The 144,179-nt window shown below is 37.3% G+C and overlaps 5 protein-coding genes across 10 annotated transcripts; 3 read left to right on the top strand and 2 right to left on the bottom strand.

The window, feature by feature from the left end:
- Window positions 1–34,057: 34,057 nt before the first annotated feature.
- On the bottom strand, window positions 34,058–44,749 carry LOC132545726 (transcription factor SOX-9-like). The gene is made up of 3 exons (XM_060209415.1): window positions 44,247–44,749; window positions 36,461–36,804; window positions 34,058–35,893 (listed from the first exon to the last, which is right to left on the bottom strand). The coding sequence occupies exons 1-3, from the start codon at window positions 44,630–44,632 to the stop codon at window positions 35,211–35,213; spliced, it is 1,413 nt and encodes a 470-aa protein (XP_060065398.1). The 5' UTR covers window positions 44,633–44,749; the 3' UTR covers window positions 34,058–35,210.
- Window positions 44,750–79,387: 34,638 nt separating this feature from the next.
- Window positions 79,388–88,959, top strand: LOC132545674 (Golgi apparatus membrane protein TVP23 homolog B-like). Of its 6 annotated transcripts, XR_009554046.1 has the most exons (8): window positions 80,773–80,879; window positions 81,817–81,971; window positions 82,499–82,578; window positions 83,141–83,266; window positions 83,447–83,575; window positions 84,510–86,946; window positions 87,069–87,148; window positions 87,228–88,959. XR_009554046.1 is itself a non-coding variant. In XM_060209358.1 (6 exons), exons 2-6 carry the CDS (start codon window positions 81,845–81,847, stop codon window positions 84,549–84,551), a joined length of 504 nt encoding a protein of 167 aa, XP_060065341.1. In that variant the 5' UTR covers window positions 79,388–79,449; window positions 81,817–81,844; the 3' UTR covers window positions 84,552–88,959. The 6 variants fall into 6 exon arrangements, 2 of the variants coding, with proteins under 2 accessions (XP_060065341.1, XP_060065340.1); XR_009554045.1 differs by having other exon boundaries at window positions 84,510–86,588; window positions 86,628–88,959; XR_009554043.1 differs by having other exon boundaries at window positions 87,069–88,959.
- A 1,015-nt stretch (window positions 88,960–89,974) lies between these two features.
- On the bottom strand, window positions 89,975–98,165 carry LOC132545686 (pentatricopeptide repeat-containing protein 1, mitochondrial-like). The gene is made up of 10 exons (XM_060209375.1): window positions 97,440–98,165; window positions 96,878–96,992; window positions 96,064–96,204; window positions 94,989–95,309; window positions 94,348–94,508; window positions 92,797–92,919; window positions 92,114–92,558; window positions 91,045–91,161; window positions 90,383–90,568; window positions 89,975–90,192 (listed from the first exon to the last, which is right to left on the bottom strand). Exons 1-10 carry the CDS (start codon window positions 97,931–97,933, stop codon window positions 90,028–90,030), a joined length of 2,268 nt encoding a protein of 755 aa, XP_060065358.1. The 5' UTR covers window positions 97,934–98,165; the 3' UTR covers window positions 89,975–90,027.
- A 2,806-nt stretch (window positions 98,166–100,971) lies between these two features.
- Window positions 100,972–104,540, top strand: LOC132545722 (basic salivary proline-rich protein 2-like). The gene is made up of 5 exons (XM_060209413.1): window positions 100,972–101,309; window positions 102,160–102,230; window positions 102,532–102,589; window positions 102,841–103,337; window positions 104,431–104,540. Exons 1-5 carry the CDS (start codon window positions 100,974–100,976, stop codon window positions 104,510–104,512), a joined length of 1,044 nt encoding a protein of 347 aa, XP_060065396.1. The 5' UTR covers window positions 100,972–100,973; the 3' UTR covers window positions 104,513–104,540.
- A 4,768-nt stretch (window positions 104,541–109,308) lies between these two features.
- Window positions 109,309–140,712, top strand: LOC132545702 (WD repeat-containing protein 90-like). The gene is made up of 42 exons (XM_060209392.1): window positions 109,309–109,318; window positions 110,068–110,159; window positions 110,454–110,766; window positions 111,958–112,128; window positions 112,413–112,536; window positions 113,001–113,071; window positions 113,406–113,509; window positions 113,776–113,925; window positions 114,274–114,327; window positions 114,791–114,859; window positions 115,024–115,134; window positions 115,624–115,769; window positions 116,173–116,230; window positions 116,604–116,722; window positions 117,468–117,629; window positions 118,358–118,482; window positions 118,930–119,046; window positions 119,174–119,244; window positions 119,436–119,600; window positions 119,756–119,895; window positions 120,650–120,911; window positions 121,042–121,212; window positions 121,632–121,760; window positions 122,011–122,138; window positions 122,871–122,923; window positions 123,751–123,897; window positions 125,324–125,424; window positions 130,934–131,128; window positions 131,571–131,673; window positions 132,536–132,657; window positions 133,470–133,626; window positions 133,988–134,229; window positions 134,400–134,544; window positions 134,710–134,909; window positions 135,494–135,583; window positions 136,848–136,967; window positions 137,442–137,682; window positions 137,970–138,100; window positions 138,765–138,938; window positions 139,057–139,179; window positions 139,551–139,635; window positions 140,461–140,712. The coding sequence occupies exons 1-42, from the start codon at window positions 109,309–109,311 to the stop codon at window positions 140,613–140,615; spliced, it is 5,646 nt and encodes a 1,881-aa protein (XP_060065375.1). The 3' UTR covers window positions 140,616–140,712.
- The last annotated feature ends 3,467 nt before the right edge of the window (window positions 140,713–144,179 follow it).

The following is a 144,179-nucleotide window of genomic DNA, read 5'->3' as shown; positions in this document are numbered from 1 at the left end:
TCCATACTACGTTTTCAACCCTACATGTACATACTACGTGTTCAAACCAGCTACTCCACACTACGTGTTCAACCCTACATGTACATACTACGTGTTCAACCCTACATGTACATACTACGTGTTCAACCCTACATGTACACACTACGTGTTCAAACCTGCTACTCCATACTACGTGTTAAACCCTACATGTACGTACTACGTGTTCAACCCTATATGTACACACTACGTGTTCAAACCAGCTACTCCACACTACGTGTTCAACCCTACATGTACATACTACGTGTTCAACCCTACATGTACACACTACGTGTTCAAACCAGCTACTCCATACTACGTGTTCAACCTACATGTACATACTACGTGTTCAAACCAGCTACTCCATACTGCATATTCAACCCTACATGTACATACTACGTGTTCAACCCTACATGTCTATACTACTTGTTCAACCCTACATGTACACACTACGTGTTCAAACCTGCTACTCCATACTACGTGTTCAACCCTACTTGTACACACAACGTGTTCAACCCTACGTGTCCATACTACGTTTTCAACCCTACATGTACATACTATGTGTTCAGACCTGCTAGTTCATACTACGTGTTCAAACCTGCTAGCTCATACTATGAGTTCAACCCTACATATACATACTGCGTGTTCAAACCTGCTACTCCATACTACGTGTTCAACCCTTCATATACATTCTACGTGTTCAAACCTGCTACTCCATAATACATGTTCAACTCTACATGTACACACTACGTGTTCAAACCTTCTACTCCATACTACGTGTTCAAACCTGTTAGTACACATTACGTGTTCAACCCTACATGTACATACTACGTGTTCAACCCTACATGTACACACTACGTGTTCAAACCTGCTACTCCATACTACGTGTTTAACCCTACATGTCCATACTACGTTTTCAACCCTACATGTACATACTACGTGTTCAAACCAGCTACTCCACACTACGTGTTCAACCCTACATGTACATACTACGTGTTCAACCCTACATGTACATACTACGTGTTCAACCCTACATGTACACACTACGTGTTCAAACCTGCTACTCCATACTACGTGTTAAACCCTACATGTACGTACTACGTGTTCAACCCTATATGTACACACTACGCGTTCAAACCAGCTACTCCACACTACGTGTTCAACCCTACATGTACATACACATGTACATACTACGTGTTCAACCCTACATGTACACACTACGTGTTCAAACCAGCTACTCCATACTACGTGTTCAACCTACATTTACATACTACGTGTTCAAACCAGCTACTACATACTGCATATTCAACCATACATGTACATACTGCGTGTTCAACCCTACATGTCTATACTACTTGTTCAACCCTACATGTACACACTACGTGTTCAAACCTGCTACTCCATACTACGTGTTCAACCCTACTTGTACACACAACGTGTTCAACCCTACGTGTCTATACTACGTTTTCAACCCTACATGTTCGAACCTGCTAGCTCATACTATGAGTTCAACCCTACATTTACATACTGCGTGTTCAAACCTGCTACTCCATACTACGTGTTCAACCCTTCATATACATTCTACGTGTTCATACCTGCTACTCCATAATACATGTTCAACTCTACATGTACACACTACGTGTTCAAACCTTCTACTCCATACTACGTGTTCAAACACATGTACAGGTTACATGTACAAACCTACAAGTACAGGTTACATGTACAAACATACAAGTACAGGTTACATGTACAAACAAGTACAGGTACATACATGTACAGGTTACATACAAGTACAGGTTACATGTACAAACATACACAGTACATGTTCAAACCAAGTACAGGTTACATGTACAAACATACAAGTACAGGTTACATGTACAAACCTACAAGAACAGGTTATATGTACAAACCTACAAGTACAGGTTATATGTACAAATCTTTAAAAGTACAGGTTACATGTACAAAGCTTCAAGTACAGGTTACATGTACAAACCTACAAGTACAGGTTATATGTACAAACCTACAAGTACAGGTTACATGTACAAACCTACAAGTACAGGTTACATGTACAAACCTACAAGTACAGGTTACACGTACAAACATACAAGTACAGGTTACATGTACAGGTTACATGTACAAACATACAAGTACAGGTTACATGTACAAACCTACAAGTACAGGTTACATGTACAAACCTACAAGTACAGGTTACATGTACAAACCTACAAGTACAGGTTACATGTACAAACCTACAAGTACAGGTTACATGTACAAACATACAAGTACAGGCTACATGTACAAACATACAAGTACAGGTTACATGTACAAATCTACAAGTACATGAGACATGTACAAACCTACAAGTACATGAGACATATACAAACATACAAGTACAGGTTACATGTACAAACATACAAGTACAGGTTACATGTACAGGTTACATGTACAAACATACAAGTACAGGTTACATGTACAGGTTACATGTACAGGTTACATCTACAAACATACAAGTACAGGTTACATGTACAGGTTACATGTACAAACCTACAAGTACAGGTTACATGTACAAACATACAAGTACAGGTTACATGTACAAACATACAAGTACATGTTACATGTACAAACATACAAGTACAGGTTACATGTACAAACATACAAGTACAGGTTACATGTACAAAGCTACAAGTACAGGTTACATGTACAAACCTACAAGTACAGGTTACATGTACAAACATACAAGTATATGTTACAGGTATAAACATACAAGTACAGGTTACATGTACAAACATACAAGTACAGGTTACATGTACAGACCTACAAGTACAGGTTACATGTACAAACCTACAAGTACATGTTACATGTACAAACCTTTAAATGTACAGGTTACATGTACAAACATACAAGTACATGTTACATGTACAAACATACAAGTACAGGTTACGTATACAAACATACAACTACAGGTTACATGTACAAACATACAAGTACAGGTTACATGTACAAACATACAAGTACAGGTTACATGTACAAATCTACAAGTACATGAGACATGTACAAACATACAAGTATATGTTACAGGTACAAACATACAAGTACAGGTTACATGTACAGGTTACATGTACAAACATACAAGTACAGGTTACATGTACAAACCTACAAGTACAGGTTACATGTACAAACATACAAGTACAGGTTACATGTACAAACCTACAAGTACAGGTTACACGTACAAACATACAAGTACAGGTTACATGTACAGGTTACATGTACAAACATACAAGTACAGGTTACATGTACAGGTTACATGTACAAACATACAAGTACAGGTTACATGTACAAACCTACAAGTACAGGTTACATGTACAAACATACAAGTACAGGTTACATGTACAAACATACAACTACAGGTTACACGTACAAAGCTACAAGTACAGGTTACATGTACAAACATACAAGTATAGGGTACATGTACAAACATACATGTACAGGTTACATGTACAGGTTACATGTACAAACCTACAAGTACAGGTTACATGTACAAACATACAAGTACAGGTTACATGTACAAACCTACAAGTACAGGTTACATGTACAAACATACAAGTACAGGTTACATGTACAAACCTACAAGTACAAACATACAAGTACAGGTTACATGTACAGGTTACATGTACAAACATACAAGTACAGGTTACATGTACAAACATACAAGTACAGGTTACATGTACAAACCTACAAGTACAGGTTACATGTACAAACATACAAGTACAGGTTACATGTACAAACATACAAGTACAGGTTACATGTACAAACATACAAGTACAGGTTACATGTACAAACATACAAGTACATGGCTACAAGTACAAACATACAACTACAGGTTACACGTACAAAGCTACAAGTACAGGTTACATGTACAAACATACATGTATAGGGTACATGTACAAACATACAAGTACAGGTTACATGTACAAACGTACAAGTACATGTTACAAGTACAAACATACAAGTACAGGTTACATGTACAAACATACAAGTACATGTACAAACCTACAAGTACAGGTTACATGTACAAACATACAAGTACAGGTTACATGTACAAACATACAACTACAGGTTACATGTACAAACATACAAGTACATGTTACATGTACAAACATACCAGTACAGGTTACATATACAAACATACAACTACAGGTTACACGTACAAAGCTACAAGTACAGGTTACATGTACAAACATACAAGTACAGGTTACATGTACAAACATACAAGTACAGGTTACATGTACAAACATACAAGTATATGTTACAGGTATAAACATACAAGTACAGGTTACATGTACAAACCTACAAATACAGGTTACATGTACAAACATACAAATACAGGTTACATGTACAAACATACAAGTACTATAGATTACGTGCACAAATTATCTCAGTTTTATTAATAATGTTCTTTCCATTCGAATGCCCTGGGGGTTGTAAAATACTAATCATATATCTTATCAAAATTTACATAAACATGCACATAGGAATTTACTACTTAACAACTGGGCTAAACACATGTAAATATCAGTCTGTTTGGTTCAAAGACATGTATCTCAGGATTAGCACAGGTGACAACATCAGTAGCACACATAATCTCATGGACATCATTTTGATATACATCTACTGGTTCACATACCTGAATGAATGCTCGCCAGACATGTTTCACTATGTAATTTTTGCTGGTATTTTGATTTCTTTTATTTCGTGTACATCCTTTCATAAGTTTTAGGATGTAAATGTGGGGCTGAAAAACAAAACCATAATAGTACAATATTGATTACACTATATTGATAGAGATTCAATAAAAACCACGAGAGTACAGAAGTAGACACATCAACGTTCTACAAAGACTACGAGAGTACAGAAGTAGACACATTAACGTTCTACAAAGACTACGACAGGGCAGAAGTAGACACATCAACGTTCTACAAAAACTACGAGAGTACAGAAATAGACACATCAACGTTCTACAAAGACTACGAAGTAGACACATCAACGTTCTACAAAGACTACGAGAGTACAGAAGTAGACACATCAACGTTCTACAAAGACTACGAGAGTACAGAAGTAGACACATTAACGTTCTACAAAGACTACGAGAGGGCAGAAGTAGACACATCAACGTTCTACAAAGACTACGAGAGTACAGAAGTAGACACATCAACGTTCTACAAAGACTACGAGAGTACAGAAGTAGACACATCAACGTTCTACAAAGACTACGAGAGTACAGAAGTAGACACATCAACGTTCTACAAAGACTACGAGAGTACAGAAGTAGACACATCAACGTTCTACAAAGACTACGAGAGTACAGAAGTAGACACATCAACGTTCTACAAAGACTACGAGAGTACAGAAGTAGACATATCAACGTTCTACAAAGTCTACGAGAGTACAGAAATAGACACATCAACGCTCTACAAAGACAACGAGAGTACAGAAGTAGACACATCAACGTTCTACAAAGACTACGAGAGTACAGAAGTAGACACATCAACGTTCTACAAAGACTACGAGAGTACAGAAGTAGACACATCAACGTTCTACAAAGACTACGAGAGTACAGAAGTAGACACATCAACGTTCTACAAAGACAACGAGAGTACAGAAGTAGACACATCAACGTTCTACAAAGACTACGAGAGTACAGAAATAGACACATCAACGTTACAAAGACTACGAGAAGTCTACGTTCTACAAAGACTACGAGAGTACAGAAGTAGACATATCAACGAAAAGTCTACGACACACATCAACGTTCTACAAAGACTACGAGAGTACAGAAGTAGACACGTCAACGTTCTACAAAGACTACGAGCGTACAGAAGTAGGCACATCAACGTTTCTCGAAAACTACGAGAGGGCGGAAGAAGATACGACAACGTTCCACAAAGACCAAGAGAAGGCAAAAGTGGACAAGCATGGTCCGTACTTTGTTCCTGTTGTGACAGTGATGATCCCTACATTTGATCAACGTAAGAAACCTACTAATGAAGTCGACCAGTTGGTAACTGCCGATATATATGTACTGTGACATGCAGGTGTTAAAGTAATGTTGCTTTCTATGTTACCAATCACTCGAGAGAAAGCGCCGTCAACTTCTTCACGGTGCCGCCCATTGTCCTTTACAAATGGCCGTTGCTCTGCTATGTAACGTCCAATGTCCTACTAAGTATCGCCAACCGTCCTTCCATACATCGACTATCCTACAAAGTATATATGTATCTCAGGCTGTCCTGCAAAGTAGCGCCGACTATCCTAGAACGCATCTCGGGCTGTCCTATAAAGTATCATGGAATGGCTTACAAAGTATCACACTTTCATCAAAAATATCGCTGGCTATACTACAAAGTATCTGACTGTCGTATCGCCTTGTCCTAAAAGTGGTAGGGTTTTAATGGCTGTCGCGGTATGGACTATTATTGAACATTGGACATTTAATTGTTACTAGGGCATATGTTGTACTAGGAAAGACGACTTAACCTGGGATCTAGTCGAAAGCCGGAGAAAAGTGAATCGGTAATTAGCTGTGTTTGAACACTTAAATTGTTTCTTGTAAAGAGTTTTTTTCTGTTTGCTAAGTTTCGAAGAAAGTGGGTAGAGATCCCCCAGGATTAGGAGGAAATCCGGTCCCGTGTCTTTGGTCGACTTCCACAAGTGTCCGTGATCCGTCGGTAAACCTCGGTATTAGATGGCGTGCCGCGCAGACTCGAGCACAAATCCCCAGATCATGTAACCCAGTCTGCCCCGTGCCCGTTCCTCGTTGTGGGGTCGTCCGCTGTCGTGTGCACGGCTGCACTTCTTCACTGCACACAAGATTCAGTTTCAAAATATGATTTTCCCAGCTTTCCAACTTTATTGTGAACATGACTTCTAAGGTTAATCTTTATATCTAATTACTTTAAATATAATATCTATACCCCGTTGGTGTCAATAGTAGCGCAGGGGTGTCGTAACCTCCGCGACGGAGCCACAACCTCAAGTATCGCCTGGGTCCACCCTATCTTGTAGCACGTCACGCTCATTACCCCGCCACAAAAACCCATCGCACCGGGAAACGCACACCTCACATGCACAATACATATGATAGGTGTTCATAAATCATAACTGATGGTAATCTTGGTGTATTTGAGCGTATTATATTGGCAATCAGACGTATGTATAATCACGCTGCGCTTCATAAATAGATAAGTAGGTATTCGTGAGGACACTTTTCCGTGCGGATGCGCATATGTGACAAATTCATGCACCTCAACTGGAGAGAGAGTGTCCCCTTACCGGAAGTGGTGGCAGACACAGTATCAGGGAGTGTTTAACGCGAGCGGTCCTTGGTATGTGTGTATCAAACTTCTGCCATGTAATAAACAGTTTTTTGTGAGCGTCTTTCACCTTCAAGATGTCTTCTGAACGCAGTGCGGAAAGATCCCTTCACTTTGATAATAAGAAATAAGAAAAAAAGTTGAGTTAAGCAAGTGAATGTTAAGGACACCATTTCTGTAAGAACACTAAATGTATCGATGAAATGTAATGCCTTATATATTTTCAGTTACATTGATTTTCTATATAGAATGAATTGCTACCGATAAGATTAAGGTACGCATTCGTTGCATTCCTGCACGTAGTGTATATAAAGAAAACAAACAAAAGTTACGTTTTTATATCACCAGAAAATTCAATTAAGCTGTGCTTTCATATTCACATAGCACATCCACGGGATGGTTACAGTTTGAAATCTCTTCGTATTTAAGAGTGTGTAGGTTTAAGACTGAAGACGTAGTGGTAATGTCCAGTAATGGACATGAAGGATAGACATGTAATTTCACTGTAAATGTACTAAAGGCTACCCCTTTGAGATCCTGAGGGAAGGGAATGGTTCCTCAATTTGTGTCATTTCTTTTAACAAGTTGGTGACATTTACGTTAGACAGTAATCATGTCTTATAATTAAATTGAGCACGATTTGATGTCGAAACTTTCTTAGATCAGTTTGTTTCACCTACGGTAGTTGTATATGCCAAGCTCCCAAATGATGACGCATGCGCACTCAGAAAAAAACGCTGGTTAATTTATAGTCGTGTCATCTCCAGCCCTGTTTCTTCTTTCTCGATACAGGCGCGTTACAAGTTATCAAAAATGAGAGTTCGATCCCGCATTTAGTCAATTCTATACGGTCATTGTAAAAAAAAGAAGAGTTTGAAATGTCGGTTAGGGTCTTAAATACATCTACCATGACGTAAGTCTTCATAATTCCAGTGATAACAGACCGGATTTTCATATGCTCTGTCGATCTTTTCTTGGTCCGCAGTTGTATAACGGAATTAAAATGAACCTCAAGGATGTGGGCAAAGGGAGCTTGAAGAAATCCCGCAACGCAAGACATCAGATTGACATATCTGATATTGTCTGTGTATCTTGTTAAGATATCATAGGGTCTAATATTGGACATCATGTTATAGGGTATAATATAGGACATCATGTTATAGGGTCTAATATAGGACATCATGTTATAGGGTAGGACATCATGTTATAGGGTCTGATATAGGACATCATGTTATAGGGTCTAATATAGGACATCATGTTATAGGGTCTGATATAGGACATCATGTTATAGGGTAGGACATCATGTTATAGGGTCTGATATAGGACATCATGTTATAGGGTCTAATATAGGACATCATGTTATAGGGTCTAAATATAGGACATCATGTTATAGGGTAGGACATCATGTTATAGGGTCTGATATAGGACATCATGTTATAGGGTCTAATATAGGACATCATGTTATAGGGTCTAATATAGGACATCATGTTATAGGGTAGGACATCATGTTATAGGGTCTGATATAGGACATCATGTTATAGGGTCTAATATAGGACATCATGTTATAGGGTCTGATATAGGACATCATGTTATAGGGTCTAATATAGGACATCATGTTATAGGGTCTAATATAGGACATCATGTTATAGGGTCTGATATAGGACATCATGTTATAGGGTAGGACATCATGTTATAGGGTTTGATATAGGACATCATGTTATAGGGTAGGACAACATGTTATAGGGTTTGATATAGGACATCATGTTATAGGGTCTAATATAGGACATCATGTTATAGGGTCTGATATAGGACATCATGTTATAGGGTCTAATATAGGACATCATGTTATAGGGTCTAATATAGGACATCATGTTATAGGGTCTAATATAGGACATCATGTTATAGGGTAGGACATCATGTTATAGGGTCTGATATAGGACATCATGTTATAGGGTCTAATATAGGACATCATGTTATAGGGTAGGACATCATGTTATAGGGTCTGATATAGGACATCATGTTATAGGGTCTAATATAGGACATCATGTTATAGGGTCTGATATAGGACATCATGTTATAGGGTCTAATATAGGACATCATGTTATAGGGTCTATAATATAGGACATCATGTTATAGGGTAATATAGGACATCATGTTATAGGGTCTGATATAGGACATCATGTTATAGGGTCTAATATAGGACATCATGTTATAGGGTCTAATATAGGACATCATGTTATAGGGTAGGACATCATGTTATAGGGTCTGATATAGGACATCATGTTATAGGGTCTAATATAGGACATCATGTTATAGGGTCTAATATAGGACATCATGTTATAGGGTAGGACATCATGTTATAGGGTCTGATATAGGACATCATGTTATAGGGTCTAATATAGGACATCATGTTATAGGGTCTAATATAGGACATCATGTTATCGGGTCTGATATAGGACATCATGTTATAGGTTCTGATATAGGACATCATGTTATAGGGTCTGATATAGGACATCATGTTATAGGGTCTAATATAGGACATCATGTTATAGGGTCTGATATAGGACATCATGTTATAGGGTCTAATATAGGACATCATGTTATAGGGTCTGATATAGGACATCATGTTATAGGGTAGGACATCATGTTATAGGGTCTGATATAGGACATCATGTTATAGGGTCTAATATAGGACATCATGTTATAGGGTCTAATATAGGACATCATGTTATAGGGTAGGACATCATGTTATAGGGTCTGATATAGGACATCATGTTATAGGGTCTAATATAGGACATCATGTTATAGGGTCTAATATAGGACATCATGTTATAGGGTCATGATATAGGACATCATGTTATAGGGTCTAATATAGGACATCATGTTATAGGGTCTAATATAGGACATCATGTTATAGGGTCTAATATAGGACATCATGTTATAGGGTCTAATATAGGACATCATGTTATAGGGTCTGATATAGGACATCATGTTATAGGGTCTAATATAGGACATCATGTTATAGGGTCTGATATAGGACATCATGTTATAGGGTAGGACATCATGTTATAGGGTTTGATATAGGACATCATGTTATAGGGTAGGACAACATGTTATAGGGTCTGATATAGGACATCATGTTATAGGGTCTAATATAGGACATCATGTTATCGGGTCTGATATAGGACATCATGTTATAGGGTCTAATATAGGACATCATGTTATAGGGTCTAATATAGGACATCATGTTATCGGGTCTGATATAAGACATCATGTGATAGGGTCTAATATAGGACATCATGTTATAGGGTCTGATATAGAACATCATGTTATAGGGTAGGACATCATGTTATAGGGTCTGATATAAGACATCATGTTATAGGGTCTAATATAGGACATCATGTTATAGGGTCTAATATAGGACATCATGTTATAGGGTCTAATATAGGACATCATGTTATCGGGTCTGATATAGGACATCATGTTATAGGGTCTAATATAGGACATCATGTTATAGGGTCTGATGTAGAACATCATGTTATAGGGTAGGACATCATGTTATAGGGTCTAAATATAGGATTTCATGTCCTACAGTTTGATACAGCATCCGACGTTATATAATGCGACGTTATAAATCCTGGTTTATAGAACAAGATATAATATGATCTGACGTTATAAATCATCGTTTTATAGAACAAGACATAATATGATCTGACGTTATAAATCCTGGTTTTATAGAACAAGACATAATATGATCTGACGTTATAAAACCTGATTTTAAAGAACCAGACTTAATATGATCAAATGATCTGACGTTACAAAACCTGACATAATATGATATGATCTTACAAAACATGACTTAATATGCTCTGACGTTATAAAACCTAATTTTATAGAACCTGACTTAATATGATCATATGACCTGGCTTTATAAAACCTGACTTAATATGATCTGACGTTATAAATCCTCGTTTTATAGAACAAGATATGATATGATCTGACGTTATAAATCCTCGTTTTATAGAACAAGATATGATATGATCTGACGTTATAAATCATGATTTTATAGAACAAGACATAATATGATCTGACGTTATGAATCATGGTTTTATAGAACAAGATATTATATGCTCTGACGTTATAAAACCTGATTTTATAGAACAAGACATGATATGATCTGACGTTATGAATCATGATTTTATAGAACAAGACATAATATGATCTGACGTTACAGGACCTGTTTTCCCTTTCCCTAATTGACTGATTCTGAACATCACCACATTGCTCAAACATCGTACCGACCCAATACTAGAGTTCCGGGTTGACAACAATCCAACAACACCACTTTGTATCCAGGGATTTTATACTATACTGCTACGGTATTCAATGAAATACATCAGTCGAATGGAATCGTGTATATATCGTAATGGATGGTAATTGTGTTGAATTTTAAACAACGTCAAATTATTCATTATGTTTAAATTAACACTGTTTTATCTTTATGGTAATTTTCAACACTTCCCCTTGCAGATTACAAACTTTCTTTCCATCCATCCCGTCACCATTTTGACTCAATAAGTTTTTTTTCATCTGTGACGCAAGATGTTGTTACGTCACCATTTAAAACAATTGTATATTCATAAGAAAATAAAACGGTATAAGTTGTATGACATTGATGTACTCCTTTTTTAGTTATTTTAACACGAAGATGCCGTTTATTAAATTTAATTTGAAGAGTTTAACTACTACCAACTGTCACTCACGACGAGATTTGTTATTATCAAGGTGTTCTAAAGGCCTCAAGTTTTCATTTCGAATGAAAAGTTACCAAGTACAAACCGATCGTATACAAAATGGTGGACAAAACGGACAGAACGCTTTTGGATTGAATAACAAAGTCATCCATCTCACTGACTTTGCGGTTTGACATTTGCATATTAGTAGATATTAAAGTTTCTTATTTCTATAAACAGAATCTTAACCGCACACGTTGGTGTGGCAAAATACTACGTTCTCTTTTAATATCATTTGTTTTCTTCCTTTTTTCATTGATCAATGCCAGTGCGATGTCATGCCCCGCCCACTGAAGCATTGGTTTGGTAAACGTGGTACAGGTGGGTTGATGTACACCTGTACCAAATGGGGAGGGCGTGTGGTCGTAATGTTAACGCGTCTGTGATCCATCGTTATGAAATCGACATCGTATTTTACATGTTGCGCTGTCAATCATGTCAAGGTGAACGGCTAAATTCTGGCCTGGTGTGACAGCCGAACAGCCAAAGTGAGATATTTATCATGTATGTTGTAACGAAACTATGGTCACCCGTCATTGTCCCTACCCCCGGGCCAGACCCGCCCCAGGTCCCGTACTGATGTAAACATCAACACTTATTATTACTTGTCTGGGAACGGGCTAAATTACCCCCGGAAATACCAGACACGTCGCACACATACATTACTTAAGCCGTGTCAAACCACAGCCGTCCGACCGCACGTCCAATGTCCGACAAATTAATCGGTTTAAGATACAAACAAGACGTGCATATTTCTGCAATATCATAATCTGTGTTTAGTGATGGCTGGGTCAAACCTCAGGTTAACTATAAACAAAAATACTTCACAAGGATATTACTCAAATTATTAGCAACGAGTTACACAGCATAAAGAAACACGGGGTAAAATAATCTGGTGCTTAACAGTGATTAGTAAACTATTTAGTGTTACAATATTATATATACATATTTTCTCACTTTTCGTTCCTTTTAAAATGTTTGATGATTAGATGATCATAGCTCTCGCGCACCGAAGTCCTCTGAATCAAGTGATTTCACATAAAACGCAGAACGTTAGCCTCGGACTGCGATAAGATAAAAGTTTTGGTAACAAAAATGTCTTTATTATTCATTACAGCCATTACGCTGTAACATTTTGTATGAAGTAAAGAAAAACCTAAATATAAAATACGAACCAGTTTAATGCACACATTTCGAATAAAATACATTCGTTACATGAATAAGTGTCATACTTAATCATTGAAATCGGCGATGAAAATTTGAAATAACGAGTACATGCATAAATTAAAATTATATTAGGTCGGCAGGAAAGCTGAAATTTAATGTCGACCCTCGCCATGGGCGATGACTTTAGTAATGATATAAGTGTACTGTAACACTGCGTGTCCCTCTACTAGGCCTATGTATGAAAAGTGAAAAATTCTACAAATATTTCTACTTCCGTAACTTCCTCGAAATGATATTCGCGCAACAAAACTGAAATAAATCGTTTCTACACAGAACAACGTATATAGTAAAACCTGTCTATTTGTAACATCTGTTGTATAGCGACCACCTGTCTATAGCGACCGTAAGATTATATTGTTTCCCGTTTCCTCTGTTGTATAACGACTATCTATCTAAAGACACCGTTGAATTATTACTTCCCATGCTACATCTGTTGTATAGCGACCACCTGCCTATAGCGACCGTAAGATTATAATGTTTCGCGTTTCCTCTGTTGTATAACGACTATCTATCTAAAGACACCGTTTAATTATTACTTACCATGCTACATCTGTTGTAGAGCGATCACCTGTCTATAGCGACCGTTATATCATAACATTTCATGTTACCACTGTTGTATCACTGTCACTTGTCCTTTGTGACTACTAGATTATAATGTAGCATGTGACCTCTGTTATATAGCGACCATGCGGCTAGTGACCATTCAAACTGTCCTAAGAATCCCGACTGTCCTCAGTTTCCGAAAAGACTACCCGATAGTCTGTCTGTCCGTCGGTCTCGCCGTACTGTATGCGGTCCTTCCGCTCAAGAGTCTCTCAGGGAACAAATCTGAAGTACTTTTTGTACAGTATTGTTTAACCAATAAACTAACAGACTAAATCTATGCATTTAGTTTACACTGGTTAACGATTTCGTCTGATATCGACCAACCAAATCTGTGCCTTTACGGATAAACACCGCATATTGGTGACGTATATATTTAAACCGAAATAAAACAAGATATCACGGCGATACATTTTTGTGTCTTAACCCTCGACAAAATAGGCTTCGAAACAGTCACCAAACCTCATGTTCAACACTAGACAAAAATCCCCTTCTTCTGGACTGATATTCCGATATCTCACACACAAGGATGGGAAACACTATATGTTTTTTGTCGGTCATTACAAACTCGTGTTTATATATCTTTATGTCCTAACTATAAAAATGATTGCTTGTCTGTTAATTCTCTGGATGCTGCAGAAACATGTCTATAGTTCAATACTGACGAGAACTACGGTAATACATGGTCGTCACAAATGTTCATCGATAACTAACGAAAGTTGGACAGGAAGTGATGTCACATATCCCACAGGCACTTATGGTATCTCAGACACACAGACTTGAAGTCGTGATGCCAGATGACATGGAATGGACGTCGGATAAAGCGGATTTTCCTCATTCCTTGTTCACATTTAAATAAAAACCTGTGTCTGACCAGGCCAGTTCTGACGTAATGGCAGCGATTAATCCACGACGTCAGCAATGAATGTTTGTGACGTCATTCATTATGCTGCGGTTTGACAAAGCAGTGACAAAGCAAAACAAAACCTCAATATATTTTTCGAACTACTTTTGTTTTATTTATTTATTTTTGTGTATTCTGACAAATTCAGTACATCAAGATTCGTGTTTTGATGTTTATTCCAGTAAAGGTTTGAAGGACAAACAAAAAGTGGGTTGTCATACTGACACGAGAAGAACATGTCATCCTGCCATACAGATCAGTGATCGAGGGATATTATCATTACGACGTAGTTATAAATATCCCTAGTAACCACAAATGTAAGTCTGTGTCTCCGGCTCTCGTGTAGTCTATATATCACATATCTACAGCAGTGTCCGTGCCGGAAGTCGTGTCTATTGTTTTTACATCAATCAATTGACCACTTAGGTGAAGGTCATTAAGAAATTAATCGTCGTTCTCGTTAACTTTGGATTGCGTCTCCTACACGTTGCTTCCAGTATTCCTTGTCATTTTGGATTTATCTCCTTGCTGGCTACCTGTATAACGGTACCAGGCCAACACAAATACTGGAGAGACTGTAGTAGAAGCTATTTCACCTAGAATGTGTTCTTACTTACCGAGGTAACCTGTATTTCAATGCAATATAATTTTATTGTATATAAAAATGTATAGTTTTCATTGTTCATTAACATTCAGTAGACACACAAGTTCTATGAATAAACATCTTTGATCAGTATGTTAATTTACATACGACGACCATTAGACAAGACGATAAACATCTTGGACATGGAAACCAAAACCTTTTCTCAATATTACGCAAAAGGTTATCTTTCCTTGAAAATTTCTAGACCTTTTGTTTTAAATAATTAAGGCACCATTCCACCCACCCAGATTCATATAATCTGTATATCACATCTGGTAACAGTTTACTTTTTACATTTCCGTTCTACAATAACTATAAAAATAAAAAAAATAATAACGTCATTTAAATTTCACGCTTTAAGAAATAGTGACGTCAGAAGTCCAAATTCGTGAACAGCCGTGATAATAGAGTTCCTTGTGTCATCATAAATAGCAACTCTATGGAATAGTATAGACACAAATTTAACTTGATTATTGATTTAAAAGCGTAAACTTTTCTTATTAATCATATTATTTTGCAGTGTATTTTTTTTTTCGTTCGTTTGAAATCAAACTGCGCATCGATATTTCATTAAAATGTGATGCGACTCTCAGTCAGGTTTCATGATACAGTGGGTCTACCTAGCGTTTCTTTGGGACACGTTTTCATGTCTAAGATTGGATCGGAATAGAATAACCACAGAAATCCTAAATGCACGTCGATCCTGTCAGATCGACGTCTACTGTGGCAGATGAAGTTTAAAAAACTTGGTAATCCAGTCTGTTATTGTGATAATGATGATTTTATGGCAACATTACATGTTTAACAATAAATATTTTCTGTTATAACTTGATAGCAATGTAAAGTTACTTATTTTTGTGAACGTCCTACTGAAGTCCACCAGTTTCGGATGTGTCAGTACACTGGACCGAAGTGAAAGTGACCGGCGGCCAGTTTTGTTTAACTAGGAGACATTTAGATTTATTAATTCTAACACGGACCGAATCACTGTCAATTATAGTATACTGTCTCATATATAGTTTGGTGTGGTGATGATATATAGACGAACGCAACACAAAATGTAAATATTACATTTATCTATACCAGGACTACTTGTGGACGTCACACATTGACCAGCGAATACGTATTCATACGTTTGACCAGATGGGAGTTCATAGCCTGATATACGTCAATCTGGTTTACAAAGACCTAAACGGGAAACTAATGGAATAATGGCAATACAATTTCATGACGCCTCTCCTTACGACACCATATTAACCCTCTCCTTACTACACCATATTAACCCTCTCCTTACTACAGTATATAAACCCTCTCCTTACTACATCATATTAACCCTCTCCTTACTACACCATATCACCCCTCTCCTTACTACACCATATTAACCCTCTTCTTACGACACCATATTAACCCTCTCCTTACTACACCATATCACCCCTCTCCTTACTACACCATATTAACCCTCTCCTTACGACACCATATTAACCCTCTCCTTACTACACCATATTAACCCTCTCCTTACTACACCATATCAACCCTCTCCTTACTACACCATATTAACCCTCTCCTTACGACACCATATTAACCCTCTCCTTACTACACCATATTAACCCTCTCCTTACGACACCATATTAACCCTCTCCTTACTACACCATATTAACCCTCTCCTTACTACACCATATCACCCTCTCCTTACTACACCATATCAACCCTCTCCTTACTACACCATATCAACCCTCCTTACTACACCATATCAACCCTCTCCTTACTACACCATATCAACCCTCTCCTTACTACACCCCTCTCTCACCATATCAACCCTATTAACTCCATATCACTACACCATATTAACCCTCTCCATACTACACCATATCAACCCTCTCCTTACTTCACTATATCACACTTCTCCTTTCTTCACCATATCAACCCTCTCCTTACTACACCATATCAACCCTCTCCATACTACACCACATAACCCTCTTCTTACTACACCATATCAACCCACTCCTTACTTCACTATATCACACTTCTCCTTACTACACCATATTAACCCTCTCCTTACTACACCATATTAACCCTCTCCTTTCTTCACCATATCAACCCTCTCCATACTACACCACATAACCCTCTCCTTACTACACCACATAACCCTCTCCTTACTACACCATATCAACCCTCTCCTTACTTCACTATATCACACTTCTCCTTACTACACCATATTAACCCTCTCCTTACTACACCATATTAACCCTCTCCTTACTACACCATATTAACCCTCTCCTTTCTTCACCATATCAACCCTCTCCTTTCTACACCATATCAACCCTCCTTACTACACCATATCACCCCTCTCCTTACTACACCATATCAACCCTCCTTACTACACCATATCACCCCTCTCCTTACTACACCATATTAACCCTCTCCTTACTACACCATATTAACCCTCTCCTTACTACACCATATCCCCCTCCCCTTACTACACCATATCACCCTCTCCCTACTACACCATATCCCCCCTCCCCTTACTACACATATCACCCTCTCCTTACTACACCATATCAACCCTCTCCTTACTACACCATATCAACCCTCTGTCTAGTATGTTATATTATTCCTCCATATTAACGTCGTTTATTTTTTCACCAACACAGAGCGGCAGTGGTTCATTTACGTCTTAGGTTTCGGTATCGGGACTTTCTAGGGTTATTCCAACTGGTGTCGAATTTCTATTTAAAAAGTGTCATCTGCAAACAATTTGTAAATATTTTCCCAATAATATCGCCTTTCTGTCACGCTCTCCTTGTTCGCGGTACTATGTTTGGGTAAAGCGCTAATGACGTCATTAAACTATCACAGGGATCTTGCACACATTTACTGAATAAACTTATTTTGACAATAACTTGACATGTGCACTCTGATTGAAGGAAAATCTAGCAGCCTCGCGTAAGTCACGTGCGCAATGAGGTGCGTATGTCTCCTATCTACAGACCACAAGGTGTCTGTGTATACAAGACTAGCGTTCGAGCCGTATCAATTTTTATTTCCCATGTATCTTGAAAAGGGTGGAATACACGCACAGGATATTAAAACATTTTGGGTGAATTAGAACAGCTTACTTATCTAGATAGAATGAGAGCTTTACGGACAGATCCTAATGGATGGTAGTGAGGGGGGTGGGGGGGAGGGGATGTGACGTACTCGGTAGAGGAATACAACATTTGTAGGTGTTAAATTCCTTTTTGTGTTAGAATCTTTGTTACACTAACCTCTCCTCAGATTTAAGGGAAACCATGGTCAAAACATTCACTTAGCTATTGATTGTACCTGTTTTATACACTTCCATTTACGTTTCCATGTTATCTCGTGTTAGCCGATTTCTAATGTCCAGCTTGACCACTTCTTTGGTTCGGAAAACCTCTCAAATTTAGAACTGATAACGTTACGCGATAGTTTTGAAAACAGTTCATTTTATAAACACGAATACGGGGATAAATGATAATGACAGTAGTGATACAGCACGTAAAATACCATTTTCAGTACCGGATTTTTTCGGTGTGGCAAAATTTATTTGGTAACTCTTAAGTCAATTGAGAGTTACGAAATGAGTGAAATTAATCGCCAACATTATCGCGACTGATTCGGGCGGGAAACATTTATTGTTTACAGACAACGTTGTTTTGTGCGCATGCGTTATCAAATATGACGAAAAAAATATTTATCCTGACTGTTGATAACAAATTAGAATCTCCTCTTTATAATTATTGATTTACCTCTTTATGTGCATATTTCAGCCTAAATCAACTGATCAACTGATCATAAGGAGATACACTTGATAAATATATAAGATAATGATAAATCGTTTTACCGTATTGACGCATAATATTTCGCTGTATTAGATACAGTACACACTAACCTTTCTAACATATTTCGCTGTACCACCTACCTCATAGTTCGCTGTGTTAAAGAAATCGCTACACTGACCTCGTTCGCTATATCAGAGACAGGACAACGGTGACCCCTCTGACTTCACACTTCCCTGGATCAGAGACAGGACAACGCTAACCCCTCTGACTTACACTTAACTGGATCAGAGACACAACAACGCTAATCCCTGTGACATCACACTTCATGAATCAGAGACAAGACAACGCTGAGCCCTCTGACTTCACACTTCCCTGAATCAGAGACACAACACCGCTAATCCCTCTGACTTCACACTTACCTGAATCAGAGACACAACAACGCTAATCCCTCTGACTTCACACTTACTTGAATCAGAGACACAACAACGTTAACCCCTCTGACTTCCCGCTTACTTGAATCAGAGACAGGACAACGTTAACCCCTCTGACTTCACACTTCCCTGAATCAGAGACACGACAACACTTACCCCTCTGACTTCACACTTCCCTGAATCAGAGACAGGACAACGCTAACCCCTCTGACTTCACACTTCCCTGAATCAGAGACACAACAACGCTAACCCCACTGACTTCACACTTACCTGAATCAGAGACACAACACTAACCCGACTGACTTCACACTTACCTGAATCGGAGACACGACAACACTAACCCCTCTGACTTCACACTTCCCCGAATCAGAGACACAACAACGCTAACCCCACTGACTTCACACTTACCTGAATCAGAGACACGACAACACTAACCTCACTGACTTCACATTGTGGGCCTTTTCCGCTGTTTTAATCAGATTTGATTAAAAGACAAATGTGTTATACTGAAGTTTTAACATGGAATTTTTTTAAAATCTTCTGACACTGATGTACAGAAATTCGAAACAATTACATACTCAACAAATTCTGCCTGTCCAACCACTTTCAAGTTAGAACAGCGAAGACGAAATACCGTTGTTTAGTTCAGCTAAAACCGTATCTAATTAACATATCGCGCGACATCGCTTGATATATCAAACGGTTTATGATATTGAGTAACGATAGTATTGTGGCGTTTTTTCTTATTCTTAAGGAAATCGGTCTCTATATCAGAACCATTCACAAAGTTACCACGGAGAGTGCGCGGTGCTGTAGTATCGTATGATTTACCACTGATTGAAGTGTCCTTTCACACTCTCTGTCGTGTTATGATAATTAACCTGTCTAAGACAAACCACGAGGAGGGGCTCACTATTTATCACATTATCTGCAGAATTGCGTCTTGGCCAGTAAAACACGGAAGTATAGATGTTTGTAGTAACTACGACCTTGGCTTGCTTACCGTCATTTTCAGGCGCAATTTAGATTGACAAGCTACTCCTTCCATAGCCAGGTACACCACATATCTGCTAGCACCTGCGGCCACTATGTCAAACATACAGTGTATGTGGGTGACGTCACGTCACATCTCGTAAACTAAAAAGTCTGATGGACGCTTTGGTGGTGATATGGCTGTATCAGCATTCAGTAGATATTGTGAACTGTATGGACCTCTGTGACGGATTAGATGAGCGGTAACGCTTTCGCCTAATCGACAGTTTATCGATTGGACAAGTGGGTACTTTATCAGTAAGACCCCTCCCATTCTTCCTCCCGGATCTCTGACGGACGGGTATATAATGGTCCTAAAGAGGTGACAGGTCATGTGTACCTCTAACGGACGGGTGTATAATGGTCCCACAGGGGTGACGGGTCATGTGTACCTCTAACGGACGGGTATATAATGGTCCCACAGGGGTGACGGGTCATGTGTACCTCTAACGGACGAGTATATAATGGTCCCACAGAGGTGACAGTTCATATGTACCTCTTACAGACGGGTATATAATGGTCCCACAGGGGTGACGGGTCATGTGTACCTCTAACGGACGGGTATATAATGGTCACACAGAGGTGACGGGTCATGTGTACCTCTTACAGACGGGTATATAATGGTCCCAAAGGGGTGACGGGTCATGTGTACCTCTAACGGACTGGTGTATATAATGGTCCCACAGAGGTGACGGGTCATGTGTACCTCTAACGGACGGGTGTATAATGGTCCCACAGGGGTGACGGGTCATGTGTACCTCTTACAGACGGGTAGATAATGGTCCCACAGGGGTGACGGGTCATGTGTACCTCTAACGGACGGGTATATAATGGTCACACAGAGGTGACTTGTCATGTGTACCTCTTACAGACGGGTATATAATGGTCCCGCAGGGGTGACAGGTCATGTGTACCTCTAATGGACGGGTATATAATGGTCCCACAGAGGTGACGGGTCATGTGTACCTCTTTCAGACGGGTATATAATGGTCCCACAGGGGTGACGGGTCATGTGTACCTCTGAAGGACGGGTATATAATGGTCCCACAGGGGTGACGGTCATGTGTACCTCTTTCAGACGGGTATATAATGGTCCCACAGGGGTGACGGGTCATGTGTACCTCTGAAGGACGGGTATATAATGGTCCCACAGGGGTGACGGGTCATGTATACCTCTTACAGACGGGTATATAATGGTTCCACAGGGGTGACGGGTCATGTGTACCTCTAACGGACGGGTATATAATGGTCCCACAGGGGTGACGGGTCATGTATACCTCTAGCGGACGGGTATATAATGGTCCCACAGGGGTGACGGTCATGTGTACCTCTGACGGACGGGTATATAATGGTCCCACAGGGGTGACGGTCATGTGTACCTCTAACGGACTGGTGTATATAATGGTCCCACAGGGGTGACGGTCATGTGTACCTCTGACGGACGGATATATAATGGTCCCACAGGGGTGACGGGTCATGTGTACCTCTGACGGACGGGTATATAATGGTCCCACAAGGGTGACGGGTCATGTGTACCTCTGACGGACGGGTATATAATGGTCCCACAGCGGTGACAGGTCATGTGTACCTCTAACGGGTATATATAATGGTCCCACAGAGGTGACGGGTCATGTGTTCCTCTGACGGACGGGTGTATATTATGGACCCACAGACATGGAGAATTGTGTGAACCTATGAGGGATGTGTCACTTAGGGCCTGGCAGAATCGAGTGTACCGTTCTTAGGAACGAATATAAGTGCCCGACAGAGCCAAAGGAGTCGAATCATGTGTCTCTCTCTGGTGGACGGTTGCATTTCCGGCCACATCGGATGTCAAGATTTTCGATGTAAATTCGGGGAATCGGTATGTGGTGAACCTGGAGTATCTCTCTGGGAGACTGTCTTTTAGGGTCGAGCTGAAGTATAGAAACTCGTGTGTACTACTTTGATGAGCTTTAGTGGACTTTGTGTAACGATAACGGACCTGAGGGCTGGATCTTTAGCTGTCACGTCACTGTCGACGCTGAGAAACGCTTGACAACTACAAACTGACGTAAAGTTGGAAAGAAAATGTGAGAACTAATTACGATATGCGCAATCTTGATGTGATCCAAATGCATATATTCGTTGCAAAGACCCGCGTGATTTTAATTAATCGATATGAAGTCACATTTACAGATTAATAAAGTAGATTTATAATGATAGATATAGTGATGAACTCAATGTATGTTTCCTCGCCCTCACTTAATGTATTCGACTTTACAAACGAGATGTGGAATAACAATTAGCGAGTGTGTATGAAATATGTGACGTCACTGGGTTCAAAGGCTGTATTTATGATAATGTGCATTTCTAAATCATCAGAGACTGATTGATTTAAGTCGTAATTGTCAGAAAATTGACAAGCATAAACGTAAAGTTTATGTTACATTCATTCCCCAGACATAATAATGTATAATATATGCAAGTATTACGGATGAGAGGATTCGCTATACATGTAAACCAGCAAGCTTAACAGTAATTTATAGACAGTCCATCTACAAAAAAAACAAGCTGGATAGACAAATGTGATATGTTAAATGGGAGGTCAGTCAGTGTAAGTCGGTATAATTGATATTGAATCCCTCCATTCTAAATAGTCTGAAGGTAGCGGACAAATTCAGCATTTACCGGACATACCGAGAAGAAAAAAAATATACTGTACACTTACGTACCGGGCAATGTAAAACAAGACATATACCAGCCACACACTTACAAAAACATAGACATTTACCAGCCACACACTTACCAAAACATAGACATTTACCAGCCACACACTTACCAAAAACATAGACATTTACCAGCCACACACTTACCAAAAACATAGATATATACCAGCCACACACTTACCAAAAACATAGATATATACCAGCCACACATTTACCAAAACATAGACATATACCAGCCACACACTTACAAAAACATAGACATTTACCAGCCACACACTTACCAAAAACATAGACATATACCAGCCACACACTTACCATAAACATAGACATTTACCAGCCACACACTTACCAAAAACATAGACATATACCAGCCACATACTTACCAAAACATAAACATATATCAGCCACACACTTACCAAAAACATAGACATTTACCAGCCACACACTTACCAAAAACATAGACATTTACCAGCCACACACTTACCAAAAACAGACATATACCAGCCACACACTTACCAAAACATAAACATATATCAGCCACACACTTACCAAAAACATAGACATTTACCAGCCACACACTTACCAAAAACATAGACATATACCAGCCACACACTTACCAAAACATAGACATATACCAGCCACACACTTACCATAAACATAGACATATACCAGCCACACACTTACCAAAAACATAGACATATACCAGCCACACACTTACCAAAAACATAGACATATACCAGCCACACACTTACCAAAAACATAGACATTTACACACACACTTACCAAAAACAGACATATACCAACACACTTACCAAAACATAAACATATATCAGCCACACACTTACCAAAAACATAGACATTTACCAGCCACACACTTACCAAAAACATAGACATTTACCAGCCACACACTTACCAAAAACAGACATATACCAGCCACACACTTACCAAAAACATAGACATATACCAGCCACACACTTACCAAAAACATAAGCATATACCAGCCACACACTTACCAAAAACATAGACATATACCAGCCACACAAGAACTAAAAACATAGACATATACCAGCCACACACTTACAAAAACATAGACATATACCAGCCACACACTTACCAAAAACATAGACATATACCAGCCACACACTTACTAAAAACATAGACATATACCAGCCACACAGGAACTAAAAACATAGACATATACCAGCCACACACTTACCAAAAACATAGACATATATCAGCCACACACTTACCAAAAACATAAGCATATACTAGCCACACACGTATCCGAAACATAGACATATACCAGACATATACATACCGAATAAAAATACCTTGATGAAAGATATAGAGGCAAGCTAGACATACAACCAACACATTCCATCTAACAGCTATATAAAAATATCGAGCAAACTTAACATTTTACTGAACTCAGATGTCAGGAAAACCAGGGGTAAACTTGACACAAACATATCAGACAAACCAGACATATATATACTGAAACACACATATACCAGACACTTATATACCTGACTCAATTCTTATATATGTAAGGTGGAACGAACGGATCTCACTTATGATAAAACCTGACTCAGTTCTAATATCTGTAAAGTTGAAGTGAACGGATCTCACTTGATGATAAAACACGACTAAGTTCTAATATCTGTAAAGTTGAAATGAACGGATCTCACTTGATGATAAAACACGACTCAGTTCTAGTATCTGTAAAGTTGGAGTGAACGGATCTCACTTGATGATAAAACACGACTCAGTTCTAATATTTGTAAAGTTGGAATGAACGGATCTCACTTGAGGATAAAACCTGACTCAGTCCTACAGTATCGGTGAAGTTGGAGCGAACGGGTCTCAATTAATTGGGAAACCTAACTCAGTCCACAGTATCGGTAAAGTTAGAGTGAACGGATCTCACTTGATGATAAAACCTGACTCAGTTCTAGTATCCGTAAAGTTGCAGTGAACGGATTTCACTTGATGATAAAACACGACTCAGTTCTAATATCTGTAAAGTTGGAGTGAACGGATCTCACTTGATGATAAAACACGACTCAGTTCTAATATCTGTAAAGTTGGAGTGAACGGATCTCACTTGATGATAAAACACGACTCAGTTCTAATATCTGTAAAGTTCGAGCAAACGGATCTCACCTGATGATAAAACACGACTCAGTTCTAATATCTGTAAAGTTGGAGTGAACGGATCTCACTTGATGATAAAACATGATTCAGTTCTAATATCTGTAAAGTTGGAGTGAACGGATCTCATTTGATGATAAAACCTGACTCAGTTCTAATATCTGTAAAGTAGAATGAACAGGACTCGTGACTCATTCCTTGAGAATTCGACATCACTGGTAAAACCGTTAGACTTCCAAGAAATATGAGTATCTCTGTCACCTTATGGGTATTTAGTCGAACCGTGGGAACTCTGTCTTTGATGAGTTGCTAGATGTAATTTAATCGTCTTGAGCGTTACAGGATATCAAATTCATAACAGTGACTGGAGAATGTAACATGTTGATGGGTTCACGTGTTGTGCGAGTAGGTCAAAGTGGATAGTTCAACGTGATATCCGGAAAGGTTCACATGACATGTTAACAGGTACATGTGATATGTGGACCGGTACCTGTGATATGTGGACCGGTACCTGTGATATGTGGACCGGTATCTGTGATATGTGAACCAGTACCTGTGATATGTGGACCGGTATATGTGACATGTTAACAGGTACCCGTGATATGTGCACCGGTATATGTGATATGTGGACCGGTACCTGTGATATGTGGACCGGTATCTTTGATATGTGGACCGCTATCTGTGACATGTTAACAGGTATATGTAATACGTGGACCGGTACCTGTGACATGTGGACCGGTACATGTGACTTGTGAAGCGGTCCCAGTGACATGTGAGGTGGCCCCACTGATATGTGAGGCGGCCCCAGTGACATGTGAGGCGGTTTAAGTGACAAGTGAAGCGGTCCCAATGACATGTGAGGCGGTCCCAGTGACATGTGGAGCTTTCCAAGTGGCATGTGAAGCTGTTCCAGTGACATGTGAGGCGGCTCCAGTGACATGTGTGTGATGCATGTGACGAGTACATGTGTCGAATACACGTGACTGGTGCCTATGACGTGTTAATGAGTTGGTTAAATAAAATGGGTACTTTTGTCCTTTGATATACGTGTCTGGTACCTGTGATGAATACATGTGTCGTGTATACGTGTCTGGCACCTGTGACAAGTACATGTGTCGTGTATAAGTGTCTGGCACCTGTGACGAGTACATGTGTCGTGTATACGTGTCTGGTACCTGTGACGAGTACATGTGTCAGGTAGACGTGTCTGACACCTGTGACGAGTACATGTGTCAGGTAGACGTGTCTGGCACCTGTGACGAGTACATGTGTCGTGTATACATGTCTGGTTCCTGTGACGAGTACATGTGTCGTGTATACGTGTCTGGTACCTGTGACGAGTACATGTGTCAGGTAGACGTATCTGACACCTGTGACGAGTACATGTGTCAGGTAGACGTGTCTGGCACCTGTGACGAGTACATGTGTCGTGTATACGTGTCTGGTACCTGTGACGAGTACATGTGTCAGGTAGACGTGTCTTGTACCTGTGACGAGTACATGTGTCGTGGATACGTGTCTGGTACATGTGACGAGTACATGTGTCAGGTAGACGTGTCTGGTACCTATGACGAGTACATGTGTCGTGTATACGTGTCTGGTACCTGTGACGAGTACATGTGTCAGGTAGACGTGTCTGGCACCTGTGACGAGTACATGTGTCGTGTATACATGTCTGGTTCCTGTGACGAGTACATGTGTCGTGTATACGTGTCTGGTACCTGTGACGAGTACATGTGTCGTGTATACGTGTCTGGTACATGTGACGCGTACATGTGTCAGGTAGACGTGTCTGGTACCTATGACGAGTACATGTGTCGTGTATACGTGTCTGGCACCTGTGACGAGTACATGTGTCAGGTAGACGTGTCTGGCACCTGTGACGAGTACATGTGTCGGGTAATTGTAATTGATACATGTGCCGGATACACTTACCTGGTACGTTTGTTTAGTAAATGCAAATGATGTCGGATAAATGATACTGGTATATATAACGGGTACATTTGATCCTTACATGGTACTGATGCACGTTTCTTGTACGTATACTGGGTTTTGTCTTGAACATAATCCAATGAATATGTCTGGCACATGTGTTTAGTAGATGCAATTGGTACATTTGTTGCGTAGATGTTATTGGCACATGTGTCGGGTACACACGTGAAAATTACAAGTAATGGACATGTGTTACGATAACGTGAGATACTAACCGTATGAGTATTACAAGTGATGCTCCTTACTTGCACTGTATATGCACAGATATGTTGGAGTATACATAACACTATATTAATAGTTGATCTGTCGCTTACACCAGACATTCGAGAACAACCCAACTAAATAGGCTAAAAGTGTTTGATATAAATATTGGCTGTATGAAATATGAAAGTTATTCGATCCTCGCACGAGTTGTGGTGATTAAGCCAAACTTGTTTCAAAAACTGTGCAGCCTTGACAAAACAAATGCAAACAGTTAAATTGATATCCATGTATGCTGTTAAGATTAAATTGAATTTGATGGAATTTCCTACAGATTACACTAGCTATCTGGGCTGAAATACTTGATTCTCGTATCAATCTCAAAGAGCATAAGTAATTTAATGCACACATGTTGAGTAGGGGCTTGTATTTATTTAGTGTTAACTCTGATGTGCGACCTTTTTGGTCCAATTCCAGCGTTATCATGAACGAAAATCAATCTGTTTTTATTGAATATAAGGGCCGGACGACAGGTACAAGGGCCGGACGGTAGATAAAAGGTCCGTGGATATGAGGATACACTATATGCCATGTCCGGACGACAGATACAAAGGCCGGACGGTAGATAAAAGGTCCGTGGATTTGAGGATACACTATATGCCATGACCGGACGACAGATACAAGGGGCAAACGGTAGTTACAAGGTCCGTGGATTTGTGGATACACTGAATGCCATGATTGGGCGCCATGTACCATGGTCAGTGTACAGAAACAATGACTGAGCGCCAGATACAACGGCCGAGCAGTAGATACAAGGGTCAGCGTATAGAAACAATGACTGAGCGCCAGATACAAGGGTCAGCGTACAGAAACAATGACTGAGTGCCAGATACAAGGGTCAGCGTACAGAAACAATGACTGAGCGCCAGATACAAGGGTCAGCGTACAGAAACAATGACTGAGCGCCAGATACAAGGGTCAGCGTACACAAACAATGACTGAGCGCCAGATACAAGGGTCAGCGTACACAAACAATGACTGAGCGCCAGATACAAGGGTCAGCGTATAAAAACAATGACTGAGCGCCAGATACAAGGGTCAGCGTACAGAAACAATGACTGAGTGCCAGATACAAGGGTCAGCGTACAGAAACAATGCTGAGCGCCAGATACAAGGGTCAGCGTACTGAAGCAATGACTGAGCGCCAGATACAAGGGTCAGCGTACAGAAACAATGAATGAGCGCCAGATACAAGGGTTAGCGTACACAAACAATGACTGAGCGCCAGATACAAGGGTTAGCGTACACAAACAATGACTGAGCGCCAGATACAAGGGTTAGCGTACACAAACAATGACTGAGCGCCAGATACAAGGGTTAGCGTACACAAACAATGACTGAGCGCCAGATAAAAGGGTCAGCGTATAAAAACAATGACTGAGCGCCAGATACAAGGGTTAGCGTACACAAACAATGACTGAGCGCCAGATACAAGGGTTAGCGTACACAAACAATGACTGACGCCAGATAAGCGCCAGATAAAAGGGTCAGCGTATAAAAACAATGACTGAGCGCCAGATACAAGGGTTAGCGTACACAAACAATGACTGAGCGCCAGATACAAGGGTTAGCGTACACAAACAATGACTGAGCGCCAGATAAAAGGGTCAGCGTATAAAAACAATGACTGAGCGCCAGATACAAGGGTGAGCGTACACAAACAATGACTGAGCGCCAGATACATTGGCCGGAGTATAGATATTAACAAGGACGACATCAATCACCAATCATATAGATATTTGAGTGAAGATATAAAGACCGCAATTAATAAGACGTGTTTACATTTAGAGAGGCGCGTCATCCCTTTATATAGGGATTGAGTGTCAGATACAACTGTCGGAATGTAGGTACAGGGACTGAGTGTTAGACACAACTGTCGGAATGTAGATACAGGGACTGACTGTAGATACAGGGACTGAGTGTTAGATACAACGGTCGGAATGTAGATACAGGAACTGAGTGTTAGATACAACGGTCGGAATGTAGATACAGGGACTGATTGTTAGAGACAACGGTCGGAATGTAGATACAGGAACTGAGTGTTAGATACAGGGACTGAGTGTTAGATGAAGCGGTCGGAATGTAGATACAGGGACTGAGTGTTATATACAACGGTCGGAATGTAGATACAGGGACTGATTGTTAGAGACAACGGTCGGAATGTAGATACAGGAACTGAGTGTTAGATACAGGGACTGAGTGTTAGATGAAGCGGTCGGAATGTAGATACAGAGACTGAATTATAGGTACAACGGTCGAAATGTAGATACAGGGACCGAGTGTTAGATACAACGGTCGGAGTGTAGATACAGGGACTGAGTGTTAGATACAATGGCCGGAATGTAGATACAGGGACTGATTGTTAGATACAGCGGTCGGAATGTAGATACAGGGACAGAGTGTTAGATACAGGGACTGAGTGTTAGATACAATGGCCGGAATGTAGATACAGGGACTGATTGTTAGATACAGCGGTCGGAATGTAGATACAGGGACAGAGTGTTAGATACAACGGTCGGAATGTAGATACAGAGACTGAATTATAGGTACAACGGTCGAAATGTAGATACAGGGATTGAGTGTTAGATACAACGGTCGGAGTGTAGATACAGGGACTGAGTGTTAGATACAATGGCCGGAATGTAGATACAGGGACTGATTGTTAGAGACAACGGTCGGAATGTAGATACAGGGACAGAGTGTTAGATACAACGGTCGGAATGTAGATACAGGGACTGAGTGTTAGATACAACGGTCGGAATGTAGATACAGGGACTGATTGCTAGATACAACGGTCGGAATGTAGATACAGGGACTGAGTGTTAGATACAGGGACTGATTGTTAGATACAACGGTCGGAATGTAGATACAGGGACTGAGTGTTAGATACAGGGACTGATTGTTAGACACAACGGTCGGAATGTAAATACAATGACCAAGTGCCAGCTGCTAGGGTCGTGCGATTAAATGAAAAAAAGTTATCATTACATAGAACGTCCCCTGTCAAAGGAACAAACAATTTGAGCTAGTTGATATAAAGGTAACCACCCACACTTCGCCCCTTGCAAATGCAAATATTTTATAGTATTTTTTAGAATAGTTTTACAATTGTTTATTTCGAAGTTTTCAAAACAGTATTGACCTTTAGTGTATTTTTCTGACGCACATAGGCTGCGCAAGTGCAAATGAGGATTTGGATTACAGAAAAGCAACCCACTGTCCCATATCCTTTGTAAATATGTGAAAATAATAAAGGGTTTCGTAACTCCAGCCTCGTTTCTGGTAGTTCGTAAATGAGATTTATAAGCTTAAAGGTCACTTTGTATCCTACAAATGACCTTGAGGAGGTTAAAAGTTACTATATCCTTTATGTATCCTAACACCAACAAGCTTACAAACAGGTTATAAGTGACCTTGAGAAGGTTTCTTACCTGTATCATAGCAACATCAGCTTCACCAGTAGTTTATGGGTGACCTTGACAAGGTTAAAGGATACTGTATTTAATCTGTATCCTAGAATACCAGCAGAAGGTTAGGGGTTACTATTTTTACCTATATTCTAGCACCAATTGGTCAACTACGAGTTTAGAGGTGACATTGTGGTATGGTTTCTGTTTTTGTTACTGTACTGTTTACTTCTAGTTTAGGGGTGACATTGTGGTGTGGTTTCTGTTTTTGTTACCGTACTCTATACTACTAGTTTAGAGGTGACATTGTGGTGTGGTTTCTGTTTCTGCTACTGTACTGTTTACTACTAGTTTAGAGGTGACATTGTGGTGTGGTTTCTGTTTTTGTTACTGTACTGTTTACTTCTAGTTTAGGGGTGACATTGTGGTGTGGTTTCTGTTACTGTACTGTTTACTACTAGTTTAGAGGTGACATTGTGGTGTCGTTTCTCTTACTGTACTCTGTACTACTAGTTTAGAGGTGACAATGTGGTGTGGTTTCTGTTTTTGTTACTGTACTCTGTACTACTAGTTTAGAGGTGACATTGTGGTGTGGTTTCTGTTTTTGTTACTGTACTCTGTACTACTAGTTTAGAGGTGACATTGTGGTGTGGTTTCTGTTTTTGTTACTGTACTCTGTACTACTAGTTTAGAGGTAACATTGTGGTGTGGTTTCTGTATTTGTTACTGTACTCTGTACTACTAGTTTAGAGGTGACATTGTGGTGTGGTTTTTGTTACTGTTTTTGTGTGGTTTCTGTTTTTGTTACTCTTGTGGTATGGTTTCTGTTTCTGCTACTGTACTGTTTACTACTAGTTTAGAGGTGACATTGTGGTGTCGTTTCTCTTACTGTACTCTGTACTACTAGTTTAGAGGTGACAATGTGGTGTGGTTTCTGTTTTTGTTACTGTACTCTGTACTACTAGTTTAGAGGTGACATTGTGGTGTGGTTTCTGTTTTTGTTACTGTACTCTGTACTACTAGTTTAGAGGTGACATTGTGGTGTGGTTTCTGTATTTGTTACTGTACTCTGTACTACTAGTTTAGAGGTGACATTGTGGTGTGGTTTCTGTTTTTGTTACTGTACTGTGTACTACTAGTTTAGAGGTGACATTGTGGTGTGGTTTCTGTTTTTGTTACTGTACTCTGTACTACTAGTTTAGAGGTGACATTGTGGTGTGGTTTCTGTTTTTGTTACTGTACTCTGTACTACTAGTTTAGAGGTGACAATGTGGTGTGGTTTCTGTATTTGTTACTGTACTGTGTACTACTAGTTTAGAGGTGACATTGTGGTGTGGTTTCTGTATTTGTTACTGTACTGTGTACTACTAGTTTAGAGGTGACATTGTGGTGTGGTTTCTGTTTTTGTTACTGTACTCTGTACTACTAGTTTAGAGGTGACATTGTGGTATGGTTTCTGTTTTACATCTCATTCTTGTAGTTGACGGATATATATCGGGTACAAAATCCAGACATAGATAAAGTCGGCAGGTGACTATCAGCTGTCAATGACTCAAAACCTTATCTAGTTGGGAGATGAAACTTTTCCAACCTTCGAAATAGCCTTTAAATCATACCCGACAGTCACCAAGGAAACAGTAGACTCAGACTCAGGAGTCGACACCTCAAACTCAAGAGTCGATAATTCTGAATCAATTTGTAACATAATCCGCAATGTATGACTCACCATACCCGGAAGAATTTGCACAAAACTCAAAATGCCGAACCTAATACAGAAGTTGTTGGCTTAGGGTCCGATTGGTAATTTCACAAAATCGAGAACTTACATAGGATAATGATGCCGATCGCTCACAGAAAATCTGTCTGATGTCAATAAGATATCAACTGTTTACGATCTAACCGCACCGAAGGGAGGGGGGTCGGGGTCAGGAGTAGGAGAGGTAAACCTCATCCGTCAGTATCTCCTCACAATAGGCCACGGCAACAGTGTTCGTACAGGAGCGACACACACCGTTAAACGCCAATTTAATTACAGGTGTCGGATCAGAAGATCCCTCGCCAAGTGATATCGGGTGAGCGCTGGGCTGGGATCCTGTGTGGCCCTGGGCACGGTCGACTGCGCCCTAAAAAGGACATGTTATCATCTTACATTTTGACAGTGTCGCAGCAGACTTGCACCCTACGCCACTCATACCGAGCTAGTGACGTCAGCTTTACAGGTTGTACCAGAAATATCGGGTGGTCTCTTATAACACTAATTCCCCTACCTTAACAATAAAATATTTGAAAGTTTTTTTTAAAAACGATTTGTTTTAATGCATGTATTTCCAAGTGATTTTTCTAGGACACTATCTATTCGACATGAAATAAGGGTTCATTTTTTAAAGTATCAAGCTAGTATCGGCTTTACTATCTACGGTATGACAGAACACCGAGGCGTGCTATTTGCGAATGTAGATTACAGATCATTTCCTCTGGCCCTTAATTTACGTTTTCCTCGTCTTCTGCCTGCTCATCATCAGTCAATCTTTCCTACTTAAGATAGGGGTTTCCCGTGTACACTTCCCAATGACGTCACATACAGGTTACCTGATGTGCCATGACGTCATCTCTATATCTGGGATCTCGAGAGGACACAGAGATTAGATAACTACATCATACAGACATCATGATAGCCCTCGACCCCTTGTTTATCCCAAACTAACGCAACAAATGTGTCAATTTATCAAAAGGAATTTAATGTATAAATCATTATGTACAAGATATTTACATACATTTGTAAATATAATGCCGAAAATGCATTAAGTGTAATTGTACTAACAATATTCTAAAATAAACAACCATAAGGTGTTCTTACTTATTGCATATCGTCACCCTATTGCGGGTCGCCCTGGCAATGAGCTCAAATACTAAATATTTATTACTGGTCGACTTAGATAGACCCAGACTCTGGAATCGTATCAAGAAAAAATGACATAATTTTGATAGCTTTGGTCGTTTCAAAGTTGGAACACAAGCTTGTACAAAAAAGCGAACAGTTCTCGATTAAAAACTCAGGGCTGTTAGCCATTCAGTTGTCGACCTCGTAATGCAATCCATACACAAACTCATTCTCCCTTAAATTACAATATGAAATTATATGTATTTTGGTGAAAGGCACGACGTGAGGAACAGAGACAATAAAGTTCGTTGATCTATGAAATAAAATAATTCTAAAACTAAAACTCTAACATCATTGTACTGTTGATGAGTATATGTAATTATAAATAACAATGCAAAAATGATTCTCCGAAGAAAGCACCCAGTGCTATAGAGACTTCGTCATCTTGTAGCACGTGATAGGTGTAAGCACCAATCATGTTAATTTACATTGAAGGATGACGAAAAGAACAAATTATGATGACGTCACATGTCAACACCGGTTACAAATGCTTCCATCAGAACGGGACTTTGGTTGGATACGTCATACACTAAGACGATGATACATACCCCTCGCAAACATACATACTTCTCTTTGAGACCTTCTTACAGATAATAAATAGAGACATATAATGAATTCTATTTGTAGAATATTTGTTGTGAAATGTATACATGGGGCAAAAGAGTCCCTCTGATCTACTTTCACTTTGGACATCGAACAGACTAAACTAGCACAACTAATATTTCTTTATGGTCAGACACCTGGACCAGTAATATTTCTTTCTGGTCGGTAGTAGAAAGTTATTGTGCATGTCCCCAGTAGAAATAGATATCCAGTTTGTAAAGCTTGTTGAGTACGAGATCACAAGGGTCACGTCACATACACAACAGTTCAGACATGTAGAACAAGTGACTTCAGGACCTAGCTGCACGTTCGAGTGACGTCACGAGTTATGTGAACCGGTTCCAAGTCTGATCAGTGGGGACGGCGGCGGGGATGGGGTTAAACATTTGGCGGGACACACCCATGTATTGGTAAGGCTGTGCGGTGGTGCTAGCCGGAAGAAAGCCGTGCTGAGAGGTGAACTGGCTCCCGTGGTGGTTACTATCATAACGTGGGGGAGGGGAAATGTTGTAAGAGTCAAATTGTCCCTGTGATGATGTCTGGGACTGACGAGGTGCTGACCTTGCACCTAAAGGCTCTAGTTTGACGGTTGTCTGGTCGTCCTCACCAATGTATTTACATGTCCCTGTGCTTCCAGTTGTATTCGGTTGGTATGAAGGGCTGTGCATGGGTGGCGACTGGGAGGAGGCGTTTGTGGCCGACTGTGGCGAGTGGTTGGACAGGTCGTACGGGGACGAAACATCAGAGTTTTGGGGCAGAGGGTAGGACGGCAGACACATTCCAGACGAGGATACCCGATAGTTCGACGTCCAGGAGGATGAGGTGGTGGTCGAGGCGGAAGCAGTTCCATAACAGGAAGTGTATTGTTCTGGCGCATGAGTACCAGGCATATGGGATGCTGTTGTTGGTAAATATTGATCCAATTCATGGTCGTCAAAATTGTCGATGGGAAGAACCATCTCTGAGGGATATGTATGCAGGTCCACACTCCGGAAGTCTATCGGATGCCCTATCAAACAAAAGGCAGCGTATTATATATCTTTACAAATGTAGAATAATCAGAATGTTATTTGTTAAACACACATTAAGCAATCTTTAATGAGAATTTGTTTGGAAACTTGATATACCCCAACTGGCTGTCATTGTCAGTAGCCCCAAATAATGGGCTCGGATCCGACCTCCGTCGGAGTCACGCGCTAGCAGTAACAAATAAAGTTCATAAAAACTTGTATCTTTGGGTGAATTGGAAGTGGGAATATTGGCGAGGTGGCCCGCTATCTGATCTGTGTTGTGTAACACCCAACCACAGATTCTCTAGATAGTACTACAAACGGTCAGGTGAGGGGACACTTGATTGTAAGTATATCATCTCCGGTATCAGAGCGGATTACAGACTAGGGTAGGTGCGGGCTCACCTTTGTGTAGATAAGACTGCTTCCGCGGGACTTAAAAACGGGACGAAATTCTTTAAGTCGAATGAATTTAACGTAATCCACATATAATTAGTTTACTTGTGGAGGGCATCATAACGGGGTGTATTCGCAAAACATTTATGGGTGGCTGGATTGTGACATACCTGGCACGTGTGGGCGGTGACGTAGACGGTCCGGCATGCACTTAAGTGTAATGAGGTCGTGCTGATTGGGTGTTGTAGGGGGAGTCGGGGGTCCATTCGGGTTGTGATTGGAACAGTCACTGCCCGAGTCTCCGTCACTGATGGCGGATGGCGAATGCTCGTTAAGGCCTTTGAACATGAGTCCAGGGGGCACCTGACCGCCATCCGTCTGCCCACCACTGGCACTCTTCAGGGGCTTTCTGCGTCTCGGCTGGTACTTGTAATCTGGGTAGTCCTTCTTATGCTGAACGCGCAGGCGCTCTGCTTCGTCTACGAACGGACGTTTTTCCTCCTCATTCAGGAGCCTGTGGAAGACAAAACAATTGAATACTAAGTTTTATTTAATACACAGAACCAGGTAACTAGTTTGGCAAACATATGGGAAGCAAACCATATGCATCGTTCTCCAGAATCATAATCAAACTTGTTTCCTTAAAATTTGGAATGACGAAAAATTGATGACAAAATCATGTCGAAGATGAATAATGGTGTCATTTTGCCATTGCGTCACTTGAAGCAAAAAACAATCGAATTTATTCTTGATTTTCGTCATAAGTGTTGGATATGTACGGGAAAACTGTCGTGTTTAAAATATTTGATGTTCGTGCGAATGGGTCAGTGGTATTATTTGTAATATCGTGTGTATGCTGGTGACTAATCCAAAGTGATACCTCTGTATTAGGGTTAATACTTCAGAGCGTGAGCACGGGTTTTATAGGTAATAGGTTTTGCGAACAATTAAAACGGTGATTTGGAGGTGTGCAGCCCGAGCGGCAGACAGGTGTTTGGCTCTTGTGGCTCTTTTTCTTTGTATGGGCCAAATGACAGGTAGTTTTCGGTAATTTTGACATATTAATTTATCTGCGTTCATTGTCGCTGGAGAGATCTGGAACATTTAACTCTCATGTAAATAAATCCTGATTTCACCCAGACATGAAAGCAACGTTTTTACGAAACGTTACATTTGTATGAGTGGCGTGTTATCAGGTTTGAACCTGCTGGTAAAGAGTTGTCATTTAACGGGATTTATGTTCATGAAATACCTCAAACCAATTATAATGAAATGAATTGCCTTCCATCACGAATCGTTAAATCATCGAGCGTCACAGATTTAAATACATCAGTACCGCTGTTTAGATCAAAACTCTTGTTCTAAAATATCATCAGAAAAAAAGGTTGAAAATCAAAGTAAATGTATTGTAAACAGATCGGTCATGAGCACACAGAGAGAGTTACAAGGCAGTTTGTGGACTCTGTTAGCGATGTATGTAACAGCACCAAACCCGTAGTCGTATTAAAAATAACACACCAAGAACGATAAAGTAACTCCCTACCGCCATACTGGAAAGATTCTGTGAATAAGTTGGCGTTAAGCGGATCACTGGAATAGCAAGTGATATGAATTACTTTCCGATTCTGAAATATGGATTGACCTCTATATCTTGTCAGGTCGGGCTTATGTAATGATTTGTTGGTTAGTTGTCCGCGATCCGTAGTACCTCCGCCACGCTGACAGGTGTCAAATGATGACGTCATTACCTTTACTTTACTTAGCGGCACAGAAACTAATGTCGTCTGTCAGAGGAAAGTAGAGAGATAATGTAGTTTACATCTCTCATCTACAAAACTTCCATCAGCGATCATGGGGAGGGGCGAATTGGGCACCCAGTTAATATATCTTCTTTCAGGAACGGATTTAACAGAGGTACGTCCCTGTCCTACAGGCCTACATAAAGGGGAGAGAAAAAAATAGCAAACACAACATCACTGCACTCAGTGCCTAATTTCCGGTAATCTACCCTGCCATTTGTCTCATTGCATGACACAAAACTCCACTTTACAAGAACACAGATTCTTTTCCCCCACTATGACTGTACTGTGAATGACCGTGCCGATAACAATAAGAGGAGAACGCAGGACGCCTCCGTGTGTTTTATATAGTGCGTGTGGTTTGTGAGAGAGGAATACGATGTGTACACATCAATTCTTACCTCGGATTAATTAACACTGAAACTAGTTTATACACAACACTTGCAACAGTTCGAAAATCTTTAAACGGCAAAAAGCAAATATGATGAATGGCTGTAAGGGTTAATGAGATCGCTACATATTGTTTGTGGTGTACCTGTCAACCTTACCAGATATGTAGGTACGTTACAATGGTGAGGTCACACTATCTCGCTGTAAGTGAAGAACCAAAGCAGAACAGTTTTCGGAACTGACCAAGTTCATGTATGGTCATTTTCACACGAGCATGAAAACGAGTGAGAAATATATGTTTTCGACCTCCAGTCATCAATCTTAGACAATTACTTTGTCGATAATGTGACGGATGATATGACCACAGGTGTTACGGGCGAGTATTATATGGAGCCCCCTCCGGCGCCGGCCCTTAAAGGGCCCAAAGTCACTTCTACGGTCCCTTGTACACACTACTCTAACGTATCTGGTCTCTAGTATACTGTAGTCTGACGTATCTGGTCCCTAGTATACTGTAGTTTGACGTATCTGGTCCCTAGTATACTGTGATCTGACGTATCTGGTCCCTAGTATACTGTGGTCTGACGTATCTGGTCCACAGTATACTGTAGTCTGACGTATCTGGTCCCTAGTATACTGTGGTCTGTCGTATCTGGTCCCTAGTATACTGTAGTCTGTCGTATCTGGTTCCTAATATACTGTAGTCTGTCGTATCTGGTCCCTGGTATACTGTAGTCTGTCGTATCTGGTCCCTAGTATACTGTAGTCTGTCGTATCTGGACCCTATTACAATCTAGCCTAACGTATCTGGTCATTGGTCAGTCTAGTTTAATGTAGTACAAATTACCGAAGCAATGCTATTGTAATCCGAATCCCCTATCGTACCTCAGATCCCTACTGTACCCCAAGACCCCTATTTTACCCGTGACACGAGTATTAGGTATGGAATAGAGAGATAAATCCCCGTAAAACAAAAACTGTAACTGTGTTTACATTTCCGTCCTCGGTATGCAATAAAATTCTCAGCACATAGCTTGATTCCCTTCTCCGAATTCTTATCTCATTTCTCTCACCAATTTAATGTTATTTTCTCTTGATAAAAAAATCATTTCGTTCTTTACGATCACATGAAAAGCTTAGAAGATATTTTTCTGTGTTGAGTATGAGTATAAACAATGCAAACGGTGACATGTCAGAGTGACTTTGTCGAACAGTTACAAGGAAGGATATATTTGGGACTGAGTGACGTTTGGTGTGACGTATATAAACCAGAGTGAATCACACGAAAGTTCGTACTAATAGCAGTCCCGAGGCGCTCAGACAACCCTAGAGGACTCCTGTCACAGGTTTGTGACGAGCTCATTTTGTGAATGAAAAATATCTACTCTTCAGAAAAAGAAAAAAAAAACGATTCAGCAGAAATAATTCAATGACAATACCAAGTAATATTAGTGGCCATTTTCCGTTATGATTTGTCAGTTATAGAAAGAAAGGACTTGGTGCCGTTAGTGGTAATTAGCCTTACCTCGTCCATGTGTATGTGTCGACCCTTTACTAATGAGTCCCACCACGATAGGTGTAAGGGCACTTTACTGAATGGGGGCTAGCCCCCTCGCATAGAAACCTTATTTGACGTTCTGACCGAAACACGCCTCCTCACCAATTAGTCTCAAATATAATTGAAAGTTTGTCACTTTAAGAGAAAAAATAATTTGATAATTGTGTTAAAATCTTTGACTTCATTCCCTTGATAAATAGAAACCATTTCATCAATTGTTAAGCACACCTTTTTTTCCCCGATTTCATTTTATTTTTTTCTTTTTATGGTAAGGACGGGTGTCGTAACGGGACACCATTGCCTATTGGCGTGTCCTAATATGTAGCGGTGAGCAGTGTATCCCTGGCACTAGGTGCCCCGTGTCCTGAATGCACATTTGAGGACTACTTGTCAACAGCCTATAATCTTTAATTAAAAGATGGTCCAAGTCTGATTGCGCTAATCTGCGGTCCATCACCGTTAACCCTGTCGGTCTTTACAGAACCCCCGATAACACCCGATCTAATTTGTGGGTGCTGTACCCGGGCCCGGCGGGGTAGAGTTGTCCTCATTCACCCCGCGTGCAGTCACCAGCCCGGGACACTGATCCTACAGATAGGCCCCCTAATCACTTTAATCACCGTAGAGGCTTACACGCAGTTTACACACTTTATCGACCGTGAAAAGATTTTAACACTTTTCACAGAAAAAACCTAAAAAGTAAGTAAACACTTAAACATTTTCAATAACATGACTTTTTTCACCGATATGTAACACGAAAGTATCAGACTATGATAGACACACAACTGAATTTTGTCTTAATGTAATGTACAAAAGGTACGATTTGATCGAGTCAGAAGCTGGTGTGTGCTTTGTTCGGGACTTTATCGCTCAGGAAATGGCTATTGGACTATGCGGACACACTTTTAACAAGGATATGAAATTGTTAACAGGAATTTCCCCTAACTTGGAGCTTATCGCCTCCTCTCGAGCGAATTAACAACATCGGAAACTCAACTCCGACATCACCCAATGTTATGTACTGGGACCTCGCTACACCGGCTTCTCAAGTACATCAACCACATGTGTCCTCGCCAGCTCATTCACTTTATAATTAATCCGAAACAATTTAAACTTTATCATTGAAATATACCAGTCTAATTTCAAATTATCACTTTGGTATATTAATTCATTAGGTGGTAAAGATAAATATCAAATGATACTGTAATATTACATAGTTTTTTAATAATTTTTTTGTTGTATTACCCCCGCCTAAATTCACCCCTTACCCCTCAGAAATATATATAGCCATTACATCTCTGCTTCGAATTTTACTTACTATCAATGCTGTGAATTAATAAAATGTTATACTACACAAAATAATTCATTGTTCATTCTATGAAATATAATTTATGTTATACTACAAAATAAAATCTCAGTGTCCATGCTGTGAATTATACCAAGTAATAAAGCTGTTAATTATTACAATGTTATACTACACCGTCTCAGCATTATCATTGAATTATAACAATGTTATATTTCACAATAACACCTTAGTATTAGCCCCAGTGTTATCTGTGAACCGAACATTGTTATACTTTGTAAATGATGTTTATATACGTCTATGAATTATAACAACATTTTGATATGGGTGATAAACCTTTCCTGTGCAAAACGCCGTTTAGTGTAAAAATTATGTTGTTACAAACTGTTTGCAAAATTTTAAACTAAAACTTGCTAAGTTAAAGGAAGACGCGCACTTTAAACACACCTATCGTGTAAGCTGGGAAGATATTACATGAAATGTCGAGACGATTATAAAAAACGACAATCGGAGAAAATTACAGCCGGATACGCCAACTTCAGATCAGTTTTTAATGTAAATTCATGAAAATATTCTAGAACGAAAAACAAACACAGTTTTTTATAGATATAATTAATAGTTTTCATTCAAAATATATTTCGTAGAGTTTAATTAATGGGATTTCTAGACAACGTCTACCCTATGTGACCGTGCCGATGCCGTTGTCAGACTCGATCTATTTCACGCATGCAGCCGACACCTGTTGAATTTTACACGCAAGAGAAAAAAAAAGAAAATGGAACGTGGTCCTAGCATATCATCCCGTCATTCTTTTCTTTCCCCACGTCCCTCCTCCCTCTGCATCAGACTATCGTTCCCCAGTATCAACCGGGCTGGGATTTACGAGATTACAACACCAGTAATCCACAGAACGAGGAATGTGTCCCCCTCCCCGTCTATTCCCCCCGTCCCGGTTCTCAGGTCGTCGTCCCGACCTCGGGAGCAAGTTACGCAGTCGTCCTATGGGAAATATGTTAACATTACCACAACATCTACAGCTATGTTGACACTGCCAGATAGCCCCGTACGCACGAGAAAATACCGTTATCGATAGTCCTGATTATCACAACGCTGATATTTAAAAACAGTAAATTATTAAGTAGTTTGTACATCTGTCATTTGTAAGCGTTTTTTTCAGGGTAAGATTTAATATAATGTGAAATAAAAGTTGTGTTCATATTGCACAACCTTGTATAATAACTTAAATCAGTAATCATTAGCTCTGTTTTTGGTTCAGTTAACTGACTTAGAGTGAAGAAATAGCTTTCTTCTCTCTCTCTGTAAAGGTGAACTATAGATTTAAAAAGTTTATTAAAATGTACGACAAATTCTAGAGTTACAAATGTTAAAAGTAATATTTTTTATATCAGTAACCGTTGCTGTTCAATTATATTTAGATTTTCTCTGTCTTCCACAGCATTTGTATTTTAAGTTTAAGTCAATTTTCATGAAAACAAAAGACAAATGGATTGTATTTAAGCTATAACAACTTGCTTTACGTCCTTACCGTAACAAATTGTATGTAATTGTATGTTAGGTACTGCCTCCAAAACAGATGTAATCTCTACACATGTTTTTGGAAAATAAAAACCTGATCGACAGCCAATATTTTACATTTAATCAATGAAAAGAATACCATACTGTAATTCAAACAAAACAAATAATATCAAACATTTTAACTTGATGAAATACAAAGAATTGAGTTACTAAACTGTGAGAGCACTTGAGTGTAGTAGCACGTGAACTGTTAAGAAATCACATAAATTTATATCTGTGGACAAGGGTTGTTAAACAAGTGGTATCCTTGTACTATATAATACTGTAACCTAGCCAGTTTATCTACACATCGTTATTAGCATCGTTCAAAAATTGATGCTGTGCAATATTTATAAAATATTCTTGAATCACGCATGACGACAAGATACAGAAAAGAATAGGTAACAAAGTCATGGGAAATTTAATGTAGTTGGAGATGTTTAACGATGGTATTGTCACGCGCGGCTAGTTATTCGGCGGGTAGCAACACTCAGATATACCGCTCGGATACCTATAACAAGTGTCTACCTAAAACACATCTGTCACGTTTTAATTAAGATTATGATAAATAAACACGTCGTTAATTTTTGAAGATATTTTCACGGTTTCCTAACAAATTAAATTAATATTCCCCGATAAAAAGTTTGTTAAAACATAAGTAACAAACAATATCAGTCCTTTTTTTGACATAGCGACATTTTACAAAACTAACGGTCGGGTGGGTGGGGACGTGTCGGGTGAAGATCGGCCTATCATGTGACAGTTCTACATTTATTTTAATTCGTCCTTTCTATCACAACAATTGTTCTCATTTATTTGTGGTATCATTTTTTCTAACTCCTGAAGTTTTATACTTTGTCAATCTATACCTAGTGTAAACATTTTACAATATCAAAGAAATGGATATTATAGGAACATAAAATGTTGTCCGGCATTCGAGTGTTTTATGTCTATAATTTACATAAATCTACTTATTTTTATTCGAGTTTGTGTATCTCGATATAACTTCGTAATATATTCCAGGGCCTTATCGTCAGGGATGAGATACTTTATCCAGAAGCTAAGTGGCCGGTCCCCGTTCCTCTCAAGTACCGCCGTCTACAGGTATAACTCACTATGATTTGGTCCCGAGTAATTTATATGTCACTTCAGTAACACTTCGTCGAGATTCAGAACATTATTCATTTACAAAAGTATTATAGAAATATTGAAAACTAAATGTAATTCGGTAGAAATTTAGGACTTTTTTAAGCGGACATTTTACGTAACCAGCGGACTTCTCAATTGAGAGATGAATACTTATAAGTTAAATTTACAGGTAAGAAACCTACCTCCAGAGTTTGCCTAGAGTCTTGCTGAGCTCGGCATTGTGTAGATGCGGGTACTGATCGGCCAGCTTCCTACGTGCAGCCTGGGCCCAAACCATAAAGGCGTTCATCGGTCTCTTGATATGAGGTTTCCTCTTCTCGCCGTTTGGGCCCCTTTGGGGCATGGGCACTAGGGACCAGTCGTAGCCCTTCAGGACTTGGGACACTGCATCCTGGATCTGTTTTGGGAATTTATCTACGTTCAGTCCCTGTGCACCAAGTTCTGCTGGGGTTAGAGTTTTGTCGTCCTGGTGAAGGAGACCAGCCCCGGCCCCCCGGACAGCGTCCAGAAGCTGTTCCGTGGAAGGCTGCTCCAAAGGAGATCCTCGGCTCTCATCAGAGTCACTCATTGTGTTAAGTAATTAATCCGTGTTAATCCTATGCACTCTGTCTCACCACGTAATCTAGCACTATCAGTGTCACACTCTATATTTATGTAGCCTGTTATAATATTGTCCTGATCCTTGTCATCTCACAAACACAATAATTGTTTGAAGGTTTTACGTACAATATAAACTCACCGTCAGGGACTTGACATGCCAGCTCAAGTGACAGACCACGCCCCCTCCGCTCGAGACGTGACGCACAGAGCAACCTGCCGGCCAATCAACGGCCGCGATAGCGCACCATAAAACACACTTGCTAATTCTGACATCACAATTAACGTAGCTCACCTAATGCTGTTTTTTATTTGAAAACAAAAGGACACATCGCAATTTTCATTGGCAGCTGTAGCATTTTGTACGAGTTTTGTTTTGAATAATTCCTGTTTGTGAAGCAGACTTGTATAAACATGATGATTTCAACACACCAAGGAAGTCAAACTTCGTTTTCAAATCATAATTCTAAACGTATTCACGATGTTGTGATTCATTTTTGTATTTACTTTTTATGAAAATGTTCTCTCCTATGCCTTCCTGGTGTTATATAAAAGTATGTGTTAGGCACTTGTCCCCGCGGTCTATCAGTATATCCTTATCCTTCCGACTTGAGAGTTTTCTCATGTGTTTTATTTAAAACAGAATAGCGTGCATCCTTATCCACACTTACTCCTATGATACGGAATGGTAGCAGGAGATTTGGAAAGGCGTTCCGTTACTTTGTTACTTACCAAAAAGACTGGGACAGGTTTTCCGTCAAATCTTTGAGGATGAGAAACTAATATTGACAGTAGAATGACGATGGAGAAAGGGACAAAGAGGTTTAACTCATCATCTGTCAAGTAACTTACTTTCATAACATATTTCAAATATATAAATCTCTTGAACATATCAAAGTCTTAGAACTGTATATGTAACATTTACAGAAATAATAACATACAAGTCACCAAGTCTCTCTGCACGGTAATAGATCCTGGGGTCTTTAATAGTAGTAAAACATGCTTATGAATACGCCCAAGTTTTTAGTGTAAAGTCAGGATTTTTGACATTTCATTCTTAACTCTTAATTGATTTACAGTTACGCTTGCACCAGTTCCTATGTTGGTAATACTGCTGTATCTGTTTATATTTCTTAATGGTGTTTATTTTGTATCTTTAGTTGTATCTGGTGTTTAGTTTGTATCCCGTGTGTAATGTTGTATCTGGTGTTTAGTTTGTATCCACTGTGTAATGTTGTATCTGGTGTTTAGTTTGTATCCACTGTGTAATGTTGTATCTGGTGTTTAGTTTGTATCCACTGTGTAATGTTGTATCTGGTGTTTAGTTTGTATCCACTGTGTAATGTTGTATCTGGTGTTTAGTTTGTATCCACTGTGTAATGTTGTATCTGGTGTTTAGTTTGTATCCACTGTGTAATGTTGTATCTGGTGTTTAGTTTGTATCCACTGTGTAATGTTGTATCTGGTGTTTAGTTTGTATCCACTGTGTAATGTTGTATCTGGTGTTTAGTTTGTATCCACTGTGTAATGTTGTATCTGGTGTTTAGTTTGTATCCACTGTGTAATGTTGTATCTGGTGTTTAGTTTGTATCCCGTGTGTAATGTTGTATCTGGTGTTTAGTTTGTATCCATTGTGTAATGTTGTATCTGGTGTTTAGTTTGTATCCAGTATGTAATGTTGTATCTGGTGTTTAGTTTGTATCCACTGTGTAATGTTATATGTGGTGTTTAGTTTGTATCCAGTATGTAATGTTATATCTGGTGTTTAGTTTGTATCCACTGTGTAATGTTGTATCTGGTGTTTAGTTTGTATCCCGTGTGTAATGTTGTATCTGTAGTTTAGTTTGTATCCACTGTGTAATGTTGTATCTGGTGTTTAGTTTGTATCCACTGTGTAATGTTGTATCTGGTGTTTAGTTTGTATCCACTGTTTAATGTTGTATTTGGTGTTAAGTTTGTATCCACTGTGTAATGTTATATGTGGTGTTTAGTTTGTATCCAGTATGTAATGTTATATCTGGTGTTTAGTTTGTATCCACTGTGTAATGCTATATATGTGTTTAGTTTGTTTCCACTGTGTAATGCTGTATATGGTGTTTAGTTTGTAATCACTGTGTATGTTATATCTGTGTTTAGTTTGTATCCAGTATGTAATGTTATATCTGGTGTTTATTGTGCGGTATCTGTCCGTCAGTGATTACAAAATGAAAATGATATAACTACTTGCCTCGAGAAAAAGTGATATTAGGTTCGATGAGATGCTGATCTGATATCAAAACTCTATTGATACCCGTCTCTAAAATGTTATACATTTCTAAACGTCCTAGTTAATGTTTTATAACGATGATCTTGTCAACACAGTCAGGAAAAAAACAAGAGTTGACTAGTCAACGGAACAATAAATCTAAATTTCTCATTTGTTATAAATATTATTAACATAGCTGCTATTGAAAGAAGACGTCTTAAAGTATATTCCATTAGTAAACTTCGAAGACCGTTTTTACCTGAATTCCTTTCAAATGCAGACGTATGATTAACATTTTGAATGTATTTACCACTTTATTAAGATGAAAATTTATTTGGTTATTCTGATGTTATTACATAGATATGTAAGGAAAGAGTTAATTTCTTTCTTTGCTTTGAATAGTAGATTGCAAAGTAGATGTTCTGCTATTGCATTATTTTTTGTGCTTTTTAGTTAATGCTAATGCCACTGTAGGTTTAGAGGGCGGTATGACGGCCAATCAGTGACACGGGACACTTCATAACACAGGTAGTACATGTGTACAAGTGATGATTGACAGATACCTATGGGACAAGCCACGCCCATGTTCATTCATAAATTCCTGTACAGGTAGAGCTATACGGAGTGTAGTATACACCTATACAAGTGATCTACATTGTTTGATATCTGGGTCAAGCGGCCAGATAACATGATATAAATATAAACATTTCTATTTCATTTTTTTTCTATATGAATAATTTGCTCTCGTGATATTCGGGTACAATCCCACGAGCATCTTGTCCCTAATGTTGCCGGTGGTAGGATTCTGTCTACTAAAGTATCGGCAAACCATTTGGAAAACACTAGTCCAAAATCAAACTTTCGTGGCTCTTTCTGTCACAACCTGCTGCCAAGTGTATCAATATTTTAATTCTGCTGCGAGAGATCAGTATATTCTGTCGTGGATTTAATTTGTTTTTATTTTAATCATTTAAAAGTATTGTCTCGAGTTGCGGGTACCAGGTCTGTTGGCCACCCGATGCCGCTGGACGGCGAGACCGGGTCGGACATCCGACACCGGCGGGTACCCGGGAGACATTTCCCGTTAAACAAGGGGAGTAGGGCGCGTTCGTACAGGTTTATAAACATGGAAACCACTGATGGATTACCCACTCGTTATACAATACGTCTCGACATGGCCCGTGCACAGAATCACACACTACAGCATTATTTGGTGTTGTTTCGGTCCAATTCTAGATATTTAAGATAAACCGTATAGAATTAAAACTTTCTTTTCATGTCTAAATACATGTGAAATGTGGATTTTTTTAACAAATGGGAACATCATTTAAAGTATAAAGTTTTATTATACTATTACTATACAGGGACGTCCTATTATTATTACGCGTCCCTATGGACTTCTTGAAATACATCCCTCTATCCATAATTAAATCAGGTTCTGGCAATCAACTCTCCATTCCGTCACTAAACAATTTTACCGTTGTTATCTACGAGTAAATAATTTCCTCAGTGGTTGTAACAAAACTTCCTCTCGTGACAATGTCATCGCAGACCTGATGTTAGTAGAAATATATCAATTAATACCGAGAACAAGGATTCAGTCCTAACACCATACGCTTTGTTTGAGTCATCAACAAGATGTAACAAACTAATCGAGATCATATTTAATTTTACTGTATATATTAGTGATAATATACTATGGTAAGTATAGTCACGTGTTGCTGCCAGCAGAGTATGCGCCTTTACAACCTTTAGAAAATTTAGTCACAACTATTTTAACTTTGATATAACTAAACTTGGAATCGTAAAACTAAATTTTTAAAAATACAGGGAACAGATATACATGTGATATGAAGTAGATTAGCACACTCAAAGAGAAAAATTATTTCTACGAATATTACAACAATTTTTTTGATTGACATAAAAACAGCATTACATGTAAAATCCAAATACAGTAATTTACGTCAAGCATGTCTACAAATGGTATCTTATTGGTGTGTACTAAGTAATATTTAATCTATCTATAAGTTTTCAAGTCCCATATTATTCAATAGATTAAACTTGTTTGACCACATATTACACATGTCAAGTGTATCAGACGGTAAACACTATTGGTACTGACATAGTGGTATCGATCATGCATGTGTACCTAAAAGATACACTCAGGATATACTGAGGACAATATAGCAAGTATCCAGTAAATTCTACCGAAAAACCAAACTAAGTCGGAAATCGCGAAACGTCTTAAATGTGACAATTGGGGAGATAACTCTGTCGTCACGGTGTTGTTGCATGACGAGTCTTTGATGTAGGAAGGACATTCAACACTGCTGGCGTTAATGGGGTCACTGTCCCGCTAATGTATGCGCAAGACACTGACAAAAACACCGACCATCGACAACAGCCTCCTCGCAATCACGTTATGCCCTCTTACTACAAATGGTTTACGTGGTACTGTCGACCGTGTCCAATAACTCATATCAGCGTGACAGTAATTTTGGGATTAGTGAAGCAAAATCTATCTATGTTTAAGTCCCTGGTTATAGAAATACTGGGCCACCATTTTACTTCAGTAGTCAGACCATCAGTATGACATGTCGTTATGATCATATGCTGACGAACTCAACGTCATATCTTCAGTGACATTCGTGCAAACAACTTGTAGCTTGCATATAATTTTTCAACTCATATACTAATGTTTTATCCAATCATCCAACGCTAAAAAAGAAAAAAAAAACCTACACATAAGTTAAAGGTCAAGGTCGTGAAGGGTAACGAACATGTAGCTTAAAGTCATTTGGGCAGTTTTATCTCCTTGCGATTACAGTGTAATTACAGTGTACGCCAAACACCGCACAACACACGGACCCTCAAACAGGCAAAAACAAACGAGATAGTTAATTTGATTTTAAACATACCAACTATACCACACGCAATAATTGTGTATAACACCAATAAAGTAATGTTATATGACAATGATTTATACAGATATTTGAAAATTTTAACAATATATTTTATGTCATGTACATAGTACGTAGTGGCAGACAAGGTCAGACAAAGTACGCGACTTAGCGAACAACCATGCGATTCAGATTTCTTTATAAATTAATTAATTTGAAACGACGGACCGGTTAGAGATAAACAGTGGTCAGTGAAAAAAAATCAAATATGAGTCAGACAAAATTGGGATCATTCCTCATCATTTCACAGCTGTAGATTTGTTGAGGTCAGATTGATGTAGATTTGTTGAGGTCAGATTGGTGTAGATTTGTTGAGGTCAGATTGATGTAGATTTGTTGAGGTCAGATTGGTGTAGATTTGTTGAGGTCAGATTGATGTAGATTTGTTGAGGTCAGATAGATTTGTTGAGGTCAGATTGACGTAGATTTGTTGAGGTCAGATTGGTGTAGATTTGTTGAGGTCAGATAGATTTGTTGAGGTCAGATTGACGTAGATTTGTTGAGGTCAGATTGATGTAGATTTGTTGAGGTCAGATTGACGTAGATTTGTTGAGGTCAGATTGGTGTAGATTTGTTGAGGTCAGATTGGTGTAGATTTGTTGAGGTCAGATTGATGTAGATTTGTTGAGGTCAGATTGATGTAGATTTGTTGAGGTCAGATTGATGTAGATTTGTTGAGGTCAGATTGATGTAGATTTGTTGAGGTCAGATTGGTGTAGATTTGTTGAGGTCAGATAGATTTGTTGAGGTCAGATAGATGTAGATTTGTTGAGGTCAGATTGATGTAGATTTGTTGAGGTCAGATTGATGTAGATTTGTTGAGGTCAGATTGGTGTAGATTTGTTGAGGTCAGATTGATGTAGATTTGTTGAGGTCAGATTGGTGTAGATTTGTTGAGGTCAGATAGATTTGTTGAGGTCAGATAGATGTAGATTTGTTGAGGTCAGATTGATGTAGATTTGTTGAGGTCAGATTGATGTAGATTTGTTGAGGTCAGATTGGTGTAGATTTGTTGAGGTCAGATTGATGTAGATTTGTTGAGGTCAGATAGATTTGTTGAGGTCAGATTGATGTAGATTTGTTGAGGTCAGATAGATTTGTTGAGGTCAGATTGATGTAGATTTGTTGAGGTCAGATTGACGTAGATTTGTTGAGGTCAGATTGGTGTAGATTTGTTGAGGTCAGATTGATGTAGATTTGTTGAGGTCAGATTGATGTAGATTTGTTGAGGTCAGATTGGTGTAGATTTGTTGAGGTCAGATAGATTTGTTGAGGTCAGATAGATGTAGATTTGTTGAGGTCAGATTGATGTAGATTTGTTGAGGTCAGATTGATGTAGATTTGTTGAGGTCAGATTGGTGTAGATTTGTTGAGGTCAGATTGACGTAGATTTGTTGAGGTCAGATTGATGTAGATTTGTTGAGGTCAGATTGATGTAGATTTGTTGAGGTCAGATTGATGTAGATTTGTTGAGGTCAGATAGATTTGTTGAGGTCAGATTGATGTAGATTTGTTGAGGTCAGATTGATGTAGATTTGTTGAGGTCAGATTGATGTAGATTTGTTGAGGTCAGATAGATTTGTTGAGGTCAGATTGATGTAGATTTGTTGAGGTCAGATTGATGTAGATTTGTTGAGGTCAGATTGATGTAGATTTGTTGAGGTCAGATTGATGTAGATTTGTTGAGGTCAGATTGGTGTAGATTTGTTGAGGTCAGATAGATGTAGATTTGTTGAGGTCAGATTGATGTAGATTTGTTGAGGTCAGATTGATGTAGATTTGTTGAGGTCAGATTGACGTAGATTTGTTGAGGTCAGATTGACGTAGATTTGTTGAGGTCAGATTGGTGTAGATTTGTTGAGGTCAGATTGGTGTAGATTTGTTGAGGTCAGATAGATGTAGATTTGTTGAGGTCAGATTGGTGTAGATTTGTTGAGGTCAGATTGGTGTAGATTTGTTGAGGTCAGATAGATGTATATTTGTTGAGGTCAGATTGATGTAGATTTGTTGAGGTCAGATTGACGTAGATTTGTTGAGGTCAGATTGATGTAGATTTGTTGAGGTCAGATTGGTGTAGATTTGTTGAGGTCAGATAGATTTGTTGAGGTCAGATAGATTTGTTGAGGTCAGATAGATGTAGATTTGTTGAGGTCAGATTGATGTAGATTTGTTGAGGTCAGATTGGTGTAGATTTGTTGAGGTCAGATAGATTTGTTGAGGTCAGATAGATTTGTTGAGGTCAGATAGATGTAGATTTGTTGAGGTCAGATAGATGTAGATTTGTTGAGGTCAGATTGATGTAGATTTGTTGAGGTCAGATTGGTGTAGATTTGTTGAGGTCAGATAGATTTGTTGAGGTCAGATAGATTTGTTGAGGTCAGATAGATGTAGATTTGTTGAGGTCAGATAGATGTAGATTTGTTGAGGTCAGATAGATGTAGATTTGTTGAGGTCAGATTGATGTAGATTTGTTGAGGTCAGATTGGTGTAGATTTGTTGAGGTCAGATAGATTTGTTGAGGTCAGATAGATTTGTTGAGGTCAGATAGATGTAGATTTGTTGAGGTCAGATAGATGTAGATTTGTTGAGGTCAGATAGATGTAGATTTGTTGAGGTCAGATTGGTGTAGATTTGTTGAGGTCAGATAGATTTGTTGAGGTCAGATTGGTGTAGATTTGTTGAGGTCAGATTGATGTAGATTTGTTGAGGTCAGATTGATGTAGATTTGTTGAGGTCAGATTGATGTAGATTTGTTGAGGTCAGATTGGTGTAGATTTGTTGAGGTCAGATTGATGTAGATTTGTTGAGGTCAGATAGATGTAGATTTGTTGAGGTCAGATTGATGTAGATTTGTTGAGGTCAGATTGACGTAGATTTGTTGAGGTCAGATAGATGTAGATTTGTTGAGGTCAGATTGGTGTAGATTTGTTGAGGTCAGATAGATTTGTTGAGGTCAGATTGATGTAGATTTGTTGAGGTCAGATAGATTTGTTGAGGTCAGATTGACGTAGATTTGTTGAGGTCAGATAGATTTGTTGAGGTCAGATAGATTTGTTGAGGTCAGATAGATGTAGATTTGTTGAGGTCAGATAGATGTAGATTTGTTGAGGTCAGATTGACGTAGATTTGTTGAGGTCAGATAGATGTAGATTTGTTGAGGTCAGATTGGTGTAGATTTGTTGAGGTCAGATTGATGTAGATTTGTTGAGGTCAGATTGACGTAGATTTGTTGAGGTCAGATTGATGTAGATTTGTTGAGGTCAGATTGATGTAGATTTGTTGAGGTCAGATTGATGTAGATTTGTTGAGGTCAGATAGATTTGTTGAGGTCAGATAGATGTAGATTTGTTGAGGTCAGATAGATGTAGATTTGTTGAGGTCAGATTGATGTAGATTTGTTGAGGTCAGATTGATGTAGATTTGTTGAGGTCAGATAGATTTGTTGAGGTCAGATAGATGTAGATTTGTTGAGGTCAGATAGATGTAGATTTGTTGAGGTCAGATTGATGTAGATTTGTTGAGGTCAGATTGATGTAGATTTGTTGAGGTCAGATTGGTGTAGATTTGTTGAGGTCAGATTGATGTAGATTTGTTGAGGGCAGATTGGTGTAGATTTGTTGAGGTCAGATAGATGTAGATTTGTTGAGGTCAGATTGACGTAGATTTGTTGAGGTCAGATAGATGTAGATTTGTTGAGGTCAGATTGGTGTAGATTTGTTGAGGTCAGATTGATGTAGATTTGTTGAGGTCAGATTGACGTAGATTTGTTGAGGTCAGATTGATGTAGATTTGTTGAGGTCAGATTGATGTAGATTTGTTGAGGTCAGATTGATGTAGATTTGTTGAGGTCAGATTGATGTAGATTTGTTGAGGTCAGATTGATGTAGATTTGTTGAGGTCAGATTGATGTAGATTTGTTGAGGTCAGATAGATTTGTTGAGGTCAGATAGATGTAGATTTGTTGAGGTCAGATAGATGTAGATTTGTTGAGGTCAGATTGATGTAGATTTGTTGAGGTCAGATTGATGTAGATTTGTTGAGGTCAGATTGGTGTAGATTTGTTGAGGTCAGATTGATGTAGATTTGTTGAGGGCAGATTGGTGTAGATTTGTTGAGGTCAGATAGATGTAGATTTGTTGAGGTCAGATAGATGTAGATTTGTTGAGGTCAGATTGACGTAGATTTGTTGAGGTCAGATTGATGTAGATTTGTTGAGGTCAGATTGATGTAGATTTGTTGAGGTCAGATTGATGTAGATTTGTTGAGGTCAGATTGATGTAGATTTGTTGAGGTCAGATAGATGTAGATTTGTTGAGGTCAGATAGATGTAGATTTGTTGAGGTCAGATTGACGTAGATTTGTTGAGGTCAGATTGATGTAGATTTGTTGAGGTCAGATTGATGTAGATTTGTTGAGGTCAGATTGATGTAGATTTGTTGAGGTCAGATTGATGTAGATTTGTTGAGGTCAGATTGACGTAGATTTGTTGAGGTCAGATAGATGTAGATTTGTTGAGGTCAGATTGATGTAGATTTGTTGAGGTCAGATTGGTGTAGATTTGTTGAGGTCAGATTGATGTAGATTTGTTGAGGTCAGATAGATTTGTTGAGGTCAGATTGATGTAGATTTGTTGAGGTCAGATTGATGTAGATTTGTTGAGGTCAGATTGATGTAGATTTGTTGAGGTCAGATTGATGTACACTTAATTTTAATTTCGTCTTTAACGCCCTTGTATTTTCTGTGGTAACGATTGTTTTAATAACCGCTGATAAACTCTAACTAAGCTTTTAGCAACTGGGGTCAGGGGTCATTTATTGTAAAGGTATTCTGATCTCTCTGTCCTTCGGGTCTGTTGTGTGCAAACTTGACCATCAGCAGACTGAATATATATATGTTCTAATATGGTTTTGTATTCAACATATACACAAGATATATATAACGTAGTTTGGACTTAAAGTGCCCCGTGTGGTTTTTTGTTTACAGTTTATTTATATCTTTGTGCTTATTTAGGTCTATCAAAATGAACTGTCCATTGTAGAAATAAACTAAATATAGGGTTAACATACAGTCAAACTATTTACACAGCAAATACCTCGCACGCTCGCCAGTCACTTACTATTGAATTCCTGTGTGTTAAATATATTGCATTTCGAACATATTCGGACACAGCCGTTTGGACGTTTCCGGCTATGGTGACATCAAAGACTGACGTCATGGCCGTGTGGGAGAAGTTTATATGTCTCATGTCTTGTTCAGCACGCAGTTATGTAGTCCTCAAGGTCTACACGGAAGTCGGACGGAAGACGGGACTTGTTTCCTACCGCGTACCCACTTACGAACATCAACCTGCAAAGCGACCTGCACCAGCGCCACCCCGCGGGAGTCCTCCATGATCTGGTGACGAACAGGTTGTGGTGTGCTGTGTCGGTCCCGACTCACAGCTGACCCACGCTCAGCATACCGTTTCTTTTCGCCACTTATGAATTGTTCAAAGGGCTTTACACGTCCACACTAAATATAATTGCCTACAAGTCTTTGTGGACTTTCCCTCTAGATCACATCGCAATAGGAAAACGTTTGACTTAGTTAGAAGTAATTAGCATGTTGTTTATGAAGAAAAAGGAATAGCCCTACATAATTCTCCACAAGACACCTTTCTATCCATCAGCTTCCAGTTTTCACAAATCCACGCGACCACGGTTTAACACGGTGTTAATGAAGGCGGTTATACGATATAACATAAAAGTATTCGGTTTATTTGTACTCAACAATACTTTGTATACCTATTTTTAAGCAAGCAGTATTTTGTAGGTTCGTTTACATTCAATCTGTATCTTGTATATTTATTTACACTCAATCACTATTTTGTAGATTTCTTTAAACACACAATCGGTATACTGTTCAATTATCTAAACTCAATCAATATTTTGTTCATTTATTCACACAAAATCAGTATTTTGTATATAATTTACACATAATCACTATTTTGTATAACATTCACACATAATCACTATTTTGTATAACATTCACACAAAATCAGTATTTTGTATAACATTCACACAAAATCAGTATTTTGTATATAATTCACACATAATCACTATTTTGTTCATTTATTCACACATAATCAGTATTTTGTCTTTCACACATAATCAGTATTTTGTCTTTCACACATAATCAGTATTTTGTATATAATTTACACATAATCAGTATTTGTATATAATTTACACAAAATCAGTATTTGTATATCATTCACACACGATGAGAACTTGGTAAAGAAGTTTAAAGTGATTATAACTTGTTGTTTAGTTATATGATGGATTAATACTCAGCACCATTTTACATATCTGGACCGAAGTGTGATAATCATTATAGAATATAGTTCAAGCTACTGTACAAATTTGTACCTGTTACACAAAATTCAACTTAATTTTCCATGTCTTGTAAAAGGTAAACGTGTGCAGCTCAATACTTATAATTTAATTCTATTTAGGTATACATAACCAGCAGTTAGCCAATGGATGTTATCTATCAAAGGCTGTTCTCCGCGTGTCGTGATTCTATACCGAAACGGAACCAATTGGTCCCATGTATTGGATTTGTGAAACTTATTTCGGGAGGGTATCTTTTAACACGGTTTAATCACATTAAAACTGTAACATTGGCATATATACTGATTGAAAAAAAAACCAACTATATAATTTAAATTATAATCCACACGTATACATCTATATAATATTGTGTAAAATGTGATATCGGTGTTTGTGCTACACGTTATTGAAGGACCCTTGTAAAATAGTTTTATTAATATGTTGTTTACTTCTCTCGTAAAACGGAAATGTGTATGAAAAATATTAACGTTAGAAATATGATATCCTGAATGCCGTGAAATCTCACGGGTGTGCTTCCGGTAAACAAACCGCAAACACTAAACGTCGTCCTATACTGAGGACGAAACACTATAACAATGATACAAAACGCGAGCGACTTTCGGTAATATACATACAATAAATGGCTCCTAAAATAGTTACCTTAATTAAGTTGTCAAGCTAATTGTTGACGGAATAGGTGTATGTTTTCGTCAAGTGGCCTTACTCCCACCTCGACCCTTCCAGCGACCACAGCCCACCCGTTCCCACACGGGGTCATATTATACGGGGAAGTGCACAGGTACCTACTGCCAAGTTCGTCACAATACCTCCGACGTTAATTTCGGACAGTCTTTACCTTACCGTCTAATTGCCGAATCGATTAAGCTTTCACTCTCTCACTCCCGTGTTCGAGGTCGGAAATAGCCAATATCCCTGGAAATAACCAATATTCATCCGCCTACCTACAACGATGACAAACAGAATCCCGCCCCGACCAAATCCAAGACCCCGGATCAATATTCCTAATTAATACATCTATGTGGCTATACTCACCTACATGTTTTTAAACTTAAAACAATAGATGCAGTGTAATTATGTAACGTGTTTACGTTCGGAACACCTCCATTGTTCTCGGAGTCCATTTGTCATCGCCATTGAGTGGGAGTGTTATTGCCACTAGTGAACTTGTGCGCACTAAACAAATATGCACAAAAAAGATATTTTGTTTGAAAAATTGTGTGGCTACTAACGATGCCTCGTCAACACTTCGAAGAACTGGAACTTCACCATTTCATCGAATTTTATGGTTTTGTGTCAATGATAATACAGAACCCGACTTTTCTTTGTGTTGAATGCAAATTCAGTCGTAGCATCTCTCCCTACAGTATCCCCTTATAAAGCACCCTCCCCACAGAACTCCGCCCTACGTCAACCCTTTATAAAGCACCCTCCTAACAGTGTCTCTCCCTACAACACCCCTTTATAAAGCACCCTCCCCACAGTATCCTGCCCTACAGTGCCCCCCATAGACCCTTTTCACAGTATTTCTCCCTACAACACCCCCTTATAAAGCACCCTCCCTACAGCATCCGTTTATGAAGCACTCTCCTCACAGTGTCTCTCCCTACACCACCCCATCATACCCTCCCTACAACATCCATGCATACAGCACCCCTCTCTACAGCATCAATCCCTACAGCATCCATCAATACAGCACCCATCCCTACAGCATCCATCCCTACAGCACCCTTTCCTACAACACCCTCCCTATTGAGTCCCTCCCTACATCATCCGCCTTACAGCACCCCTCTCTACAGCACCCCGCCCTACAGCATCCCTCCCTACAGCACCCTCCCTACAGCATCCCTCTCTACAGCATCCCTCCCTGCAGCACCCCTCCCTACAGCACCCACACTACATCACCCCTCCCTATAGCATACGTCCCAACAGCATCCCTCCCTACAACACCCACCCTACAGCACCCCTCCCTACAGCTCCCTCCCTACATCATGCCTCCCAACAGTTACCCTCCCTGCTCTGAAACTAAATCAGGCATCTCATGTTTTGGTTGATATGCAAAAACGAGGAACAACGTTACGGATGGTGTCAAGTTGTTACAGATGGTGTTAGGTAAGCTGAGTTATCATAGATGGTATGGGGTTGTTATAGGAAGTGTGGAGTTGTTACAGTTGGTGTGGAGTTGTTACAGATGGTGTGGATTTGTTACATTTGGTGTGGAGTTGTTACAGTTGGTGTGGAGTTGTTAAAGATGGTGTGGAGTTGTTACATTTGGTGTGGAGTTGTTACAGTTGGTGTGGAGTTGTTACATTTGGTGTGGAGTTGTTACAGTTGCAACAGATGGTGTGGAATTGTTACATTTGGTGTGGAGTTGTTACAGTTGCAACAGATGGTGTGGAGTTATTACATTTGGTGTGGAGTTGTTACAGTTGCAACAGATGGTGTGGAGTTATTACATTTGGTGTGGAGTTGTTACAGTTGCAACAGATGGTGTGGAGTTATTACATTTGGTGTGGAGTTGTTACAGTTGCAACAGATGGTGTGGAGTTGTTACATTTGGTGTGGAGTTGTTAAAGATGGTGTGGAGTTGTTACATTTGGTGTGGAGTTTTTACAGTTGGTGTCGAGTTTTTACAGATGGAGTGGAGTTGTTACAGATGGCGTGGAGTGGTTTCATTTGGTGTGTAGTTGCTACAGATGGCGTGGAGTTGTTACAGATGGTGTGGAGTTGTTTCAAATGGTGGTGAGTTGTTATATTTGGTGTGGAGTTGTTGCAGTTGGTGTGGAGTTGTTACAGATGGTGTGGAGTTGTTACAGTAGGTGTGGAGTTGTTACAGTTGGTGTGGAGTTGTTACAGATGGTGTGGAGTTGTTACAGATGGTGCGGATTTGTTACAGTAGGTGTGAAGTTGTTACAGTTGGTGAGACTGACGAAACATACGGCCGTATATATTTGAGACTACAATTACACCTGGACTTAATTTGTTTGTTTAATAACATTCGGTCAACGACTCAACAGACATTATAAATTCAATATATCACCGTTACGTACAGATGACGTCACACCACGCATAGATACGGTAGACACTTTTAGTTCCGCATGTCGCACTAATGGGTATTTGATTGAATGTTAATCCGGACAGCCGTGTACACCGAAGGAGCGCAGAGGGTGGGGAGAGGGGAGGGGTAGTTATGTCTACCACAGGACATATATTACAATATTCATTTTCGTGCCATACTATTAGATAATTAGTGGAGAATATAATAATTATGGCATGTATATAGTAATAGGACCGATAAGCAATTAAGCTTAAGAATCTTTACTGAAACATTATATCTTTATCAATCACATTCTACCTAAAATCTCCTCTAGTACTACAGAGTATCACAGGGCTTCTACGGGTACATATCATCACGGTCCATACCTCTTTTAAAAAATGAAACATATTTTTAAAAATTAAGTACAATGAATGTGGAGTGTATATAGTAGAAGGTTTAGGAGGACCATTATTGTCCTCGATATCTAAATATGAGAGTCTCACTTAATTATCTGATTATTCCGATCAACTAATTATCAACTGATAAATCATGGTCGCTGGCAAAGATGGTATCTGGCATGTGCTGTGTATCTTTAGACAAAGTTGAAAAACAAACAAGTGTTTCTCATGAACGTTTTGTAAATAAAATACATGGATTTGTATCTAGTCTCGATCCTCCTCCTTGACCCTGCTTCCTTTCTAAACTACGTTTAATTACCTGTTCCAATCTATCAATTATATGGTCTATAGTAACATCAAAAACAAAATATTAATTAGTGCTAAAGTTATGTCACGTGACATGTTTATGTAAGGCGCAAAAACATAAATATTCCGGTTCCGCGTACATGTAGATTTGGAGAATTGACCAATCAGCGTGTTTCTGCAGTACGTATTTTACCTGTCGTTGAAGCGAGCACTGAGTCACAGGTAAATTTACTTCTTGTGTATCTTGTTTTGTCGTTATAATCAGATGTATAGCTATTAATTACCTATGTTTTGTTTGTTTCAGTGGCTTCTAATCAGGTACAAAATACATTAAAACGTAGTATTGTTGTAAATTATATATAACCTAGATATACTCGTGTATATCACAAAAGTATAAAATACAAATTTCTATCTAAATAAGAGTTTATCCACATAGGTAAACACACAGGAACAATATTTTGAAGAACACCTGTATTCATGTGATGACGTTTTCTTTCTACTTGATGCCATTTGGCCTATATGTACTATAACACATGGATATACAACCAAACACATTAATTAGTGGATGTATATATAGTCTTAGGTAGCGGTGGATGTTAGGATGGACCGATCCGTACTGATGTGCTCCTTGGGCAAGACACTTATCCGTAATTGCATTCGATGACATGCGACGGTCCTTCCGTATGATTTTCAATGAGATAACCACCTGCTACTATAAGGAAATTCGACTTAAATGACACTGGTTGATAAATCCAGAAAACAAACAAATATAATAAATATATATGAGTAGACGGTATGCTCGTTACCTCTATATCACATATAAACAGTTGTTTATTATATTACAAGGTGTAATATTTAATAACTTATACACATGTGTTTAAATTATGTTATATGTTATAATATCTAAATTACCTGGATTTTTTATTGTATATAAACATGTGTTTATTATATCACATCGCATGACATTAAGATAAAACTTGTCATATTTATCTCTATAACATACAAATGGTGTTTTTTTTAAAAATATTGCTATATAGCTTAAATATTTATCTTTATAACATATATGGGTGTTTTCTTAACATTTCTATAAAACCTATAGTATTTATCTCTATAACAGACACAAGTGTGTCTTAATATTTCTATACAACTTTTAACATAACATTCATTTTCTTATATTTCTATAAAACTTTTAATATTTATCTCTATAGCATTCATTTTTTGTATTTCTATAAAAGGTATGATATTTATCTCTTTAACATACAGGTGTTTTTAATGTTTCTATAAAACTACATACACAGGTGTCTATCATATCATCACATCTAACATATAGACAAGAGTTTATCTTGTAGATAAGTTTTGGTATTAAGTGTGTTTATATAGATTACTAGTATCTATATTATATACATGGAAGTGTTTATTTCTAGATAACATATAAAGGTATTCACAACTGGTTACGTATATATGTAAATAGTTATCTAACAATGTACACAATGCCTCTACATTTCCACTAAACTAAAATATACCATTCCGATTGTTTGGGGGCGTTTTTTCCGCATTTTTATGTAAATCTGATCTTCACGGAAACAATACTTCATGTTTAATAGGAAAAGTGTGAAAACACAACTATGATATTTAGCTGGAAAGTTTATATAACATGTGATATGTCAGCAGAATTTTTGTTTAATTTCATAAATTAGAACGAGAAGTGCCGGCATCCGGCAAATAGAGTAGGCTTCTGGGTTCAAATAGGAGGAAGTGTGAAAAGGAAGAACTGTAGAGGGTTACAGAGAAGAGTTAGAAAACGAAATATCAGAGAGACAATTACCAGCTTCAGTCGGTCGGTAGTCGGCCAAATACTGTCCATTTCTTACATCTTTGGTAACAAAATGAATACAAATAAAATACCCACAATGAAAACACGAGTTAAATACAAATAAGGTTAAACTTGGCTTGTATCCAGTGGAAACGGGTGGTTGGTTGAAAGGTTTTCCGTCTCCGCGACTCCTTCCGTGCCCGGGCCATTGGTATGCATTAAATATACTTCCAGTTGACATCTTTCGGTTACATGTAAACGTATACGAATTACAAATCGTAAGTCAAGTATCAGTTCCAAACAAATCACAGAAAATAGATATAGTTTAGTGTAGTACTTCATCCAAATTAAATCAGTCACCATTATTGTTGTTATTTCCAAAAGAGGAACGGGCCAATTTCATTTTTCAAAAGACGCAATTGATTGGTCAATAGATAAAATCTATCAATTAAATAACGTGGAGAAACAAAGCATCACTTCAAACGAGATCCGAAAATAATCCGGAATTAATATTTGTAAGGTTATTTCATTCAAAATATCGACTGTTAAAAAAAGACAGAGAAAGGAAAATGACCATATCAAATTGTTGTATACGTGATGATGTTAGTAATCTTAAATGTGATTTATTCCATATCAGTTTAATTAACAACCCGCCCTGTCGACATGGACATAATATGGTGAAGCCAAAAATATCTTCCACTTCTTATTGCATAAAGTTTAAAGAAATGCCGTCTCGATCTTTTAGCATGGTATACTAATATTACATACGACAGGTGGTGTATGATGATAATTCTCTCGAATTAAAACCAAACGGAGCTTTTTAAGCATGTTCAAGTGCACATCGATATGTAGTACCGTCTGACAAGCTGTTGACTCTTACATGTATCAGTATACATTTTTGCTTCCTTTTCGACTTTCCTGATCTCCATTTTTGATATCATATAAAACATTTACCTTTGTATATGTATTATAGAGAGGACATTGTTAAGTTGTGATAACTTGCGTCCAATCCTTTTGCGTACCCTTTATAATAAAAGATACAGAAATCGATATACACTATAATGAGAGAGCTTATAAAGATATATTTAATCTAAGTCCGTGGTATAACCAAAGTTTGAAAACGTCGTTAAAAAACACATTCTTTACGATATCATAACGCATGCCGCTTAGTATACTACTAAAGTAGTTATGTACAATTGCCTGTCTTAAAATAGAACTATTTCTACGTTTTAAGAACAATCGCTCCACATTGCGAACAAACTCCGGTTTATCATCATTGTGTCAACGTATGAATTGATCTCAATAACATAATGTACAGGGAATCGGATGACAAAATGTACTACATCAACCACCCAGACTTCACAAAAACCACAGGTACCTCTCCGTTTATGACTCAAAGAATATGATTGATGTTACAGTATGCCTGAGTTTTGACCAATATTAGTTTGGGAAAACTAGAAATACTCTCATCTTTTTGGCAGTCGGCGTTCGAGTACCTGAGCATCGACATGAAGGAAAAGAACATGTTTCAAGACAGCAGTTACATCGACATTGTATTTGCATAGCAAAGTCGCTTGATCTTATAGTGAATTTTAAGGGTGTGGTAAAGCGAGATCATATCCCCACTGTGGTATTGCTTCCTGTATTCTGGACATAAAAAGTACAGACAACGCAAATGGGAAGGGAGGTAACTCTGTCCAGCCTTTGATTTATTTCCCAAACTCTGGTCTTTCAAGAGCTCTTCTCGGTACGACACTTGAGAGCTACCGCCTCTTTTTACACTAATGACATACATATATACGCAAATATATAATACGGAAGACCTCACTGGACTATAGGCAGATTATTTAATAAAAGTACATAATAAATCTTCACACGACATACAAATGTACTCATGGCACAAATCTGATGTAGACATTCCCAAGCGTTTTGATGCGGTAGATTGTGAGTTCGTAGCACAGAATTGGTACGAGTGAAAATATGTCTTCTTGTCTTTTTTTATTCAACAACATGTACATACATATTAAGTAAAACTGGTGTCACCATGTTTGTGTTGTATGAACCGTAGTTTCCGGCATGTTTAACTTCTGGTGTAGTAGCCAATAGAAACCAGGGATGGTCGTTATCAGGTTCAGTGACCTGGTGGCAGTCCTGTATTCCAGTACTTGGTACCGGACTGTGAACTTATTTTACCGATTTTTAACCAAGGTAAGTAGTATCTCCGAGGTAAGACTACCCGTTCTGGTGGTTCCTGGTGGGTTTATTAGCAACCGTCACCTGATCGCTGTACCTGTATATCACCAATAGACCTTAATCATCCGGACCACCAGGCGTGAAATCTCACCCATCATGTTGGAACACCGTGTAACGGTCGAAGATTAACTGTAAAATTACTGGGTTCACGTTTATAATGGGCCGAAATGTCGAGTGACCAAGATAAATGTTTACACCAGACTGAATTGCCAAATGGCCAATGCACATGATTATAAAAAGAAAACATAAATGTTGAACAAATGAGCGCGTGTTTACAATGTACAGTGATAAACTAGGATATAAACGCGTGCTGAAAACCTGCAACATTATTAACTGAGGCGCATAAATACAACGACACTTTGGAATGAATGGGAAACGAGTTTACAACCTGCAAAGTTTGAGTATGAAATAACTGAACCAAGTAGAAAGATGGAGACGCGTGTTTACTTCGGCCAAATGATTAGGGTACCTGTTGATAAAGGACAGTCAAATTCCATTACAAAATAAAGCTGATTTGATCTCGATATCTCTTCCCATTGCACATACGAACGTTACTGTTCAGGTAATGTGTACATATGGATACATGTATCAGCTACATTGATCAGAAGAATCTATATGATACCTGTTGCATGTACCCTTTTGATATAGGCAAATTTTTTTCTGAGAGTTGTTTCCCTTGGCTATTTCCTGGACGATAATATTGGTAGCGTATGTTTGACATGTACAGGCAGTGCGTTCGATCCGTTTTTATCACGTTTTCTTCTTCCAAATACACAATTTATGAACAACTATAATTTTGAAAATTACTTGTCTGTCCACATGTCCGTTTACGTCCTATTGTTCGGCGCATATCTCTTCCATTATTTCCGCAAAGTAACTCCCATCTTTTACATAAAGAAATGATTTTGAGATTATCGACATTAGATAAAAAATAAATCAAAATCGCGTCGATTACATTAGATTGGTCTTACGAGCGTTTATAAAGGATTACTGTCCTCTGTTTAATTTTGGATACATAGGTTTGATGGTATTAGGGTCTTTGGACTATTTGCCATATCCGACATTGTTTAACAAGATTGGACTGGCTTTGACGAGCAGCACTTATCTAAATGAAAGTTTACATTTGCAACTCTCGCTTTGGATATGAAATGTCGGGTTACAGCACTCGGTTGGTTTGGGGTCTTGAGACAATCACCGTGCCCGAATATCCTCTGTCCTTACTACACACTTTACAGTGTCGAGTGCAGCTCACTCAACACGCGTAAAACATTCTATTACAAGTATCGACTTCATGACAAACGCACAGTTGGACATTTTCTGTAAACTAAAAACATGCCTTCCCAATTACTATGTAACAAATTGTAATTGTTTCTTAAATCAAATAGCACCTTATGTGTTCCGTAATTAGGCTGTTAGTGGGAGTATTCATCAGGTAAATATCAGACAGATTGGCCTATGACCTGTAGCAACAAGGACCGAGCAATGTAACATGTAGCGGGGTAATTACAATCATCTCACACTGGTGTTCGCCCTGCATGGTCGCTGTGGAGACTTACAAAATGTAAGTTCATTCTAATTCCAAATGCCTCTATAAGGGACCCACGATTATAATTCTGCGAGTGGCGCCGAAGTCAACAACGAGTAAAGTCAGATTTCAAGATACGTCATGTTAAAATGGTAACAACATTTATTATGCAATAACATTCATGGATGAAGCCTGTGCGTACATTAAATAAAAATTAATACCTTAAATTGGTTTATGCTGCTAATTATGCATTTGATTGGTGCGCGGGTTTTATCAGAGCCCCCTGGTGTGTGGCGGTTCGTAGTCACGGCGATTTGTAGTGATTAGGCCGACACGCATGCGGCTCGGCCGATGTCGGTGGTACGAGGTCCCGGGGGGTCCCGGCGGCCCCGTCCGTCTGGTGAGGGGCGACACTTACTAGTTGCGGGCGTGGTCCCGATGTCAGACTCGGGACCAGGGTTATAGCCACTTACGCTGTTTATTATCACAAATCTACGGACTTTATCACCTTAATTGCCATGCTTGTTGTACTACCGCGTGGAGGCAAATCGACATGTTGTCAACTCCCTCCATAAGGATATCACTGGACACTTTTTTTGCTTAAAACGTTAAATGATTTCAGTTTTTATACTCACGCGAATTTCAAGAGCATGTCAAATACACACCAAAAATATATATAAAAAACAAATATAATGATATACACGCAAACCTCATTGCCATAGCTAGATAAATGCATTCCTGTGCACCACATCCCATTTACAGACGTTTTCTTCAGCCGACGTACCACTGGGTCTTAAATGTACCAATCATCTTGCTAACAATCTTGTCAGTTGTTTCTCTATTTACCCGATAAGTTGTTATTGGAGAGATATATGACGGGACCAGTCCCCGCCTGTCTCCCGTTGTCTTCTAAACATGTCTTATATATACGCCCGGCTCGCAATCTGGTCAATAATACGGGTAGGTTAATAAAATTTACATCTGGTGAAAGTCAAAATATTCCTGTACTTGTCACTCCGGATTCTGTCAGAATTGAGAGGCGAGCCAAGTCTGTGTTTCACTGAACATGTTTGTTTGTTTGATATGTACAGCTTAATTGTTAATGAGAAAGTGATACAAATAAATATCAAAATAATTTACAAGCTGTATATCACATACTAGGTACGATCTGTCTTACTGCTATGAAACACTACGGGATGGGACTCTCGTGGCGTATACTACATTTTACTATAGATAAATGTGAATATAGGTATGAATATAATTGTAGTATTTTTTTATTATCATTTTTGCAAGGGGACGAGTCTATTACGTTGTATATATACAATACTTATATGATATGAGTAGGAATGAATATTGAAATTTCACTGAGGTTCGTTTATAGGAGACGATTATTTCAAACGGGATTTGGTGAGAGGCTTTGCGGTCTTGTAAGCGAGTCTATGAGCGCGAGGCCCTTGTTTCGCAGGGAATGCAATTTGGTGAGTTTTATGACCACGGACTTAGATCTATGCCCAAGTCCGTGATGGGACGAGTCTGTCGTAATAGAAGTAACAATAGGACGAGTTTGTAGTAATGAATGGGACGAGTCTGTCATAATAGAAGTAACAATGGGACGAGTCTGTCGTAATAGAAGTAACAATAGGACGAGTTTGTAGTAATGAATGGGACGAGTCTGTCATAATAGAAGTAACAATAGGACGAGTTTGTAGTAATAATGGGACGAGTCTGTCATAATAGAAGTAATAATCGGACAACTTTGTAGTAATAGAAGTAACAGTGGGACGAGTTTGTAATAATAGAAGTAATAATGGGACGAGTTTGTAGTGATATAAGTAATAATCGGACGAGTCTGTCGTAATTGAAGTAATAATGGGACGAGTTTGTAGCAAAGTAGGGTAGTATAAGGGACGTATCGTATATTCGCGGCGAAAATCATTTAGCCTTTTCCATGACTTTCGAGAACATCACCAATATATATTTCCTTTATGAAATACCCTTTTCTCCAATATATATTTCCTTTATGAAATACCCTTTTCTAAGTTTAGTTAGTATTTGATGTTCAACATTTATTTATTCGCATCAATCTGATGCGGTCTTCATAACACATTTGTGAAATACAAGAAAGTCATGAATTTCACTTAAATCCTTAGTATTGATAAAAAAATCTCAACAATGATGATGTATTTCCTACGGTTAACGTGTTAACTAACATGCAAATATATCTTTCTACCATGCACTAAATATCCGTGTTTCTAAGTAAGGAAAATTAAAGAGCCGAATTAGCTTAAACGCAGAGTTTGTGTATAAATACAACAGGAACTTAAGACTAAGGCAGATGGGTTTCTATATTAAGTATTATGACATATGTAAGTCACAAGAAAACAAACACGAACATAAATACGTATTGTGTACCACTATTGAATATTAACAATAACTACTGTACGGTTGTTACCCTTACTGTTGAACGATTTCAACCAATCATTTTGAAAATTTGCGAAATCAAATTTTATAATCACTTAGAAACACACATTTTCAAATGTTTACATTTTTTAAGCGGTCCCGAGACTAAAAACCACGCCGTAATTACTTGGAAACCTTCTACCAGTCTGTCAGCTACCAACGATAAAATAACGATTCATTGTTTACTTTACTTTATTTATTTTTTTAGTTTCCGAAAAAAATATTAAAATTACTGTAATCAACACTACATATCGTTTATACATTTATAATGCTGAAACAATTCAATTAACAGACTTTAAACTGAATTTATCATCGTCTGTTATCTATGAGCCTTATGTTCATACAGAAAAATAATTACATGTACTTCGTTATGAGGGACGGTTCAGCAGAATCAAGCATCAAAACTATTCTAATTACCTTTAACATTTTGGTACACGACGTTTTGAAATGTTTATAAAATCTTTTCAGGTTGTATTTATGATTCGTTAACATATGTATTCCTTTTTTTAAACTTTGGCATTATATTTTGTATATTTGTTTGGTTAGAAATAAGCTGTATACGATCACCATCCCCCCTTTTTTTGCCTGTTTGATTCTCTAGTCTTCTTCTTAAAGTGATACCCCGAATTTGTTCACTAACATACTGGTGAATTAAAGAAATCTAAAACTGAAATCTATCAACACTCTAGAGCCGATCTGTGGTCACTGTCATCACAAAGGAAATGCAGGTTTATTATCCCTAATAAACAGTGGCTGTGTTAAAAGGTTATTTGTGTAACAAGCATACCCGGGAAATTAATATAATTGTTTAATCCACTATTTTTTCCACAACGTATTTACATTAATGATGTTATTTTTTCACGTTGTGCAGTGATGCTGTATACGGCGAATGCCGTTTTATTCAACATTGAAACAGCATTCTTAGTATAATCTTTTTTTCAATTCTAAAGAAGTGGCTTAACGCTTGAAAAACTTAAGTTTTGTTTTAAAAGATATTTAATTATTATTTAATTTGTTACAATGCAACGTTAAAAGGATGTAAGATTAAAGTTAGGTTTAAAATAATTAAAGCCATGATTGTGTTAAACTTAAAACTAAAAGAATACATACCATTAATTTGACGCTAGGATTTAATGTTATGTAATTTACAGTAATCGTGTTTGAAACAAGCACAACAGATGGCTAAAATTGTAACGTTATCACAAATATAACATAATGCTGGTTTTTGCTCGTTTTGATTAGCGTTTAAATCTATGTAGTATGATTTTTAAAGTATATACAAATGTCGAAATGCCGTTATGTATTCAACCTAGATATACGAAAAAAATAAATTATTAAAACGCGAGAATTCATCTTCAAATGACGCATCAACGTTGAAATAAATCACATTAAAGTTTTTGTCCTCAAATTAAAATAACAATATGAAATTGTCTGTGAAGGGAGCTATTATATTTGGACAGATAAACTTTCTTTAAAAAATGGAATGACCACAGATAACATATTTTTCGTTGTAATGTTTGGTTAAAGTTAATTTATTGCAAACAAGAGACAAAAAGATTTGACAAAAGTGATTAGAACTTACTTATGTCAAACAAATACATATAATATTAATTCAGAGATCGCGTGCCGATGTAAGTAACTTTCTGCTTCCCTTAAGTATAATCATGTTTACCAGGGACGTATGATACATATTATCACTATAAATGTATATTCGATATGAATTTTATACAACAAGCACGTATCAGTCTACTTTTTATCTTCGCAAAATAATATAGAGTTGTTTTTATTGGACAAAATTAATGTCTTAATTACAAAGAAATGTATTACACTGTACAAGGAATGTCATATCTTTCTAGAAATCTTAAACATACAATGCGAGATTGAGTAACAGTACAGATATATTAGTCTATTTTTTGCGTCAAAACTTTTCATTTTCTAAATCCTGCATCATCGTAACCTTTCATGTTTTGAACATCAGGGCGACTGAGATTTTTTTCGATATTTTTTTCTTTGAAATATTTTCGCAAATATCACATAGCAATTTCCGATTGTCGTTATTCAAACTTATTAATATCTTTCCCTGTTATAGTAATGCAGTACAATGCAATCTACTTTTGAAGATTGCCGTCTTTCTGGATGTGTATCATCCATTTTTACTTACCTTCTCTGACCATTCCTGCGTGCTCAAAATGACCAATGTCGACTATTGTATATCTTACACAGTATTCCAGTGAGAGGTGTGACGAATATTTTTGAAAAGGCAAAGGTGATGTACAATTAAAGTCACGATCAAGAAAAGCAGTGTGGCCCTATGATGTTTGGGCATTACTAACGGATATATAGGATTGCTTAGATTTATTGGTTTCTTGGGGCAATGTGTGGTGCAAAATCCGCCACAAATGCACTGTGTTTTAGGAACAATTGTACATTATATGGATATCAGAGATCGCCAAGCATCTGCAGTCGTCACCCTTTCCGTACAGGCACCATCTGTAGCTCTAACCCGTCTGTACTCTGACTAGCGGACAGTCTACACGCTAGTCACATGCAGGGCAAACTATACGGGTTTCATTAATTTAACATTAAATAAAAAATGAAATGAAAAAAGTCTGACGTAATAAGTATCCATGTAAATGGATTTGGGAAAAGTGTTGATGTACGATAAGAAATATTAAGTACTAAAATATCGGCGGACGTCTGATAAAACCAATTAAGCAGATGAGGTCTAACGGTCATATCCTATACGACCTTGCGAAAATATCTGTCTCTGGCGGTCATGTCCTCAACGACCTTGCGACAAAATCTGTCTCTGGCGGTCATGTCCTCAACGACCCGGTGACAATCTCTGTCTCTGGCGGTCATGTCCTCAACGACCTGGCGACAATCTCTGTCTCTGGTGGTCGTGCCCTCAACGACCTGGCGACAATCTCTGTCTCTGGTGGTCGTGCCCTCAACGACCTGGTGACAATCTCTGTCTCCGGCGGTCAGGTCCACATGATCTAGAGATCACTTCCTTCACGATGGCAAAATTATGTTACGATTAGAGGCCTCAACGACGGCACCAGACCGTGACGGTCATGTCCTCAATGATGACAGCAAACTTTGGTGGTTATGTCTCCTAAATGCAGTAAGTTAACCAACAAATATTACCATGTGAAAATGTAAACGCTGCATAAAATACCACGTGACAATGTTAGTACATTCACACAAGCTATCATATGACAATGTTAGTACATTCACACAAGCTTTATCATGTGACAATGTTAGTACATCCACACAAGCTATCATATGACAATGTAAGTACATTCACACAAGCTATCATATGACAATGTTAGTACATTCACACAAGCTATCATATGACAATGTTAGTACATCCACACAAGCTTTATCATATGACAATGTTAGTACACCCACACAAGCTATCATATGACAATGTTAGTACATTCACACAAGCTATCATATGACAATGTTAGTACATTCACACAAGCTTTATCATATGACATTGTTAGTACATCCACACAAGCTATCATATGACAATGTTAGTACATTCACACAAGCTATCTTATGACAATGTTAGTACATTCACACAAGCTTTATCATATGACATTGTTAGTACATCCACACAAGCTATCATATGACAATGTTAGTACATTCACACAAGCTTTATCATATGACAATGTTAGTACATTCACACAAGCTATCTTATGACAATGTTAGTACATTCACACAAGCTATCATATGACAATGTTAGTACATTCACACAAGCTATCATATGACAATGTTAGTACACCAACACAAGCTATCATATGACAATGTTAGTACACCAACACAAGCTATCATATGACATTGTTAGTACACCAACACAAGCTATCATATGACAATGTTAGTACACCCACACAAGCTATCATATGACAATGTTAGTACATTCACACAAGCTATCATATGACAATGTTAGTACATTCACACAAGCTTTATCATATGACAATGTTAGTACATCCACACAAGCTTTATCATATGACAATGTTAGTACATCCACACAAGCTTTATCATATGACAATGTTAGTACACCAACACAAGCTATCATATGACAATGTTAGTACATCCACACAAGCTTTATCATATGACAATGTTAGTACACCAACACAAGCTATCATATGACAATGTTAGTACATCCACACAAGCTATCATATGACAATGTTAGTACACCCACACAAGCTATCATATGACAATGTTAGTACACCAACACAAGCTATCATATGACATTGTTAGTACACCAACACAAGCTATCATATGACAATGTTAGTACACCCACACAAGCTATCATATGACAATGTTAGTACATTCACACAAGCTATCATATGACAATGTTAGTACACCCACACAAGCTATCATATGACAATGTTAGTACATTCACACAAGCTATCATATGACAATGTTAGTACATTCACACAAGCTTTATCATATGACAATGTTAGTACATCCACACAAGCTTTATCATATGACAATGTTAGTACATCCACACAAGCTTTATCATATGACAATGTTAGTACATCCACACAAGCTTTATCATATGACAATGTTAGTACACCAACACAAGCTATCATATGACATTGTTAGTACACCAACACAAGCTATCATATGACATTGTTAGTACACCAACACAAGCTATCATATGACAATGTTAGTACATCCACACAAGCTATCTTATGACAATGTCAGTACATTCACACAAGCTATCATATGACAATGTTAGTACATTCACCCAAGCTATCATATGACAATGTTAGTACATTCACACAAGCTATCATATGACAATGTTAGTACATTCACACAAGCTATCATATGACAATGTTAGTACACCCACACAAGCTATCATATGACAATGTTAGTACATTCACACAAACTATCATATATGACATTGTTAGTACACCAACACAAGCTATCATATGACAATGTTAGTACACCCACACAAGCTATCATATGACAATGTTAGTACATCCACACAAGCTATCATATAACAATGTTAGTACATTCACGTATTCTACTACCGGACAATATCAGTTCAGCCACACAAATTTACCATGTGACTACGTTAGTACACCAAACACAACCACGTGACAATATTAGTACCGATGAACTCGATAGACACTAGCAATATACCGTAAGACGGGAAGAACATCCACATTTACCCATATTGTAAGAGTACATGTAAATGAACGTGACAATTGCTGCTGAGGCTGTTCCGACGATTTATTCAATGAGGGGTGACATCTTGTTTACGTATGACGTCAAAACAGAGCACGTTTAGCCCGATAATCCGCGCGCGATGTCTGTAATGGCCGGCGTGCCTGTCAGCGTTCATATATCTCGGGATCACTGTTCTGTTGAAAGTTAATGGCGTTTGATGACTATCCACGTTTATGATTTACTTTTGAAATATCGCCACCACTTAACAGCGATCCAGAAGAAATGAAACTTACATTAATTTACAGAGAAAACTATAACGACCATTATGTAGATAAAATGGAGAGAGAAACAAACAGCATTCGTTTATCTCTTATAATAAGAAAACGATAGGCACTTTGAATAATTTTTACCTAATCTTATCACCAATTTTACATGACTTTTGGGTCACGTGATGCACAAATTTTAAAATGACTGCGTTCGTATTGGTCTTAGTTTGTTGTGACAATCCTTTACGATTTTCTTGCATTGGTAGGTTAACTATGATCTTTCAGACCAAAACTTATTGAAATGGAGTAGGCGAAAAACTTCGCTCGTACAGTTAAAAACGCCGTCATGACTACTTACTGGAGTGTACATGGATATTAGACGTAACTGTGGGACGTCCAGCATCATGTAGAACTAGGAATAACTTGGACCTTAAACAGCAATGTATTTATTGTCACAATGATACAAAAACAAGACTTTTGCCAACATGGCGGGCAATGTATTATCAACGGCGAATCGTTCTGGAATTTTGAACAGTAAAAGCTGTCTCGCATTATTATTTTCTGTGTTCTATACGATAAATTATCTATTGCCCTACAAACAGGCATTAATATGGATGTTTAACCAGCTAAACGAAATTAATGTATGTTGGTATAAAGATATTGAAGAAAGTAATGTTAATCTCCAAGGTTTGCCGGGAAGTGTACAGATAAGCACGTACTGTAAGAAGTGTGCCAATAAGTGACCGTGAGAGATAGGGACATGTGTAAGACTGGTCACACATCTTATTAATAGACCTATTGAAAGCAAATAGGCTAAATCATGATTTCATCAATGGCATTTTGGGCTGCGAAATTGGTGTCGATGAGTCAAGTCTCCAAAGCGTTTCATTATCGTGAGAAACAAGTGACTTTGTCAAGCGTCTTAAGGAGACATACTCGCAAACGATCCAAAGGTTACGACACAGTTCTCACCCGCATGCGTCACGTTCGCGCTCACCACGTGGTCTGCTTGCATACTTTTGCAGATCACGGCGGAGTTATTTTTAGATAGATTGTAAACAAAAATAATATTTATTCAACATAAAAAAGTGTGTTCTAAATCCCGGTTAATATGATTGCAAGTCGGGTGTGGGGTGATGCGAGGGGCTCTCACGGGAAGCTAGTGGGTAGGTAGGACAGGGTAAACATCAGCATAGATTGCAAATTTATTTACGCGTCATTCATAAAAAAGACCAAGATTATCTATAAGTCCAAATATTGAACTGTGCTAAAACTTCCACAGAGTACGATTTCCCACGTGTTGGACTGGCGATATGCACCGTATCCGTCTATCACAGAACCCGCAGTGCGCGTGTGAAGTTTTACAGAACCGTGCAGACATTCGGGGACGTGCAAACTGGAGTTTGTGATGACTTTTACATTTTTCGTAGTCACGATCTGCTATCCTGGCCGAGAAAGTGCGCGGCGCCATTAGTGTTTATTGAAAGGGAGAGGCGTGTACCTAGAATTGTTAATTCGACATTTCGTCTTCATCAGATAGAGGTTGTGAACGAACATTATACGCTCTGGTATAATCAAACGTTTGTCTTTTCATCAGATACAATCCATTTTATTCTAACATTTATTTCCGGTAGAAATTTTCATAATCTGGTGATATCAAATACGAGTTATTCTTGGAGTTTTGATTTATTTTTTGGGCTTATCTTGTAGACGAGAGCAATGTGGTCAAAAGATTAAACCATTTAATACAATTTAATTAAATCAACACATGGTGATGGCTTCCGGCTGAGTATTTCACAGTAGTGATGGTCTTCCCCACCATCATCGTGGTATATATCACATCAACGATGCTGTACCGCGCCTTCATCGTGGTATATTCATCACAGTAATGTTAGGCTACCCATTCGTCATCGTGGTATACTGCTTATCGTGGTACATTTATCACAGTAATGTTAGGCTACCCAACCGTCATCGTGGTATACCGCTTATTGTGGTACATTTATCACAGTAATGTTAGGCTACCCAACCGTCATCGTGGTATACCGCTTATTGTGGTACATTTATCACAGTAATGTTAGGCTACCCAACCGTCATCGTGGTATACCGCTTATTGTGGTACATTTATCACAGTAATGTTAGGCTACCCAATCGTCATCGTGGTATACCGCTTATTGTGGTACATTTATCACAGCAACAATCATAACATGATATTGTATTCAACCACATCATCCTATTACATTTATTGTCAATGTAACGATGCTTTACCACGTCCGTGAGATTCATTATTTGCTAAACAATCTTCGTAATTTTCCCCGTTAATTGTTTTCGACTGAAAGTCTCTACAGTAATTGTTTTCTACCCCGTCACTACCGCCGTAAACTTTCTACAGTAACTGTTTTCTACCCCGTCACTACCGTAGTAAACTCTCTACAGTAATTATTTTCTACCCCGTCACTACCCCGTCACTACCGTAGTAAACTCTCTACAGTAATTGTTTTCTACCCCGTCACTACCGCCGTAAACTCTCCACAGTAATTGTTTTCTACCCCGTCACTACCGCCGTAAACTCTCTACAGTAATTGTTTTCTACCCCGTCACTACCGCCGTAAACTCTCTACAGTAAGTTTTCTACCCCGTCACTACCGCCGTAAACTCTCCACAGTAACTGTTTTCTACCCCGTCACTACCGCCGTATACTCTCCACAGTAACTGTTTTCTACCCCGTCACTACCGCCGTAAACTCTCCACAGTAATTGTTTTCTACCCCGTCACTACCGCCGTAAACTCTCTACAGTAATTGTTTTCTACCCTGTCACTACCGCCGTAAACTCTCTACAGTAATTGTTTTCTACCCTGTTACTACCGCCGTAAACTCTCTACAGTAATAGTTTTCTACCCTGTTACTACCGCCGTAAACTCTCTACAGTAATTGTTTTCTACCCCGTCACTACCGCCGTAAACTCTTTACAGTAACTGTTTTCTACCCCGTCACTACCGCCGTAAACTCTCTACAGTAATTGTTTTCTACCCTGTTACTACCGCCGTAAACTCTCTACAGTGATTGTTTTCTACCCTGTTACTACCGCCGTAAACTCTCTACAGTAATTGTTTTCTACCCGGTCACTACCGCCGTAAACTCTCTACAGTAAATGTTTTCTACCCTGTTACTACCGCCGTAAACTCTCTACAGTAATTGTTTTCTACCCCGTCACTACCGCCGTAAACTCTCTACAGTAAATGTTTTCTACCCTGTTACTACCGCCGTAAACTCTCTACAGTAATTGTTTTCTACCCCGTCACTACCGCCGTAAACTCTCTACAGTAATAGTTTTCTACCCCGTCATTACCGCCGTAAACTCTCTACAGTAACTGTTTTCTACCCTGTTACTAACACCGTAAATGCTCCTATTAATTGTTCTCTGTTCCAATATTAACACAGGAAGGTGTCTTAGTAATTGTTTTCTATCCTCTTCCTACCGCCATTAAGTCTCCTTTTAATTATTTGCTTCACTGTAATGGTGTCCTCTCAATTATTCCACGAATACTCGATGGTAATGCATGATGTCAGTTATATCGTGCATCAAGGAAACGCATAGAATTTAGTGATTGATAGAACTAATTGTACACTACAGTACCATCGTAAGCTTACTCTCTATTTAACCTAATTTGTATAACATTATTTCATATTTGTACCACATTATGTGATTATGTGTTTGTTATTTAACTAATGAATCGGATGGCTTACGGAAAAATAAACAGAATGAATGAATGAATGAAAGTTGGCAAATCCAGTGTTCGATTTGTTTAAAGTTACTTGTTCAAGGTACATCCCAATAAATTTTGGGTTGATAACCCACATCTTCCCTGCTTGTAGATGTACAAAATGTGTCTGTTTTACGACTTACGTTTTTTTTCTGTGCTTTGATAGTTACAGCAATTGGGGTGTAACATTTCCCCAAATAGCGGTAACCTTTCTTTGGGTCACAAGAACACAGTATTTACCTGTACTCTTTATTGAAATTTATTACTTTGTCGTTGACTTGTGTGTCGTGTCTCATCATCCGCCGACTCTCGACCAGCGACCTACATAAAATTAATGGAAATAGATCTATCCTTTTTTCAGAGGGTTAAGTTTCCTGAATAGAACTAGTAATTTTATGGCCAGTGCTTGTACACCCGGCTGACTATATACCAACGGCATCTTAGCTGTAAACTGATCATTGTAATTAACTAAATTGGGGTCGTGAGGAGTCTGACGTCTTGGTCCGAACACACATGGACAAGTCTAACGTTGAGTACCGTCCGCTTTACGTTGTCATCCACGTGAAGTTAGTCAGAAAACTCCCGTGTCGTTAGCCCTTCAAACCCGTTTACGTAGACAGATCACCCACGTGTTGTTGGTCCATCAGTCCCCTATAATAGACATATCGTCCCTGAGTCCTTAGTCCGTCAGTCTCCTTTACATAGACTAATCTTACCCGCGCAGTTACTCTGTCAAACCCCTTAACATAGACAGAAAGTCCCCATATCATAACTCCGTCAGTCCCCTGCAGTACATAGATCGTCCACGTGCAGTTAGTCTTTCAAACCCCTTTACACAGACAGATCGCCTATGTCTGCTGTTAATAGACAGATCGTCCCCGTGTCGCTAGCCAGTCAACACCATTTAGTAGACATATCGTCCCGTGTCTTTAGCTCGTCAGTCCAATTTTGTAGAAAAATCGTCCCCGTGTTGATGGTCCCTCAGTCCCCTGTAGTAGACAGATCGTCCCCTGTTGTTGGTCCCTCAGTCCCCTGTAGTAGACAGATCGTCCCCTGTTGTTGGTCCCCCAGTCCCCTGTAGTAGACAGATCGTCCCCGTGTTGTTGGTCCCTCAGTCCCCTGTAGTAGACAGATCGTCCCCTGTTGTTGGTCCCTCAGTCCCCTGTAGTAGACAGATCGTCCCCTGTTGTTGGTCCCCCAGTCCCCTGTAGTAGACAGATCGCCCCCGTGTTGTTGGTCCCTCAGTCCCCTGTAGTAGACAGATCGTCCCCTGTTGTTGGTCCCTCAGTCCCCTGTAGTAGTCAGATCGTCCCCTGTTGTTGGTCCCTCAGTCCCCTGTAGTAGACATATCGTCCCGAGTCCCCTTCACATATACAGATCGCTCCAGCGTCTTTACTCCGACAGTCCCATTTACATGGACAAATCGTCCCCGTGTTGTTAGTCCGTCAGTCCCTTTTAGTAGACAAATCGTCACTATGTCGTTACTCTGTCAGTCCCTTTTAGTAGACATATCGTCCTCGTGTCGTTACTCTGTCAGTGCCCCGCAGGTGTAGTTATTCAGTCAAATTCCTTTACATAGATAGTCTACGTCTGCCTTTAGCAGACATATCGTCCTCGTGTCGTTAGACCGTCAGTCCCCTCTCAAAACCCTGGTTATTTATTTCATTTTCGATTGTTTCAATGCCGTGTGTCCGGTTACGCAGATATAAAATTCTTCAGCAGAAGACAGTCTGTTATGACGGTTGTTTGTGTACAATCCGGCTCCCTACATACTGGAGGAAATGAGTCTGACGTAAACAATGTAGCACAGAGTCGTCCTTAAGAGGTCGCGGCTAAATCTTACTTTAACACTCAAATGATCAATCTAAGAAAGTATATCTAGTCTGTATGTTAATATTAAGTAGTTCCGGTACCAATGAATCCTCTCAAGATTCATGAATGATGCTGAAGAGTCAGATCACGTTCGGAAGGACGGCGTACCACTACGGTCCAGCGCCTGGACAGTCATCACACAGGAATTCCTTGTTACTAATTATAGTCGCCTTCTATGGGAAGCTTAAATGCATGTTAACTGCTTTCTTACTTATTTACTTCTCACGGTGTAAAGGGTAACCACAGATCTGTGTGGGACGACAGACATTTCTGACAAATACCAAAGCACCTTTCCCTAGTGTCTACTCAAAGTCATAGGTAAGTCAGTCCAGGGACTGTAAGGAGCACACGTAAGGACTTGACAGGAACTCCTGACTCCACGCTTGGTATATCTCTAATATAAATATCCAGGTGAACACTGGAGTAAAACAACCTGAATTATATTTCAAAATCGTGTTATTTGGTATATTTCAACGAAGAGAGAAATACTTCATTTTTTCAAACGGGTTTCCGAAAGATGTATCTGTCAACATTTTGAACAAATTATGGCAAAAATAATATGTATTCAAATGATGAAGAAACGTTCCTGAAGCATCTGACCATATAATATAATGTATTTAATTAAAACAATTGGGAGTACATGTGGACCGCGGGAGGAAACCGTCTCCAATTAAACGTCTGTCGTGGCGCAGGGGGAATAACTCAATTACTTAACTTGTCAATTGCTTTTACCTATCCTTGTATGAAGGGAGGCAACCTCTATACTTTCGCAGTTTTAAAACTTTGAAAATCAGGTTATCGACAAAACGGCTAACCCCGATCTGTTTAACAGAAATCGTTAGATATATAGAATTTCAAGCGATATTTTGGCGCTTTTATAAACAGTACAATTCAAATGAATGTTGTTTTTTACTGAAACGTTTAAATGTTAATTAATTTGCACGTAAAAAGGACGATATTTTTAAAATGGATACACTTAAGACATTTAAAACATTTGGTCCGCTGAAAGGCACGCACTTTTAACACTAATTGTGGATTTGGTTCCTAAATACTTGTATTTTTATCAAACACTTCAACACAGTCTTGCTCTCAAAACGTATTTTCTTTTTCTTGGGGGGGGGGGGGGGGGGGGGGGGGCACTGCCGTTTCCCCTTTGTGCCAAAGTGATCTCTCTTAAACGCAACTTCCTCGATTTCCAGAGTACTTTTCGTTGGTAGTTTTGTAAATTTTAACCACCAACGTGAAGTTAACATAGTACATGTATTTAAGAATAATCCGAAATTCTGCCGTTCTATCGACTTGGAGTGTATTACTATTTCAGTGAATTACTAAGTATGCATGCATGAATCGATTTGTCATTTGATTGTCTTTGCCTGATTTGTGCGCGTGCCCTACCTGTACAGACATGATCATCAAAAGTGTGCAATTGCCATCTAAGTGACACAAGTTTTTAACACGATTTTTGTGTTACATTTTTCTTAGTTAACGTTCACAATAACAAGGCATTTCATATAATAAATAGTCCTGATTTTTTTCCGTATGGTTCTCTCTCACGTTCCGTAATTTAGTAATGACCCAAACGTTTACATGACTCTGAATATCCACGCATTCATCCTTCCGCTTCCAACGGGGCAGTGAGGGATCAAAACAGAAAAATACATTTGCAGTTCTGGTCCAATGGACGCCACAGACGATGTAACGTTAAACTTTGGCGAGGAAGATGAAATAGACAGAAGACGAATCTTAAAGTTCGATATAATAATTATTCTCACTACATAGTCAAAGTCTCCTCTTTCCTGAAGACAATTGCCTACTTTGACAGATGAAATGCTATCCTAAGAATAATATGTAGCTTTATAATAACCGAAACAGAGGAATCGGACTGAAACAAGACATCAATACAGTATAATGTACCTGGGTATAGATACTGTATCTGTTATAATTATTTAAAAAAAATATGAATTTTAAGGAAATAAAAAGTTGGTCTGAAGTGTTCCGACTATTTATCCGCGATTTTACTTGTCTTGGTCGCGGACCGATTACCGTGAGCTGAAAACTTACAATATCTTACTTATTTTATATATTTTCTAAATATCCACCCATTGAAAGGTGTGAGACGCCCCCTTTCAACTTTGGTGATACAAATTATTTCCATCCAGTCGTATTCGTGTGCAAGCAAGTCATATAAAGCTAACAATAATCGCAGGAAAGTACAATTTCACATTAATAGAACAGCGGCTTCCAAACTACATATATAGCTCTACTACTCTCTAAATAGAATATGATTCCAGGTCCCTAGACATTAGGTCTTGATCAACTGAACATAACTCAGTGCAACGAAAGATGAAGGAGTGCTTTTGAAAATGTGCATGGATATGTCTAATTCTTAGTATCAAACAAATGGGAAATAAACTCTTAGCTATTGAAAAAAAGCAGAGGAATAATTACAAAAAAAATTGAGACTGGTAGTGCCTACCACTTTCCAATTTTCATTTCGATTTCAGCATTTTTAAAATGTACTTACAAGCTCTGTGTGATAATGAAATCACAAGGTCACAAGTTTCATATATAACTAAAGCTTGTATTTTAACAAAATTTCTTTAGAAAACTTAAACTTTATTTACTAAATACAAATACATTTCTTCAATGCATAACATGAACATGAGTCAATTTTTTTTCTTGTAGACACCCCATCGCTGTGTTCTTTCATGTGATGTTCCGGTCTGCAGCTGTTCTGGCTTACTTATTCTGTGGCTGGTTCAGCAGTAGCTTCATCACTAACTTTGTCCTCATTGTCATTCTCTTGTCAATGGACTTCTGGACTGTGAAAAACATTACAGGTAGGCCTCCTATGCTCTGTACTTTCTTGCTGATATTTGAAATTTGAAGAGTATTTTGAATTTTTTCTCAATGAAATTAATGCAATCAGTTAAAGAAAAAAAATGTATTGGAATAAACAATTGATACGTATTGTAACAGAGGTCATTATTCATTTCAATGCCTCTGCTAGGATTTGAACCAGAGACCTCTTGACTACCAGTCTAATGTTCAACTGATCAAGCTTAAGATAATTTCTCTCTAGCTGAGTGGTATTTTGTGGCTAGTATTTTACCTGGGTTACAAACTTCCCTTCTGGGAAATAACTTGTCCCTGAGTTTTCGGGGGTTACAGCGATTCTTGTGAAAGTAACGCTAAGTATTATTCCTGAAGAGGTCAGTATTTATTTCAATGTCTCTGCTAGGATTCGAACCCGAGACCTCTGGATTACTAGTTTAATGTTCAACCGATTGAGCTAAGTTCTCTCTAGTTGAGCAGTATTTTTTGGCTAGTATTTTACCAGGGTTACAGTATATTTTCAATTTAACAGGAAGGTTACTCGTGGGTCTAAGATGGTGGAATTATGTGGATGATGACGGCATTAGTCATTGGGTATATGAATCCCGGAAGGTAAGTCCATGACAAGTTACACTGTACAAAAGTCAAGTGACACATCATTTACATAAATCACACTGCACATGTTCTATTTTACATGTGTGATATTGCACAAATCGCTACATATATGTACAGGTGATATTACACATGAGTTTGATGTACAGTACAGCACGAGTCACACAAGTCTCTCCAAATGATAAGATAAGTCTGGTGTGTTATGCTCACCGGTGTACTTTGGTTTATTCATGTCATTTCATTGATTTATGTATTATGGCAAGGAAGTGTATTAGCATTTTCAGGTCTGCGTGATCAAGGCCAAGATCTCATTGCGGATAACGACCAAAATGTCCAGGCCATTACTTAAATTATGTGGTTGTATGTACATATACAAATGTAAAATGAGAAAAAATACTAGTTCTACACTCATGCATCACTTTATAAGACCCCTGCACTGCCCAGATATAAGAAATTTGCTATATGGAGTCTTTTAAAGCATAGATACATCTATCTAATTCTAAGCTTGTTGTAGTGTGACGTCTGTATATGGCAGACTAAGATGATAGTTGCTGTGTTACAGGGTGTTCACCAGAAGAAGATTACAGCTGCAGAATCGAGGATATTTTGGCTTTCACTGGTCGCTTGTCAAGTTATCTGGATAGTTTTCTTCTTTGGAACTTTATTTACTCTTAATTTTAAATGGTTTGTAAGTATTTGAAGGTTGTGTTTTCTTCAGACACACGAGTTTTATATGCCTTGTGTGAATATAATAGTGAAACAAGTGTTCAAAGTTCTCGAGCATTTTCCAGTAGATTCGGTGTGAATTGATATTCAGATTGTGTTGTTATTTGTGCATGAATTTTCCATGGTTACCATTTACTTGCAGATGGTTGTGTTAGTAGGGACAATAATGAATGGTGCAAACATGTATGGTTACATTCGTTGCAAATATGGATCAAAGAAGAAGCTGACATCGGTTGCCACTGGATTTCTTGGGCGACAGTTATGGAAATCGGTTGGTAATTTTATCTGATTTTTGTTTTGTTTTGTACATGTTTTGTATCACTGATATACTGACTGTTTCAATTAAAAAAAATTGCTGTCATTATATGTTTAGTATGTAATTCTTTGTCAGAATGTGCCCTTAATTTAGCTTTTAACAAATCTGAGATAAATATAGTTGTCACATTACTATTACTATCCACATTAAGTCTTAAATCTCCAACTTTTTTCCTAATACTTGAACATGTAACTTCTGTAGTCTTCCACATATCAATTCTCAAATCTGAAACATCACTTATTAAATATTATGCATCTCTCCATAATTCCAACACATCACTCCTTCTATTGGACAACTACTCTTTAAATCTGACTGATCACTCCTTGATGCAATCACATGGCTCCTTATGTAATTATTTATTAGTTCCTAACAAAATTGTGGGTACATTGTACTATAGTTTTGTGCTGTGTCTGTCCTTCAGGGTTCTACCTCCTACACTTCTGGTCACTGGAACATTATCCTTAGTGTTTGTGTTAACTTTTGCAAAGTTATGTGTCTTCTATCAAAAGTAGGCCAATCAGACCTACATTTTGACCTTTAACCTACATCAATAAAAATGTTTGTCCTGGCTTTATCTCTCCTACAATTCTTCACTTGAACTTCATATTTCTGGTATATGTATCGGTCCACCTAGGTGTGGTGGTGTGTTGTGTATCAAAACTAGGTCACTCTGACATAGGTTTTCATATTTGATCTACATTAAAAGAAAAATCATTTTTCTGAGCATTACCTCCTACACTACTTATTCAATGTAACTTCTTTCTTGGGGCATGGGTTCACTTGAAATGCATTCTATGCATATTTTCCCATTCTAAAATATTCTAAAACATTATACATTTGCTGTAGGACTCTTATCTTAAATCTAACACTAAATCAATTTGACTTGCAGATGACAACACCAGAGTCTGAGGAACAGAGTAGCCAAAAATAGTCAACAGATGATCTTTATAAATGAAGTGAGCGAAGTACAAATGGACCTATGAATAGCTCATAGGTATCAAATCATGGATATATGGGTAACTAACCAAACACAGAACTGCAAGATCACCCTGTTCCCAACCTATCATGTGATACTTGCTAGATTGGTGGAAAGATCTGACAAACATTGGCAGAATGTTTTTATTGATTTATCTATTTAAACGTTATACACACAATAGTAATGTAGCTGAATGTATAACTTATGTTGATTTGGAAACAAAAATTACATCGTTTTACATAAAGCGAAACAAATTTCATTGAGCAGCAATATTTCCATCAACTTGTGAACATGCTATGATAAAGTGTAATGTAAACCTGTGTTTATACATGGATAAGGTAATTTTTTTATAATATTATAACTGGGTTAACTGTAATCATTTATAGGGAATGTCTTCTCAAATAAATAACCAAATGTAGTGACATGTCTGTATATAGGGGTAATAGTAACCAGTTACAAGGACATATCTGTGTACGGGGGTAACTGTAATCCATTCAAGGGACATGTCTGTGTACTGGGGTAACTGTACTCTATTACAGGGACATGTCTGTGTACTGGGGTAACTGTACTCTATTACAGGGACATGTCTGTGTACTGGGGTAACTGTACTCTATTACAGGGACATGTCTGTGTACTGGGGTAACTGTACTCTATTACAGGGACATGTCTGTGTACTGGGGTAACTGTACTCCATTACAGGGACATGTCTGTGTACTGGGGTAACTGTACTCCATTACAGGGACATGTCTGTGTACTGGGGTAACTGTACTCTATTACAGGGACATGTCTGTGTACTGGGGTAACTGTACTCCATTACAGGGACATGTCTGTGTACTGGGGTAACTGTACTCTATTACAGGGACATGTCTGTGTACTGGGGTAACTGTACTCCATTACAGGGACATGTCTGTGTACTGGGGTAACTGTACTCCATTACAGGGACATGTCTGTGTACTGGGGTAACTGTACTCCATTACAGGGACATGTCTGTGTACTGGGGTAACTGTACTCCATTACAGGGACATGTATGTGTATTTAGGTAACTGTACTCCATTACAGGGACATGTATGTGTATTGAGGTAACTGTACTCCATTACAGGGAATGTCTGTGTATTGAGGTAACTGTATTCCATTACAGGGACATGTCTGTGTACTGGGGTAACTGTACTCCATTACAGGGAATGTCTGTGTATTGAGGTAACTGTATTCCATTACAGGGACATGTCTGTGTACTGGGGTAACTGTACTCCATTACAGGGACATGTCTGTGTACTGGGGTAACTGTACTCCATTACAGGGAATGTCTGTTTACTGGGGTAACTGTATTCCATTACAGGGACATGTCTGTGTACTGAGGTAACTGTAATCCATTACAGGGACATGTCTGTGTACTGGGGTAACTGTACTCCATTACAGGGAATGTCTGTTTACTGGGGTAACTGTATTCCATTACAGGGACATGTCTGTGTACTGAGGTAACTGTAATCCATTACAGGGACATGTCTGTGTACTGGGGTAACTGTACTCCATTACAGGGACATGTCTGTGTACTGGGGTAACTGTACTCCATTACAGGGACATGTCTGTGTACTGGGGTAACTGTACTCCATTACAGGGAATGTCTGTGTATTGAGGTAACTGTACTCCATTACAGGGACATGTCTGTGTACTGGGGTAACTGTACTCCATTACAGGGACATGTCTGTGTACTGAGGTAACTGTACTCTATTACAGGGACATGTCTGTGTACTGGGGTAACTGTACTCCATTACAGGGACATGTCTGTGTACTGGGGTAACTGTACTCTATTACAGGGACATGTCTGTGTACTGGGGTAACTGTACTCCATTACAGGGAATGTCTGTGTATTGAGGTAACTGTACTCCATTACAGGGAATGTCTGTGTACTGAGGTAACTGTACTCCATTACAGGGACATGTCTGTGTACTGGGGTAACTGTACTCCATTACAGGGACATGTCTGTGTACTGGGGTAACTGTACTCCATTACAGGGAATGTCTGTGTACTGAGGTAACTGTACTCCATTACAGGGACATGTCTGTGTACTGAGGTAACTGTACTCCATTACAGGGACATGTCTGTGTACTGGGGTAACTGTACTCCATTACAGGGACATGTCTGTGTACTGAGGTAACTGTACTCCATTACAGGGACATGTCTGTGTACTGAGGTAACTGTACTCCATTACAGGGACATGTCTGTGTACTGAGGTAACTGTGCTCCATTACAGGGACATGTCTGTGTACTGGGGTAACTGTACTCCATTACAGGGACATGTCTGTTTACTGAGGTAACCGTACTCCATTACAGGGAATGTCTGTGTACTGGGGTAACTGTACTCCCTTTACAGGGACATGTCTGTGTACTGGGGTAACTGTACTCCCATTACAGGGACATGTCTGTGTACTGAGGTAACCATACTCCATTACAGGGACATGTCTGTTTACTGAGGTAACTGTACTCCATTACAGGGACATGTCTGTGTACTGGGGTAACTGTACTCCATTACAGGGACATGTCTGTGTACTGGGGTAACTGTACTCCATTACAGGGACATGTCTGTGTACTGAGGTAACTGTACTCCATTACAGGGAATGTCTGTGTACTGAGGTAACTGTACTCCATTACAGGGACATGTCTGTTTACTGAGGTAACCGTACTCCATTACAGGGACATGTCTGTGTACTGGGGTAACTGTACTCCATTACAGGGACATGTCTGTGTACTGAGGTAACTGTACTCCATTACAGGGACATGTCTGTTTACTGAGGTAACTGTACTCCATTACAGGGACATGTCTGTGTACTGGGGTAACTGTACTCCATTACAGGGACATGTCTGTGTACTGGGGTAACTGTACTCCATTACAGGGACATGTCTGTGTACTGGGGTAACTGTACTCCATTACAGGGACATGTCTGTGTACTGGGGTAACTGTAATCCATTACAGGGACATGTCTGTGTACTGAGGTAACTGTACTCCATTACAGGGACATGTCTGTGTACTGAGGTAACTGTACTCCATTACAGGGACATGTCTGTGTACTGAGGTAACTGTACTCCATTACAGGGACATGTCTGTGTACTGGGGTAACTGTACTCCATTACAGGGACATGTCTGTGTACTGAGGTAACTGTACTCCATTACAGGGACATGTCTGTGTACTGAGGTAACTGTACTCCATTACAGGACATGTCTGTGTACTGAGGTAACTGTACTCCATTACAGGGACATGTCTGTGTACTGAGGTAACCGTACTCCATTACAGGGACATGTCTGTGTACTGGGGTAACTGTAATCCATTACAGGGACATGTCTGGACTGTGATCATTTAAATCCATTGACCTTGTCACTGAACACTGTTATTTTTTTTTTCCTTTTTTAATTATATATGTATATTAGAACAATGTTTATGGGTATTGTAGTATGTCTCCAAAAATGGCATGTATTTTAGACTGTGTTTTAAATTCACATCATTCCATATTGGTAATGGAAACATTAATAAGCTCTTTCATTATTTATGTTTGAGATTTGCGATGCAAGTGTGCTACGTGAAAGGAATTGTGAAAGGTGTGTTACAAGGTAGAGATTTGTGGAAGAGGTGATGTGTTTTACCTGCATAAATAGAAGATGTATTCGTGTTGTTACCGGCAAGAAATTTGTCAGTGCAATATCGTAAATCTGGAAAACCTTTTTATTATGTTTTCTGTAAAAGAGTTATGAAAGCAGTTCATGACTGATACTTGAATGAGAGATTTGGTTGTTATATGTAACATGAATATAGTATTGAACATTGTCATGTAAATTCTGGGACTCAAAACTAGCAACTGCTTGCAGTCTTGGCAACTATCCTACTATTTATTTCAATGGCAGATTCAGAATGGTGAAGTGAAATATCATTTTCTAATATGTAAACACTATACATGTACTACAAAGACTTCTTATCCTTGGCAGAAACTCAGTTATTGATATGTGCAAAATAGAATTGTTCGGAGTCTACTGATGCCTGGTAGGAATAATTCGGACGATGGGGAAACTCCCACAAACTAAAGCTGGTAGAACCTTTACTCCACTATATATTTATGCATTATCAGTATGGATTTGTGGTTGGTGTGTTTTATTTGTTGATGACAAAGATAATACAGATGTAATGATATAACAAGTCTTTTCTTTTCTAAGTATACTTTTGTATATGAAATGGTAATTTTCTGAATTCTGACTTGATATATTGATGCATAACCTGTATGCATTATGGTTGGTGTATGTAACTTATAAGTAAGAGATTTGTTGAAGGTGTATATGTGCATCATACTTTGATGACTTTTGAAAGAATAAACTACAATACTGATGTATCAATACTTTAAGTTTTATTTTTTCTATATATATAGTTTCAAAATAACTATTTGGTTCAAAGATATTTTATGATACTTGGCCAAAAAGAAATTGAAGAACTAAGAATAAATTGTCTTGATGAAAAATCAAATATTTGGAAAAAAAACCCCTAAAATTTGAAAGAACAGAAGTATTTGCATCTTGTTTCCAGATATTTGTGGGTTAAGAGATATTAATTTTTCGCGGTTTGCTTTCAAAACGATCAAATTCTATTCAAATTTTTGCGGTATGACGTGTTGGGAGACTGATTCCACATGTCTCATTGTTGCACTTTTAATTGTGAAAGCATTGTCCCGACAGAAAGAAATGGCTATACAGAAAGTCATCTTTGGCACCATATATGGCTAACTGAAAGTTTAGTAATATTGTACTGCAGTCCTTTTTCCAAGAATTTTGTCGAGCAGTCAGTACCTACTTAAATACAGATATTCAACATAAAAGTAGTAGAGTTAAGCAATGACAATTAAAATCAAACAGATCTTTGTCAAAAAGAAAAACTTTTTAAAACCTGTTTCTGCTTGAAGCCTGGCCATCTACAACTGTGAAATTCACATACGAAATTTCAACCAAGCACTTGTAACAATGCCCGATACATTCTCTTGCTTACACTTGCTGTTTAGACGGGTTTTTATGGTGAATCAAACTGAAACAACAGAATTCTACAGTATATCTGCTGAGATCAGCCTGATGGTGGGTTGGCAACTATCTAGCAGACAAAACAAATGTTACAAGGACTAAAAATATATTTGTTATCACTGTTGAATAACTTGTTTCAAATTCCGGGAATCATGATGTATGGATTTATCAAATAAGTTTAGACCAGATCAGTATTGAATAACTTTTGATTTGACTTTCAGAAGAGAAGAGTCCTCCGCTAGGCTGGAAAACTTCTAGTCAAACATGTATACCAGTAATAATGTTAAATATAACAGACTGAAGGAAAAGAACAACTTCAACACATGTACAAATGTACTGCACTATATTTCACTGTTCAACTGTTTGCAGTTTCTGGAAACATTAAGTCATCATTTGCCTCCAATGTCTTTCTTCAGTTTTCTTTTTGTAGTTACTCAACTGATGGGGTTCCTCGGCTATTGGAGTTTTAAGCAGCCAGTCCTTATAGAACACATTGAAGTCTTCAAACTCTCTTTCTAAAACATTGTTCTTGTTCTTGTTTTTATGCTGGAAAAGAATAGAAGATATTTAAATGAAGTGTGTATTTATATACATGTGTACTGTAAATCACTTATTTTTTGCAAGGAATTATATTTTGCATTTATTTGTGAGCAGCATTATTCGCAAATTCAAATCCTTTGCAAACTTACTTTCGCTGTTGTTGTTAAGTGAATGACTTTAGAAATTTCTGACTCACCTTTTCTAATAGTATTTTCTCCCTTATCCTCTGTAAGTGTCTTTCAATGACTTTTAAGAAATGAAGGTCTGGTTGTACGTTCTGGTTTGTCATCCTTCTAAGTAAACTCTTCTTATATCCAAAACCTTCAGGCATTTTGCCAATCAGTAAACTAAATGTTTTAATACCTGGGACGAAACCAGCATTCTGAAAACACAAAATTGTGTCTTATTATTTTATAATGATTGACTTTATACACTATGTACATGTTTATTAGTCTACATTTGGGTGGGGACTCGTACAGAGAACAAAGCACCCAACAACAATGCATTTACTCAGTTACCACTGCAAATAGTACAAAGGAATTCCAAAAAAAATTATGTCATTTAATCTATAACAGTAAATGAGTACTGATTGTTTTATAACAGTAAAGATAACATAAATATATGACTATTGTACTTTCAAACTGTATCACAAAGGATATCACTTAGTCTACATCATCTAAGAATCATTCCTGAACATTTTCAAACAAATTTGATCATTCTATTAGATCAAGTGCAAAAATAAAACAAAATTATTGATGGACATCAATGTCTTTTTTATGAAATGAATGGACAGGCACAGGAGTCAATAACAATGTGTATAGAATGGAAATGATCATTGAAGTATCCAATGATAAGTACCTCCATAGAATTAAGGATACTTTCGGCATCCTTTGGGTCCCTCGCACAGAAAATCAGACTTCCATATGTCTGCCTGTTTGGCACAACATTGTATTGAGTAAACAGTTTTAAAACAGCCTGAAAAACAAATTGATACATACAAGTAGAACTATATTCAATAATCTTCTTTCTTTCACCATGTTTCTCCAGTATTAAGTAGTCACTACATTACTTCTTACTTACTCAAAGTCAGGGGATAGCTTACTGTCAAACATGAGCTTATTTCCTGACAAATATTCTTTACCAATTAAATGTGTTTTTTCTTTATCAGAGACAACATACTTAGTAGGCAGTTACTAATCCAAGGTCTCTGAAACACTTTAGAGAAGTTACATATTCAACAGAATATTGATCTCAGCTTTAGACCTTTTTTCTGTGAGCATCGATTTTAAAAAAATACATGTGGAAACCTTGTGGTGCTATATATTTGTACGATATCTTCAATGAAAATAATTTAACTTAACTTAAGACTTAATACATGTCAACCATGAATCATGTTTGTGTATCTCTAGTTCATGGAAATTCATTAACCTATTAAACAAGAAGTTGAACAGCACACCTGTGTTTCCCAACAAATTCTATTTTTGATTTGATACAGGTTGTACTTTATTAATAGAACCCTATATAAATAAGTCAAGCATTTACAAAGGTCTTATGATTACAACCAGAGATTATCTTCCCTCAGTATTGCATTGGATACAGAGGCACCAAGATTATGTTTATAAAAAAGATCTCAACTATTACCATGTTCTAACCCTGGACTACAACCTTTGGAGAGTGATCAAACCATGTGTCATTTGTCTTTGAGATTTCAAATGTTTCCATGCTATGACACATAACTCAGCCGCCCAAGAACAGGATAGAACTCACAGACCAGACTTACTGGAGACGTTTGTTTTAGCTAGGCTTAACATTTAATCTAATTTTCATAACCTTGATAACAGTAAAATGAAAATGTTCAATAACAAGGGTGATAATGAATTGCTAAAATACAGAAAAACAAACAAAAACACATGAAGACATGCCTTACCTTAGCATCTTGAAATGTCTCCCCATTTACTTTACTGCGAATAAGAGCATTGAGGAATGTGCAGTCAGCCTTTATTCTTTCTCCTGTGAGTGTTGACAGAATGATTTCTTTGTCTTCCACTCCTCGTGACATTTCAACTAACCATGTCAATACAGTTATGTCTGGTTTAACACTGTCAGCCTTCATCCTATCTAGGAATCCTCCAACACCACCCATTAGTAAAAGTCTATCCTCACTGTCAGACATGTCACCAAGAGAAACTACTTCAGATAAAGAATCTTGTGGGTTCAACAAATCAGGAATTTTCTCTACTGTACTAGGTCTTTCAGGAGAAGAGACCAACTCAACAGACGGCAGTGTTGTGTCTTCTGACACTAGGGACAAGGAAACAGTTTCAGGAACAGGTCCTTTATGTTGTTCCAAGTGTGATTCTTCTGCTGTTTGTCTGAAGCACATAACAGAGATTGTCTCAAAATATACATCAAAAAAGAGTCAGGATAGCAGATGATAATCAATCTGTGCTACTTTCAAGGTAAACATCATTGAAATGTAATATATCTAAACACAAATGTAATTTGTGGAGGTAATTTATCAAGTTTCGAGGTAATCAATCTTCTAAAATTTTAGCTCTTTTTGAGATCTCTTCAGTTTGTTCATACATAAAGAAACTCAAATATTCTTACTTAATTTGTTGGAGTGATTCATGAGACTTCTGAGGTTGCACTTGTTGCAGTTCACCATAACATTTCCCTCTGGAATGTTGTTGTGGCCTGGTCTGTTGTGTTGTTATCTGACTTGCTCCAGTTCTGTACAAATAAAGTGTAGTAAATATTCCCACAAAAGGATGTTTGCAAATGACATAAGTTAAACATTAAATAAGCTTTCCCTAACCACTCCTGTTTACCTGGAAAAGTCTTATATTAGTCTAAAGCCAAGAAAATACGTAACAAAATAATTCACATCCATGGGGAAGTGAGTGATAACATTTCATTCCCAATCAGGGAACCAAACCTGGCAATAGAAACTATTGTGCTACACATGTTCCACTCAGCTACTCAATCACAGTGAAGAAGAGGTGGCCTGAATAATTCACATGGCTACAACATACAGGACTCTGCATCTAATTCTCAACAGTATTTATTTTCCACACGCTGTATATATTGCAAATACAAGTGTTTATGTGTATTTTTAATTACAATACATGTATTGTGTAAAGTTACAGAAATAAAAATGGTTGTAAATTCACTGAAGTCTACTTTCAGATGAGTCTAAAACATCTGCTTGAAAACTTGTGATTATTTACTCAAAATATTAGACAAAGTATACCTTCTGAAAACTATATGTGCTGCATAATGTGTTTACATCTATGCAGCTACATTTCTGAGGTGAATTTCTTGATGAATTACAGAATCTGTTACTGTCTGAATTTAGTCTAATTTTACAGCCAGGTAAGTCATGCATCAGTTGATTTAGATCCCTCCCTTAATTCCAGTAAGATGATCATAAAAACTGTTCACAAATTCAATTCCTCTCTTACTAAATGTTTGTTTAAATAACAGGTAAAGTGACTTAAAATACAAAAATACTCACATTAATATAACAACAGATCCATTCAAAATCAAGGTGTATTACTGATAACAAGGAAATGAGGCCATGTTAATTATGTTTAACCTGTGTAAGTCTGATAGATAATGTCCTGTGGCATCATAATTAAATTTCCTTACAAATAACAGATATAAAAATATGTTTACATACATAAAATTCAAGTTGTTATGAATAGATATCAAATTAATTATCAAAATCTAAAAAACAAGACTACCTTTTACAATGTATTTATTTGGCAATGCATGCCATAGTTACAAATGTACAGCTATAACAAACGCATATTGTATAAAACTGACATGACCTACACAGTTGAACACCCAATCAATGATCTGGCAGTGGTTGTTCTGACTATGCAGTGTCAAGCGATCAACTGGGTGTACACCTGTGACACGACTGACAGAGTGCAACAGAACTCTCCTTGTGGTGACAAAACTTTCCTGACTATTGAGGGAATCTTGTTAAGTAAAGGACTATTCCTTCCCAAAATGTATTTACGGAGCCGGAATTCAAATTTAGAATAACATTTTGGAAATCTGTTCCCAAACATTTCCGTCCGGACTGTGAATTTTCCAGACTATTGGCATTCGGTTTATTGAGAGTCCACTGTACTTCTATCCTGTCTTACTTACTGTTGCTGTTTCTCCTGGAGTTTCCTATGGGGTACATAAGACTGTAGGAGGATTCTCTGTTGTTCTAGGCTCCCCAGTTTACATTCCTTTATGGCTTGTAACATCAACTTATAGTGGAACACATCAGGCTGAACTCTCATAATCTTCATCTTCCGCCATATCTGTTCAATAATTATAACAACCACTATATTTTGTATTTAAAAATTCTGCAGAGATAATGTCTCTTCCTACAAAATTGATCTAAATATTTCTTTTTTATAAACATCTATTCATTGTATCAATACAATTAGATCAATATTTAAATCTAAAACAACATATTTTATTATTGCATAATAATCTGTCTGGCTTGGATATTAGTCAGTTTACTGAGATTAAAATATATCAAAACCTATTTGGAATACATAAGAGAACAGTGAATATACCCGTAACTGTTTTGAGTTTACAAAACCTACATAACACATCATAATGAATAAACATGTACTGAATTTTTAAAAGTAATGGGTAGGCTATACAGTGTGTCAGTTTACAGATGCTTAGTAAAAAAATTCAAAACAAGAAAACAATATCCCAATGAAGTCTGGCTTCAGAATACATTTCTACACTAAACAGAAATCATAGGAAACATCTGAACAGATATTTACTTCAATGGCAAACAGAAGTCCTTCCTCTTTATCACTGATAGCTGCAGACAACAGGCTACCGAAGAAGAAGCAGTCTACAGCCCTCCTATTTGAGATGGCTTCATCTGCTACAAGAAAGGCATTACGTAGATCTCCTAATCGTCCATACATCTTAATGATTGCATTATAGGTGATAATGTTAGGTATGATATCTAATCGCTGCATGTACCTTCGAAGAGTGTACCCTTTCTTTAGAGCCGTTTTCTTATCTGGACAATTAGCACAAGCATTAAACAGTGCAGTAAATGTTGCTTCATTCGGCTGCAGACCATATTCTTTCATCTGAAAATGAAACTGACATTTCTTTTCAGCAAATCAATGAAATTTGGAACCAATCATTTAAAAAATTAGAGGTTACAGACAGAACTTCATTCAGCATGAAAATATCAAATCCATCCCGCTGCAAATGATTTTTAGTCAAGACCAAGCAATGTGGAGAACAACAACACAAATTGTACAAAGATTAACTCACATACCAAACTTCAATTTTGCTTCATTTAATTTTACAATGTATTTGTTAGCAAATTCTTGCATATTGCCAAATGGTTTTCACGTCCCAAATGTAATTTAAGAATAAATAACTAGGACTGAACTAAGATTAATTGAATAACTGAAAGTTAACAATGAAAGATTGTGTACAGTGTCTGATTTTAACCTAAAACAAAAAAGAAAACCCATCCTTATACTGATAATCTTGGTTTGTAGGAATTATTCGCGTTTTGCAGGAAGACAAGATGGGAAATTATGTTATTTTCTGCAATACAAGGCAATTACCATGTTGTCCTCCAACATGCCACTTGCATTTGAAGAAAGTAATGAATCAATTGACGGACAAAAAACAGTCTCACTAATATGACCTTAGAATGTTTGAGTGCAATTCTGTTATATGTCCTTACATCTGTGATATTATGTGTATAATGTACAATTATGGAAAAATAAATATCACTACATGTCTAGTGATAAGTTAACGGGTTCACAAACCGTAAATACAGAATCATTCCAAACCTTGACCTTTCTGTTGTGTACTCTCACTAACCTTATTGAAATACTTGAAGGCCAGAGTTGCATTTCCTGTTCGTCCAATGATTCCTATGACAGCTGTATAAATATCTTCATTAGGCATGACTCTGTCTCTAACCAACATCCAGTCATCTAGGACTGCAATGGCCTTCAGCACCTACACGCAGCATACAGGTAAATCTATTGATACATGTTATATATTTGTATCTATATATGTTGTGATCTATCAGTATAAGAAAGAGAGTCAAGGTTACAGTAAATGATATGGATAATTGTGCATAAAATTATCCTTGGTTCTAACATTTTCTAATCTTATACAAATATATTCAAAATGAGAAAACATGTTAAACATTTTTTGGAAAGTATAAAAACACATACTGGTTGTAGTTTACAACAGTGAATACTTTATTTAAGGGGAGACAACTGTGACAATATTTACAAGGGCTTGAGCTAGAACAAACAATAATGGTAATTTGCAGTCAAAAGTACCATGTGTCTGAAAAAAAAACACTTCAAGAAAAACCACGTGTCAACATAATCATATTTCAAACTCATATAATAATAATAATGAAAAAACTGAACAAAATATATGTTACCAGCTGTGCTGAGCTCAAAGACACTTCAAGGTCTTCTGTTGCCATGTGGACTTCATTGCAATATCTATTTGAGTTTTTTTACATCAAGAATTACAATTAATAAACAGGTATGTCATGTTCAGCTTAACTGATGCTGACTTTACACAAAAGTAATCAGAACCAAGTATAAACTACCTGATATATATTGGAGGAAATAAGCATTTCGGTTATCTGTCAAATCAACTGATCAAATACCTTTCCTTCCTTTCCCATAGCTATAATTTGTTTGAAGTACCAGTCTTGTGGGTGTCGGCGACCTTCCACTGCAAGGCGGCGGTGAGGCTTTTCTTGTTCAAGAGGTTGACAAAATCTGTAAAGGAGTTAAAAAGTGAACCTTGGAACAGTAATCCATATTAAGTTAAATTAGAAATGTTATAAACATACTTGATATATTAAAATTCCCTCATGATTGAATTCTCTGGATTTTCAGGGTCCTTCATATATTGGATTTCTCAAACAAGTTTTGATATCCAAATATCAAATTGTGTACAGATCAGTATCAGTGGTGTTCTTATGGAGTGAAACATCAAGTCAACTGATATTGGAGTTCATTGTTGTAACTTTCAGTATCTGCGAATATAAGTGCAGAATAAAATAACATTAATCATCCATATCTGTTGAAAAGTGAGAAATCTTACAACTTTGTTTGGTACTTGCCAAAAATATCTTATCTACATCATGGTATCTTATATTTTTCTCAGCAATCTCCCTAAAACTAAACAGTAAAGGAGAATTCTCAACCAAAAAGACTACATACTGATCCTCCTGTACCCAGCTAGGAAGAGTCTTGTTGATATGTCTCGACAGGTTGCCGAAAGTATCCTCCGACTCGTCATCTGGAATTCCAGAAGATTGTTGTTCTTTCTCCTCTTCATCATATTGATTTCTATCAATTTGGTGATCTACTCTCCTTGAACGAGATCTGCCACCACTATCGTACCCAGAGTTGTTGGTACTGTAACCCTTAACTTGCTTGTCAAGTTTATTGTCAGTTTTGTTTCTGTGGCTTAATATTATGGCATTAGTCATTGTATATCTCTGACGAGTTACGTATGTATTAATGTTTTGAAATAACAACACCTGTTCACTATTGCTCCTCTCTGACATCGTCCTATATTTGCAAGACGACATAGTGGTATGCCCTTCATGACTCTGTAACAGAAACAGACTAACTGGTCCCTTTCCACAGAGAATACGGTTAAAATGGTTATACTGAATTGAAAAAGTGATACAACTTCCTAGTCTCAGCATCTTTTCTATTTACTAGGTAGATCTCGGCAATCTTTTAACACGTGCATGACGGTGAGGTTAACAACAAAATGATACAGGCTCACAGGTAAGTTACTGTGTGATTACATTGTCTAGTCGCAACCTTCCCAAGTATATTAAATGTGTTGTAAAAAAGTTATAAGATGACGCTTCAATAACGAGTGTCATTAGATCAAAATGTGTGGCGATCCCATGTCGCTGGACATGTACTGAAATTACAATGTCCCTCAGTTCCTATTTTAGAGCGTCTGCATGATACAGAAGGAGATACTAGCTTTAGAATCGGTATTATACCGACCGGAACAAGATATGTTTATGTCAAACCATAACTATAGGCCAAGGGGACCTAAATGATGAAATACGGCAAACACGTTGGAACAGCTTTAAAGATGACGGCGGACTCAAAGGTGAACTATCAAATATATTCAACTAGGAATGTGTTTTTCTTAACGCAATTAATTAGATAAGAAATCAAAAATTTATTAAGTAAGGTTACCTGTTACACATTTTATAATAATTTACCAATCAAGTCAGAGTAGACATTCGTCAAAAGTTTTAAGTCTATAATTCAATGCAACCTTGAATTATTACTGAATTATTTTTGTTTTCGAAATAGCTAAAGTTGAATATTTCACATGTGAACATGGCTCATACCATGAATTATCCAGTATATGCTTGCGTAGTGCTCTACGTTTCTTTTATCTAATGTGTTAGATTAGATAAAGTGATGTCTTGCTATTTTGTGTCTTTCCGAACATTCTCCAAAATCCGTCGTCGCTGACCGTCACACGTTTGTATTTTAAACATATTTAATTGACATAATATGACAATAGGATTATTCAGCAATTTGTTCCAACTTATAAATGCCATCTCCTATATAAAACATAATTAGGATTGCGATTACGTGATGGCGTGAAAAATAAACTTATTAATAAACATACAAAGCGATGAAACGTATCACAGTGAAATCGAAGGTTCGAGTTGATAGGGTGGGTTGGGTAGATAAATAGACAGCCATCCTCCCTACCTAGAAATGATTGCCATCATTATTTATATTTACACCATAACACCATCATACCATGCTAAAATGCCAATAACACCATCATACCATGCTAAAATGCTAATAACACCATCATACCATGCTAAAATGCTAATAACACAATCATACCATGCTAAAATGCTATTAACACCATCATACCACGCTAAAAACACCATCATACTATGCTAAAATGCTAATTACACCATCATACCATGCTAAAAACACCATCATACTATGCTAAAATGCTAATTACACCATCATACCATGCTAAAATGCTAATAACACCATCATACCATGCTAAAATGCTAATAACACCATCATACCATGCTAAAATGCTAATGACACCATCATACCTTGCTAAAATGTTAATAACGCCACCATCCCATGTTAAAATGCCAATAATACCATCATACCATGCTAAAATGCCAATAACACCATCATACCGTGCTAAAATGCCAATAACACCATCATACCATGCTAAAATGCCAATAACACCATCATACCATGCTAAAATGCTAATAACACCATCATACATTTTTTTGTTAATATTACTGTCCACAGACATAGATGTTTTTACATTTCATTTAATATAATGAAGGTGAATTTCCGATATCGTTATTCAGATTGTTCCAAAGATTCGTTGCAGAAGGAAAGAAAGAATTTTGTAATAGACGTGAACGATAGCGTTTGTTTTCTCAACAGATGAGCTCCTCGTAACTTATATACATATTTATATGACCACATTTCCAACAGAATCCGCTTGAAACTAGTTAAAGCTGAATTAAATCGTTTGAGGATGGAATGAGACAACCGTAGTCAGTAGAAAAAGAACTGATGGAGACATCTGAGATGAAATGTTTTGAATCACTTGAAGCAGTTATGAATAAAATTGAAGTGACTCGTATGATTATTGGCAAGGGAGACATAAAACAGAGCGGCGCGGATAGCTAAATATATAGAGAAGGGAAGGGAGATAAGATAAGTAAGTTATTTTTAATTATATAAGTAAGGACATGACTAGAGTGGGAATGTTATGTAGAGTAATTACACAGTTGGAGGGTAACAAATTATGTCTATTTAGATATTTTATAAGACTTACGATAAATATATTCTAGTAAAAGTGGGAGTAATAAGAATATATGATTGTCATGTAATGTGTTAATCGAAGAAATGAATTATGTAATTTAATATTCAAATGCCCCGTTTACGTATACTTGACTTGGTAGAATATCAAAACATTTTGACGTATACGTCTAATACATGATAAACCTACCAACCAACCTACCTACCCACATACGGCTACATAGGATTAAATCGAGAGGCGTTTCCCGACTCCAGACGGCACAAACGCTGTTGTTCCACTATTCCATATTCACATCCTACTAATATAGCGTCTTCTTCTTTTCTCTACTCTTCCTACCATTACCAAATCCACTTTCTATTATTCTATGCGATAAAACCTTTTATAGTGAACATAGCTATAATTCATAAATAAAAATACTGTAGTTTTAGCTTGTAATTGTTCGTTTCCAATAAATCAGCATTGACATAACCGAACTGTCACCAAGAACAAAATTACAAACTCATATTTAGCGAAAGAAAATTTGTGACTATATCAATTTCATGAAATAGCAGGCACATGACGACTTTCTTATTTGCCCTGAACAATATTACCTTTTCTACCTGTATTTCGTAAATTGTCAGTCAATAAATATACATATGTGTGGATATCATAATCGTCGTTGTTTCATTTCGATATGAAACCCTTTTATTGTTTACATCGTAAATAATTTTCAAATCTATATTTGAAGTAGATCATTTATGGTGTTCTAGGTATGCGACCACTGCGCATGTCACAGGTGAGTCAGGTAAATACAGGTGAATTGTGGGATAGTAATTAACGGAAGTGAAACAACTGTTACAAAAATACAGTTCCTGATGAGGAATACAGTTTGTTTTTCGTAAGAGTTTAGACTTATTACGATGTCTAAAAGTCGTCATGACATCGATAAGGACACGGTTGTGGCCTATCACGACTTCATTCAAGGACAGATTAAAGGTGAGCTGAATGGCGTGAATCTGGGCCCCGGACGGCCCTGCTGCCTGATGGCGGGGGTACTGTTTGTAGTCGGGCTGGCAATGGGCATCGTTGGTATTCTGGTGGTGACTCTGAGGACGCGGCACGTCTACCTGTGGGACTGGAACGATCAATTTTTAGGACCCGCCTTCATCGTCATTATGTTGCTGTGTGTTGGACTGGCGGTGTTTCTGGTAGTGGAAGGCAAACGAAGGGCCAACGCCTACAGGAGGGATTTAGTGGTAAATATATTTGAGTTTAATGTGGGGTTAGAATGATCTCTTACTGCATGTCAAAATTAAACTCTCATACAATGGAGTAAGAGTTATCTTCAACGTTTCACAGGTAATGGTCACGTTTAATTATATAATTCATAGGTATATATCACAAAGTACTATATACAATATATGTTTAAAATAGACAGATTCTCATCTACTACCAGAGATGATCCCTCCTTCCAAACAGTCAGACCGGATGATCTCTCTTGTTTGGGTTGGGAGCTCTAGTGGAAAGTCAAGGAAATCTTGACAAATCTGAAAGGCACATAAAAATTGCAATTTTTTGAAGAAGAAAAAAACCTTGCTCAACAGAAATGGGTGCAAATGTAAAAAAAATTGAAGGTACATTGTAGAAGTAACGATATCTCTAACTTAATATCTCTACTGGGACTCGGCCTGGCACTCTAGTTAAGACAAGTGGAAGTCGTGCTCGTGATTATAGGCCAATATACATAAGCAGTATTACTTGATAATTGCATATTAAATAGTTCTCCTGAAAAGCCACTTACTTGAAATTTGTAATTTAGAAACTTTAAAGTCAGTGTTCATGTCGCAGTTGATTTAGTATTCAAGGGCCAGTCCCCATTATCACAATATTGGTGCAAGAAGTCATCAAATACGGACAAGCTTGAAACACAGGCTTCAAAAGATGAAAATTGCGGAAATTTTGTAGTCTTCATAATGACCTCATTTAGAAATATTCTATTTCTTTGTGTGATATGCTAAGTTTTATCGTATTTGAGTTTTGATTATGTCGACATGTTAATATTTTCTTGTTGGTTTTTGTAATTTGTTGTGTTCTTTCTTGCTCTAGTTTCGACCAATTGGTGACTATGGTGTAGCCGTTGTCCACAAAAGTAGACTGAATTATGAAGAGAAAACAAGGTAAAGACTGTAATATATTGTCACTAAAGCAGATTTAATCATATGTATTGTTATCATGTAGTGTGATGACATCCACTCCAACTAAATCATCAAACCTGTAATGAGATGGACCAACTGACAACAGGTGATTTAGTCATTTGGTCAAACGAAATTAACAATTTTGTGTCATGTTTTATTTTAACTTTCTCAATTGGTTTGTGATGTATTGACCCAAATTAACTGTATCTGACCTTATCAGATGTTATTTACTGATAAATGTTGCTGGGTTTTATTCTTTACTGATGTGTTTCAATATTTACAGAGACAACCTGAAATCAGGAACAACACCTCATCAACCTGTTCAACCCAAACCCTATCAGGTGAGTAAGACTTATAATATTATTATATAAATTTTGAAGTCTTTTAAATACAGAAGATGTTCTATTGTAAATTCTGTTGGTGTGAAGCATGTTCGAGATGGACTTGCTTTAATAAAAATTAGCACCATACTTACTTGCTAATCTTTAATATAACTACAGAGTCCTGCTCTGTATGGTTATGATGGTGTAAGGGAGGTAATCACTTGATCAACATCAGACACGTTTGACTATTTTTAACGTTTCATTTACAGCCAATTACGTATGATCATGAGGGTCGTCCCAAAAAAGCTGGCTATGAGAATCGGGCATATGGAGATGCTGATCCTAGGGGACCACCTCCTCGGTATGAAGAGAGAGGTCGACATCCTGATGATCGAAGACCAAGAGGCCCTGACAGGCGAGGTCCAGATGACAGACGAGGTCCAGATGACAGGCGCAGACCTCCTGGTGATCGACCAAGGGGACCACCGGATGACAGGACTAGACCTGATCGTCCTCGCATGCCCCACCCTAATCGTCGTCCCCCTGGTGGACCAGATGATCGCCCAAGGAGACCTCCTGGTGGACCTGATGATCGACGAAGAGGACCACCAGGAGATAGAAGGAGAGGACCTCCAGGGCCAGATGATAGGCGGCGCCCACCAGGACCCCCAGGGGATAGATATCGGGATGACAGAAGGCGAATGGAGGATGATAGAAGAAGGGAGGAGAAGAGAAGGGAGGCTGAGGGTGAACCACGTAGAGAAGTGTAAGTAAAGAGTATTATGGAAGGGGAACAACTCCTGAGCATTTTTACACTGAAATGATGGAGAACCATCCTGGCAGAAATGGGAGCTATTTTATGGAACATATTTGAAACTACCCCTTTCCTTTTCATTTTATTTTCATTGATAAAGTTTGTGATGTTTTGAAATTAAAAAACACTCTTCTTAACAGTGTAAGACTAACTTAGCTGTTGATAATGAAAATTGATCTTTTGTCAAACTTCTATGAATTGAACTTCAATGATTCAAATTTCTCAATGTATCAAAGTTTTGTCCAATCCCAAATTTTATTCCTATATATTACTACTTACTTAACCCCTTATGAATCAAAGTGTTATAAAATAAAAAATTTTGATGTATCAAAACTTTTTCACGGACCGAAAGCTATGGTAACATAGTCGTTAATACCTCATGATTTGAAAAAAAATATTTACCTGTACTGTACAGGTTTTTTTCATCCCACTGCAAAATTTCACACTTCCACAAAGAGTGCTACCTGACAATGGGATTGTGATAGCCTGCTATCATTAGCTCTGTGTTACAGGGTTAATTAATGACTGGACACAGATTAAAATTTAATTGTTTACTTACAAGCCATGATCTTTAATTGAAGTTAATGGGACGTCATGTGATGTTCATCGCCACCATAGTGGTGGTGGCATTTAGTTCGGTCTAATTTATGGAATTTGAAAATGAGCAGAGGTAATCTTATCACTTGTATGATGACTTCACTCATTCCCAAAGTGCCACTTTTTAGTTTTAAGCATAAAAACAAAAGAAACTTTATTTGTCAAATATGCATTCTCCAATAGATTCAGGCAAACTGTCGTCAGAACATCGTCAAACACTCTTGTAATTAATATGGAAAAAGATGTCAAAGTCTCGATGTATCCCAAGCTTTTTTGGTAGTCCCTTGAACTTCAAAACATCAAAGTTTGACTGTATTTTATAACTTCACTTACTTCAAACATTTTGAATTAATTCTATTTGATTTTTGCGATAATTCCTTTAAATTTGTTTAAAATCTGAAAGCTTGTTGTTAATACTGATGATTTTTTTTCTTCTTTGGGATTTCAGACAACCACCAGGTGGGGATGACACTACCCGTGTTTTGCTCAACAGAGATGATGGTCCACACACAACAGAGTCAGAGTTTTAAAACCCAGTGGTCAAGGACGAAAATTACATACAAATAGAGCAAAGAGAAAGATTTGATAGAAAGCTACCTGAATGATTTAAGTCTAGTCTATCATCATATTCAACATGCTGGTTACTTTTATGCAGATAGATTCTGATAGAAAAAAAAACACAGCATGAAGAATGACGCAGAATAGTTTTGTTTGATAGACAATTGGCTACAGGTTTTGATGCCTAGTATATCATCAACTCTAACATACAATTTCTGGACATTTTGACTGTTGAAATAGTGATTGGTACCTAATCATAACAGGACATGTTCTTCTAGATATTAAGTAATATGAACTGGATTTTGGAGAAGACACCAGCTTTATGATGTGTTTAGACAGAAAGCTTTAGAATAACCACTACATAGAGTGATTTCTATACTCTGTGGGTTAACATATAACCCTGTAGGGTAACATATACCCTGTGTTGACCACTGTTACCTCGGTAGGGGAATGGCAGCAAGTAGGTGTCACATGTCTTTTTGTAGAGTTTATGTAAACAAGACTTTGTAGCATAAGTTATAATTTCTGTGGCTATTGTCACTTAATTTTTTTCACATTCTGTATTTTCTGACCAAGTGAGCTTGAAGTTTGAATTTACCTATGCAATCAGAAACAAAACATTTTAACAGGTTTATGATACAGGTGTTTTGGTTAGCTCCTGATGGACACAAATACTATATTAGTAAAAATCAAGTTGTACAAGATTTTACCTAAAACTGCAATAGTTTGTTTTATCAGGTGAACTTTTTGTGGTTAAATATCTGAATTTTTTTTTAAAGTTTTATTTGAAATTGTAAGGATATATTTTAGTAATATTATGTTATTAGATTGAGTGTATGATGTGTGTATGGTATGACTTGAAGATTTAACTGGCCATTTTAATTCAATATATTGATTCTAGCCAAACGTCAGCAGTCACCCAGAATGATTGTGAGCCAGTCTCAGTGAATGGCTGACCATGCATGTTATCATTCCATATTTTAAACTGTTTGAAGGATGTAAGAATGAATCTCTTATCAAAGGAGGATATTTTACATACGCAAATTATAAAGTATACATTCCCCTTTTTTTTATCTATGTCAATCAAGAACGGGAATATAGTTACTTGGATTTGTTGTTACCATGGTTACCAGGATTATTGCAGAGTATTAGAACAATATCTGAACCACCTATTCCAAACAAAGATGTTGCTACCTAGTGGTATTTATTCAAAAGAGGTTTGATCCTAAGATTTTTTTTCACATTTTTCAATCATTATGAACATAAATATATTTTTGATGTAAATCATTGTATCAGCAAAAAAAGAGTACTTTACCAATCTATCATATTTTCTGAATTAGTGCAACATAATGGTTTGCTTTGTCAGGTGTTCACAATTTTTGCCACTTTATTTATAGACCAAATTTTCTGACTTTCTTACAAATAAACTGATGAAAGTAATGTTAAAATGAAAGACATAAACATTAAATGTTTTAATGAAATTTAATCTAATCAGGATACGTAATAAAATGGCTACATCACTGTGTATCCGCCTCTGTACAAAAAGAGCTCCATGGTTGACAGGCAAGTACAACTGGCTAGTAATATTAAGAGAGAGGTCAACAGATCATAACCTTTGAGGTCATTATATCATGACCTTTATACCTGTTTTAAGATTAGTATGAATCATGAGATCATGACCTTTATAAAGTACTACATATGTAAGTGCAGAGAAGAGGTCATCACATGACCTCCATGCCAGGTTGTAAAATACCTGGTAGGTAATGTTAAGGATACATTGCCATACTATCCTGTTGTTTAAAGGTGAACACTAGCAATTCATATTTGATTCAACTTAACCTAGTTTTAATATAATGGTACTGTATTCTATATTTTTGTACTATATTTGTACATATTTGTAAATATTAGGAATTCCTGATCATATTATCACCTTACATTCAGTGCCATTGTAAATCTAGATCAACATTGTAGTAATAACCATTCTTTATGTATAATCAACGATCATTTGAATAAATTTTTATACTAATTGGTATACTTTGTTTCTTCAATATTTTTGGCCAACTATCATTAGTTGAGTAAATTTACCTTGCCTTGCGTTTAACAAATTTTCTTGTCTGCACTTTTTCTCAGAGAACTCTGAGGGTTTCCCATGGTCTTTAGTTGTGCACATTACATTTTGAAACAGATTGGGAACCAAAATGGCCAACAGGTGACTGTCTTGGATTTTGTTAAGTTTTCAAAAAAAAAAAAAAAAAAAAGAGAAAAACTCAAAAATATGCTCCAAGAATCTTTATCCCCTTTCACAAATAAGTTCAGGGTATTATTGAAAAAATAGAAACAGATGACTGATTTTGACATGTTTGTCAAAGGTAAGACAAGACGTGACATGACAACATTAGCTGGATGGTCAATGTGCAGCATCAAGATTATATTGTACACATCATAACTTTCTTTGTATTTCACCTACATCCACTGAACTTGCTACGCTAACATATCATTGGAGGTGTCCCATAGTGAAATGCAATCACTTCCTGAAATGTTTACAGGGATATAACTCTTTGTCAGGTCACATGGCAGAAAGGGAGGGTTGTTTGACAACGTGTATTTTGTAAATGCTTAATTTGATCTACCTGTAATGCTTCAGGTTAAAACCTTGGTTAAGAGGAATTGTGCATTCCACATCTGGGAAACTCAAACACTATGAACCATAAAATCATGTATGATGCATCAAATATTGTTCTACAGAGTATATACTACAAATACTGAATTTGACATACATTTCATGATTTGTAGACTTAGTTCAAATGTGGTTAAGAAGAATTGTATCGTCCGTATCTGATAAACTAATTATATACAGGTAATAATTAATTATTTACTAGGGCTGTTCTACAGTATACTGAATTTGATCAACTTTTCTGATACTTTAGACCTATGAAATTGGGTTCATCATTAATATGGCATTAAGTGGTGTCAGAAAATTTGTCTCTTTAGTGGGGGATATTTATGACAGTGTCGTGTTAAGATCAATTTCTCTGAACCCTATCATTCCTCTGTGACCAACACATTTAGCAAGGCCTCTCCCTAGATCTGGACTGTCATGGTAGAATTTATTGATATAGATGCCTTCCACAAAATCAGTAGCAATTTCTGGGCTAACTTTTTCATAAGGCAAAATTAAATACATATGAAAACACAACAGGCATTCTTTTTTTCTTGTATCTAATTGTTTTTAACTAAACAAAGCAAAACCAAAACATTTTTTAGCAAAACAATTTACATAGGTATAAACCTCAAAATCCCAGAGACCTTAAGATACATATGATAAACTAATCACTGTTTAGAGACCAACAATCTACCTATATCATTATCTCAGGATGTGAGGCCATATGGTACATCTCAATACATATCAATGTCGTTATGATGAAGTCACTTGTTCTTAAGGTTTAGGTAAAGTATAAAAATATCAGCAAATAAAAACTGAAAATATACATTGATTTATGTCTCCTAGTGTTATGGTTTAAAATATGGGATGCCAGGGTGGAGGTTTGAAATTTCTGTCCTAGCTTTCTTGTAGATCACCTTTCCAACACTCTTAAAGGCTGGATGTGAAGCAAGACGGTTGGTTACAAACCCTTGAAATCTTGTGAATTAATTGTTTCTAAGTACATCTACAAACTTATTTTTATACAATTGTGAAACAAATTTGTCAACTTACAAACCAAAGTACCCAGGATAAAACCCAAGTGGTCGAGCACATTTTCAACTTTGAAACTGAACTTGTTGCCTAGGTTAATAATGAATATGTTGTCATTATGCCACCAATTGCTTAAATCAACTAGATTCCATCCATGCGGATGAAAATCTGATAATAAGAGGATAACTCAGTATTTGATATATGATACAATACTGCATCAGTAGACCCTAGAGAGTATTTTTTCACTCCCAATGATTTTTGACACACGTCTTTTCATAGAAGTTTTGACCCTTCTGATATGGGATTTGACTACATAATCTGAAATCACCTAATGTCAAGGATCAATTAAATGCCCAAAGTCAAGATGTTTGTCAGGGTCATTTACTCGTCTTTTACACAGGTACTTGTGAACTCATTTTCAATAGTACTTAGAAATAATAAACCACATAATAGCCTTATAAAAACCAATTTTAGTCTTGATAAGGCTATTGTGTGATTTGCAGTCTTTTAAAAGAAAAAGTAATTCACATGTCCATAGGTTTATTTTGCTTTACAGGTGTGGTGGGATGGAACATTTTATTTGTACAGAGTGAAGTCTGCTACATAGAATGCTGCAACTGAAGATCATCTAATGATCAAAATTTATGTATTTTCGAACATGTAGCCATTGGTGGATGAGCCAGCACAATCCACACTGTTTATTTAAAAAAATCTGCAGACATGATACCATTTTGGTATATGATTGTGGCGAATTCTTTTATATGTATGCATAAATTTTGTGTTTCATGATTCAGATTAAAATTTGACAAAAATTTAGTAAATGAATTGGTATTTTCATACGTCGTCTTAGTCTTGTAGTTTTTACTGTAATCGAATGCGCCCGTAAAAAACAGGAAGTTGATGTATTTATGCGTAGAAACAGTGCGCATACAAATCAAAACATGGCGGTAAACCCAAAAAATGACAGAGGAAGACGAAGCAGCATGTGAAGTTTAAGTGAACGCACCATATACTGATTTGTCAAATATCATTATCTTTATCGGAATATCTTACTCAGCATTCCCATCATCCAAAATGTCACACTGTAAGTTACTTTTCATGGAATTTTGCACAAGTGTTCAACGGGATCATTGACGTGATGGAACATGCTCTGTCACAAATCGCGTGTTGGTCGTCAGCTAAGGAAATAAGAAACTTTGCATAAAGAGTGTTTTTTTGCGAAATATACAACATAAGTATGATTTGTGTCTGATAAAAGATGTTGGAATAAACAGAGTATATCACTCGTTTAACACTATGCGCAGACAGTCTAATTGGCCGCAGACGAGAGTCGAGTTTTTGAAATATATTTTCAGTATACATTTATTTCCTTTTTGGATTCCTCCCTGGGACTCATTTATATCGCTTGTTTGACAATATCCCTATTCGCGACAAGGGACATTTTTAAACGTCTGATTTAAATAAGTCACAAGGTCAAATCCCCATAGAGGATTAATATATACCTCCCGAATAAAGTATTATTTCCTTAACTTCCTTAACCATTTCAGTATTTTACAATGCTTTACATCACTGTCTATCAGTGTGTAATTAGGGCAAAGTTTACATTAAAGTAACGCTTTTGATAGCCACCATACAAATCATTTTCATTTTGTTTTAAACAGAAAGTGATCTACCAAACATTTGCTTTAGTTTATAATCAGAATTATTGCTGTGATGTGATTTTAAATATGTAGTGTCATGACTTACAAGTGTATCAGTGATTTTGTTCTATTGACTGTACTGTACTAGTTGAATAATTCATTTTAACCATAGAATGTTCTTTGTATTAAACAGTGTGGCAACATCCGTATGTGAATGTTTTTAAACATTTCAACCTTACATCATGGAAGAAGTCAACAAAAGAAGGAGAAGTAGCCGGAGTAATGGTATGATAACGTAAATGCTATCACATTGACAGAAAGATATATGCATAAGTATATCAAATTAAAACCAAATAGTCTTTTGTATTTCTTTGAGAGGCAGTGCAATGTCTCAGTAAATTTATAACTGGAACAACAGGTAAATAAGATTGTCAGGTAACTAGACATTTTTTTGAAAATTATTGCCAACCAGATCTGTAAATCATTCTCAACGCATCCATGACGTTCATAATAAGACATATTTTGATTAATATTTTCTTTCTCTTGACCTTTGATGAGATTATTTTTTTTCTTCAACAGGACAAATCTTTAAAATGTACTGTGTACAAAGTGACAGGCTCAATCCCTGCAGGGAATTATATCCAGCTTCCAAAGGCCCAGACCCAATCACTAGGTTTAACTGGCCGCTACCTGTACCTCCTGTTCAAGCCAATTCCCACCAAGTACTTCGTTGTCCACATAGACCTAGCCACACAGGATAACCTGATTGTGAGAGTGTCATTTTCTAACCTGTTTAAGGAGTTTAAGTCCACTTCCACTTGGCTGCAGTTCCCATTTCTCTGTAATGCTTCTAAAGGATCTGTTCATGCATTTGCTGCTATGAGTGGAAAAGGTAAGACTAAAGAGAAAGTAAAGCAAAGGGCTAAAATTTAAATAATCAGTGAAAGTGTAACAAAAAACATTCCCCTGAACTAAAGAAAAATGTATCATCAATGTGTAGTGTACAGTATAATGCCAAGGCACAGCCTGTCTGGCTTTAACTTTTCCCTTTAAACAACTTCCTCTCAATAACCAAGATGCCCAGAGAACAGGTATTGGGTCTTTAGCATGCTGAAATGAAGAGCTACCAAGAATATTCAAATGAATGACCTTGATCCACTTTCAAAGTGACAGGGATAAAATTTGTTAAATTCATTCAGAATCTTTCCTCAGTATCCAAGTAGTATTGTACCGATATTGAGTGCTTGACATACTGGAATGTTGAAACCAATTTTGTTCAATTAAATGACCTTGACCCACTTTGAATTGGATGGGGAACAAATGTGTTGAAAAGGTTTAAAGCACCATGAGGCGAAAGGTACTATCTGTAGTTCCATTCATTGGTAAACTGAACAGTCAACCAAAAAATTCCAATCCTTTACGTTATGATATTTACCAAGTCTTGTAGCACTAGTCCTACCATATATATAATATTGCTGTTTAATGGAACTACCAAGAAAAAGTTGTTCAGAAATTGTACTGCTCTCCCACCAATTGGCTTACATGATATGAATTATATTGACCAGCATACTTGAATGTGTGATTCAGTGACCTACTTTATTACAATTTTTCATAGAATGCACATTTTATGTAGCAGAGGTGCATTCCTCCAAAAATTGATATAGCACAAGTCTTGCCATTTTCTTTCCTGAATCAATTTGGAGTGAAAATCATGTCTAAATTGTAGACATGTGACAAGGTGGATCAATGATTCTCTTTTATGGGAGTAAATATGCCAGACATCAACACAGGTTGCTGAATCACAAGTCTTTAGTAGGTTAAGTACAGTAATAAATCTTAACACACTATCAGGGATTACGATGAAATATAGTAATTTTTACTCATGCTTTTGCTGAAAATCTCATTCAAGCTTTATTACTTGAAACATGGGAAAAACCAATGAAAACTTGCTGCTGTAGGTAATAAGTGTCACATATTTAATGGATATACATTGATAGGTTTCCAGTACCTATAGAAGTACATATATGACTTGATAATTTGAATGTATGATAATGGTTTTAACATACAGTCATTTCCTTTTCAGATCATAGTGGTCCAGCACCTCACGCTACACGATGGACAGTCTTATGTTTAGACTTCAACTACATCCTGTCTATGTACCTTAACAGAAAATTTTCCTACATGAAGACTATACGACTATGTGCCAACATGGTAGTGAAGAACATATTCACAAGTGACACTTTGTATGATCCAGGTAGGTAATACGCCTAAGTCTGAGATCCATGTCTCTTTGTGTTTGATATAGGATTTTCTTCATTGAGTTTGGGAATGTGGAGTTCTAATTGTATATAAAGTGAAATCTTTCATGGGTTACGAATACCAGGTACTCATGAAATCAATGAAAATAAATTCATCATGAAAATGAATGATTTTACAGTAAATGGCTAAGCATTAGTTCTCTATATCAACAGACTGATTCATCAACTATTACATTAAGATAAAAATGTTAATTGTAACTGTATTGACTAAATCTGACAGGTATAACCCTTGACCAAGCAAAGAAGGCAGGACTAATGGACCAAGGGGTGTCACCGATGCCAAGAGAAATGGCCTTCCCTGTCCTAAAGGGAGACCACTGGCATGACCACTATGATCTTATCAGGTAGATTAGCACACCAATTGAAATATCTGAAATATTAATAAGGAGAGATTGCCATAATTGCAGGTAATCTTTGCATAAATGTGTAGTAATATTGGGATTCCTATTCTACTGGAGGAATATCCTGATGGGATGCAAGGCTTTCTTTTCTTGGGAAATTTCTCCTCTCACTCTGGATTTGCCAGTGCAGTGCATCATATGAAGGTCACTGTGACCTGTAAGTCACAGTCCAAATAACAGCAAAATGTTCAAAGAGGGTATGTAGTATGTAGTTTACTGTATTATGGTTGTTGTAACCATCAGTCTAGGCAAAGGTTGTCCTTAAGAAATATTTTATTAACATAACAAATAATTGGCATACATTGGAATAACAATGTATACAAATTTCTTCCATTGAAATTTGTAGATGTCTCTCATTTTATTCAAGCTAACAGTGTTGTATCAATCATGTATTCATCTTTCTACAGGTTTCCCTCTGATGGCGGTAAGAAGCCATTTGACTCCATGCAGTACAGCAGCCCAACTGGTAAAAATACAAGTTAGTAGAATTGTTACCTGTTGTTCTGTCTTTCAATTTATTTTTGGAAACACATGTTTTATGTACCTTTATCAATGTACAGTTCCACTAGTATGTCTGGATCCTGTGAATTTTCTGTAGCTTTTGAAAATAAAAAAGGAAAGAAAAAGTGTGAAAAATTGATGGTCTATTTGCAGCTATCATCATGAAATATATTGTCCACGCCTAGTATTTTGTTGTTGTGTGGTTGTAAGAGCTGTAGATTTTCTGGTTTTTTATTCCCAGATCCTAGATGCTGATATTCTCCTTTGTCATACCACATTATGAACTGCACTTTTCATTACCACTGTTGTAGGTAAGGCAGTAAGCCCCAAAAGAGTCTCCACACGATCAGTTGATGTTAGTAAATGTGTCTCAGATAGAGTCGCAATGATCCACAAACTCACAGAACCCAAACAGGTAACAGTTTTTATTGACTACAGGTGAGACAGTCACACACTAGGTTGTAAGGTTTATCTGATTGTTTCAAGAAGGAATGTTTTATCTCCTATTCCTTTGTTTATTTTTAGTGTGGAAATTTTCATTGATAAATTCTGCATAAACTAGTCAGAATAAAAAGTTACTGAGCACTTTCACCACTAAAGAGCTATGTGTATTATGTAATTTAATGACCTTAAAAAAAACAACTAGTTTTACAATCAGTCATCTTACTTTGGGATATACAGAAAGTAAAACGCCATCAGGTCACCTCACAGCTACCATCAGTAGGACTAGATGACATGACAGTTGCTACAGACACCCAGGGAGAGGTACATGTGTTTGCACACCCAGAAGATGAGATACTTGTTCATCAAGAGGGTCAATCTAGTGAACAGGTATGTTTCATTATCAGTTTACACTTCACTTTCTGTATTGGTCAGCCAAGAGAATATATATTCCAATAGTTCATTGAGTACACTTCACTACCAGTATTGGTGAGTTAGGAGATTATATATACTTCAGTAATTTGTGTAGTACACTTCACTACCAGTATTGGTCAGTTAGGGATATTTTTACTCCAATAGGTCATGGAGTACACTTCACTACCAGTATTGGTCAGTTAGGAGAATATCAACTCCTATCATTCATGGAGTACAACAGTTATGTCCTTGTCCTTGCCATTATAAATTTATATATTCAACAAGAAATTCTTCACAACATTTTGTCTTATTCACCCCATTTAGGTTTCAAAACTCTCTGCACCAGCAAGTCTTGGACCAAGAAAAATAGCCAGTAAGGTAAGTATGTAAATGTTTGATAGATGTTTACTGCATTGATTGACCCATTTCACCCCAAAAAAACATTGAGATATTGACTGATGACATTGAGATATTGACATGTTGACAAGATGACATTGAGATATTGACATGCTGACAAGATGACATTGATATATTGACATGTTGACATTGAGATATTGACATGTTGACAAGATGACATCGAGATATTGACATGTTGACATCGAGATATTGACATGTTGACATTGAAATATTGACATGTTGACATTGAGATATTGTCATGTTGACATTGAAATATTGACATGTTGACATCGAGATATTGGCATGTTGACATTGAGATATTGACATGTTGGCAAGATGACATTGAAATATTGACATGTTGACAAAATGACATCGAGATATTGACCTGTTGACAAAATGACATCAAGATGTTTACAGTATTAACTTATCATGACCTCTCTTTCAGTGCCTGGAACCAGATCCTATTCTGAAGCTGAAGAGGATTATAGGTTTTGGTGGAGCTTCTTTTAGAGATGTGAGTCTTAACATTAAATACTGGAATACATTTCATTTATTTTGATAATGAAATATGTTGTTGATATCTTTTATCATAATAAGACATTAAGAACTACCCAGGAATAAGTAAGGAGTACCTAGACTTTCATCTGACATTGGACAATCCCTACTTTGGTATTACAGGCACTGTGGTCAGTTGATGCAGCGTGTGTGGTTTACCCTTGTCATGCAGTGATAGTTGCTATGAAGATTAGTAATGGTCACCAGCGTTTCTTTATTGGCCACACTGATAAGGTGAGAATCGTGTTGTCGCCACAGAATTATCATAAATCTAGTGATTCCAACCGTAAAAGAAGCATTGTCTGGATTTATGTTATACATGATGTTCAGAACCTTAATTCATGTCAATGAGGCTATGTTACATGTGAAACCTTTACTTCTGTCTACCTAAACATGTGAAATCTTATTTCTGTCAACTTAGACATGTGAAATCTTATTTCTGTCTACATAGACATGTGGAATCTTTATTTCTGTCTATCTAGACACCTGTGAGACATTTGAAATCTTAACTTCTGTATACCAAGACACATGTGATATGTGTGAATCTTTACTCCTTGATACCCAGACAATTTTTACACATGAAATCTTTACTTCTGTGTACCTAAGTAGCATGTCAAACCTTAACTTCTTTGTATCTAGAAACTTTGTGACACATGTGAAATCTTGATTCCTATATATAGGCACAGTTTAACACATGTAGAATTTTTGTTGTGTGTTTTAAAGGTATCCTGTATCAGCTTGACAGGGAACTCCTCCTTGCTGGCCTCTGGGCAGACAGGTTCTCTCAGTGCTGTCCGTATCTGGAAGTTTCAGACAGGGGAATGTCTTGCTATGTGTAAAACACATGTTCATTCCCTTCACTGCCTGAGGTAAATCAGCAGCTATCTCCATTGTACCATCAGACAATTATTGGACAAATTGAGTGATATTTGTCTACCAGTTATTAATGGACAAATTCTAGTCATTATATATATACAATTAAGTAATATAAATGACATACCAAAGATTTTGACTAATATCCAAATTTTAAAAGTGATGTAGTTTGCAGTATATTTAGATTCACTGAATTCCTGTAAAATATCTGGGGACCTGTACACTCTTATTGAGGTACCTGTTCTGGTAATATACTGTTGTATATGTAAGTAGTAGTACATTTACTGTGAATGGAGGATGAGATTGTAGGGTGAGGAATGCGACTTACTGATGACAAGTCATGTTTAATTTGTTTTTGTATCCAAATCCAAACTAATGACAAAGTATTCCTTTTTACAGCTTCTCTCACAAAGGAAATGTGTTGTGTGGTGTTGGTAAAGATGGTCACGGTAAAAATGTAAGTAGTTTGGGAACAGCTGTAAAAATGTAAGTAGTTTGGGAACAGCTGTAAAAATGTTAGTAGTTTGGGAACAGTGGTATCAATGTTAGTAGTTTGGAAACAGCTGTAAAAATGTTAGTAGTTTGGGAAACAGTGGTATCAATGTTAGTAGTTTGGGAAACAGTGGCATCAGTGTTAGTAGTTTGGAAACAGCTGTAAAAATGTTAGTAGTTTAGGAAACAGTGGTATCAATATTAGTAGTTTGAGAAACAGTTTTTAGTTTTATTGTTATTTAAGTTGATATAGGGATGTTACTGTTGTGTGACAAATCAGTTTACAAGTTGTGACAGTTACACAGCCGAGAGAACAAATTGTAGAATTACTGTTTCAGATGGTTGTTATCTGGGACACATCCAAAGTGACCAAGTCTCGAGAAGTGTCGGTGATGGCGAAAGCACACACTGATGTGGAAATAGTACGCATGAAAGTGGCGGCCTTTGATGATACCAGGTAATCTACAGTGTAGAGAAACTAGCACTTGTTTGTTATAAGGAAAGAAACTTATTTGATTTACAATTTTTTGATGTGGTTACAAATAGATCTACTGAGTATTAACATAGCTGAACTCTTTTGGAAAAGTAAAACATTTTTGGTTGGAGAGTCTGCTATTTTCCTTAAAACCCCAATATAGGCATCAGTTGGCAAATTTATGATATTCAGAAAATTTTTGAAGAAAACTTCCACTTGGATTAAAACATACTTAAGTGGAGTAGTATCTGTTAAAAAAACTTTGTGTGGATATCAATACAAATGAAAATAATGAAAGTGGGTCCCCTCTTAAAATGCAAACAGATGTTATATGAAGTTAAGAAGGCTGTCTCAAAATAAACCACATGACCAATCTGCATACTCAACTGTACATATGTAGTAGGTGCGTTTACTGGTAAAGTGCAATGTCACACATCCTGCAAAGATCGTAGAGGGAGGCATGTTTTTATATAAATAACAGTGCATGATATCGTCTTTGGTATTTCTCAGATAAGTAAATTTTTACTATATTGATATAAATAGGTTATATTTTCTATTTACTTTTTAAGTGAAAGTTGCGTATATTTGGGCTTTAAGTTTAAATTTGATCAATAAATGTATGATGAAATCATTGTAGTGCTGTACGTTTTCATATTTGATGGAGTAAAAATAACAGAGGTATAAGTTACTATGTTTCTGTGCTGAAAACTGATGTTCTACTCCCAAGGATGGTGTCCTGTGGACGTGATAATATTCGATTGTGGCGGGTGAGAGATGGTCATCTGAGGTCAGCCCCAGTTAATCTGGGAGAACATCACACCGTGGAGTTTACAGATGTGTGTTTCGAAGCTGGATACCATGCTGACAAAGACCCTTCAGACAGACTGGTGTAAGCTGATAATTGTCATAATTTAATTGTCAAACAGTGTGTTAGCAGTTAACTCATAATTTATACTGTTTACCAGTGTTTCAACTGGTCATGTGCAATGCAGACTATATATTGGGAGATGAAAGGCAAAGTTTGTCAGTGCTGTAGCAGATTCATTCCATATGGGATTTTCATCAAACCTCACACAGTTACAGACAGCCATGATATTTTGTACAAGTTAAAATTTCAAGGCTGTTTGGTCAAGGTCACTTAATATTTTCAGAAATTAATTGTCAGTGTTCTAACAGCTTCGTTCTTTGTCTGATTTTCATCAAACATCACACACTAATAAAGCACCAAAATATCTTGAACAGGTTCAGTGTTTCTGGAGCATGGTCAAGGTCACTCTTACTATTTGTAGAAAATCCACAGGTGTTTAATAGCTTCATTGTTGGACAAGTTCAAGTTACAGGATTGTTGGGTCAAGGTAACTTAGTATTTTCAGAAAATCATTGTCAGTGCTCTAACAGCTTCATTCCTTGAGGGGTTCTCATCAAACTTCACATGCTTATAAAGTGTTAAAGCTTGTGGGGGCCAATAGTGGACTTGTTTACTCAGTTTGCTTGTTTACAAATTATTCAGGAAGAGTCAGCACTGTTCATATATCTGTCAGGTTACATGAATTCACATATGTTAAAGGTATGACTGCAGCAGACATTGTCATGTTTATTTTTATACTACCTGTACAGGTATGCCTGCAGCAGATCTGGTCACATATTTGAAATAGAGCTTCAGAAGGTATCAATTCAGAACGTGCGACGACTACTGCCAACAGACACCAAACCAGTCAAAGAGAAGCAAACTTTCCGATCAAGTAAGGTTCTTACATGCTATTCTGATAAAGTCAAAAAAAAAGGAAGTGTTAAGTTCAGAGACATTGTGATGGCTGGTTTATAAGTCATCTTGATAATCATACTCCCTTAAATAGGGGAGAGGGGTAGATTATCTTTGTGTGTCTGTCTGTGCCTGTGGAGTCATGCAGAGCTATGTCTTAGATATCTCATGAAACCCTGGACAGATGAAATTCATGTACATATTCAACCATCACACCACATAGTTCTAGACCTTATTAGATTTTGGTGGTCATCAGCCAAGATAAAAGTCAAACCTCAACCTTGATCACTTTTTGAATAAAAACATTGAGTACAAGATATCTCATTAACTCCATAACAGAATTAGTTAGAAATAAAGAAACATCGGGAAATAGAGGACGTATCTATTTATTATCAGAATTATTACAATTTTTTGTTTTAATTGTCAGGTTCAGGAATTGGAATAAATTGTATGACGGTGAACGAAACATTTTGTGTGACGGGATCAGATGATGGTTTCCTCCGTCTATGGCCTCTGGACTTTGCTCATGTTTATCTTGAGGCTGGTAAGAACAATCTGTTCTATATTCTTCATTTTACCATTTCATTTCATAAAAGTAATGTTAAATTTATCTGGTGTTAAATCTACTCAAATCCCCCAAAAAATTCATTGTGATCTTGTGATGTTGATAGAACATGAAGGACCAGTCACAGCCATAGACCTGACATCAGACGGACTGAAGATATTGGCAGGGACCTCAATGGTAGGTTATATCATTCAATATAATTCATACAGCACACCTAAAAACAGAGAGTTATCCTCATATCTTTGCGTAGAACTGTAGAGATGTAGGTACTTTGTATAGTTGAAAAAATGGTTAGAGATCCTGTTGTGTGTTTTAGAGCTGTAGAGATGTAGGTGTGTTAAAGCATACACTTATGGCTGTTGTTACAGGGTACCTTGGGGACCCTGGACATCTCCACTCGGGCATACACTACAGTGATGAGGTCACACACAGCTCGTATTGCTGATGTGGCAGTGGATCCATACAGAAAACACATGGCGACAGTGTCTGAAGATCAATCAATTCGTGTGTGGGATTCAGAAACTCTACAGCAGGTATGGCCATACTGTTTTTTTGTTTTTCTTGTGTTACACAAATTTCTACATAAACTTGGTATTGTCGTGATTCAAATGAGATTTCTTTTCTGACCAAATTTTCAAATAACGATTTTCAATAACAATAGTAACAAACTGTATGGTTGTATTTACAGTTGTACGACTTCAGCGCACCCGAGGAGTGCCCCTGTATCATTCACTACCACGCAACACGACAGATATTTGCCTGTGGATTTGAGAGTGGTGTTGTCAGAGTTTTTAATGTGCAGACCACAACTATGATGGCTGAACACAGGTTATAAACTTCACTATTTATTCACCATCAATAAAGGAATGATATTCACTGCTATACTAGATTATTGTTACCCAACAACCCTGTAACATTTACTACCTGTAATTGAGGAAGACCAGCCTGTCTGAGATGAGGGCTCAGATTTTATAATAAAAAACCAACTGTGACTAAGGGCAAGTAATATCATCCAGAATTTTTGCCAACACCAATCTGGCTCATTCTTGTCAAGTTACAGATAACTGAACTTTTCGCTCACCTCAGGAGTTTGAAATTTGATATCACCATAGATTACAATTGTCCCATCATTGGTCTTTGATATACTTGATTTGACTTTGTTTGAAGACTTCTGTTACCACTATCTAGTCCATGTAAAAGAAAAGCTTTTTCACAATGAAGACTATGTACATTGTCTTATGTATTTTGATTAAATAACATCAAAGCAAGACTATTGTTGACAAAATTGAATATTGTAAATGCAAATTATCTATTTGGTTTTTCAAGTACAGTGAGTACATTTCCAAGTAGAATTTGGCATTGAGATAAGGGGCTAAACAGGTGGAACATAGTATAAAATCCAGCATAGGGTATCACATTATTGTATCTCTGAGGTGTCAGAAAGAGCTATGATAAAAACAATCATAGTGTATACTTTGTTCATGGAGACATTTTTATCATTTTTTATTCATTCCCTTGAAAAGCAAATAAAAACTTGTGAACATAAAAGACCTCAAAAAGAGAATTTTTATGTGACTTGCAGACAACACAGAGGGAAGATCACAGGTCTTGCCTTTTCGCCAAATGGAGACTTCCTCTACAGTGCCTGTTCCCTAGGATCATTGGCACATTATGATGCTACATCTGAGAAGTATGAACTCCTTCGTCTCCTGGGTAACACAGTGGCACGAGGAACCAGACATTCCCCAGATATTTTGTCAGTCAGTGCTGATGGACGAAGGATGGCATTTATTGGCCCATCAGAGTACACAGTTTGTGTAGTGGATGCCAAATCATTAGATGAGGTTTGTTGTTTAATGAAGTTTGTTATTCACATTTATGTGATTTCAGTGTATTCTGCAATGTTGTATCGTTAATTGAATCCTGTGACTGTTGTTCGCCTGATTTCTAACTTCAGCTCTTTGTATATTATAGGTAGTAAGGATAGATGTAACCAATCTGAATTCATCAGATCCAGGGCGATCCTCTCTAGATGCTGCAGTCAGGCTCCACTTTGCCCCACTACATTTGGAACACCTTATAGTCATCACCTCCAACCATAAACTGCTCAAGTTTGATGCCAGAACTGGTCGTTTGCTGTCTGAGGTATGTACACACAATTACAAGACCTTAAGATGAAGTAAGTGAGTCTTTAGCAGATTGATTTTATTCTGCCATGTTATCTGCAACAATAAATTGTGTTTTTTACATAACATAATGCTTTTAAACATTGTTAGTTTATTGTCTTGTTCTATTAAGACATTTTGTTAGAAAACTGATTAACATTTTCCTGTAGATGTTACCAATAGAAGATATACGTATTGAGAAAGAAGTAAATTATTCACTATGATAGCCTTAAATATGTCTTAAATATTTCAGTTTTCATTTCTTGAACAAGCAGTATTTAATCTGTATCTCACAAAAACTTGTAGGCAGTTTGTAAAGGAAGCAGTTAGTACACTGTCCTTATTAGTGATGTCCTTTGTACAACATATGTCCTGCACCTTGATGTGTGGTTATTACAGGTGGCAAATATCCATAGGACAGGCTGTTCTACTTTGGCAGTTACGAGTAATGGACGTCACCTAGCAACAGGAGGGGACAAAGTTATTAAGGTCTGGGACTACAACATGAAGCTAGACATCAACTTTCAGGTAATGTTGTATATGTGCATTGTCAAACAGAAAATTATGCAGATTTTGGCTTAAAGAAAAGATGCATTTACACTGACTTATAAAACAAAGATTGTTACAGGCCTTTTCTTTGTTATTGCAATTATTTATTACTTGTAAATGCAGAGAAGATTTCAGGCTGACAAACAGTTTGACAAAAGAATGATGCTCCAGCCATGCCTGTCCTGTGTAGTTATATCTATCTATAAAATCCTATATGCTTTTTTCTCAGGTCTTCATAGGCCACTCCGAGAATGTGAGCAAGATCCTCTTCACCCCAGACGGCCAGGGTTTACTGAGTGTTGGAGAAGCCATTTATGTGTGGGACTTCTTAGCCACCAAACCCCCATCGCCAGTAGAGTAAGTCATCAGATGATTTAGGTCCCTTTTGTGTAAAGCAGATGAAACGATTAGACCAGTTGAATTTGCAAGAAAATGACAGGCACAGATTGGGAAGAAGGCTTGGCTGAAATATTTGGCATATGCAGATTGAGGGTTCCAGGCATTAACTAACTTGCTGAATATTATTAGTAAGCAGAATTATAGCATAAAGCATGGTCGGTGTACACACCTATTTCCATGCTAGAAAGTATTTGTTAAATAGATTGTATCTTATCTTTTGTTCGTTGTTTTATGCTAGACAGGAAATTCTGAAAATGCATATTTAAATTTACACATGTCAGTTCCAACATCCAATACCTGTGCATTTGTTCATTATGGAATCATTCCAGACCACCTAAACTGTTTCAACTTTGTTTTTGCAAAAGTGGCATTTAATAGTTATCAGAAATCATTGGGCTTAGTCATTAGCTCTATTTAATCAGATAATGAATAACACACTCGCTCAGCTTAGTGAGCCCTTCCCTTTCAAATGAGAGAGTCTACTAGTCTACCCGCATTGAGTATACCTATAAAAAAGGACATGACTCACCTTTTCAGTTAAGTGAGTAACTTCCTCAGTAAACAACTCATTAGGAATTGGAGTGGTACAGTGGAGTGAGGCACAATTCAAAAATCAGTGGACTGTGAAGAATGTGTTTTGAATATTTTGACTACTGTTTGATTTTCACAACTGAGTTTTATTTTATCCAGGGGTCGTGAGTACAAAGAGAAAGACTACATGCAACTACAACGAGACAGGACGAGTGAGTATGGTAGTCTATAAGTTACTTCAACCAGTTACTATCAACATAAAAAAACCCAAAATGTCTGACAGACGGCCATCTTGGATTTTGACTTTGCAAGATTGTTATTGATATTTCTTTTTCAAATTTCATGTGTATGCTTTCCTTGATCCCTAGTTATGCCTGTTCTATTTTGGTACTGATCAGAAAAAACAAAGCGGCCATCTTGGATTTTGACTTCGAAAGTTTGCTTTTATGTATAATTTCCAGTAGGTCCCTAACTGTGGCTGTTTGAGTTTGGTACTGATCAGAAATCAGATTAGAGGACCATATGGAAGATTAGCCGTTGGCTAAATATGTAATCCTCAGAAAATAAAGTTTATTATTATTATTAGAAAAACAAGATAGCCAACAGGTAGCCATCTTGGATTTTGCCAGTAAAGATTGTTATTGCTATTTCTTAAGAAGTACTGTATGGATATCTCTCAAATTTCATACTTATGTTTCCTTTGGTCTCTCTTTGTGCACATTTGATTTTGGGACTATTCAGAAGAAATGAAATGGCTTCCAGACAGCCATTTTGGATTTGGATTCTTATCATTAAGACCAAAAACAGAGAAGAAAAGAGAAAAGAAGTGGAAAAAACTTTCAAAGAGAATATAAAATCAAACAATTTGTAATGCCCAGCCCAACATAGCATGGTTTTATTTATCTTGATATTCCTTCATAATGTCCAGCCTGTAATAAGAATAAGCTTTTTAGTATCTTTATTATTGATAGGACCAGAAACCATATGATTAGAATAACATATTGTGAATATCAGTATGTACCTTTTGTTGATGTTGTAGATAACAGCATAGATGATATTCTGGAACGAAGTATAGAGGATAGATCATATCTTGAGCTGCCAAGGCGATCCCCACCTCGACCAATCAGCTACAACTCCTCTAGTCGTATTGAGGACCTAAGCTCCATCCATAAAGTTTCTAATGAAGGTAAGCCACATATTTAGCTGAACTTCATATACTCTTACTGGAGGGAAATGAAAAATGTTGCATTTGTATTTGTGCTGAAATTGCTCCAAAACTAACAACACAACATATTCTGTTTCTTTGTATCAAGATGTATCATTGTATAGATATATTGATAACTCACAAATAAAATATCAAATCCTTTTAAATGTTCCTAGTGAGCATAATTATACCCCCTCCTCCCCCAACAACAAATTTAGGGAAGGGGTTTACTGGAATCAAGTTTGCTGTCCCTCCTACCCTCTGTATATGCAACAATGTACCAGCTACTCCTCCTAAACTACAGAATGGATTTCAACGAAATTTGATGGCAATAATCCTTACACATTGCAGATGTATATCAGGTTGAGCTTTAATGATATATCGTCAACTCTTATACTACTAAGTGCAATGCAACATGCTGGCAATAATGCTCGTACATTTTCGGAAACTTGTACATGTTTGGGAATTCAGCGATGTACCAGCTACTGTTAACTACTGAATGGATTTCAACAAAATTTGATGGCAACAATCCTTATACGTTGAAAATGTGTGTTATCTTTATCACGTTTGATTTATTTTGTATTTTACAAAGTTATGCCTGTTTGCAATATTGTTAAAATTTGTAAGGGACTCTTTTCTTTGACAATTTCTTACACCACATTGGCCAATCAAATACGACGTTTACAAAATTACATGAATTTCTTTTATGTTATTGGGTGATAACATAAAAAAATTGCCAATGAAAATGCTTGTCTGATACAAGATTAAGTTTTACTTATTTTATTTTTTTATGTTACACCTAATTCCTCCGTATTTGAGTGTTGGCTTCATATTAGCAAGCCTGTTGTTTTTATGATTATATCCAATGTTAAAGCTTTCCATGGGCTTGTCCATCACTGAAAATTTGTACAAACATGTTTAGAATTGGCATCAAGGCTCTTTTCAAAAAGGATGCATATCCCATGTCATCAAAATTAAAAACCATTTTATTTCATGGATAACACTGTTGGGGCCGGGATATGAGTTGACCCCTGGATGACAGTTCTAGTTTACAGTGTTTTTAAGATGCCAGAATTCTACAAGTTATCAGGGGTAAAGAGAACAACAGCTTTACTATATAGACACAAGGTGTTTATAGATATATGTTGTATCCAGGGTCCTGTTTGTGCATGTAGACAAAGTGGTTTGTTGACATTTTAAATGTAACATTTGAGACATAAATTGGGGATGGACCTGCAAATATTATAACAAGCCTTAAAAGGCTTAGTCAAGAATTATCGGAAAGTAAAATGAGATCAATAGGTATTTCCTCATTTCATAAATGAACAACCCTGGTCCAATTAACAAACAAATACAGCCCTGTATTAAATCAGAAGCAGGCTTATGGTGATGTATTTATATTTATCAGAAGATGACTTGGTGACCGGTACATCTGACAGGGAAGCAATTTTGATTGGTCCGGAATTGAGGACTAGATTCGCTGAGCACCATATAGACAGTCAGGATTCTGTAAGTATTCATCTGTAGTCTTTGATGAATTTCTGAAATGTTGTTAAAAGTTTTTATAAGCTGACATCGAAATTTGTCAAGATTCTTTGATATTTTTAGCCCACCACCTATCTAATAGATGGTGGGTTATTCAAATCGCCCGGTGTCTGTGGTTCGTCGTCAGTCCGTCCATCCGTCCGTAAACAATTCTTGTTACCGCTATTTCTGGAAAAGTACTGGATGGATATTTCTCAAATTTCATATGCAGTTTCCCCTTGGTCCCTAGTTGTGCATTGTACCTTTTTTGGACTGATTCGAATTCAAGATGGCCGACAGGTGGGCATCTTGGATTTTGGATGTAAAAGTTTGTTACCGCTATTTCTTGGAAAGTACTGGATGGATCTTTCTCAAATTTCATAAGCAGGTTCCCCTTGGTCCCTAGTTGTGCATTGTACCTTTTTTGGACTGATTCAAATTCAAGATGGCCGACAGGTGGCCATCTTGGATTTTAGAAGTAAAAGTTTGTTACCGCTATTTCTGAGAAAGTGCTGGATGGATCTTTCTCAAATTTCATGTGCAGTTTCCTCTCGGTCCCTAGTTGTACATTGTACCTTTTTTGGACTGATTCGAATTCAAGATGGCTGACAGGCAGCCATCTTGGATTTTAGAGGTAAAAGTTTGTTACCGCTATTTCTGGAAAAGTACTGGATGGATATTTCTCAAATTTCATATGCAGTTTCCCCTTGGTCCCTAGTTGTGCATTGTACCTTTTTTGGACTGATTCGAATTCAAGATGGCCGACAGGTGGGCATCTTGGATTTTGGATGTAAAAGTTTGTTACCGCTATTTCTTGGAAAGTACTGGATGGATCTTTCTCAAATTTCATAAGCAGGTTCCCCTTGGTCCCTAGTTGTGCATTGTACCTTTTTTGGACTGATTCAAATTCAAGATGGCCGACAGGTGGCCATCTTGGATTTTAGAAGTAAAAGTTTGTTACCGCTATTTCTGAGAAAGTGCTGGATGGATCTTTCTCAAATTTCATGTGCAGTTTCCTCTCGGTCCCTAGTTGTACATTGTACCTTTTTTGGACTGATTCGAATTCAAGATGGCTGACAGGCAGCCATCTTGGATTTTAGAGGTAAAAGTTTGTTACCGCTATTTCTGGAAAAGTACTGGATGGATATTTCTCAAATTTCATATGCAGTTTCCCCTTGGTCCCTAGTTGTGCATTGTACCTTTTTTGGACTGATTCAAATTCAAGATGGCCGACAGGTGGGCATCTTGGATTTTGGATGTAAAAGTTTGTTACCGCTATTTCTTGGAAAGTACTGGATGGATCTTTTAATAATACTCAAATTTCATAAGCAGGTTCCCCTTGGTCCCTAGTTGTGCATTGTACCTTTTTTGGACTGATTCAAATTCAAGATGGCCGACAGGTGGCCATCTTGGATTTTAGAAGTAAAAGTTTGTTACCGCTATTTCTGAGAAAATGCTGGATGGATCTTTCTCAAATTTCATGTGCAGTTTCCTCTCGGTCCCTAGTTGTACATTGTACCTTTTTTGGACTGATTCGAATTCAAGATGGCCGACAGGTGGGCATCTTGGATTTTTGATGTAAAAGTTTGTTACCGCTATTTCTTGGAAAGTACTGGATGGATCTTTCTCAAATTTCATAAGCAGGTTCCCCTTGGTCCCTAGTTGTGCATTGTACCTTTTTTGGACTGATTCAAATTCAAGATGGCCGACAGGTGGCCATCTTGGATTTTAGAAGTAAAAGTTTGTTACCGCTATTTCTGAGAAAGTGCTGGATGGATCTTTCTCAAATTTCATGTGCAGTTTCCTCTCGGTCCCTAGTTGTACATTGTACCTTTTTTGGACTGATTAGAATTCAAGATGGCCGACAGGTGGCCATCTTAGATTTTGGAAGTAAAAGGTTGTTACCGCTATTTCTTGGAAAGTACTGGATGGATCTTTCTCAAATTTCATATGCAGGTTCCCCTTAGCCCCTTGTTGTGCATTGTACCTTTTTTGGACTGATTCGAATTCAAGATGGCTGACAGGTGGCCATCTTGGATTTTAGAGGTAAAAGTTTGTTACCGCTATTTCTGAGAAAGTACTGGATGGATCTTTCTCAAATTTCATGTGCAGTTTCCCCTCGGTCCCTAGTTGTGCATTGTACCTTTTTTGGACTGATTCAAATTCAAGATGGCCGACAGGTGGCCATCTTGGATTTTGGAAGTAAAAGTTTGTTACCTCTATTTCTTGGAAAGTTGTGGATGGATCTTTCTCAAATTTCATATGCAGTTTCCCCTTGGTCCCTAGTTGTGCATTGTACTTTTTTTGGACTGATTCGAATTGAAGATGGCCGACAGGTGGCCATCTTGGATTTTGGAAGTAAAAGTTTGTTACCGCTATTTCTTGGAAAGTACTGGATGGATCTTTCTCATATTTCATATGCTGGTTCCCTTTATTTCCTAGTTGTGCATTATACCTTTTTGGACTGTTCCGAAATCAAGATGACTGACAGGCAGCCATCTTGGATTTTGAGAGTAAAATCTTGTTACTGCTATATCTGAGGAAGTACTGGATGGATTCTTCTGATATTTCATAGATATTGGTTTCCCTTGGTCCCTAGTTGTGCATTGTACCTGTTTTGGACTGATTTGAAATCAAGGTGGCCCACAGGCAGCCATCTTGGATGTTGACAGTAATACAGCACAAGCATATTGTCCATTATCCACCTGTAACTGACTGCTATCTAATAATACTTTGGGATCTTTTTCAAATGATATTTGCTAATAGGTGCTTAATAAAAATATCTTGTGCCATCATTGAGTACATTCAATGAAGACCAGTTCATGAACATCTGTAACAAACAAACAAAAAAAATAAACAAATCTTCAAGAACTGAAAACAGATCGTCAAATGGTGGGCGCCAAGATCCCTCTGGGATCTCTTTATTATAATGTGGTAAAATATATACATGTCTGTGAGTTCTGAGTGCTGTGATATTGACCCCGAGTTCTCATTGATGAAAAGACAGGATATTTCTTTGTAAACGGATAGCCTATCAGTTTATTTGACAATGCATTGATGAGATTATTATCACATTTTCTTCATAGGAATATTTTTGTTTTAAGTAAATAAGATTAAAAAAAGCAGCAGAAAGAAGAGAAAAGGGAAAAACTCCATCTATTAAAGAACAAATAAATATCAAACTTTGGTGTGTACTAAGATCAGGATTATAGGATGAGAATGTTGGCATTCTAGTTCACAGGATGAGAATGTTGGCATTCTAGTTAACAGGATGAGGATGTTGACATTATATAACCTGTGATTAATTTACAGGATGAGAATGTTGGCATTCTAGTTAACAGGATGAGGATGTTGACAATATATAACCTGTGATTAATTTACAGTATGAGAATGTTGGCATTCTACCTGTGATTTGTTAACAGGAAGAGGATGTTGACAATGGATTACCTGTGATTTGTTAACAGGATGAGAATGTTGACATATAACCTGTGATTTGTTTGCAGGATGAGAATGTTGACATATAACCTGTGATTTGTTTGCAGGATGAGATTGTTGACATATAACCTGTGATTTGTTTGCAGGATGAGAATGTTGACATATAACCTGTGATTTGTCTGCAGGATGAGATTGTTGACATTGTATTACCTGTGATTTGTTTGCAGGATGAGAATGTTGACATATAACCTGTGATTTGTTAACAGGATGAGAATGTTGACATATAACCTGTGATTTGTTTGCAGGATGAGAATGTTGACATATAACCTGTGATTTGTTTGCAGTATGAGAATGTTGACATATAACCTGTGATTTGTTTGTAGGATGAGAATGTTGACATATAACCTGTGATTTGTTTGCAGTATGAGATTGTTGACATCGCGATGTGGGTGCCTGTGATTGTGTTTCTGTCTGTCCGTTTCGCTGTTGACATATAACCTGTGATGATGAGATTTCGATGAAACTTGCTTATGATACTTGGTACATAAGTCCCTCAAGTTCGATGTTCGCCAAATTCCTGTGATTTGTTTGAGGCTGCTGCAATCTGATTGGCTGAATGTTTTACATGTCCTGTGATTTGATTTTGAAGGAATGATGGGATTTCGATGAAACTTGCTTATGATACTTGGTACATATAGTCCCTTTGTTTGCAGTTCGATGTTGACATCGAATTCCGTATATTTAATGAGGCTGCTGCAATCTGATTGGCTGTGTTTTACAGAGAATATCTTCTGAAGGAATGATTTGGGATTTGTTTAAAACTTACTTTGTGAGATTGTTGACATATACTTGGTTTGTTTGCAGTAAGCCCCTCATTCGAGTTCAATGTTCACATATAACCTGTGATTTGTTTGCCTGTCTGTCGATCCATATATTGACATATAACCTGTGATTTGTTTGCAGTATGAAAGTTGCTTTCAATACTTGACACCTGTCCATAAGTTGTCTGTGATTCACTTGTTGTTCATATAACCTGTGATTTGTTTGCAGACATGTCTTAGAAGTCCAGGCTGTCATCAACTGCTTTTTGCACAAGACTCAATCTTCCTCTGTCATAGGAGGGGACATATAACGTGTGATTTGCCAACACAACGTTGCTTTCTACGTAAAGATGAGAACTGCTCCATACTAACCAGAGATTTGTTTGCATATTGATCATGTCTGGACAAGAGACCTTGATTTGTTTGCACAAGTGACACAGTGTGGACATACTACAGTGACCACAAGCAAATATTTGTAGATTTCATGTACTAGGTAATAATTACAATAACTTTGATATGCTTGTATAAAGCATATTCAGGAACATTATATGATTCAGATATTCTCAAAAATCACATTTTAAACCATTTTTCACCATTGTCTATTACAAATGTATATATTTGACCTAACACTCATTAAAACAACCAAAATTGCTATGTGTTGACATATAACCTGTGATTTTTGTTTTCAGTATGAAATTCATACCATTTTCAATTATTTACATACTGTATTACCATTTTTCACATTAATATTAAGAAACTCAATCATAAGGGGTAGGTATTATGCGGGGCCCTTCCTCGACATTGGTCTAGTTGACATTGCATTACCTGTGATTTGTTTGTAGGATGAGAATGTTGACATATAACCTGTGATTTGTTTGCAGGATGAGAATGTTGACATATAACCTGTGATTTGTTAACAGGATGAGAATGTTGACATATAACCTGTGATTTGTTTGCAGTATGAGAATGTTGACATATAACCTGTGATTTGTTTGCAGTATGAGATTGTTGACATTGTATTACCTGTGATTTGTTTGTAGGATGAGAATGTTGACATATAACCTGTGATTTGTTTGCAGTATGAGAATGTTGACATATAACCTGTGATTTGTTTGCAGTATGAGAATGTTGACATATAACCTGTGATTTGTTTGCAGGATGAGAATGTTGACATATTACCTGTGATTTGTTTGCCGTATGAGGATGTTGACATTGTATTACTTGTGATTGGTTTGTAGGATGAGGAAGATGCAGTTGAACCTCTTGCTCCCAGTCCCCAGCGTCAAAAGCATAAACGGTTCAGTGCAGGAAAGCAGAATCAAGGCAAGAAGGCTCCTGTGGTTAGCCCTGGAGAAAAGAGAGAGGGTGAGGTAGTGAAACCTTCCTCACACAAACACTTCATACAGCGGGAACAGACATATGGCATGGCACAGGTGTGTTTTGTTTTCATTTCTCAAAAAAATTTATTTTTATTTTTCACTTAAAAGCTTTTGTAACTGTTAACTGATAAGTTGTCTGTCCTTGTTTCTTTACCCATGTAATTATGTTATTTATGAGTCTGCCATGATCCTATATATATTTTGTATGTCTCTGGAAAGCATTGAAAAACAATGTGGGAATGGGTTGAGAGGGTTTGGGGTGTCCACCTAAAATTTGGTAAGTTGTAATACATAGTTCTGGTTTTACATAGTTCAGCAATGCAAACATTGACAAATATTATGAAAGAGTTACTCTCAATAACTGCCGCAGTGAACTATTATACGCATAGACCATGGAGTATCCAATGCATAATTCTACCTTTATTTTTTTATGTGTCATTCAAGTAATGTTGATATTTTTCTAGTCTGAGTAACCCATAATTTTCTCTTTTGACAGAGAAGATACACTGCCCCTCCAAACCAGGCTGGTCTGAAACTCAAGTCTGTGATTGGCTACAATGGAAACGGCAGAGGAAATATGGTGTGGCATCCTGACACAGGTAAGTACTACATAAGTACTACACAGGTTAATAGCTTTCCTCTGTGTCTGTACAGTCCCTGTGTCTGTGAGAGTTTGTCACTGCTCTAGTGGTATCATTCCATTGCTTTACAATTGAAGGGACTAAAAAATTGCCTTGACCCAACCGAAATTTCGACTCAATGAAATTCAAGTCATCCGAACTAAAAATACAAAGATATAGAAGGGAAAAAATTGGGACTTGAAAATTATTTCGACTCAAATGGAATTTGGACTGAAGCAATTTCAAGACAACAAGTTTCAAGTGCATTAACTTTTTTAGGTCAAGGTCACCTTTGCTATTTTTGAAAACTATTGTCCGCACTCTGTTGTCTTCATTCCTGGAGGGATTCTCATCAAACTTCACACACTTGAAAAGCATCAATTTGTACAAGTACAAATATCACGGTTGTTGGGTCATGGTTGCTGTTACTATTTTTAGAAAATTAGTTAATCATTAAAGTTAAGAGCTTGTGGGGGCCAGCATGTATTGCTTCAGCAAAACTTGATATGCTTGTTTGTACAGGTCTGGTTGCTTAACTTATTTGATCAGATCTGTTTGCCTTCATTTACTGGTCTGGTTACTTACACTTATATTGAGTTTGTCAATCTTACTCACATGTCTGTTTTCCTACTCTTATTTGTACAGGTCTCTTTGTCTACACTTATTTGTACAGATCTGTTTGTCTCCACTTATTTGTACAGGTCTGTTTGTCTCCACTTATTTGTACAGGTCTGTTTGTCTCCACTTATTTGTACAGGTCTGTTTGCCTACTCTTATTTGTACAAATTTGTTTGTCTCCACTTACTTGTACAGATCTCTTTGTCTACACTTATTTGTACAGGTCTGTTTGCCTACACTTGTGGCTGTTTGATTGTTGTGGAGGACCTAAACACAGGACAACAGAGACATCTTACAGGACATGTGGAGGAGATCTCAACAATGGCCTTACAGAATGATTGCCAGGTAAGGTATTGACATGTTTTCTCTATGCAGTTATCAAATTGGCTTTGTGTATTCCTAATCATGTATACAATGTATTTAGGTGAAGGTTTGAAGAGGGAAATGGGACTAGATGCATTGTATAATGCAAGGTTAGTTGTCATCGGGAGGTGGACCGCTCTGATAGCAGACAGGCTAACACACAGCTTAGCCAAGGGAGTTTAACCTTAGTCATATTGGCTTCCACTGCTACAGGGCTAGTCATACACACACCTTTTAATTATATATGTCTGGTGGGAAAGTCTAATGTAGGGCAGAGGAAATCTTCTGTAGGGCAGAGGGCAAAAGTAGAGGACCTCGATGGAGAATAGATGTGTAGGGCTGTCTCTGAATACTTCATTAAGCTCAGGAATTCTCAGTTGTTGTGTTGACTAATAGAGAATATAATATGTGTTACATAAAGCAAAAATAAACATGTCAACAAAACTGTTGCTGATAAGTCTGGTATGTATCCACCCTTAGGGTATCAGCAGGAAACATCACACATCCATTATGTATGTTATGCGTGTTCTTGGTTCTATGTATTTCAAATGATTTTATGATAAATGAAGTAAATATTTTAAGCTATATAATCTTGGTATGATTTTAAACATTGCCTTGCAGTCTATTTAGGCAAAGGTGTGACTGTCCATTATTATAGTGATAATTTTTATTTAACTCTCTCCACAAACAGTGTTTGTCCAGTTATATACCTTGTCATCAGACTCCCAATTCTCGAAACCTTCCTCTCAGTACCATCATGTATTTTATTTATGCTAATGATCTGTTGACTTTAGATGTTGGCCTCGGCTAGTGGCTCCTTTGGTCTGTCGGCCAGTCAGATTTGTCTTTGGAACCTTAAGGATATGGTATGTCACAAAGTCCTACAGCACCATGAACATGACATCGTTTCACTGGCCTTCTCTCGTGACGACCGCTTCCTTATATCTGTTGGTGAGTGCTACCTTAATGAGTGCAATAGCCTTTATTATACTTCAAATTGATAAAACCTTCTACATCCTCTTAATTTGCTATTAGTGACTAAAATTTCTGTTTCACATAGTTGTCCCATTATGACCAAGTGGGGCAGGCATGATGTCACCAAAGAAGTATAAAGTGAGAATATTGCCAATTTGTATCGGTTTGAATGCTGTCTTCACGAATGTTTGTAGAAGTATCTGCTTTTTGTGATAAACTGAATCTTGGATTTATTTTCATCTGGACTTTTTCCTCGTACTTTATCAAAGGCTTCTAATCTCTACGGTTGGAATCTCATGTAAGGTCTGCTATGCATCTTATAATCCTTGTGTTCTAGGTGATTATAGAGATTGCTGTGTGGTTGTATGGAGTACCTATGACTATGAGATACTGACAAGTTCCAGAGTGACCAGTCCTATCCATGAACTCAAATGGGACCCTTACACTGTCAATGAGTTTGCCTCAGTGGGGGAGAACGGCACCGTGCTGTTTTGGCTCCTTGATGAAACGTCCAATGAAGTGTGTCTCAATGTCCATGAGGCAGAGGTTCCAGATGAACTCTTACAAACTCACCATATGGTTAGTGTTTTGATTCATAAGGATTTACTTTTTACTGTTAACTCATTAAAAAAAGGTATCTCTGTGATATGTCTATTTGTACTATTAAAGGCACCAAACTGATTATCTCATGTAAAGGAACTATGATGGTTAATTTGTTAATATTACAAACCTTTTTTATGTTAATGTAGGGGAGCAGATCAGTAGACTTTACATCAATGGAATATGCAGGAGACAGCACACTTTATGCATCAACTAACAACGGCAAGGTGTCTGCCTGGGATACCCGTCATAACACATGCTTCATGCACTGGGAGGCAGACAACTGTGAGATTGGTAAGGAAGGATGATGTTGCCAACCTGGCCGGTGATCAATCTACACAGGTGGTGATGTACCTTTGATTATGAATATTATGAATATAAAGGTTCCTTATTATTTCATGATGACTGTCCAATGACAGGGTGGAGATGTATGTCTGATTAGGAATATTTTACATATAGGTGCCTTAGTTTGTCGTGGTGGCCGTCTCCTGACAGGAAGTACTGGACGCAATCTTCGAATGTGGTCCATCGTAGGTGTTGGAGAGATGCGACTGCCAGGAGAGCACAATAACATGCGAGGAGGGGGTCTGACAATGGAAGATGAAATGAATGTGGATGGAGAAGTTGTGTCTCTAGCATTTGATGAGGCACTAGATATGGTACAGCCTCTCATTTGTATTGTGTTTGTTCTTTGTAGCTACAATTTTTTTCTTGAGGCTACATGTCAAACTTACATATAGAAAATGGCTTGGATTGCTTTACTGGATGTATACAATGTTGCATAATTGAATGATCAGCTTAATATCAACTTAAGAATTTTTATCTTATTGTGTCATGGTTTGCATTTGAGTTTACATGGGTCTTAATTTCTCTCTACATACATATTGGCTAAATCCTGATGATATTGGGAAGTGAAGACACACAAGACATAGTTATTTGTTATTCTGTTAATTCCTGATGATATGGCCAAGTAAGGACATGAAAGACACACAATTACTTGTAACTTTGTTACTGAATGTGTCAACTCACTGCATTTGTGTGACTTGATTTTTCAGCATTTAGCATGTTCTTCGTGTATTCTTAACACATTTGACAATAGCAACGTAAATGACTGAGATTAACTTGTAGTCACTATTGTATATTGTAAAACACTGCAAATCTATGTCTTATCATGAAGGTCTTGTAATATCTAAGTGAATGTACATTAATTCCATTTATGTATAATTTATTGTTTTGGTTGCAGGGAATTGTGGGTACAAGTTCCGGTACACTGTGGTACATCAACTGGCCTGAGAGAACAAGTATCCGCCTGGTATCTAGTCACATGTCTAGGGTAGGTACAACTCAAAGTCACGTGTCTAGGGTAGTTACGACTCAAAGTCACATGTCTAGGGTAGGTACGACTCAAAGTCACATGTCTAGGGTAGGTACAACTGAAAGTCACATGTCTAGAGTAGGTACGACTCAAAGTCACATGTCTAGGGTAGTTACGACTCAAAGTCACATGTCTAGGGTGGGTACGACTCAAAGTCACATGTCTAGGGTAGTTACGACTCAAAGTCACATGTCTAGGGTAGGTACGACTCAAAGTCACATGTCTAGGGTAGGTACGACTCAAAGTCACCCAGGGTTCACACCACCTTTCGAAATTCTTGTGACAAAATTTTCTCCAAACTCGAAATTTTTTCACCAAATCATTAATTTAGGAGTCAAATATAATTGGGTCAAAATCCATGTTTAAATAATAGAGCTGATTATTTTGACATAATTAAATGTTAATATGATCTGTAATAAAAAATATCACATGCGGTTTCAGTACTCTTGTTTCAATAAATTCTTAAACATACTAGGTGGTTTAAGAAAAGAAAAACACACTTGGTACTATTGTCATATACAATGTCCTTCATATTTTGTTAAAAAATCCTGTATTCAAAATTTTGTAACCAAATTATTTTTCCATTCATACTACGTATTTAACTAAGCAAGGAATTGTATAAAATATCCTGAGTCCTGACCCCTGAATATATTTTAATGGGAATAAGAACAGCAGTATGGTGATAACACTAGGAAAATTAGTAAGTTAATCACAAAAATTTACCTGTATCTTTTTTTAAAATGTCTTAAAACTAAGATATAAATTGCAAAATTTGTTCCAATACTTTTTTAAAAATATATTTGTACTTGATAATTATAGACTTAGATAAAATAATCCTGGTATTTATATCTTTTTACTGATAAATGAAAAAGATACAGTAAAGATCAATATTTTCTGTATCAGATATCAGATGGAAGTTATTAATTTTCCTTGTCATAATTTTATCTAAATTGTGTAGAATAAATTTGGTTTGTTTCAATTGAAAAAAAAACGAAGGCAAAAATCATTCCTGAATTTGAAGTCCAAGTCCATTTTGCATTGCATAGAATACAGTAAATAGCCTGTTTGTGTTTAAATAATTTTAACTGTGATGTACATTTATGTGATTGTTGTCTATAAAAATGTGATGGATATGTGAACCACAGTCAGAAATAAGTTTGATGTATGTGTTTACTGCCTTAATGTACCTATTTAATGTAGATTTACTGTGTTCTTTTACCAGGTGAACGGCCTATCTTCCTGCAGTAGTTCCCATGTGGCATCTTGTGCTAATGACGGAAGTTTGCGTGTTTGGTCAATCGAGGACCGAGAACAGCTCTTACAGTTCCAAGTCCGGGATCAGGTAGTTGCTCCTAAGTTCTTCAGTCCTTAACCCATTTTCTGGCTATTTTTGAGGAGCTATGCCTCACTTACAAAGTTGTTACCTTAAAACAGTTCAACATCTGCTACAAGTTTGGACTAAAATACTTCACAAATGTATTGGCCACATTGCATCAGTTTTTCGTTATTTCCCTTTTACAGAAGTTTTAGCCGAGTCTTACATAATTAGTATTATGTTATATTTTACACTTTATAATGCATCATTTGGAACAGTAACAAAACAAGAAGAATAAATACACATGTTCCTTTTACCATAAGTGTTGTAAACTATTGTGTTAAAGACTCCGGTCGAGGTGGTGTTATGATCTCGTCTCTATATGAAGAAGAAAAGTTTGTGTTTTTTCTTGGCATGCTTATAAAGTACAAGATACCCCATAAATTGGTAGGTTATATAAACTTTTCATGTAAATTCTAACTTTGGATTTCTGTTTCTCAGTCTTGCACCTGTGTAGCATTTGCCCCTTCGGGTCCAGACATTGTCACCATGACAACAGTAAGTAATGTGGAGGAGGCCCCTGTGGTGGCCCACCAGCATCGAGAGAATAATCAACTACCTCATCTTGTGTCTGGGTACAGTGATGGCACTGTACGCCTGTTTGACCCTAATAAGGTGGAAATGGTACTCAAGATGCACCCTCATGCAGTCGCTGTTACTGCTATCAGTTTCTCCTCTGATGGTAGGTATCAAGGAAAGGGATGTGTGTAGTACTTCAATATATTAAGTCAAAACTGGATGTTTTATCAGTTACCAACACAAACAAGATACTCTAACTAAGGTCTTTTTCCCCGAACAATGAATCTTCTGCTTGGTGAAGGTTAATAGATATAACTAGTGAAAGATTGTTCGAAACACTTTATACAAAAAGTAATTAGGAAATGTTTGTAGTTATAATCTCTTTCATTAAAACTTATTAGAATTCATATCTAGCACGGAAAATGATTTCATTTTGATACATTTGTTCAGGACGAATGATAATATCTGGAGGAAGTGATGGCCTGATTGCAGTCAGCAGTCCCACCACTGGAATGACTGTCCGTGTTATCAATGACCACAAGGGTGCCCCCATCACCAGTATTGATGTCACAGACAAACAGGTACACAAACCAATATAGATATTGTGTGATTTTATAAATAAGCATACTATAGTGTTTATAGATACTATAATTATGTATTTCATCAGTATTAGTTACTGTAAACCACTTATGTGTACTTTTTTAACTATGCCTACATTTTTAAATAGCAAGTAATTGTACATAGGAACTTCCCAAACTGACCATGTATGTAACATGCCAATTTGGGGAGGGTAGAGTTTTCAGAAGTGAATGAAGTAGACCAGTCTAAACCCTGATATAATTGGTTGAATGCTATACTGTACAATACTATGATATAGATTTTTCCTTGGCATTTAAACTACACATGTCCAAGTTACTGAATGCATTAAAGACTCTGTAGATATTATAATGATTGGTTTTGAGAAGGATTGGGATGTTGCACTGTATACTGAAATATAAAGGGTGCATTTTTAAAAATTGATAGTTGTCATTTTTGGAATTAACTGAAATACAGTACTGAAACGATTTTCAATGTGTAATTACTTTCATTATTTTGTGGCAATCCAATTTCTGTAACTGCCCACCTGTGACCATTATCAATAATAACAGCCTACCTGTGATAATGGAAGATCTATAATAGCCCACTGTGTATTGATGTAGGACCTGGCTGATAATTGCAATAAATAGCTGTTTGTTTTGAACCAAGGACCAAGATGTAGGTATCACTGCCCCACTACTGTGGCTCGCCACTAGTGCTGACCGTCGTGTCAGTGTTTGGTCTGCTGACTGGTCAAAGGACTTCTGTGAACTGGTAGATTGGCTGACATTCCCAGCTCCAGCATACACACCAGATGGCGCTGTCATCGCTAAACAAGATCAGGTAGGTAGATATGTTGATATCAGATTCCTTTTGGTTGTTTATCACAAAGTTTGACATACACATATTATTAATAGATACTGGATATGAGTATGAAATTTTTTTGTTTGCAATTTTTCAGGGCTTATATGGTAACCTGCCCCCAAGTATTGCAAAATTTTCTCCAGAGGAGCAAGATATTATAATCTACACAGGATATGGCAGTCAGAAACATGTGCAGTTCTACAGCTTATCACAACGCAAGGTATATGCAATATCTGCTTCTAAACTTTAATTCTAAAAGATTTGTGTGATAGAGAATTTCCTAATTTTCTGAGACTTGTTTAGATATGGATTCCTTTGGAGGCTGTACGATAGACACACAAATGAGTAGCACCTTTTCATACAAATTAAGATTTAGAAACAGTAGGGTCAAACAGTGAATTAAACTGCATCATATAGCTGTTATATATCTTAAGGAAATAAAACTCTTAGACACTATTTAGAAACAAATGAAAGATTTCTAAATTAACATAATAAATCTGTATGAATTATAGTATATATATTTTTCCATGTTTACATTGAAACAGAATTTTAGTCTCATCACAGCTTCATTAACATGATTGCTTTGTGCAGGTGGTGCGGACATCAGCACTAACACATTGGTCAACATGTATGGATATGAGCCCCACCTCCTCTTTGATTGCTTTGGGTGCTAATGGTAAGTCTTTCATAGTTTAGGGACCAATAAGTCACTTATGACTCTTGAACTAAAGGTAAACTTAACCTCTGCAAATATAGTGTCTAAAGGTAGATCTTTTATAGAATTGGGAACTTAGGGTAAATCATGCATAGATCTTGGTAACACATAGTATACTATAGTGCACGGAGCTCATAGATATGGATAATGCATGGTAAACTTTTATACCTTGGGGCTCATAGATCTGGCTAATATGTGGTAAACTTTTAGTGCTGGAGGCACAGAGATCTGGATAATATGTGGTAAAAGTTCAGTGATGGGGGCTCATACATATGGATAATATGTGGTAAACTTTTAGTGGATAATATGTGGTAAAATTTCAGTGATGGGGGCTCATAGATCTGGATAATATGTGGTAAAATTTCAGTGATGGGGGCTCATAGATCTGGATAATGCTTGGTAAATTGTTTGTTCTGGAGGCTCAAACAACTTAAAGCCTTCTTTCCTCTTTATTCTCCCAACAACCAAAATTAGAAATGTAGAATTGTTTATGGACTTTTCATGCTCCCTGAAGGGAGAACATATAGTCACCACTTTGTCCATCCATCCATCCATCATAATTTTGTCTGGAACATATCCTAAAACCATATGAGGTAACAACATAAAATTTCATAGGTAGATAGATCTCAAAAGTTCTTAATCACAGAATTACAGAATTATTGCCATAGATAAAATATTGTGATAATATATCAAAACATAACTTGCATTTTAAAAAGATGTGCAATATCATAAAACAATTAATTCTTACTGGATAAGTACCATTGCATATGTCTTTTTTATTTACAGAACGTCTGATGAAGCTGATGGATTATTATGAAGGAAGCTTCCAAGATTTTACTGGCCACAATGACTCTGTGACTGTTGTCAAATTCTCTGCTGATAGTAAATATCTATTCTCTGTGGCCCATGCAGAAATACTCATATGGGAAGTGAATGTATAACTATGGTCAATAAGTTTTGTCATTAAAAGGCATAGAAATTTGTTTTATACTAACTGTGGAACATGTAATGCGAGGCTCCTGTGATCACCTAATCATTTTATTTTACGATATCATAAAATTCTGATTTAATGTGTAAGTGAAAAGATAAAAAAATTTTCTTTTAATTTTCAAGTTGAACGTAAGCTTCGAAGTGGTAGGGAATTAAAAATCTTTAACCTCTATGTGAGAGGACTTAGGAAGATGTCAAATTACAACATATTTGATAATGTAGAACCCTAGAAATGATTCAATCTGAGATGTTAAAACATAAAACAGGAAGAGATGTACAAATTGTTGTATTATTGAAATTTATTTCTGATACAAACAGCAAGTTGTGAGTGTCAATATTTCTTCTTTGTATCTTAGCGCTGTAAAATGCTTTGATAATTTAATTCCTTATATCTTTTTCGTAAATCATGTTTTTGTGTAAAGTATTAGCTTTATGTAACTGAAGACTAACATTGATTCATTACTGGGTTGTATGAGAGAGTGTGTAGACTTATGTATGAATGAGATTATGAATGTAGATAAGTGTAGAGAAAAGTATGTCAAAGATTATACACTGTTTTATCATTATTCATTTCTAGTGATCAATATTTAATTATTATTATATATTATTTATATAGGTAGTCTAACAATGTAATCATCAGTGATATTAGAAAACAAAACTTACTAAAACATTGAAGTTTGGCTTGACAAGTTGAAAGCTATGTTCAGATGATGAGTGGTTTGATATGTGTATGTATTAATATAGTAGTCAGGTCATCTGTCCAAAGTAATCAGTAATGTATTGCCTAAAAACAGTACTACAGTTACTCTGTATTGTATGACAATGTCCTAGGTGATACATGGTAACACTGTATTGTATCACAATGTCCTAGGTGATACATGGTAACACTGTATTGTATCACAATGTCCTAGGTGATACATGGTAACACTGTATTGTATCACAATGTCCTAGGTGATACATGGTAACACTGTATTGTATCACAATGTCCTAGGTGATACATGGTAACACTGTATTGTATCACAATGTCCTAGGTGATACATGGTAACACTGTATTGTATCACAATGTCCTAGGTGATACATGGTAACACTGTATTGTATCACAATGTCCTAGGTGATACATGGTAACACTGTATTGTATCACAATGTCCTAGGTGATACATGGTAACACTGTATTGTATCACAATGTCCTAGGTGATACATGGTAACACTGTATTGTATCACAATGTCCTAGGTGATACATGGTAACACTGTATTGTATCACAATGTCCTAGGTGATACATGGTAACACTATATTGTATCACAATGTCCTAGGTGATACATGGTAACACTGTATTGTATCACAATGTCCTAGGTGATACATGGTAATATCTTAAATAACCAATACACATCACCATGTTTAGACCAGTATTTTGACATCTGTGACATCTCATTATTACTATTGTTATCTTAGGAAATATGGTATATCACCATGGCAGCAACATGTTACTAGGTTTCTGAGATACACGATCGTGTGATTGTGTTAGAACCATGTTAATCTCGGCCATAGGTACACAATAGCTGCCTATGTCCTTGACTTTGATCATATTGAATGGTCATTCTAAATTTCATTTGTATTAAAAGTATTTGTCGTATTGACATTTAGAATGGAATTTGTTCAGCTTATTGTTGTACAATATTTCAAAGTAATAAATTTGATAGAATTATAACTGTAATGAGTTTTGATGACAACTTTACATTGTATTGGTAGAGCATCAACCTAGAGGTTGTTGGAGTTTGCATCATAACACATTTGTGTAGTTTTACATTTGTTATATTTGTGTATGTTTTTCATACGTTTGTGTAAAGTTTACAGCTTCAATGAATTTGCAAATAAACCTATCACATCTGTGACAGTTTAACCCTTTACATTTGTGCAAAGTTTTACAACAATATTTTAGTAAATATGGGATATATAACTTTTGTGTAATATTTTACACAGGAATAATTTGTTTGAAATATATGTATATATTGTGATAGAATGGTGAATGTTTGCTTGTACTTAGTATATGGACCAGTTAACAACAGTAATGTCCTATAAACTATCATACTGTTACATTGTAGAACTACAGTCAAATTATGTCAAACACTGCATTTATAAATCAGTGAACCATTGTAAAGGGATGTAAGGCACTATATGTTTGGATCAATCAAGGGATGTAAATACATATGGTTCTGTGGATCATTGAACTACAGTCAAGTGATGTACGACATGCGGAACTGTGAACACAAACATGTTAGTGATATTCCTTAGGTCAATGAAAGAGGTGAATGTGCGAATTGTTAGGAAGAGCTAGTTATAGTGTGATAAATATGTGTATCTATAACTATAGCTTTGTCTTGTTTAATAAATTATGTAATAGACTTAATCTGATGTAGAACTTTTGTTTCTCATTGTTGAGGATGAAATATTTTCCAGCAGATCTACAAATATCCTGAAATATCAACAACTTGATGCACACCTTTATCAGATGACTACAGAAAATTACAGAAGATTTAAAGAACACATTGAGATGTAATCAGCCTTGAAAACAAGACACTTTTATAGATAAGAGGGGACAGCTATGTTAAAAATCTCAACCCACAACATAATAACAAATTGCGAAGAGAACTAAAGTGGTCTGTGGCCAGAAGAATACTGAAATAATCAAATGACCTGTTTTAATATTTAAGGTCACATGATCAAGTTAAATGACTTCTGAATGACCACCAGGCCTTGTCATATGAATATTGGAAGAGCAGTGAACAGAGATAGAGGACTATGAAGTTGGGTATCCATTATGTAGAGAAAGTTTAATCTCATAAGGTATGTTTGATTAAACTTAGTCAGCAGAGATTTAAAACAACCGCACTGATGTACTGGTAAATGTGTTTAAGTGTTAAGCCAGGTTAAGTGGAAATGAGAGTGAATCTTTGTTGACCTGTAAGATGAATATCCAGAAGCTAATTGAGTGATACAGACCTATTGAACCTCTTGTGTTACCAGAATGTTGTGTTATTTAGTACAATTACATCAGAATTTCTCAAACTTTTCCTGTTAATATACCATGTTTTATCATGCTAATACTTCATGGCTGTACATGCTCACCTGACAATCTACAGTGAAACCATGATATACTACTAGCAGATGTTCATCTAGATTCAGGATTGTCCCAGGTTCAAACCCTGCTCATGCATTCAATTTTTCCACTGATGTTCTCTGTCAACCTTTCAGTCATTAGAGTCATAACACTTGCCAGTTTCTTATTGATGTGACGAACTTAAAAACATGTTCCAATTGATGAATGTTCACTATTTGGTTTCTGCAATATAACTTTTTAGGTCATCTGGCCTGAAGGGTCATGATGACCTATAGCCAATGTGCTTTGTCTTTCGTCATGCACTGTCCATCATCTGTAAACTTTTGACATTTTTAACTTTTTCTCAAGTTCCACCTTTGGGATTCAGCTCAAACTTGCATGAAATGATCCTGAGATGGT

This window comes from Ylistrum balloti, unplaced genomic scaffold, assembly GCF_031769215.1.
Source record: "Ylistrum balloti isolate Yb309-2 unplaced genomic scaffold, AGI_CSIRO_Ybal_v1 Utg369852, whole genome shotgun sequence".
NCBI classification, from domain to species: domain Eukaryota; kingdom Metazoa; phylum Mollusca; class Bivalvia; order Pectinida; family Pectinidae; genus Ylistrum; species Ylistrum balloti.
Note: the sequence above shows the minus strand (reverse complement) of the source record. Positions and strands in the feature narration are given on the sequence as shown.

Excerpts from the sequence above, each read along its gene's own strand:
- LOC132545702 (XM_060209392.1), top strand. Across the intron at positions 120,912-121,041 it reads ATGCCAAATCATTAGATGAG|GTAGTAAGGATAGATGTAAC; the intron begins GTTTGTTGTTTA and ends TGTATATTATAG. Across the intron at positions 135,584-136,847 it reads TATCTAGTCACATGTCTAGG|GTGAACGGCCTATCTTCCTG; the intron begins GTAGGTACAACT and ends TTCTTTTACCAG.
- LOC132545686 (XM_060209375.1), bottom strand. The coding sequence starts at position 97,933 with ATGCTGAGACTAGGAAGTTGTATCACTTTTTCAATTCAGTATAACCAT. Across the intron at positions 96,993-97,439 it reads AGCTGGGTACAGGAGGATCA|ATTTTGTCAACCTCTTGAAC; the intron begins GTATGTAGTCTT and ends ACTCCTTTACAG. Across the intron at positions 96,205-96,877 it reads CTATGGGAAAGGAAGGAAAG|GTGCTGAAGGCCATTGCAGT; the intron begins GTATTTGATCAG and ends TGCTGCGTGTAG.
- LOC132545674 (XM_060209357.1), top strand. The coding sequence starts at position 80,809 with ATGGACGCCACAGACGATGTAACGTTAAACTTTGGCGAGGAAGATGAA. Across the intron at positions 80,880-81,816 it reads GACAGAAGACGAATCTTAAA|ACACCCCATCGCTGTGTTCT; the intron begins GTTCGATATAAT and ends TTTTTCTTGTAG. Across the intron at positions 81,972-82,498 it reads GACTGTGAAAAACATTACAG|GAAGGTTACTCGTGGGTCTA; the intron begins GTAGGCCTCCTA and ends TCAATTTAACAG.
- LOC132545722 (XM_060209413.1), top strand. The coding sequence starts at position 100,974 with ATGTCTAAAAGTCGTCATGACATCGATAAGGACACGGTTGTGGCCTAT. Across the intron at positions 101,310-102,159 it reads CCTACAGGAGGGATTTAGTG|TTTCGACCAATTGGTGACTA; the intron begins GTAAATATATTT and ends TTCTTGCTCTAG. Across the intron at positions 102,590-102,840 it reads TTCAACCCAAACCCTATCAG|CCAATTACGTATGATCATGA; the intron begins GTGAGTAAGACT and ends TTTCATTTACAG.
- LOC132545726 (XM_060209415.1), bottom strand. The coding sequence starts at position 44,632 with ATGAGTGACTCTGATGAGAGCCGAGGATCTCCTTTGGAGCAGCCTTCC. Across the intron at positions 36,805-44,246 it reads ACTCTAGGCAAACTCTGGAG|GCTCCTGAATGAGGAGGAAA; the intron begins GTAGGTTTCTTA and ends TGTCTTCCACAG. Across the intron at positions 35,894-36,460 it reads TCACCGCCCACACGTGCCAG|GGCATCCGATAGACTTCCGG; the intron begins GTATGTCACAAT and ends TTTGTTTGATAG.